Source organism: Amphiura filiformis, chromosome 5, assembly GCF_039555335.1.
Source record: "Amphiura filiformis chromosome 5, Afil_fr2py, whole genome shotgun sequence".
NCBI classification, from domain to species: domain Eukaryota; kingdom Metazoa; phylum Echinodermata; class Ophiuroidea; order Amphilepidida; family Amphiuridae; genus Amphiura; species Amphiura filiformis.
This window is the reverse complement of record NC_092632.1, coordinates 16025138-16169316: the sequence shown is the minus strand read 5'-3', so window position 1 is coordinate 16169316 and position 144179 is coordinate 16025138. Positions and strand designations below refer to the sequence as shown.

Sequence of the window (144179 nt, the reverse complement as noted above, 5' to 3'; positions counted from 1 at the left end):
TTACCATAACTTTAAACTAAATGAAAATGTGGCGAGACATGCCGTAATTTGCTCGATTCTGGTGCCGGTGTCTATAGAGCTCCTGCATTGATTTACATGGGTAATATTAAAATGGAAATATCTCAAGAACCGAATACCGTATGACGCTGAAACAAACTTTGAAATAAAGCTTTTACATTTCTTTATCTATTTCATGTCATTTGGTGTTTGTTGCATTCGTGTGGTTTTGCTATCAACTGCAGATAGCTCAAATTTAAATGCCCGTTGGTTGTCGTTTTTGTCTGCTGAACGAGATAAAGCGATATTTTATAGAATCATTTTACTGGTATGCTATCTTCTGAAGGGACACACCACCATAAGATTCCGCGGTGAAAAAGTGCAACCCGTAAATAGTCCCTGTAAAACGTAGACATTGAGCTTATTTGTTTAATTTTTCAGCCAATATAAGTCTCAGATACCTTTCTTTGATGCAATATTAAACCTGGGATGGTTTTGATGAAAATATGAGCAGAAAAAATGATTTTAAATATGTCCTGGCGGACTAATCGCGCAAATCATGTATCGATGTAAAATCCCAAGAATTGAGTTTTCAACCGCTTAGAAATCACGGGATGGGGTAAAAATGTCAAATTTGCAACAACAAAAAGCAAAAACGGACATTGGCGATCAATGTGCAAAAGAATATATATTACAACTCAAGGATGATCCCATAACCATGTCCAATTTCATTGCTCTATCTATTGCAGGGAAATAATTATTAGAAATTTCCGAGAGGCTTTTTTGCACGTTGGGAAGCGTAATGGTGATGTGCCCCTGAAGATCAAATTAAAATTTCAAACGTTGCGATATTTTGTTTTGGTTTATAATTTTAAATTCATGTGTTTTTTTGTTCTACCTACTGAATAGGTATATAGCTGAAATAAAATGCAGGCCTATGTTGTCTTCCCCCTGCGCGAGATAGAGTGATATTTTCGAATCGAATTAGGTTTGCTGGCGCTATAGGCCTATCTACTGAGAATCAAATTAAAATTCCAAGTGTTGCGACATTTTGTTTTGGTTTAATTTTAAATTCATGTGTTTTCTTTCTTATCTACTGAAGATAGTTGAAATAAAATGCAGGCCTACGTTGTCATTTTTGTCTCCTGAACGAGATGGATTGATATATTAGAATTAGGCCTGCTGGTGCTATAAATATCTACAAAAGATCTAAATAAAATTTAAAGCAGTGAAGACTTGCTTTAAACATGTTTATTTAGTGCTTGCTTTTAAAATGTTTATTTTTGATCACCATACTGGAAATTTCTTTGTCTTCAGTAGATAGCACCACTAACAGGGTTCTACAATAATAAGCTATCTCTTTGAGACAAAATGACAACATGCATTTAGTATGAGTTATCTTCAGTAGATAGGAAAAACACGTGAATTCAACATAATTATTATGCCTAGAAAAAGAAAATATCGCAACACTTAGAAATTTTGCTTTGATCTTGAATAGATAGCGCCACTATCACAATTCTAAAAACATCAATCTATTTCGTTCAAGAGATAAGAGTAACAAAATGCTTTAAATTTAGCTATCTTCGGTAGATAGCAAATGCGCATGAATTCATTATAACGGAAAACTCATTTTAAAACACGTTTCATGAGCAGAAATATTTTGATTGAAATAAACAAAATAGGCCTACCGTCTTACGCAACTTTTGATTAGTAATACTATGGCTGGGGACAAGTCAGTTTGTGAATAACGGTTTTTCAGTATTAACTTGTTTCTCATGCACTTCGACAACGCACGTATTATTCATCAATGGTTTTGCTAGTCTACTGAAGATGATTGACAGATCGAATGTCGCGCGGGATTGCGTAAAAAACGCGATAATTTGATACTGCACGCGTTATGCGCGCATCCGTTACGCTTATGACGTTCTTGTACTCCGTTTCAAAAATAATATCACAATGACTCTGCAGACCTAACTGCTTAAATATTTTAACTTAATCTTCAGTAGATAGCACTAGGCCTACTGGAGACCCAAATTACACCATCAATTTAATTTAAGCTATCGTCAGTTGTAATAGTTGTAATAAACAAAACACGAATTTACCATAACTTTAAACTAAATGAAAATGTGGCGAGACATGCCGTAATTTGCTCGATTCTGGTGCCGGTGTCTATAGAGCTCCTGCATTGATTTACATGGGTAATATTAAAATGGAAATATCTCAAGAACCGAATACCGTATGACGCTGAAACAAACTTTGAAATAAAGCTTTTACATTTCTTTATCTATTTCATGTCATTTGGTGTTTGTTGCATTCGTGTGGTTTTGCTATCAACTGCAGATAGCTCAAATTTAAATGCCCGTTGGTTGTCGTTTTTGTCTGCTGAACGAGATAAAGCGATATTTTATAGAATCATTTTACTGGTATGCTATCTTCTGAAGGGACACACCACCATAAGATTCCGCGGTGAAAAAGTGCAACCCGTAAATAGTCCCTGTAAAACGTAGACATTGAGCTTATTTGTTTAATTTTTCAGCCAATATAAGTCTCAGATACCTTTCTTTGATGCAATATTAAACCTGGGATGGTTTTGATGAAAATATGAGCAGAAAAATGATTTTAAATCTGTCCTGGCGGACTAATCGCGCAAATCATGTATCGATGTAAAATCCCAAGAATTGAGTTTTCAACCGCTTAGAAATCACGGGATGGGGTAAAATGTCAAATTTGCAACAACAAAAAGCAAAAACTGACATTGGCGATCAATGTGCAAAAGAATATAGGCTATATTACAACCCAAGGATGATCCCATAACCATGTCCAATTTCATTGATCTATCTATTGCAGGGAAATAATTATTAGAAATTTCCGAGAGGCTTTTTTGCACGTTGGGAAGCGTAATGGTGATGTGCCCCCTGAAGATCAAATTAAAATTTCAAACGTTGCGATATTTTGTTTTGGTTTATAATTTTAAATTCATGTGTTTTTTTTGTTCTACCTACTGAATAGGTATATAGCTGAAATAAAATGCAGGCCTATGTTGTCTTCCCCCTGCGCGAGATAGAGTGATATTTTCGAATCGAATTAGGTTTGCTGGTGCTATAGGCCTATCTACTGAGAATCAAATTAAAATTCCAAGTGTTGCGACATTTTGTTTTGGTTTAATTTTAAATTCATGTGTTTTCTTTCTTATCTACTGAAGATAGTTGAAATAAAATGCAGGCCTACGTTGTCATTTTTGTCTCCTGAACGAGATGGATTGATATATTAGAATTAGGCCTGCTGGTGCTATAAATATCTACAAAAGATCTAAATAAAATTTAAAGCAGTGAAGACTTGCTTTAAACATGTTTATTTAGTGCTTGCTTTTAAAATGTTTATTTTGATCACCATACTGGAAATTTCTTTGTCTTCAGTAGATAGCACCACTAACAGGGTTCTACAATAATAAGCTATCTCTTTGAGACAAAATGACAACATGCATTTAGTATGAGTTATCTTCAGTAGATAGGAAAAACACGTGAATTCAACATAATTATTATGCCTAGAAAAAGAAAATATCGCAACACTTAGAAATTTTGCTTTGATCTTGAATAGATAGCGCCACTATCACAATTCTAAAAACATCAATCTATTTCGTTCAAGAGATAAGAGTAACAAAATGCTTTAAATTTAGCTATCTTCGGTAGATAGCAAATGCGCATGAATTCATTATAACGGGAAAACTCATTTTAAAACACGTTTCATGAGCAGAAATATTTTGATTGAAATAAACAAAATAGGCCTACCGTCTTACGCAACTTTTGATTAGTAATACTATGACTGGGAAAAAGTCAGTTTGTGTGAATAAAGGTTTTTCAGTATTAACTTGTTTCTCATGCACTTCGACAACGCACGTATTATTCATCAATGGTTTTGCTAGTCTACTGAAGATGATTGACAGATCGAATGTCGCGCGGGATTGCGTAAAAAACGCGATAATTTGATACTGCACGCGTTATGCGCGCATCCGTTACGCTTATGACGTTCTTGTACTCCGTTTCAAAAATAATATCACAATGACTCTGCAGACCTAACTGCTTAAATATTTTAACTTAATCTTCAGTAGATAGCACTAGGCCTACTGGAGACCCAAATTACACCATCAATTTAATTTAAGCTATCGTCAGTTGTAATAGTTGTAATAAACAAAACACGAATTTACCATAACTTTAAACTAAATGAAAATGTGGCGAGACATGCCGTAATTTGCTCGATTCTGGTGCCGGTGTCTATAGAGCTCCTGCATTGATTTACATGGGTAATATTAAAATGGAAATATCTCAAGAACCGAATACCGTATGACGCTGAAACAAACTTTGAAATAAAGCTTTTACATTTCTTTATCTATTTCATGTCATTTGGTGTTTGTTGCATTCGTGTGGTTTTGCTATCAACTGCAGATAGCTCAAATTTAAATGCCCGTTGGTTGTCGTTTTTGTCTGCTGAACGAGATAAAGCGATATTTTATAGAATCATTTTACTGGTATGCTATCTTCTGAAGGGACACACCACCATAAGATTCCGCGGTGAAAAAGTGCAACCCGTAAATAGTCCCTGTAAAACGTAGACATTGAGCTTATTTGTTTAATTTTTCAGCCAATATAAGTCTCAGATACCTTTCTTTGATGCAATATTAAACCTGGGATGGTTTTGATGAAAATATGAGCAGAAAAAATGATTTTAAATCTGTCCTGGCGGACTAATCGCGCAAATCATGTATCGATGTAAAATCCCAAGAATTGAGTTTTCAACCGCTTAGAAATCACGGGATGGGGTAAAATGTCAAATTTGCAACAACAAAAAGCAAAAACGGACATTGGCGATCAATGTGCAAAAGAATATATATTACAACTCAAGGATGATCCCATAACCATGTCCAATTTCATTGCTCTATCTATTGCAGGGAAATAATTATTAGAAATTTCCGAGAGGCTTTTTTGCACGTTGGGAAGCGTAATGGTGATGTGCCCCCTGAAGATCAAATTAAAATTTCAAACGTTGCGATATTTTGTTTTGGTTTATAATTTTAAATTCATGTGTTTTTTTGTTCTACCTACTGAATAGGTATATAGCTGAAATAAAATGCAGGCCTATGTTGTCTTCCCCCTGCGCGAGATAGAGTGATATTTTCGAATCGAATTAGGTTTGCTGGTGCTATAGGCCTATCTACTGAGAATCAAATTAAAATTCCAAGTGTTGCGACATTTTGTTTTGGTTTAATTTTAAATTCATGTGTTTTCTTTCTTATCTACTGAAGATAGTTGAAATAAAATGCAGGCCTACGTTGTCATTTTTGTCTCCTGAACGAGATGGATTGATATATTAGAATTAGGCCTGCTGGTGCTATAAATATCTACAAAAGATCTAAATAAAATTTAAAGCAGTGAAGACTTGCTTTAAACATGTTTATTTAGTGCTTGCTTTTAAAATGTTTATTTTTGATCACCATACTGGAAATTTCTTTGTCTTCAGTAGATAGCACCACTAACAGGGTTCTACAATAATAAGCTATCTCTTTGAGACAAAATGACAACATGCATTTAGTATGAGTTATCTTCAGTAGATAGGAAAAACACGTGAATTCAACATAATTATTATGCCTAGAAAAGAAAATATCGCAACACTTAGAAATTTTGCTTTGATCTTGAATAGATAGCGCCACTATCACAATTCTAAAAACATCAATCTATTTCGTTCAAGAGATAAGAGTAACAAAATGCTTTAAATTTAGCTATCTTCGGTAGATAGCAAATGCGCATGAATTCATTATAACGGGAAAACTCATTTTAAAACACGTTTCATGAGCAGAAATATTTTGATTGAAATAAACAAAATAGGCCTACCGTCTTACGCAACTTTTGATTAGTAATACTATGACTGGGAAAAAGTCAGTTTGTGAATAAAGGTTTTTCAGTATTAACTTGTTTCTCATGCACTTCGACAACGCACGTATTATTCATCAATGGTTTTGCTAGTCTACTGAAGATGATTGACAGATCGAATGTCGCGCGGGATTGCGTAAAAACGCGATAATTTGATACTGCACGCGTTATGCGCGCATCCGTTACGCTTATGACGTTCTTGTACTCCGTTTCAAAATAATATCACAATGACTCTGCAGACCTAACTGCTTAAATATTTTAACTTAATCTTCAGTAGATAGCACTAGGCCTACTGGAGACCCAAATTACACCATCAATTTAATTTAAGCTATCGTCAGTTGTAATAGTTGTAATAAACAAAACACGAATTTACCATAACTTTAAACTAAATGAAAATGTGGCGAGACATGCCGTAATTTGCTCGATTCTGGTGCCGGTGTCTATAGAGCTCCTGCATTGATTTACATGGGTAATATTAAAATGGAAATATCTCAAGAACCGAATACCGTATGACGCTGAAACAAACTTTGAAATAAAGCTTTTACATTTCTTTATCTATTTCATGTCATTTGGTGTTTGTTGCATTCGTGTGGTTTTGCTATCAACTGCAGATAGCTCAAATTTAAATGCCCGTTGGTTGTCGTTTTTGTCTGCTGAACGAGATAAAGCGATATTTTATAGAATGAGTTCTATAAACATCAATCTATTTCGTTCAAGAGATAAGAGTAACAAAATGCTTTAAATTTAGCTATCTTCGGTAGATAGCAAATGCGCATGAATTCATTATAACGGGAAAACTCATTTTAAAACACGTTTCATGAGCAGAAATATTTTGATTGAAATAAACAAAATAGGCCTACCGTCTTACGCAACTTTTGATTAGTAATACTATGACTGGGAAAAAGTCAGTTTGTGAATAAAGGTTTTTCAGTATTAACTTGTTTCTCATGCACTTCGACAACGCACGTATTATTCATCAATGGTTTTGCTAGTCTACTGAAGATGATTGACAGATCGAATGTCGCGCGGGATTGCGTAAAAACGCGATAATTTGATACTGCACGCGTTATGCGCGCATCCGTTACGCTTATGACGTTCTTGTACTCCGTTTCAAAAATAATATCACAATGACTCTGCAGACCTAACTGCTTAAATATTTTAACTTAATCTTCAGTAGATAGCACTAGGCCTACTGGAGACCCAAATTACACCATCAATTTAATTTAAGCTATCGTCAGTTGTAATAGTTGTAATAAACAAAACACGAATTTACCATAACTTTAAACTAAATGAAAATGTGGCGAGACATGCCGTAATTTGCTCGATTCTGGTGCCGGTGTCTATAGAGCTCCTGCATTGATTTACATGGGTAATATTAAAATGGAAATATCTCAAGAACCGAATACCGTATGACGCTGAAACAAACTTTGAAATAAAGCTTTTACATTTCTTTATCTATTTCATGTCATTTGGTGTTTGTTGCATTCGTGTGGTTTTGCTATCAACTGCAGATAGCTCAAATTTAAATGCCCGTTGGTTGTCGTTTTTGTCTGCTGAACGAGATAAAGCGATATTTTATAGAATCATTTTACTGGTATGCTATCTTCTGAAGGGGACACACCACCATAAGATTCCGCGGTGAAAAAGTGCAACCCGTAAATAGTCCCTGTAAAACGTAGACATTGAGCTTATTTGTTTAATTTTTCAGCCAATATAAGTCTCAGATACCTTTCTTTGATGCAATATTAAACCTGGGATGGTTTTGATGAAAATATGAGCAGAAAAAATGATTTTAAATCTGTCCTGGCGGACTAATCGCGCAAATCATGTATCGATGTAAAATCCCAAGAATTGAGTTTTCAACCGCTTAGAAATCACGGGATGGGGTAAAAATGTCAAATTTGCAACAACAAAAAGCAAAAACTGACATTGGCGATCAATGTGCAAAAGAATATAGGCTATATTACAACCCAAGGATGATCCCATAACCATGTCCAATTTCATTGATCTATCTATTGCAGGGAAATAATTATTAGAAATTTCCGAGAGGCTTTTTGCACGTTGGGAAGCGTAATGGTGATGTGCCCCTGAAGATCAAATTAAAATTTCAAACGTTGCGATATTTTGTTTTGGTTTATAATTTTAAATTCATGTGTTTTTTTGTTCTACCTACTGAATAGGTATATAGCTGAAATAAAATGCAGGCCTATGTTGTCTTCTCCCTGCGCGAGATAGAGTGATATTTTCGAATCGAATTAGGTTTGCTGGTGCTATAGGCCTATCTACTGAGAATCAAATTAAAATTCCAAGTGTTGCGACATTTTGTTTTGGTTTAATTTTAAATTCATGTGTTTTCTTTCTTATCTACTGAAGATAGTTGAAATAAAATGCAGGCCTACGTTGTGATTTTTGTCTCCTGAACGAGATGGATTGATATATTAGAATTAGGCCTGCTGGTGCTATAAATATCTACAAAAGATCTAAATAAAATTTAAAGCAGTGAAGACTTGCTTTAAACATGTTTATTTAGTGCTTGCTTTTAAAATGTTTATTTTTGATCACCATACTGGAAATTTCTTTGTCTTCAGTAGATAGCACCACTAACAGGGTTCTACAATAATAAGCTATCTCTTTGAGACAAAATGACAACATGCATTTAGTATGAGTTATCTTCAGTAGATAGGAAAAACACGTGAATTCAACATAATTATTATGCCTAGAAAAGAAAATATCGCAACACTTAGAAATTTTGCTTTGATCTTGAATAGATAGCGCCACTATCACAATTCTAAAAACATCAATCTATTTCGTTCAAGAGATAAGAGTAACAAAATGCTTTAAATTTAGCTATCTTCGGTAGATAGCAAATGCGCATGAATTCATTATAACGGGAAAACTCATTTTAAAACACGTTTCATGAGCAGAAATATTTTGATTGAAATAAACAAAATAGGCCTACCGTCTTACGCAACTTTTGATTAGTAATACTATGACTGGGAAAAAGTCAGTTTGTGAATAAAGGTTTTTCAGTATTAACTTGTTTCTCATGCACTTCGACAACGCACGTATTATTCATCAATGGTTTTGCTAGTCTACTGAAGATGATTGACAGATCGAATGTCGCGCGGGATTGCGTAAGAAACGCGATAATTTGATACTGCACGCGTTATGCGCGCATCCGTTACGCTTATGACGTTCTTGTACTCCGTTTCAAAAATAATATCACAATGACTCTGCAGACCTAACTGCTTAAATATTTTAACTTAATCTTCAGTAGATAGCACTAGGCCTACTGGAGACCCAAATTACACCATCAATTTAATTTAAGCTATCGTCAGTTGTAATAGTTGTAATAAACAAAACACGAATTTACCATAACTTTAAACTAAATGAAAATGTGGCGAGACATGCCGTAATTTGCTCGATTCTGGTGCCGGTGTCTATAGAGCTCCTGCATTGATTTACATGGGTAATATTAAAATGGAAATATCTCAAGAACCGAATACCGTATGACGCTGAAACAAACTTTGAAATAAAGCTTTTACATTTCTTTATCTATTTCATGTCATTTGGTGTTTGTTGCATTCGTGTGGTTTTGCTATCAACTGCAGATAGCTCAAATTTAAATGCCCGTTGGTTGTCGTTTTTGTCTGCTGAACGAGATAAAGCGATATTTTATAGAATCATTTTACTGGTATGCTATCTTCTGAAGGGGACACACCACCATAAGATTCCGCGGTGAAAAAGTGCAACCCGTAAATAGTCCCTGTAAAACGTAGACATTGAGCTTATTTGTTTAATTTTTCAGCCAATATAAGTCTCAGATACCTTTCTTTGATGCAATATTAAACCTGGGATGGTTTTGATGAAAATATGAGCAGAAAAATGATTTTAAATATGTCCTGGCGGACTAATCGCGCAAATCATGTATCGATGTAAAATCCCAAGAATTGAGTTTTCAACCGCTTAGAAATCACGGGATGGGGTAAAAATGTCAAATTTGCAACAACAAAAAGCAAAAACGGACATTGGCGATCAATGTGCAAAAGAATGCAGTTTAATTTGTACATATCAAATGAAACAAAAAATTATCCCTGCTGCTGAAATGGAATCGCCCTCGTGATGTCACGCGATGTTTCCATGGGAAGCCAATTGGGTGCCTTGTTTGGTATCAGGCGGGCCAATCACAGGCAGCCTTGCTTGGAGCCGTCGGTGGCCATTTTGTTAGCTAAGGCCATTCTCTGTCAGTTTTTCAGCAAGAACGGATGCAGAAATTTTTTATTCAACTATAAGACAATGAATAGGCCGTCACAGCTTACAAAAAATGGGTAGTGGTGAATCCAACGGATGTGGATACAAAACACATCAAGGATACCTCGAATATGAACAACTGGAAAGAAAAAAAGCAAGCAAGTAAGCTTACAGTTTACAGCACATCACATCACATGAAATGAATTGTGACGGTACAATGAACAGTCCGGAGTTGTTTGTATAACTCGATAAAACTTTCGTGGTCGATTGTCTAAACAGTGATTTGAGGAAGTCATGCATGTACGAGTACTATTGATTGGGATTGCCGGACTGGTGGTATGGAATAATTCTAATGTGTTGAAATATTGTAAGAGAGACTACATTTATCCATGGAAGAAAGAGATAAGAAGGAACCACAACGAACGCATTCACTTTGTCCACTCCCTTTACCGACATTTAGTTGACATTGTTATTCATGAGGATTTACTTTGATCAATACCCCGCGTTAAATAGGTGATTGGTATTGTATTCCATGTATTTGCATGTCTTCTGGAGCGTGTGTGAAGGATGATTTGAACTAATGACCTTCCGTGCAAGCACCCTATAGGATTTTCTTTGGTGACGTGATCATCGGTCATTGATGGCCTACATCTTTTTCTTCCATTTTGCCCAATTTTTCCGAACTTTGATGACTTTTTTCTCAGAGTTGGCAGTCTTTGGCACTGAAACGAGTTAGCTAGTTACGATTATACACATATAAACTATTAAATTAAACAGGTTTTATATACCGGACTCAACCGGAACATTGTGCATTATTTAAGAACATTTTACATCTATTTTTCATCGAAAAAGTCACCAAAATCTTACCTTATTTGCTAAAGATGAAACTCAGCAAAAAACGGCCGATTTTGATTACCTTTTCGATGTTTTATAGGACATTTTCTACACAACACGATCAAGAAAACAGTTTGACTGTAGATCCCAAAACAAAGCTACTATACATGTTCAGAGCATCAGTGAAATTCCATAATCTTACTTCTGGGTAGCGTTTGTTTGTTCTTGGATGGGTTTGTTATAAAATTTTTCCAGTAATGATTTTGCCAAGCATCGATCGCGGTAAATGGATCATACATGAAAGTAAGTACCATTGATAGCTTTTCTTTTCATGCGTCAATAGATAAGCGGATTGAAACTTGGCCGATCGAAGTCGTTGTGGTTCCTTCTCATCTCTTTCTTCCATGATTTATCCTATGCTTGTAAGCGGTGACAACAGCAATGACAGCCGATGGCCAAATAGAGTATTTGTATTTTGCGTCAACAGTGAATAACACGGTGAGAAATTTGCTTTCAAAATTGTCAAACGTGGTCGTGTACATGTATACATACTGTATGTACATTATTAATGGTAACATAGACCACTGAATCACGGTAGTATATAACCCGGGGGGGGTCACCTCATAAATATTTATAAATCATGCAGGTAGGAGAATGGAAAACGCTTGAAATTAAGGGAAAGCAAAGTTTTGAACCATTTCTATGTTCATCATAATTATATTGGGCAGTCTGAAGGAACACATTATGTTTCTGTTCTGGTTTGAAATTGAAAGTTGTATAACAAAACGGTTCAAAATTTTTTTTTTTGTTTTTGAAAAACTCTCTTGGTATTTAATAGCCATATGAGTGAATTTAGCACATGTTATCATCATGGGGTGGACACGTGATGCTTTGTCTTGGTAAAATTATAATAGGTCTTGTCATCTGAGTGAATTTAATCGTCATTTTCAAAATTTGTATCGCAATCATCATGGCATTGGACACGTGATGCTCACTCTTGGTATATAAAAGCCATATTAGTGAATTTAATTGTCAATTTCAATCTTTTGGCAACATGGTTCAAACATTTGTTCTGAATTGGAAAATCTGTCTTTGTACATAATAACCATATGAGTGATTTTAATTTCAATACGTTTAGCGCAATCATGATGGGCGTAGACACGTGATGCTCTCTCTGGGTAAAATTATAATAATAGTCATAATATGAGTGAATTTCATGGTCAATTTATCGCAATCATCATCATGGCCGTAGACGCGTGATTCTCTCTCTTGGTATATAAAAGCCATGTGAGTGAATTTAATTGTCAACTCTATTTAGATAAAACGAATCACAACAAAAAAGAGTAACAACGCTGTCGTCTATGTCATTTATGAACAACAAAACGGCCTTTAAAAATAAATAGATAAATAAATAAATTTTAAAAATGAATAAAAAATGGGTTTAATTATGTGTTTTTTTTTTTTTTTTACAAGTTCAATCCAAGGTTGTCGGAGTTCAAATAGATTAATAAAGGAGTTGAATTGTCGAATATATTGGATGTCATTTATAGACAGGCATGAATTATACACAAAGTAAAAGGGCTTTCTGGCAGAATTTGCTTCTCTTTTTTCTGTCTTTTAATTCACTGCAGGTCATGTGGTTACTTCGAGACAGGTGGTAGAAGGAGGACATCTTGCGGGATCTGCAACAGAAAGCTCGTAATTACCATGCCTATGACAGTGGATGGAGTATATTTTGAATCGTAACCTGGCTCTATGGGGAGGAACTATCGTTGTTAGAGCACAAGCATGATGGAAACGGTAACTTCTCTAATGGTGAAAATTTTTATTGTGTATAACAGCTAACTATATTGAGAGCATTGTACAGATAACGAAGAATCTTCACTTACATTAGATACAGTGTATCCTTCAAATGGAGTATTGTTGCACCTTAATATGGCGAGGAGGCGAAACAAAATGCTAGTGGTGAACGGAATATTATATATTATACAGTTCTTCATGCGAGTAAAAACAGCATAAGCAATTATGGAAGCTGTATGCTAACAAGTCCATGTCAAAAATGCTTCTACGAATGGAGCTGCAATAAAGAGGAAGATCATTCCATAGCTTGATGGAAATGTCAAATTTATTTTGTACCACTGATTGGGCTTATATTATTCTTGGGCAATATGTCCATGTCAAATAATACAAGAAACAGATGAAGGAAGCGGTTGCAGGAAACTGCAGAATTATCTTGGTGTCATCAATGGATCATTTTAGTGATAAAATGTCAAAATGCTTCTACGAATGGAGCTGCAATAAAGAGGAAGATCATTCCATAGCTTGATGGAAATGTCAAAATTTATTTTGTACCACTGATTGGGCTTATATTATTCTTGGGCAATATGTCCATGTCAAATAATACAAGAAACAGATGAAGGAAGCGGTTGCAGGAAACTGCAGAATTATCTTGGTGTCATCAATGGATCATTTTAGTGATAAAATGTCATACATTAAATGCTGAAGCGATCTGAAGGCAATTGAAGTGAGTGGATTTATCTCGGAGTAGCTAATTAACCAAACTCGTTGCTGCATGAATTATCTTTTAGGTGTCATAGCACATCCGACAACTTGACTTTTGCTAGTTGGAGAAATAACGGCAAACTTTTGCTAGTTGGAGAAATAACCCCAAATTCTATGGGGTAGAATTCAAAGTGAAGTGAAATATCGGTCATCATATCAAACTTTTATAGATGTTCATTATTAATAAATCAAGGGAAATTTGTGTATTTGCAGATAGGGGTGCGCAGGTCCAGAGTCCGAATAAAATTTATTTACTGGGGAAAAAATATTCATCAATTAAATTATTGCAAATTGGCAATGTTTTCAATCAAATTACCTTTTACACTATACGTTTTGTCACCTAACTATTCTCCGACACAGGTTGGGGGTAGTCTGTTAATATAGGCAGAAGGATTGTATAAGGCAAATATTTTTTTCTGTATCTATCAAACAAAGACTGGATCTTCATTATCATCAAGTTAAACATGTGTGTGTGATTAAATGTTGTAATAATTGTATCTATCAAACAAAGAGAATAATTTGTCATTAATTGAAATACAGTATCATCTATTATGGCATACTTATAATTTCACCGCCTCGTAAGTTTCGCTTATAGACTGTAGGTAGTTACTAACAGAGGCATAAGGATATGCATATAACATATTACATATAGTTAATGGCTACATTGAGTAGAGTGATTATTATGAAATTATCAAAACAAATTCATGGTAAATGATTTCTTATTCGTATCTATCAAACGAAGTCCAGAACTCTTGTACATTATTATTATGTTTTCATGGTTTTAGTATATTAAGGTGTGTATATGAGTTCTATCATGCGTATTTTTTATGCATACTATTTTGTTCAGCATGTAGGCCCTATTTTAATTTTTTTTTTTATTTTTAGTGGGTGTAAATTTAAGATTCTGTGCAGCGCGCGCCTTGAGGATGTTTTTACATCGTGGGGCGCTTTATAAATCCCATGTATTATTATTATTATTATTATGTCTTCGTTCTAATTACGGCAAATTAACCTTTAAAATTGCAGTTAAATTAAGCACATTTTGTCCCAGTAGATATTCACTGATAGACCAGGGGGAGTCATTTAAAGAAGAAAAAAGAATTTCATATAACATAATTAATGTACATTGCTATAAGAGTGTTATCAAGTTTGGTAAAACAAATTATTTTTTTTGTACCTATCAAACAAAGAACAATTCGTCATTAGTATTAAGTTTGGTAAATCAAAGTTATGAATTTAAACGTACTGTAGGACAGATTCGTTCACCATGTATGGCAAATTGACCTTATATAGTTTCATTTATCGGTAAATTGGTCACTAAAACATTTGTCCTAGTTGGTATGTACAAATAGGCTATGTGTAGTCCGAAACAGACGGAAATTCATAGATTACATGTATAGTAATGTTTTTCGGTATGTCAGTGTTTTAAATAGGTTATCACCTAGTTGTTACTCCTGAAGCAGAAGGAAATTCACAATTTTTACAATGGTAACTCGTTAATAAGTAATAGTAGGCCTATTAAGCTACTAAAACACTCATTCATGATAATTGACAGTGGTCAAAATATGAGAAGTAGACACTCACTCGACAGTAGCATAATTATCTCATCTCACATGTTCAGAAGGAAGGAAATTCAAATAATTCAAAACAATCCTTTTGAAGTTATAATAGTCAGTGGGTTTTGTTGTTTTCTTTTCGGGGTTTTCTCGTACGTGAATGTACCAGATGGCCAAAACAAAGCATTGGCAGGCATTCTTTTCCACTAGTACTGCATAAGAATGCTCACTAGGTAGGACTGTTGATCCAATCAGTCAAGTTAAATCCTAAACTTTAGCACCAACATTCGTCACCACCAACAATGGCAGGTTTATAAGTTGGGACAAACTATTTTAAGAACACTATAATGGAGATCATAAACAAGGAAGGAACGACAGCCAAGAGCTCGCCTTATTTGTAAAGCATAAAAATCTCGAGGGGGGGGGGGGTGGTTTGGCAATTTCCTTGCATGTGATGACAAGGAACTTGGGTAGTTTTGGATCATTTTTCTAAAATGATCGATTTAATGTACAGAATTATACATGTACTACATTAATAAATTCGATTTAGTAGTTCCAATATCCGGAGGTATCTACCTACTGGGTATTTGGCATGGGTATATTTACCGATGTCCACTATGTAATCTGAATATGAATATAATAGGAAAATGAGAAAGGTATCAGCCATTTAATTTCTTTTGACGCGCTAGATGACTGCCTAGCGAATTCATGTAAGTCCGCGGCATTTTATATTCTCTCCATTGGTATTATGGAGCTTTTTATTTCCTCCTCCGAGGAGATATCGTGTAGAGGATTGCCTAGCGAAATATTTGTCCATTGGTATATGGAGCTTTTCCTCCTCGATAAGGAGTTGATCGCTAGATGAGTGCCTAGCAAAATAGTTCCCAGTGTGTTAAGGGGAACTCTTGGGTTATAGGCGCAACAAGCTTCCCAGTAATTGTTGGGAGGCTCGGTCGGTATTTACTCCGTTCGAAAAAGTTGTCCAGAAATCATTATTATTTGGCTGATTCCAGGGAATTTTCTGAAACATTGCTTGAATAAATTATGCGTTCTTTCTGAATGGCTGACCAGAGGCCCAAATTTTGGCGTATGTGTTTTCGTCATTTCAGTGTCTGGGGATAATATATATTACAACTCAAGGATGATCCCATAACCATGTCCAATTTCATTGCTCTATCTATTGCAGGGAAATAATTATTAGAAATTTCCGAGAGGCTTTTTTGCACGTTGGGAAGCGTAATGGTGATGTGCCCTGAAGATCAAATTAAAATTTCAAACGTTGCGATATTTTGTTTTGGTTTATAATTTTAAATTCATGTGTTTTTTGTTCTACCTACTGAATAGGTATATAGCTGAAATAAAATGCAGGCCTATGTTGTCTTCCCCTGCGCGAGATAGAGTGATATTTTCGAATCGAATTAGGTTTGCTGGTGCTATAGGCCTATCTACTGAGAATCAAATTAAAATTCCAAGTGTTGCGACATTTTGTTTTGGTTTAATTTTAAATTCATGTGTTTTCTTTCTTATCTACTGAAGATAGTTGAAATAAAATGCAGGCCTACGTTGTCATTTTGTCTCCTGAACGAGATGGATTGATATATTAGAATTAGGCCTGCTGGTGCTATAAATATCTACAAAAGATCTAAATAAAATTTAAAGCAGTGAAGACTTGCTTTAAACATGTTTATTTAGTGCTTGCTTTTAAAATGTTTATTTTGATCACCATACTGGAAATTTCTTTGTCTTCAGTAGATAGCACCACTAACAGGGTTCTACAATAATAAGCTATCTCTTTGAGACAAAATGACAACATGCATTTAGTATGAGTTATCTTCAGTAGATAGGAAAAACACGTGAATTCAACATAATTATTATGCCTAGAAAAAGAAAATATCGCAACACTTAGAAATTTTGCTTTGATCTTGAATAGATAGCGCCACTATCACAATTCTAAAAACATCAATCTATTTCGTTCAAGAGATAAGAGTAACAAAATGCTTTAAATTTAGCTATCTTCGGTAGATAGCAAATGCGCATGAATTCATTATAACGGGAAAACTCATTTTAAAACACGTTTCATGAGCAGAAATATTTTGATTGAAATAAACAAAATAAGCCTACCGTCTTACGCAACTTTTGATTAGTAATACTATGACTGGGAAAAAGTCAGTTTGTGAATAAAGGTTTTTCAGTATTAACTTGTTTCTCATGCACTTCGACAACGCACGTATTATTCATCAATGGTTTTGCTAGTCTACTGAAGATGATTGACAGATCGAATGTCGCGCGGGATTGCGTAAAAAACGCGATAATTTGATACTGCACGCGTTATGCGCGCATCCGTTACGCTTATGACGTTCTTGTACTCCGTTTCAAAAATAATATCACAATGACTCTGCAGACCTAACTGCTTAAATATTTTAACTTAATCTTCAGTAGATAGCACTAGGCCTACTGGAGACCCAAATTACACCATCAATTTAATTTAAGCTATCGTCAGTTGTAATAGTTGTAATAAACAAAACACGAATTTACCATAACTTTAAACTAAATGAAAATGTGGCGAGACATGCCGTAATGTGCTCGATTCTGGTGCCGGTGTCTATAGAGATCCTGTATTGATTTACATGGGTAATATTAAAATGGAAATATCTCAAGAACCGAATACCGTATGACGCTGAAACAAACTTTGAAATAAAGCTTTTACATTTCTTTATCTATTTCATGTCATTTGGTGTTTGTTGCATTCGTGTGGTTTTGCTATCAACTGCAGATAGCTCAAATTTAAATGCCCGTTGGTTGTCGTTTTTGTCTGCTGAACGAGATAAAGCGATATTTTATAGAATGAGTTCTAAAAACATCAATCTATTTCGTTCAAGAGATAAGAGTAACAAAATGCTTTAAATTTAGCTATCTTCGGTAGATAGCAAATGCGCATGAATTCATTATAACGGGAAAACTCATTTTAAAACACGTTTCATGAGCAGAAATATTTAGATTGAAATAAACAAAATAGGCCTACCGTCTTACGCAACTTTTGATTAGTAATACTATGACTGGGAAAAAGTCAGTTTGTGAATAAAGGTTTTTCAGTATTAACTTGTTTCTCATGCACTTCGACAACGCACGTATTATTCATCAATGGTTTTGCTAGTCTACTGAAGATGATTGACAGATCGAATGTCGCGCGGGATTGCGTAAAAACGCGATAATTTGATACTGCACGCGTTATGCGCGCATCCGTTACGCTTATGACGTTCTTGTACTCCGTTTCAAAAATAATATCACAATGACTCTGCAGACCTAACTGCTTAAATATTTTAACTTAATCTTCAGTAGATAGCACTAGGCCTACTGGAGACCCAAATTACACCATCAATTTAATTTAAGCTATCGTCAGTTGTAATAGTTGTAATAAACAAAACACGAATTTACCATAACTTTAAACTAAATGAAAATGTGGCGAGACATGCCGTAATTTGCTCGATTCTGGTGCCGGTGTCTATAGAGCTCCTGCATTGATTTACATGGGTAATATTAAAATGGAAATATCTCAAGAACCGAATACCGTATGACGCTGAAACAAACTTTGAAATAAAGCTTTTACATTTCTTTATCTATTTCATGTCATTTGGTGTTTGTTGCATTCGTGTGGTTTTGCTATCAACTGCAGATAGCTCAAATTTAAATGCCCGTTGGTTGTCGTTTTTGTCTGCTGAACGAGATAAAGCGATATTTTATAGAATGAGTTCTAAAAACATCAATCTATTTCGTTCAAGAGATAAGAGTAACAAAATGCTTTAAATTTAGCTATCTTCGGTAGATAGCAAATGCGCATGAATTCATTATAACGGGAAAACTCATTTTAAAACACGTTTCATGAGCAGAAATATTTTGATTGAAATAAACAAAATAGGCCTACCGTCTTACGCAACTTTTGATTAGTAATACTATGACTGGGAAAAAGTCAGTTTGTGAATAAAGGTTTTTCAGTATTAACTTGTTTCTCATGCACTTCGACAACGCACGTATTATTCATCAATGGTTTTGCTAGTCTACTGAAGATGATTGACAGATCGAATGTCGCGCGGGATTGCGTAAAAAACGCGATAATTTGATACTGCACGCGTTATGCGCGCATCCGTTACGCTTATGACGTTCTTGTACTCCGTTTCATGTGAAAATGTGGCGAGACATGCCGTAATTTGCTCGATTCTGGTGCCGGTGTCTATAGAGCTCCTGCATTGATTTACATGGGTAATATTAAAATGGAAATATCTCAAGAACCGAATACCGTATGACGCTGAAACAAACTTTGAAATAAAGCTTTTACATTTCTTTATCTATTTCATGTCATTTGGTGTTTGTTGCATTCGTGTGGTTTTGCTATCAACTGCAGATAGCTCAAATTTAAATGCCCGTTGGTTGTCGTTTTTGTCTGCTGAACGAGATAACGCGATATTTTATAGAATCATTTTACTGGTATGCTATCTTCTGAAGGGGACACACCACCATAAGATTCCGCGGTGAAAAAGTGCAACCCGTAAATAGTCCCTGTAAAACGTAGACATTGAGCTTATTTGTTTAATTTTTCAGCCAATATAAGTCTCAGATACCTTTCTTTGATGCAATATTAAACCTGGGATGGTTTTGATGAAAATATGAGCAGAAAAAATGATTTTAAATCTGTCCTGGCGGACTAATCGCGCAAATCATGTATCGATGTAAAATCCCAAGAATTGAGTTTTCAACCGCTTAGAAATCACGGGATGGGGTAAAAATGTCAAATTTGCAACAACAAAAAGCAAAAACGGACATTGGCGATCAATGTGCAAAAGAATATATATTACAACTCAAGGATGATCCCATAACCATGTCCAATTTCATTGCTCTATCTATTGCAGGAAATAATTATTAGAAATTTCCGAGAGGCTTTTTGCACGTTGGGAAGCGTAATGGTGATGTGCCCCTGAAGATCAAATTAAAATTTCAAACGTTGCGATATTTTGTTTTGGTTTATAATTTTAAATTCATGTGTTTTTTTGTTCTACCTACTGAATAGGTATATAGCTGAAATAAAATGCAGGCCTATGTTGTCTTCCCCCTGCGCGAGATAGAGTGATATTTTCGAATCGAATTAGGTTTGCTGGTGCTATAGGCCTATCTACTGAGAATCAAATTAAAATTCCAAGTGTTGCGACATTTTGTTTTGGTTTAATTTTAAATTCATGTGTTTTCTTTCTTATCTACTGAAGATAGTTGAAATAAAATGCAGGCCTACGTTGTCATTTTTGTCTCCTGAACGAGATGGATTGATATATTAGAATTAGGCCTGCTGGTGCTATAAATATCTACAAAAGATCTAAATAAAATTTAAAGCAGTGAAGACTTGCTTTAAACATGTTTATTTAGTGCTTGCTTTTAAAATGTTTATTTTTGATCACCATACTGGAAATTTCTTTGTCTTCAGTAGATAGCACCACTAACAGGGTTCTACAATAATAAGCTATCTCTTTGAGACAAAATGACAACATGCATTTAGTATGAGTTATCTTCAGTAGATAGGAAAAACACGTGAATTCAACATAATTATTATGCCTAGAAAAAGAAAATATCGCAACACTTAGAAATTTTGCTTTGATCTTGAATAGATAGCGCCACTATCACAATTCTAAAAACATCAATCTATTTACATGGGTAATATTAAAATGGAAATATCTCAAGAACCGAATACCGTATGACGCTGAAACAAACTTTGAAATAAAGCTTTTACATTTCTTTATCTATTTCATGTCATTTGGTGTTTGTTGCATTCGTGTGGTTTTGCTATCAACTGCAGATAGCTCAAATTTAAATGCCCGTTGGTTGTCGTTTTTGTCTGCTGAACGAGATAAAGCGATATTTTATAGAATCATTTTACTGGTATGCTATCTTCTGAAGGGGACACACCACCATAAGATTCCGCGGTGAAAAAGTGCAACCCGTAAATAGTCCCTGTAAAACGTAGACATTGAGCTTATTTGTTTAATTTTTCAGCCAATATAAGTCTCAGATACCTTTCTTTGATGCAATATTAAACCTGGGATGGTTTTGATGAAAATATGAGCAGAAAAAATGATTTTAAATCTGTCCTGGCGGACTAATCGCGCAAATCATGTATCGATGTAAAATCCCTAGAATTGAGTTTTCAACCGCTTAGAAATCACGGGATGGGGTAAAAATGTCAAATTTGCAACAACAAAAAGCAAAAACTGACATTGGCGATCAATGTGCAAAAGAATATATATTACAACTCAAGGATGATCCCACAACCATGTCCAATTTCATTGCTCTATCTATTGCAGGGAAATAATTATTAGAAATTTCCGAGAGGTTTTTTTGCACGTTGGGAAGCGTAATGGTGATGTGCCCCCTGAAGATCAAATTAAAATTTCAAACGCTGCGATATTTTGTTTTGGTTTATAATTTTAAATTCATGTGTTTTTTGTTCTACCTACTGAATAGGTATATAGCTGAAATAAAATGCAGGCCTATGTTGTCTTCCCCCTGCGCGAGATAGAGTGATATTTTCGAATCGAATTAGGTTTGCTGGTGCTATGGGCCTATCTACTGAGAATCAAATTAAAATTCCAAGTGTTGCGACATTTTGTTTTGGTTTAATTTTAAATTCATGTGTTTTCTTTCTTATCTACTGAAGATAGTTGAAATAAAATGCAGGCCTACGTTGTCATTTTGTCTCCTGAACGAGATGGATTGATATATTAGAATTAGGCCTGCTGGTGCTATAAATATCTACAAAAGATCTAAATAAAATTTAAAGCAGTGAAGACTTGCTTTAAACATGTTTATTTAGAGCTTGCTTTTAAAATGTTTATTTTTGATAACCATACTGGAAATTTCTTTGTCTTCAGTAGATAGCACCACTAACAGGGTTCTACAATAATAAGCTATCTCTTTGAGACAAAATGACAACATGCATTTAGTATGAGTTATCTTCAGTAGATAGGAAAAACACGTGAATTCAACATAATTATTATGCCTAGAAAAAGAAAATATCGCAACACTTAGAAATTTTGCTTTGATCTTGAATAGATAGCGCCACTGTCACAATTCTAAAAACATCAATCTATTTCGTTCAAGAGATAAGAGTAACAAAATGCTTTAAATTTAGCTATCTTCGGTAGATAGCAAATGCGCATGAATTCATTATAACGGGAAAACTCATTTTAAAACACGTTTCATGAGCAGAAATATTTTGATTGAAATAAACAAAATAGGCCTACCGTCTTACGCAACTTTTGATTAGTAATACTATGACTGGGAAAAAAGTCAGTTTGTGAATAAAGGTTTTTCAGTATTAACTTGTTTCTCATGCACTTCGACAACGCACGTATTATTCATCAATGGTTTTGCTATTCTACTGAAGATGATTGACAGATCGAATGTCGCGCGGCATTGCGTAAAAAACGCGATAATTTGATACTGCACGCGTTATGCGCGCATCCGTTACGCTTATGACGTTCTCGTACTCCGTTTCAAAAATAATATCACAATGACTCTGCAGACCTAACTTAACTGCTTAAATATTTTAACTTAATCTTCAGTAGATAGCACTTGGCCTACTGGAGACCCAAATTACACCATCAATTTAATTTAAGCTATCGTCAGTTGTAATAGTTGTAATAAACAAAACACGAATTTACCATAATTTTAAACTAAATGAAAATGTGGCGAGACATGCCGTAATTTGCTCGATTCTGGTGCCGGTGCCTATAGAGCTCCTGCATTGATTTACATGGGTAATATTAAAATGGAAATATCTCAAGAACCGAATACCGTATGACGCTGAAACAAACTTTGAAATAAAGCTTTTAGATAGCACCACTAACAGGGTTCTACAATAATAAGCTATCTCTTTGAGACAAAATGACAACATGCATTTAGTATGAGTTATCTTCAGTAGATAGGAAAAACACGTGAATTCAACATAATTATTATGCCTAGAAAAAGAAAATATCGCAACACTTAGAAATTTTGCTTTGATCTTGAATAGATAGCGCCACTGTCACAATTCTAAAAACATCAATCTATTTCGTTCAAGAGATAAGAGTAACAAAATGCTTTAAATTTAGCTATCTTCGGTAGATAGCAAATGCGCATGAATTCATTATAACGGGAAACTCATTTTAAAACACGTTTCATGAGCAGAAATATTTTGATTGAAATAAACAAAATACCGTCTTACGCAACTTTTGATTAGTAATACTATGACTGGGAAAAAGTCAGTTTGTGAATAAAGGTTTTCAGTATTAACTTGTTTCTCATGCACTTCGACAACGCACGTATTATTCATCCCTGGTTTTGCTATTCTACTGAAGATGATTGACAGATCGAATGTCGCGCGGGATTGCGTAAAAAACGCGATAATTTGATACTGCACGCGTTATGCGCGCATCCGTTACGCTTATGACGTTCTCGTACTCCGTTTCAAAAATAATGTCACAACACTCTGCAGACTTAACTGCTTAAATATTTTAACTTAATCTTCAGTAGATAGCACTAGGCCTCTTGGAGACCAAAATTACACCATCAATGTAATTTAAGCTATCGTCAGTTGTAATAGTTGTAATAAACAAAACACGAATTTACCATAACTTTAAACTAAATGAAAGTGTGGCGAGACATGCCGTAATTTGCTCGATTCTGGTGCCGGTGTCTATAGAGCTCCTGCATTGATTTACATGGGTAATATTAAAATTGAAATATCTCAAGAACCGAATACCGTATGACGCTGAAACAAACTTTGAAATAAAGCTTTTACATTTCTTTATCTATTTTATGTCATTTGGTGTTGGTTGCATTCGTGTGGTTTTGCTATCAACTGCAGATAGCTCAAATTTAAATGCCCGTTGGTTGTCGTTTTTGTCTGCTGAACGAGATAAAGCGATATTTTAAAGAATCATTTTACTGGTATGCTATCTTCTGAAGGGGACACACCACCATAAGATTCCGCGGTGAAAAAGTGCAACCCGTAAATAGTCCCTGTAAAACGTAGAAATTGAGCTTATTTGTTTAATTTTTCAGCCAATATGAGTCTCAGATACCTTTCATTGATGCAATATTAAACCTGGGATGGTTTTGATGAAATTATGAGCAGAAAAAATGATTTTAAATCTGTCCTTGCGGACTAATCGCGCAAATCATGTATCGATGTAAAATCCCAAGAATTGAGTTTTCAACGGCTTAGAAATCACGGGATGGGGTAAAAATGTCAAATTTGCAACAACAAAAAGCAAAAACTGACATTGGCAATCAATGAGCAAAAGAATATATATTACAACTTAAGGATTATCCCATAACCATGTCCAATTTCATTGCTCTATCTATTGCAGGGAAATAATTATGAGAGATTTCCGAGACGCTTTTTTTTGGGTAATATTAAAAAGTTGTTTCTTGTTCTATCTACTGAATAGGTATATAGCTGAAATAAAATGCAGGCCTATGTTGTCTTCCCCCTGCGCGAGATAGAGTGATATTTTCGAATCGAATTAGGTTTACTGGTGCTATATATCTACTGAGAATCAAATTAAAATTCCAAGTGTTGCGACATTTTGGTTTGGTTTAATTTTAAATTCATGTGTTTTCTTTCTTATCTACTGAAGATAGTTGAAATAAAATGCAGGCCTACGTTGTCATTTTTGTCTCCTGAACGAGATGGATTGATATAGAATTAGGCCTGCTGGTGCTATAAATATCTACAGAAGATCCAAATAAAATTTAAAGCAGTGAAGACTTGCTTTAAACATGTTTATTTAGTGCTTGCTTTTAAAATGTTTATTTTTGACCACCATACTGGAAATTTCTTTGTCTTCAGTAGATAGCACCACTAACAGGGTTCTACAATAATAAGCTATCTTATTGAGACAAAATGACAGCATGCATTTAGTTTGAGTTATCTTCAGTAGATATGAAAAACACGTGAATTCAACATAATTATTATGCCTAGAAAAAGAAAATATCGCAACACTTAGAAATTTTGCTTTAATCTTGAATAGATAGCGCCACTATAACAATTCTAAAAACATCAATCTATTTCGTTCAAGAGATAAGAGTAACAAAATGCATTAAATTTAGCTATCTTCGGTAGATAGAAAATGCGCATGAATTCATTATAACGGGAAAACTCATTTTAAAATACGTTTCATGAGCAGAAATATTTTGATTGAAATAAACAAAATACCGTCTTACGCAACTTTTGATTAGTAATACTATGACTGGGACAAAGGCATTTTGTGAATAAAGGTTTTTCAGTATTAACTTGTTTCTCATGCACTTCGACAACGCACGTATTATTCATCCATGGTTTTGCTATTCTACTGAAGATGATTGACAGATCGAATGTCGCGCGGGATTGCGTAAAAAACGCGATAATTTGATACTGCACGCGTTATGCGCGCATCCGTTACGCTTATGACGTTCTCGTACTCCGTTTCAAAAATAATGTCGTGCAATACTCTGCAGACCTAACTGCTTAAATATTTTAACTTAATCTTCAGTAGATAGCACTAGGCCTACTGGAGACCCAAATTACACCATCAATTTAATTTAAGCTATCGTCAGTTATAATAGTTGTAATAAACAAAACACGAATTTACCATAACTTTAAACTAAATGAAAATGTGGCGAGACATGCCTTAATTTGCTCGATTCTGGTGCCGGTGTCTATAGAGCTCCTGCATTGATTTACATGGGTAATATTTAAATTGAAATATCTCAAGAACCGAATACCGTATGACGCTGAAACAAACTTTGAAATAAAGCTTTTACATTTCTTTATCTATTTCATGTCGTTTGGTGTTTGTTGCATTCGTGTGGTTTTGCTATCAACTGCAGATAGCTCAAATTTAAATGCCCGTTGGTTGTCGTTTTTGTCTGCTGAACGAGATAAAGCGATATTTTATAGAATCCTTTTACTGGTATGCTATCTTCTGAAGGGGACACACCACCATAAGATTCCGCTGTGAAAAAGTGCAACCCGTAAATAGTCCCTGTAAAACGTAGAAATTGAGCTTATTTGTTTAATTTTTCAGCCAATATGAATCTCAGATACCTTTCTTTGATGCAATATTAAACCTGGGATGGTTTTGATGAAATTATGAGCAGAAAAAATTATTTTAAATCTGTCCTGGCGGACTAATCGCGCAAATCATGTATCGATGTAAAATCCCAAGAATTGAGTTTTCAACCGCTTAGAAATCACGGGATGGGGTAAAAATGTCAAATTTGCATCAACAAAAAGCAAAAACTGACATTGGCGATCAATGTGCAAAAGAATATATATTACAACTTAAGGATTATCTCATAACCATGTCCAATTTCATTGCCTTATCTATTGCAGGGAAATAATTATTAGAGATTTCCGAGAGGCTTTTTTGCACGTTGGGAAGCGTAATGGTGATGTGCCCCCTGAAGATCAAATTAAAATTTCAAACGTTGCGATATTTTGTTTTGGTTTATAATTTTAAATTCATGTGTTTTTTTGTTCTATCTACTGAATAGGTATATAGCTGAAATAAAATGCAGGCCTATGTTGTCTTCCCCCTGCGCGAGATAGAGTGATATTTTCGAATCGAATTAGGTTTACTGGTGCTATATCTACTGAGAATCAAATTAAAATTCCAAGTGTTGCGACATTTTGCTTTGGTTTAATTTTAAATTCATGTGTTTTCTTTCTTATCTACTGAAGATAGTTGAAATAAAATGCAGGCCTACGTTGTCATTTTTGTCTCCTGAACGAGATGGATTGATATATTAGAATTAGGCCTGCTGGTGCTATAAATATCTACAGAAGATCCAAATAAATTTAAAGCAGCGAAGAGCCCGGATGTCGCCAGTGCCACTATTGAGATATGCTCAATTGAACTTAACAATAAACAATAGAAAACAAAGGATTTATTGACTGTTTTATTGATTTTTCACTACTTAAAAGTACTATAGACATGATATACATCATTTTAAAGCTAATTTCAAGCAGAATATTTTGGTTGAATATCTCAAAAATGATGATTGGCGACTTCAGGGCTCAGTTGTGCAAAACCAACTGTTACATGATATAGATCCATCTCCATACGTTACGAAAAAAGTTTTTTAAAAAAAGAGGAAAAAACATTTTATGTCTTTTTTGGAACTGGCAACACTGCAAGTTTTCACATATTGAAAAATGTGATATTTTACCCCCAAAAATCTACATGCCGGAGCACTCTGGATATTAATCTTATAGGAGGTGGTGAAGGTGACTTGGCCCCACTCATATCTGATGAGAACAGCTTGGGCACTTGTATAGATTGGAAGTAGTGTTGCCATAAAAAGATGCATTTTGGTGATTTAAAAAATGAGATTTTTACAGAATATGATATAATTTGCTACTCAGAAGCAGGTTTCTTAAGATTTAATGTATCTCTCCATATCCTTATGATATAGGGGTCATAGTAGACTACCCCGTAGTCCACTTGCCCATTGTGCATACTCTGGATATTGTATTTAAGCTTAAAACTCTGATTTAATTAATGTGTGCACAATTGATAGATTTTCACATCTGATCAGTCACCCTACTCCCTCTGTTTGTTAGCTTCCCAAGTGGACTACTGACATTGCCTTGCGGTTAAGATTTTTAACACGGGACTCTATGGAGAGTTAGGCCAATTTCTGGCCTAACTAAAATTGTCCATGATGTAATGCATCTTTAAATGGATCTGCCTTGTGATTGGTCGCCCATACCTCGCTATGGTTTAAATCATCTGGGCCCGCGCCATTACCATTAACTACACCGTAAACAACTGTCTGTGGTATATCTGCGGCGCTTTTGTGTTGACGCGAAAGTTAATCTCTCATCAAACATCTAGCGCGTCCATGCTTAGTACTTGTGGTTAATGGACTGATAAACAAGTATGCTTGACAGTGTGTTTTTAGAGAGCAAAGTCCAGGGGGTAAAGTTCTGCTTACAATTCAAAGTTCATAGTCGGATTTTCGGGGTTCGCTATCAATAAACTGGTAGATTCCAAAATCAGAATTGTTCAGTATTAAAGTATGCCGTTATAATTATGCAAGATAATGTTGCATTCAATTAGTTTTATTGTCACTAATCGTCTGATATTTTTAACTCTTTATGACCATTTTACTATTGAATACTTTAATTTTAATAAACATCAGTATAATTTTGAGTTCAACGAAATGGGTTCATCATGACTAATAACATATTTTAAATAAAATTCGACTATGGCATAGTCTAGGGTCATAGGTGCACTAATTCCTGATGAGAAAAGCTTGTTATATATTGTGTATCAAAAGGCAGTGTTGCCAGAAAATGATTTCTGTAAATTATAAAAAGAGATTTATACACAACTTATTTTGTTACACTGATCACTGATGCATGTTTCTTGTATCTCTCCATATCTTTATCATAAAGGAGTCTTAGGTTTACTCATTTCTTATGAGAAAAGTTTGTGTTATATTGTATATCAAAAAGCAGTGTTGCCAGGAAATTATGCTTTTCTGTAAATTATAAAAAAAGAGATTAATACACAATATTATATAAGTTGTTACACTGATCACTGATGCAGGTTTCTTGTATCTGTCCATATCTTTATTATAAAAGGAGTCTTAGGTTTACTCATTTCTTATGCGAACAGTTGTAATAAGAAATGAGTAAACCTAAGACTCCTTTATGATCAAGATATGGAGAGATACAAGAAACATGCATCAGCAGTGTAACAATTTATATAATATTTTTGTATTAGAGTGCACACCCCTAAATACAAGTCTCCTACACCCTGGGAGGAAAAAATACATTAGAAAAGACTTAAAACCCAACTATTAGGCCCTGATTCATATTTAATCCTCATTTAGGCCTGGGAAATAGATTGTCTGTGAAAAATGAGCAGGATCTGACTTTTTATGACAATTTGGCTAAACTTTCAAAATGTGTTACATTTCAGAAACACCAAGCTATTCGTTAGGTGGCGTAAGCTGTGTGGGCTATAGGGTGATCTAGTCGGCATTTTTCTGCGAAAAAATGCTGGACTCCGTATATAATTTCTACAATGGATGTCTTCATCTGTCCTTCGACTTGCAGAAAGGGGGAGTTTTGAAGAAGTGAGTCGCTCTGGAGTCACGAAAATGACGTTTTCCCAGACCCTGTTTGTAAACAAAGTCAATGGGAGCTATTTACTGGTGTGCACCCATTAATCTCTTTTTTATAATTTACAGAAATGCATCATTTTCTGGCAACACTGATTTTTAATATTCAATATAACAAACTTTTCTCATAAGAAATGAGTAAACCTTTATGATAAAGATATGGAGAGATACCAGAAACATATGCATCAGTGATCAGTGTAACAATTTATATAATATTTTTGTATTAATCTCTTTTTTATAATTTACAGAAATGCATCATTTTCTGGCAACACTGCTTTTTCATATACAATATAACAAACTTTTCTCATAAGAAATGAGTAAACCTAAGACTCCTTTTATAATAAAGATATGGAAAGAAACAATAAACCTACATCAGTGATCAGTGTAACAATTTATATAATAAGATTTTGTATAAATCTCTTTTTTATAATTTACAGAAATGCATCATTTTCTGGCAACACTGCTTTTTTATATACAATATAACAAACATTTCTCAATAGAAATGAGTAAACCTAAGACTCCTTTATGATCAAGATATGGAGAGATACAAGAAACATGCATCAGTGATCAGTGTAACAATTTATATAATATTGTGTATAAATCTCTTTTTTATAATTTACAGAAATGCATCATTTTCTGGCAACACTGCCTTTTGATATACAATATAACAAGCTTTTCTCATCAGGAATTAGTGCACCTAAGACCCCTATATAATAATGATATAAGAAACCTGCTTCTGAGTAGCAAATTATATCATATTCTATAAAAAAATCTCGTTTTTATAAATCCAAAATGCATCTTTTTATGGCAACACTGCTTCCATTCTATACAAGTGCCCAAGCTGTTCTCATCAGATATGAGTGGGGCCAAGTCACCTTCACCACCTCCTATAAGATTAATATCCAGAGTGCTCCGGCATATAGATTTTTTTCGATGTAAATATGGGGTAAAATATCACATTTTTCAATATGTGAAAACTTGCAGTGTTGCCAGTTCTCTCGCTGCTTTCTCCAAAAGTGGTGCTTCTTTCACCAATCACTCTTTCTCCAGGAAACAGGCTTCTTTCGGCACTGCTCCACTGTATTTGACAGATGTGTTGTTTTATAAACCAGACTCCAGCAAGTCGACAGAAGAACTTTAATCCTTTGATGAGGAGGAGCACGTGTACTCAAACATCTTCTTCGTTGCTGTATCAAAAATAACACATTATTGGTAAACTGGTTAAAATGTAAATCCCTTTGAAGCACAATGACAACCAACACATACATGTAGAGTTTACAATCTCTCATGTTATTCTTCAAAGAACAAACTCAAGCTTCCAGCTTTGTATACACCAGAAAACCCAAAATCTATTAACAGACATTCTGTCATTCACTTCCTGGGGGATATCCTAAAAATGATGCAATGTAGAGAATGTTCCAGAATAGTGGGGTTTTCCCAGATTATTAATAACTCTGATTATTAACCACATTGTGAGCAGGATATCTTGGGAATTCATCATCTACTGCTTCACAGCGTCATTCGCCCAAAATCTTCAAGCTGTGGCTACACGCTAAGCTCAAGAGATGGGCAGGCCTGCCGAAATGCGCCAACACCTCTATTCTCTATAGAGAGATAACAAGGGCCTTCAACTGAAAGCTTTAACAACGCATTTCAAATGTATGCAGTTGGTGAAGTACCACATCATGAAATACACTGTGGACGAGGAGACACAGTTCATCTATGGTCACATAGAGCAGAGACAAAGAGGAAAGAAACAGTGGAATATGGTGTGAAAGAGCTGCACGAAAGAGAAAGACATCTTCTTTTTTTTTATCAACGAGCTATGCAGAGGGCAACATGGTCGCCAGGGCCTGGGCTTCATCAAGGGTCAGAAACGCCAAGAGCAGATGTCGAACCAAAAGCATAGGAGCACGCTATCATCCATTACCAACATGACCAAAGATGTCTCTGAATAGCACCTACTTGTCTCCTTATATGGAATGGCAAAACAAGGGCGCTTCCTCGGATAGGAAACAGCCATGCACATGGACACAAGATGGAATAGTCTCCTCTACTCCTGGTCACCTGAGATGCTGAAATTTTACCTTAACTCAATCCAAGACACACTACCCTCACCTGCCAACTTGAAGACCTGGAACTAGGTCAGTGTACTCTCTGTGGATACCACTGCTGCACAATGCTGTACATATTCAACTGCTGCCAGTACTCTCTTAGAACAGGCCGTTACAACTGGAGACATGACATGGTACGTTTGTGGAACACCTTACCGGTTCATATCAGAAATGCTGCTACTCTTGAATCATTCAAAACTATGCTCAAGACATATCTTTTCCCATAATGTTGTTTTCTGTATTTGATCATGTTTGCTGTTCTTTTTAATATGCTTGTTGCGCTTTGTAGCCACAGGAAAAGGCGCATTATAAACTATGTTAGTTAAGTTAAGTTTTACTCCGAAAGATAGTCCACCAACTAGTTCCTGCTGTTTTTAAAGCTATATGTGGGACAGAAGGCGACGGCCGGAGATCAACAAAGAGTTACCGGCATTTCATTCAGAACCGAGACTGGAACAAAGTACAGAAATGTAGCATGGCACAGAACCCAGAAAGACAACACCATACAAAGCTGTGAGGACTGGCTGTGAGGACTTCAGAGATAGTGACAACATCGAAAAGGCCAGACATAACTATCTACTCACCATCAGACAAGCAAGGCATCATAATTGAACTCACAGTACCTGCTGAGGAGAACTTAGCACAGGCCAACCTCAGAAAGAAAATGAAGTATGAAGATCATACTGCAGTTACTGTCCGTTTTCCTATACACAATACACAGTGCTCTTACCATTGACGCGCGACCTCTACAAATAGCCTACGTTAAAAGTATGGGGATTTGCCTAGTTAACGTCGCTGTGTGAAAAATAACCGGCCAATATTAAAAGTACTCTTCTAAAGTTCTAGGAAATATAGTTTTGTAACATGTCCTAAATTTTTAGCTAATTCAGATGTTTGGAAATATGCGTACTTTGGTGTTTTAGTGTATGTTATAGGTAATAGTACATTGCCTAGTTAACGTCGCTGTGTGAAAAATAACCGGCCAATATTAACAGTACTCTTCTAAAATTCTAGAAAATATAGTTTTGTAACATGTCCTAAATTTTTAGCTAATTTAGATGTTTGGAAATATGCGTACTTTGGTGTTTTAGGAAGGATATGTAAACGGCAGATAACACCAAAAATATGAAGAAATTATTTCCAAACCGTGTTAAGTCTGCAAACCACCATGCTTCTCATTTTCAAGAACGCTGGTTAACAATAAGCACGTATTGCCTCATTTCGTATACAAAGACCACCCAGAATTGTTCTCTAGCGCTCGCTTTATAATCGTGCACCCAACTGAAACTATAATCCCAGCGCATTGCTCCATTGTACGTGTAAAGCAGAAACATATGTTGTGTGTATTTAACCAGAGAAGATATGTTTTAATCAGTTGAGCTGTTTTCAATGAGTGTTATCTTGGTTTAATAGCTTTTAATGGGGTTTAAGTCCTGCAAAGGTCGAGGTGAATTCTACTGTAGACATGACTGCATCATGTCTAATCCAGGAAGGAGAAGCAGCAGGATGGGAACTGAAATACTTCCCAGTAGAGGTGGGAACAAGAGGACTCATAAACAACACACTTCGAACCTGCTTCAAGTTCTTTGGCCTCACAAACAAAGAAACCAAAAAGGCACTGGATACTGTGGCTAGAGCAACATACACTCTATGGCTTGCACGCAACAACAGACATTTTGGAAAATGGGAATTGGTGAATCGTCCGTATATGCCACCACTCGACCTACCTGAAGTTGAATAAATGGACCATAGGACCAGGATCCTGTGACCAATAGCTTGGCATTATTCGGGCACAGGTAATATCTTTTGAACCTTTATGTTAACACATGGAAATTGAAATGTTCACTTTGGGTTACTTTAACCAATAGAACATAATCTGAAAGTAGGAGATGGACAATATTAATTTAAGCCAAAAATGGCCTTGAAGAGATCAAGATTGTTGCCATCTTAGTAACGTTCTCAGGTAAAAACCCAAGAACTCCAATATCGTTGAGATGAAATGACCCAGTTCATAAAATCAATAGGTAATTCGGTTCTCATTTCTCATGGTCTTTTGCAATAATTCTGTCGGTCAAACGCGACTTTTCAATCAGAGCATGTTTGCATGTGTCAATTTGTAACGATGTGTGTCATTACACGCATTGACCATGTTGACATAAGCGGATGTAATACAAACGCAATACTTCAAAATTGAAAATCAGGGCACGTTCTTTATACAATTAATTAAAACTAAGACTATAGCCTACATGCAGAGTAACAAGTGTGGACGGACTAGCTGCGGACTTTGCTTTCACGTGGTTTAATTTGAAAGCATGCATTTACTGCGCTCTTATCATTCTTATCATGCTTTTATAGGTCACGTGCTTTCAGTCCATATGATCGATGAGACATTAGTGATTTACTCTTGAGTCGCGTAAAAGATCCACTACGGGAGCTTCAGTTGGAAAAAATTGTAAGTATTCGAGCAACATTATGTTGTGCGTGAAGTATATCATGAGTACAATTTGAAATTGCAAGCAACTGAAAACGGTGATTAACATTATATACGACTGCTAATTTCATATAACTGAACATGGAAGATAATATAACTGAACAAAGTGCAGTAGCTACAACATATCATCCTTATTACAAGAATTACATTGAAAGGCAAATATTGGCTTCACTAATAGGCATCATTGCAGTACTTGGGTTCTGTGGAAACTGTTTAGTTATTCTCGCTGTCGCATTATCACGGAAACTACGCAATTCCACCAATGTGTTTGTGGTAAACTTAGCTCTTGCAGATTTATTAACATGCTTATTTTTACCTTGGACAGCTATTGCAATTTTAAGCGAAGATGGTTGGACTTTACCAATGATCATCTGTATCATGGATGGATTTTGTCTCATAATGTGCCTCGGTTGTAGTATTAACACTTTAGCTTGCATATCAATTAACCGCTTAGTCTTAGTAACTAAAGCACGACAGAAATACACTTGGTTGTATACACCTAGAAAAATTGCAATCATGTTGTTTCTGATATGGTTGCTACCTGCTATTATTGCCACCATTCCCCTCGTGTCAGAAGCAGGAGAATTAGGTTATGACTTTTATTTCAGCACATGTTCTTGGGATTCTCAAAATAATGGCGCTGATCTGTATGGTATCATCATAACTGTTTCATTTTATCCTTTTCAACTTTCAACTATTGTTATTTGCTACTTTTACATTTTTTACTATGTTCGGAAACATATTAAGAAAGTAACGGCATCAACAGAAATACCTTCCGTTTCAGGTAGATGCCACACTGGTACTAATGATAGTAACGGTCCGATAACCCAATCTGCATGCAGTAATGCTACCTACGTCAAGGAAAAGAATATGTTATGGAAACGTCAAGCTGGTGTCACGAAAAACTTGTTTTATATTGTTTGTATGTTTCTGATATGTTTCACACCATACGCGGTGTGTATCATTCTCCAGACATCAAGTGTGATCTTCATGTACACAGTAGTGATATTATTAAGCAACAGCTGTGTTAACATCTTTGTCTATGCTTCCAAGCATCCCGATTTCCGAAATGTGTTTAAGTGTATATTTCTTTGTAAATTTTCGTCAATACGTTAATTTTTACGAATTGCTTTGTAAAACAGATAACGTATTTGCATATCATTAATAAAGATATAATGAACAGTATAAAAAATAATGGGCCTTTAATCAATCCCTGTGTAACGCCACATTATTATTGGTCTGAAATCAGAGACTGGAATGAAGTAAGTAGGACTTACACAAGTATATCTGTGATATTTGAATTCTTCTACACAGTCGCTATGAAATGATCAATGCATTTTTTGCCAAAGCTCTACCATTCCCAAGATGCTGTGAACTACCAAATCGCAACAATTTTAAAATAGTTGCTAACCTTAATCTTCATTCTCGAGGTGATACCTCAACAGTACTTCATAGACATTACACGATCAGAAACTGAATGAAGATTTGATATTCTTCAGCTTCACTTACTTTACAAAATCGGAGCTTATACTTAAGCCGATGGATTACGAGGCGTAAGCTACACTAACAAGTTCCACATCGTTGAATCAGGCAATAGGTTGGACTAGTGTGAAGCTACGAAGAGTATCATAGTATAATATAAAATGAAGAAGAGCAGTTATTCACTTGTAGAACATCAGCGCAGTCACCTTCGGTCGGAGCCTTATTTCACCCGTATTAAGATGAGCACTCCATTAATCACTATGTGAAGGTGAAATTGCATTTTTGTATTTGCTCTTTTTGTCTCGGAATATAAATCAAAACTTGTCTCCGAGGTCTCTGCAGAGGCCTAACTGCCTTTAACTGCAGTCTTTGTGTCCATGATGTTTTTCCTCTTTCCACTTGGAACTCTAAGGGCATCAATGCATTTGCTTAGTGACGCATTGTAGAAGCCCCTGCTTCCAATAATTGGGAAGTAGTAGGTGCATCAGCCTCTGTTTTCACTTCTGGCTACAAGTTCTTGGTATTTGCATTTTATTCTTGCATATGCGTTTGACAAGTTCTCCTCCATCGGGACAGTAAGTTCTATATGACAACAACCGTTTTTGTCCTTTCAGAATAGATGGTGAATATCAGGACGCTTTGCTTTCTCTGTATGCTTAGCTCATAATATGGTCAGCGAGTTCAAGACACAGTGACAGTGTATATGCATCAGCCTTTTCAATAATTGGTTTGATACTGGATAGTGTGAATAGCTTTGCCAGCTCTGCCTTGACTATACTTCTTACATGCTTGAGATTGTTGACAAGCGCTCCATCTTCTCCAAGTACTCTATGTTTTTCCGGTCACCGGGAGATTTCGATTTCGATTAAAATTTGGATACGCGTTTCTCACACGATAATCCTGATTTCATTTATGACTTGGAGAACTTGGTGATTTAAAAAAAAAGAAATAGTTAACATGCTTCTAATTTCAATGTTGAGCTCTATTTTGCATTTTTAATTAGCAATATTATTTCACGGAAACCTAATCAAGCCCAAAATAAAAGTTTCCATGGCCAAACTACAGTAACGTTGAAAAAAAGGTCACCAAATACCACCAGATTAGGTAGTGTTTCGTAAGGTTCTCTTTCTGATTTTGGTAGCTATTTATCTTCAACTAGGCGAACTAAATTGTACTCATCATGTACCTTTTTTTCCAAGTACAGTACTTGAAAAGAATAATTTATTATTATTATCTTTTGATATGAGATAAACATATTTCTTAGTAACAGTAAACAAAAAAGTAAATGGAAAAGGCACTTTGTAGAGATATTTTATCATTTGAGTCCATGAGGTGATGAACAACTGTACTTCATAAATGTGAAGAAAAAAATAATGAAAACCATGCTATTCCGTAACCTTAAAAACACTCTTAGTAAAGAAAATAGGGGTCATTTATTGACAATCTGCAGAACTTAACATGACACACACACAAATCTACTAATTACCATGGGACACCGAGTACCTTATCTCTCACTTGAGTATGATATTGAAACTATATAAATGCGCACTAATTTGAGCTGCTTACCTCTAAAAGCAGTGGAACAACCAACCACTCACGCTGTATTTTTTGATATCATAGATGCAATTAATTATACAACCGGCACCAATACAAATACATTCAGCGCCTAAAAGTGGAATTTTGCTTTATTCAATTCCCGTGTTTCCCCCCGGGTTTTGTGTAGCCGTTTGTATCAGACATATTAACAAACAATTGAGCCAGTATTAAAAACACTGCCATTATAAATGAAATAATAGCAAATATGTAGTAAGACATCCCAGGGGATATATCTTCAATTAGATTCCCACCAAGTAAACTGCCTACTCCTCTTCCAACGCCGAATGTTAATGTTGACATTAAACCCTGTAAGGTGGCTTGGTACTGGTCTTCTACAGCATCAGCAAGAAACGCACCTTGCGACTGGGAGTAAATAGCAATGGCGATCTCTGAAAATTTGAACAAAACAAGACATCCGGAGAAAGTCATTCATGTTAGTTTTGCTTATGGTTATTTACATAGAAAAGTTTTTATTTTTACCGTTAGTCATACAAATAAATTAGAAACAGTTTTATATTGGCGTTCATTTTGTGCCTGAAAATAGCTTGTCATATCAGGCATTTGTGTCTGATTATTCCATGTACGTAAGGCCTTGCTATGCATGACCTAATGACATGACCAAGAAATGACCATGCCGTAACAACAACAACAACAAAAAGAAAAAGATCAGCCATAATGATTAGGCGTAGCTAGATATGGTCATACATAGCAAAAAAGGTATTCGTCCATTGCACGGTCGAAAGGAAGACTTACGAGTGCTTACGTAACTCTTGAACATGGAATAATCGGACACAGTACATAAAGGTCTGATATAGCACTAAAGGCACATGTTAAATTGAAGGGCATTTTCAGACACATATTCCATGTATATGACACGATCTGGAGACCAAAGGTGGCAAATTTGAAATTGAGATAAAGGCAAAAATATGCAGTCAAAAAACAAGAAAATAAGAGAATAGATATCCCCGGTAGAAGTAACTTTAGAAGTAAATATGCTAGACCTTTGATGTTTTCAGTATATGATAAAGCCTGATGAAGGTAGGTAATAATTATAGTAACTCAATTGTCAAAAATGCCTCCTTTGGCCTCCATGGACTAGATCGTGTCACATATGGTAAACCCATCAAATTTTAGGCCATATTTTGACAAAAAAGTGATCCCACTTTAAGTGTTTTCAGTACGGTATGTTGAAGTGGTCTATTTAAAAAGCTAGTCGACCTTCATACCCGGATTGCAGAAAGAACAAGGAAACCAAATAGAAGATGTGCAAATAAAAGGAAATGTCTATTTCTATGAGACACCTGGACTCTATATCTTGAGTGAAACAGTTTTAATTTTATACTAGTTTAAACTGCCTACCTCTAAAAAGCAGTGGAACAACCATCCATGTTACATGTTCTATCACAGATGCAATTATACAACCGGCACCAATACCAATGCATCCAGCGACTAATAGCGGAATGTGACCGAATTTTGTGTTTAGATAGGGCAAGCAAAAAAATGTTGCAGTCCCACATACTTTGACTAAAAAGCCAGCCCATCCCATCATTAAGTAAGATCCACCTATAAATGATGTAAAATACAATTTAATTGAATGTTAGTACTAAAACTAAAACCTAAACATACCAACTAAGAGTGATGCTAAGATTTGGTCAAGATCAGGTCCTCAATAAAGTTGTTTTAAAATGCCGATACTTTGATGAGTGATGACTGCCTTATATGACTATATTAGCTTATATTTGTGACAAAATCTGAGATCTTTAAAATACTGTAAACTCCGGATTCTTGATTTGAATCAGATTCGGTGATATACGCATAATTTCACGACCTTGACACTGAAAAGGAATATCTATATTCTTTCACATTTTATCCGATTATGATATTTTTTATTTCTATTATTTGTATTTATTTATTCAACTTCATCACTGGTACATATAGAATTATTGCACAATAAAATATTGAAATATATATTTTGAAAATATTTAAAAAAACATGTTAAAAGACCAGCGAATAGGCTGTGATAAATAGGTGTAAATTCACTTCTAGAACCATCCCACCTAAGAAAGACCTAAATAAAATGTGGAAAAAAATTAGTGTAATGCCAGGGGCAAATCCTTAAAAGGGCCCACAATTTGGGCAGCGGCAAGCAGAAAATCGTGCACTCAGGTGCAGGTATCAAACAGAGAGCCTGGTAGTGGGACGATTCTGTTGGTTATCACTATTAAAGCAACATATTTATTTACATCAAGATCATATCGCCCCAACTTTCATCTATGTCCCAACTTGCATCTGTGAAAAAAGCCAAGATCACCGAGTTCCCTTCTGAATGATAATGGAAGAAGCCGGGGGAAGAAGGTCAAGACTGGTTAATCGCTCTTTAAAGTCCAAAATGAATTTGGTAGCCCGTCTTTGGACACATTTTGTTTTGAAGTCCAGCTCCAAAGACAGCTGCCATACTCAAGGTCACTCCTGACAAGGGCAGTATAAAAAGTCTTAGTCACTATAACTGGCGCATTAAAACCAACTGTACGCATAATCATCCCCATCTTTCAGTTGTTCTTTTTAACCACTTGTTTTTTATGATTATTCCAGTCTACGCCACATTTCGCCATACTGCATTTGATGCTAATTTATTGCACATTCTAGGGAAGCGTGGTTACCTTTTTAAAATAACCGAGTGAGAGGGTTTTCAAGAAAATATTTTTCCTGTCAAAACTGAAGCATCCTCTGTATAAAAGAAAATATGAATATTAACTGCACATCATATATAGCGATTCGTGATACCCAATTGTGGCACATTTGATGTAGTTTAAGAGGCAGAGAATTTTATTTCAATTTTATATACGCCAAAATATTTTTTTAATTGAGCAAGAATAAGGATAGAAAAACGTTGAAAATTTAATGCATGATCCTTTACACGAAAATATTGTGTCGAGGCAGTAAAACGTAAATAATGGGTGAGGCGCAGCCGAACCCATTATTTAAACGTTTTACTGCCGAGGACACATTATTTGCGTGTAAAGGATAATGCTGCACCCTTTATTTCTATTCTATTACCACAAAATATTGCGATTTAAAGAGAAAATATCACATTTTTTGCCCAAATATTTGAAGTTGTTTACCTCAAGGTGGAGCGCCTACGCGTAGCCAAAGCGTATTGCTGTGCGCTGTGATGATAGAAGAACATAAAGTTCGTTGCCCTTGACACTTTATCGCTAATTAATGGTCCCCCACGACCCATTATTCTAAATCGCGCACTGTGATTTGTTGAAACGCGTCACGTGACAGACCATTAATTAGCGATAAAGTGTCAAGGGCAACGAACTTTATGTTCTTATATCATCACAGCGCACAGCAAAGCGCACAGCACACCTGCTTATGTAGGGGAGAATGGAATGCCAGTAGGGGTGTGTTATTGTATGTGCATACCTGCTTATAGGGGAGAATGGAATGTTAGGTTGTGTTATTGGAATGTGCATACGCTTTGGCTACGTGTAGACGCTACACCTTGAGGTAAACAACTTGAAATATTTGGGCAAAAAATGTGATATTTTCTCTTTAAATCGCACTATTTTGTGGTAATAGAATAGAAATAAAGGTGCAGCATTATCTTTACACGCAAATAATGTGTCCTCGGCAGTAAAATCGTTTAAATAATGGGTTCGGCTGCGCCTCACCCATTATTTACGTTTTACTGCCTCGACACATTATTTTCGTGTAAAGGATCATGCATTACCCTTTATTTCTTAATTAATGGTCTTTCACGTGACGCGTTTCAACAAATCACAGTGCGCGATTTTGAATAATGGGTCGTGGGGGTAATAGAATACACATTAATGTTTTTAGGCAAATAAAATTCCAAAATATGGTACGTTTTCTGCCTTTGCTTGTCACGTGGTAGGCCTATGTTGAAGTTGCGATTATATCTTCAAATAAGTTTCAAATGGATTCCAGCAAGACAAATGGCCGAGTGGTCTAAGGCGCTGGGTTCTTAGTGTGTCCAAAGCAGTGCGCCGTGAGTTCGAACCCCGCCTCCGCCAAATTTAATTTTACTTTTTTTTTGAAATTTCATACTTGGGGAAATGTGACTGGGAGAATTTATGTATGGCGTGGAGTGGTGTGATTCCAGTCAAGCCTATCTGAAACATCACGATCTTTAATGGCATCGATTTTTTCAAGGGTTATATCATCTTATAAGCAAATTGAACTGGATTTATGCGCCTGGGCATGGTAATAACCCTACATTTTGTCCAATTATACAAGGCATCCAAGTCTGTTTGCAGTGGCTTACAATCAGAAGTATTGGTGATATTTTTGTAACACTTGGAATCATCCGCAAAAAGAGCAATATTTACATGTTTGGCAACGGTGCCCAGATCGAACCTCGAGTGACACCTGACATGACATGGAGCCAGTCAGAGTTTACCCCGTCAACAGCCACTCTCTGCTCTCGCCCAGTAAGGTCAGAAGTTTGTGAGAGTCGTTGCCAAAAGCTTTTGAAAAAGATAAATCATATCGACTTGCTCATCATTGTCCATAGCAGCACTAATTTCATGAAACACGGTAAGAAATTGAGTAGTGGTTGACCGTCCCTTAATAAAACCATGTTGAAAATGATATAACTTGGACTTTATTTCAGGGAAGATAACATTATAAATGGCCCTTTCAATTATATACGTATATTATTTTATCAGTTTGTTTAAAAAAAACCCTACAAATCTACATTTGTCATCATTGCTCTAACTTGAATGACACTAAAGTATAAAACTCCCGAGACAATATCTTTTCTTTCATTTTTGTCGTATCCTGCCATCGGCAGGGCCGTCGCCATGGGGGAGGGGGTGTAGGGGGTGCGACACCCCCTGGCGATCTCTAAAAAAGGGAAAAGAGAGAAAGGAGGAGAGAAGGGGGAGAAAGAGGGAAGGAAGATAGAGGGAGAGAGGGGGTTATAAATTTAGTATGAGATCACATGAGAGAAAGGGGATCAAAACTACAATCAGATCGTAAATAGGCCCTATTGAGCCGGTATATTGTGGACCTATAACGATGTTGACCATGCTCCTTAAGGTGATGTGGACAAAGAACTAATGAATTTGCAATATTGACGATATATGTACGCATCCCATCACCCCTCCGCACCACGCCCTTCATCAGCACCAATGGAGATTAGCCATGGAGCCAGGGCTGGATTAACCATTGGGCCAGATGGGCCCTGGGTCCCCAAAATTGCCCTGTGCATGTTTTTGTTAGTCCCAAAATACCATGTACGTATAGTAATAAAATATAGTAAAATTGCAATATTTTGCATGCTTCGCGCGTACTGGCTATTTACATATAGCAAAATTCACCTTCATTTAGGCCTAAAATATTGTCTAAATTATAACAAAATTCGCGCGCTTCGCGAGCAAATGTCATGGTTAAAATCTGAACAAAATATGCTTGTCTCCGCCACTTATTTGTAAATCAAAACTTGGCTACTTGAGTGCACATGCTTTCCTCATGGTGAGATTGGTATCTCCAAATTTTGGCCTGGAGGGGCAAGGTGGCAAGTAAGCCCCCTCTCCTGCTCAGTCGACAGAAATATTCTGACAAAATTTACGATTTACATTTTCCTTTTGGTCTATTTTAGGCCCAAAATTAACCCCACTTTGGCCCATTAAGTATCAAATGGCACATTGCCGCAAATTCCTTTTTTTTTTCATTTCGAACTTGAACACGAATCTCAAAAATCATAACTATGCTCATTATAGCATTGAAATTTTTTCGCGCTTCGCACGCATTTGTCTCAGTAATGTACTTTTAGTAGCAGATCAGTGGAACGATTTGGAAATTTTACCTACTGGCTCGGTGACTCCGATATATCCCCGTTTGAATTTGAGCATTGAAATAGCCAATATTCTCGCGCTACGCGAGCACTTTATCATCGAATTTTTGTGTGCTTTTCCTGGTAAAGGAAATGGGACATCTTGAAAAACACTTGGGTTCACGAGGGGTTACAGTTGTGGGGGATGGGTGTCTCCTATCTGACGAGCCAGGGTGGAAATCATGTTGCCGTGCCCAGGGGCCGGCAAATTTTATTTCTCGATACCCCCCCCCCTGAGAAAATGGTCTAGCGACGGCCCTGGCAATCGGGACTTACCAAGGACATTGATGTACCAATAGTCAAATGTTCTCATTTTACCGCAAGCAATAGCTAACCACGTGATAACAATCACCACACTGATGTATCGTAATTTCAAGACAGCACCAATGAAAGTTGCTAAAGTGTACGTTTTGTTTGTTTTCTTCTCCTGTATTACAAAATAAAAACAAAATGAAAAGAGTACCTCAAATTTACACGTAGTGCCTTAAACATAGAATTTGGAGTGGCTGTAAGTGACTTACTTTATTCCTGTTAGATCCCGGGTGTTCCACACAACAACACTCGGAAATTGAATCTAAAATTGAGTTCGGAACTTGTTGCATAATGAGGTATATTTTACTTTCCGGAGTAGTTACCAAGAACCGTTTCTAAATAGATTAATAAGACATACCTCTTTATCACTAGACTCATTAAACATCCACCATGCTATAGGAGCTGCTATGAACATCGCCACAGAAAACATCAAGAAACACGCCAAAAAGCCAAATAAACGCCAAATAAACGCTCATATGAAGCGTCACCCCAGCTACCATAACACTGAAAATTAAACCACATTTTGTATTATACATATTTTCATCTTAAAAGATCTCAATCCAGGTAAATTTTATGGTATAGATAAAAAGACACGGAAAATGGTCTTCCGTCGTAAAGTCACGTGATGGTTTCGCGGGCAGGTTTGTCGCTAAGGATGCATTCTATGTCAGTTGATCAGACAGAACGGACGCGCAAAATTTAACACTATTATAACATATATAGTTATGCCCATAATGTTTTGTTACAAAATGGACGAAACCTCGGAATTGGACGTCCTACCTACCTCCGGGTAAGGCAGTAGGTCAGAATGTCTCTAATCTGAACGCAAAGAATGGGCGGACAATTATTACATGGAGCCGTTTAGCGTTTTTGTGCGTTTTGCGGCGACAGAAGGAGGAGGGCGTAGCATCCACCTCCCCCTCTTTAAGAGGGTTTTAACAGAATCCTTTATTTGTTGAGCGTGTTGATCACTACCATCACCATATATTATGGGAACAGCTCATTAGTCAAAAGAGGGTTAAGGTTAGACTATGCCATAGTCGAATTTTATTAAAAATATGTAATATTAGTCATGATGAACCCATTTCGTTGAACTCAAAATTATACTGATGTTTATTAAAATTAAAGTATTCAATAGTAAAATGGTCATAAAGAGTTAAAAATATCACGATTAGTGACAATAAAAGTAATTGAATGCAACATTATCTTGCATAATTATAACGGCTCACTTTAATACTGAACAATTCTGATTTTGGAATATACCAGTTTATTGATAGCGAACCCCGAAATTTCGACTATGAACTTTGAATTGTAAGCAGAACTTTACCCCCTGGACTTTGCTCTCTAAAAACACACTGTCAAGCATACTTGTTTATCAGTCCATTAACCACAAGTACGCGCTAGATGTTTGATGAGAGATTAACTTTCGCGTCAACACAAAAGCGCCGCAAATACCACAGACAGTTGTTTACGGTGTAGTTAATGGTAATGGCGCGGGCCCAGACGATTTAAACCATAGCGAGGTATGGGCGACCAATCACAAGGCAGATCCATTTAAAGATGCATTACATCATGGCCAATTTTAGTTAGGCCAGAAATTGGCCTAACTCTCCATAGAGTACCGTGTTAAAAATCTTAACCGCAAGGCAATGTCAGTAGTCCACTTGGGAAGCTAACAAACAGAGGGAGTAGGGTGACTGATCAGATGTGAAAATCTATCAATTGTGCACAAATTAATTAAATCAGAGTTTTAATACAAACACAATATCCAGAGTATGCACAATGGGCAAGTGGACTACGGGGTAGTCTAGGTTAAGGTTAGAATTTAGCGTATTTTTAGTTAAGATTAGGGTCAGGGATATTGTAATGGTAAATTAGAGTTAGGGGGTTAATAGTATTGGGTCACGGATATTGTTACGAATAGGGTTAGGCTAGTATTAGGGGTCAGAGTCAGGCTTATATTTTGGGTTATTTGGGTTAGGATATACTGAAAATAAAAACTATAGCTTAAGACTAGTCTTTTTGTCTAATCAAGCGTAATTCAAATCAATCGAGCGGGCTGACTAGTTTCGGTTATCAGAAAAAAACAGTCCGCTAGTTTAAACTTGACTGGTTTCTGCATTGGAGAAATTTTTCAAATATACAAATAAGCAAACACCAGAACCCGGGAATCTAGAACTAGCAGACGGCAACCATCATTATCTGTCAGTCATGCGGTCTCATTTTACTCTATTTGAAACACGATTTGAACCTGGATTTCGGCAATATATCATCGTGTATACCTTCGACTATCTAGTACTTCTAGTATAGACCACTTGACATGTGACGTCATTGCCCGTCAGTATGCGCGCGAATTATGGCAATTTCCATTGTTCTTTGCCCTGCAGTGTGCGTACGCATCGTAGTTTGCTCAGGGCACGTGCATTTTAAATCGCCCACCACATTTCATAATAGCACAAGAAAGCCATTGAACAGTGTTGCCGCTCGTTCAAGCAAATCGATAGACGAGCCTCTCACCTTTGTTTATAAACAATGATTTCAAGTGGCTTGAAATTTGGGATGGATTCAGTCATCATGCATGCACGTGCATGCGTGTGCATGACATCTACCTCCTTTCTTGTAGGTTGCATGTAGCGTAGCATCATGCAGTTATTGTTAACTACATGTATGCACACAACACAGGGGCACTCATAATAGGCAATTGAACCCTACTGGTAGCGCTGTGTTGTAGATATAGGAAATGAACTAGTTAGCGTCATATATGAAAATTATAAAATCTATGAATTTAGTACTTTCTCTATGTTTCACTTACTTATTCTTTTCGAAATATCTGAATTTTCAACCCGGTACAAGCTTTAATAACGGGGGACCATACTTTTGTATGAGAAAGAAATATACCATCTATATCCAAACTCCCGTGTTATTCCAATGCACATTTTGCTTCACCGGGCCGCCCTGGCTTGGTCACATTTGCAAGAGGGGTACACATTTAGTACTTTCTGTCAAGTATAGTTTATTCTCTACATGCCAATCTTTAAATCATTAGCATAGTCCTTATAATAACGGTGGACCGCCTTGATGAGTAAATGATAGCAAACCAGTGAAAAATACCCCAAAACTCAGTCAGTGGAGCTCCGCCCGTACATGTCAATAGCGTCATTATCGATTGGATTAGTCGACCGTAGCGGACAATTCGATCGCTCATTGGATTAATATTATCACGTGGTAATACATTTGCATTGGACAGTCGATTACTATAATGGTTTAGTACTGCATATCTCAGTTTAATCTTCACTAAGCGGGTTTATGGCTGAAAAGGTCACGGTGAATTTACCGTGTACATAAGTGCACTATGGTATGGCGTACCTGTCAAACGTTACAGACTCGATGTATTCAAAAAATAAATGTTTTGAAAGTATTTAAACTAGTCGAGCTGGATTGACTAGCTTAAAGCCAGTCAAGGAAAACTAGTCAAGAAAGACCGACTAGGGGAAAGCTAGTCGAGTGACTAGCCTAAACTAGTCGATGGACTAGTTTGAACTAGTCCATCTAGCTTGACTTGGTAAAATGGTTTAGGGAGAAGTTTATGGTTAGGTTATGGCTAAGGATTAAGGTTTATAGCTATCGACCCGTAACCTATATTATTCTGAAAGAAGTAACTGCTACAAACATACCCAATGCAATGACCGAGTCCGCCGAAACCTTTAAAATATGCGTAGTGATTCCTCTTCTTAGACCCAAGAACTGCTAAGACGAATGCATTAGCAAGAGGCAACCAGGGAGCACTTAGTAACTGGGATACGATATTCACAAAGATGAGGTAAATAAGAACAACATGAAGGTCACTAGTCCTGTATATTTTATGTTGTGTGTTTGTACTAATAGATGGATATGTAACAAAGGATGAACAATTATTGTCATTCTGGTATTCAAGAACTGTACTAGAAGAGATATTGTCGGAGAAAATGTCTATGCAATCTTTTGGTCTGATTGTCGGAACATAGTACATGGCCATATGAGTGAAAGCAGTAGCCACGAGTGATCCAGTAAGAAGATATTTGTTTATTGAAAATTTGTCCGAAATATAGCCTATAAAAGGTGAATAAAATATTGCTACAAATGGTTGGACGCATCCTATGTAACCAATATCTTTGGCATTGAAGCCAAGTTGCCTCAAATATACTGAAATGTACGGATGGAGAACTTCTCTGGCAAACTGCGTTATGAGAAAGAAAAACGAAAATAATTTTGATTGTTTGGAGATATTGACCAATGTAAATTTCCTTTTTTCATAGTGAGTATTCTCAGACTCTTGTCGGGACTCTTGTAGTAGTTCAGGTAGATCTGAGCCTGTAGTTTCACTCTCACTCAGTAAATAGCTGTATACTGACAAAGTACGGTCCAATTGATCTCTGTTGCTAGTCATGATTAACTGCAGAAATAAAAGAACAGTAGGTCTACATTAGCAGTCCCTGACAAACGCCAGATACTGAAAATGAGATCTATTAACCTAATTATAGTGTATTGCTGCATGGGGTGATATATTGGGAACTGTATACGTCAAGAAATCACATTTCTATCAGAACTGCAACGACCTATACGTGTATAATTGGGAACCACGTACATGAGTGAGTAGCATATGTTCGTCTCTTCTATTTGGATAAAGTTTTAGAATTATACTGGATACATGGGCATACCTTGGTTGACCATTGGGGCACGAGCCATTATTTTTGTTCTTTCACAGAACAAGGAGGTGGTTGTAACCACGCTTTCGGTTTAATTTTAAACTAATTAAATTCAGGTGAGTTGAAACTATCCAAAAGAAAAGTGCTCAACCCGTTAGGGGAGCATAAACATAAAGAATTTGGATTTGGTTGACACTACATAGTTTTACAGAGCTGTTTCGTAAGGGCCAATCGGCCCTCACTCATCAGAAACTTAATGCAGAATGAGGCATAAACTAAAATATACGCAACACCTAGCTTCAAGAATAATCATGCACAAAAGGATTACTATGTTTTTTTTATTGATGACTTTTTTATTTTATTTAGGACTATGCATTGAGGGAGGCAGTTGAAGGCAAAGAAGAGCAGCTTGGATTCCAGCTGGAGAAGAGAAGAAGCAGAGGGATCGGACCTAAAGTGCTAACAGATTTAGACTTTGCAGACGACATAGCCCTACTGTCAGTGGAAATAAAATGATCTCAAATTGTTCAAGTAAAATTAAGTCAAATAAGTAATAATTCCCACCATCTAGGATTTTTCGTTACCTGGAAACATCACAACATAGGTCATGGTTAATAGGCCCTATAGGCTGCAAGGAGGGTTGCCCTTTATTGTTGGATTTTGGCAATAACAAACAATTCTAGACGGTACAAACTATTCCTTATTTGACTTAATCTTACATGACGAATAATATGATACCATTTTCATTGAAATCGGAACACTTTCGAAAGCAATTACACGATTGCCAAGCAATTCTGCAAGGCATTCTGTCAACTACTGGAAAGAAAGTGGTGAAAATGTAATTTCCATGTTATTTTAATTTACTTCCCGCAACCGCATTTTTACACGGCTCACAAAATTAGCCACTGAATCCTCATTAATGGTCACACGCAGGGGATTTTACAGTTGTGGGAGGGTAAGATGTTGATTCGGCTATCAACTAAATTATTTTGACCAAATACCTCATACATTTTAATCGATACACCCTGTATCCTGCATATACGCTTTGCTGTTGCGAGCTGTGATGACAACCTAGATATCAAAAGCTTTCTCATAGTCAGCGAATTCAAGACACAGTGACTGTGTATATTCATCAGCCTTTTCAATAATTGGTTGTGTGATGTGCCCTGAGTAATTTAATTTGATTATTTACCTTTGTTTATGTTATTGTGTAATAATGAACATTTTGGGGAATCCCCATTGTGCATCAAGTTGATCAAAACCAAATTGAATCATATTTAATTTTGGTTTGTTGGGGAATCCTCTTCTCTAGAATATTCACTGTATTGTATAATTGGATTGTGAAATGGATATGACAACATATTGGAAAACCCCTGAAAGTGATGTAATGAGTAAGGTTAATGTTATAATTATTCTTGGGAAATTCCCGATTACATCAATATATAATGTGAAGGTAGTAATTCGCTATTAATATTATGAGATTTTCCAGTCTTTGGTATATAAACAAATGTAAACACAATTCTTCATAGTTACCAGTGTTGTTGTGGACTAGTTAATGTGCTAACAGTCCATTTCCTTCAAAGAAAGGAAATTGCGAACAAGAAATTAATTTAGAATTCAATTTCCTTTTACCTGCCAGTAATGTCGGTGAAGATCTAGTTTACGTCAAAGTGCGCACCTCTTCCACGAAAGGAATATACTCTTCTTTCGACTTGCTGAAGTATGGGTTATGAAACAACACATCTGTCAATATAAGTCGAAACAGGGGGACAATTGCAATTCTGTTTTCCAAAAGAAATTGTGTGAAAGATGAAAATAGCACCATTTTGGAGATAGTCAACTGTGCGAGGATTTTATGAAAGGATATAAAAGTTTGCAGTGGACTTCGCTAAGCAGTGATCTTCGCAGGATAGGTGAATCAGGATATATCAAGAATAATTGATACATCAAGGATACATCAAGCGGGACATCAAGAATTTACAATCTACAACAAGAAGGCTGCTAGATAAGTACATTAGAGACCTTGCGAAATGAAGTTACTTTAAGTTTAACTTTAACGTCTAGATGATTATAGTGGATTATGTATTCAAAACTACCTTGGAAGGAACCGTTCACAAACAACTTTGGGGGCCTGATGCAAAATGGGGGGGCTTAAAAGTTTTGACCCTCCTAAGGGGGGCTCTAAAATTGACCACAAATTTTCCCGGAAAATTGAGTTTATTGCTTTTCTATGGGGTTGACCCATAATTTTCATGTCAAAAAGGGGGGTTGACATTTTTGAGAACTGAAAAGGATGATTTTTTTTGCATCAAGCGTCTCCTATTAAACAAGTGTTTGTGAACGGTCCCTAATTGTATGTAGTTGTGTTCTCTCACAAAATTATTGTGAAATCATACTTTTGATTGAAAGACTTACATATTGTTAACTTAATTAAACAGTGTGTTTTGTTGTGCATTCTGAAGTGAATTTGGGAAATATGTGTTTTTGGCCTTGAGTCATTTCGAAACCTTAACTGTTCCCTGGGCTGATTGAAGCCGAGGTTATTGATGATCCGATTTGTGAGAACTTTGTTGAAGAGCTTTCAGTGGTAAGCCTGTAATAATTCCATTATGAAGTATTTGGCGTCCCCTTTCTTGTTGAGGAGTATTATGAGGGCATTATTCCAGCTGTCTGGATAGTGTGAATAGCTTTTTCATGTCATTGGGAGATTTCGATTTTATTTAAAATTTGGATACGCATTTCTAACACAATAATGTTGAGAATAAGGGTTCCTGATTTCATTTATGACTTGATGAACTTGGCGATTTAAAAAACCCGAAATGGTTAAAATGCTTCTATTTTCAATGTTGAGCTCTATTTTGCATTTTTAATGAGCAACATTATTTCACTGAAACTGAATTAAGCCATAGGTAAAAGTTTCCATGACCAAACTACAGTAACGTTGATAAAATAACACTTCTCGTCACCAATACCAATACCACTTTTCTGATTTTGGTAACTATTTTACCTTCATTTGTCCAATCCATTTCAACTAGGCAAACTACTCATCATTCCAGCGTATGATATTTTATCCATCGTATGTCATTTGAATATGTATCCAGTAAAAGACAAAGTAGACAACATATCAAAAGTTGATGCCTCATTATGATGACCTATAGCCCTAGAAGTCTCCTTTCAAAACAACATATGATACTAACTGCATGGTATTAATTTAGCTACTATAATACATTTTGTAAACGATTTATTTTAGCGTTATAGACAGTACAGTTTATAGACTGTAAAGATAGTACAGTTTGTAAAGCTGATAGAAAGATAATAGAATAAATTATCTTTTTATATGAGACAAACCTAGTAACAGTAAACAAAAACTTATATGGCAAAAGCACTCTGCAGAGAAATTTTATAATTTGAGTCCATGAGGTGATGAACATTATTTATGTACTTCATAAATTTGCAACAACAAAAAATGAAAATCATTTCATTCCGTAAGAGGAGTTATTTATTGACAATCTGCAAAACTTAACATGACACACATAAATCTACTTATTTCCATGGAACACTGAGTACCTAATCTCCCGCTTGAGTATGATAGTGAAACGATATAAATGCACACTCATTTGAACTGCTTACCTTTAAAAGCAGTGGAACAACCAAGCAGTCACGCTGTATTTTTTGTTATCATTGATGCAATCATACAATCGGCACCAAAACCAATACATACAACGCCTAAATGTGGAATGTGACTTTTTGCTTAATTCAAATCTCGTGTTTTCCCCCCTGGTTTTGTGTGGCCGTTTGTTTCAGACATATGTGACCATACACCACGAATGAGCCGTAAATGTCCTCAATTGTATTCTGAGTTACAGTGTAAAATGGGCATGAAGGTCATATTCATAGGTATTTCAATTTGGTGCTACGTGTATCTCATTAAATGAGGTACACGTAGCACCAAATTGAGGTACCTATGAATACGACCTTCATGCCCATTTTACACTGTAACTCAGAATACAATTGAGGACATTTACGGCTCATTCGTGGTGTACGGTCACATATTAACAAATAATTGAGCTAGTATTAAAAACACTGCCATTACAAATGAAATAATAGCAAATATATAGTAAGACATCCCAGGGGATATATCTTCAATCAGATTCCCACCAAGTGAACTGCCTACTCCCCTTCCAACGCCGAATGTTAATGTTGACATTAAACCCTGTAAGGTGGCTTGGTACTGGTTTTCTACAGCATTAGCGAGAAACGCCCCCTGCGACTGGGAGTAAATAGCAATGGCGATCTCTGAAAATATGAACAAAACAAGACATCCGGAGAAAGTCATTCATGTTAGTTTTGCTTATGGTTATTTACATAGAAAAGTTGTTGTTTTTATTTTGAGTTTAGCCGGCAACATATTTGTACCGTTGGTTATACAGTCAAAAACAGTTTTATATTGGCGTTCATTTTGTGCCTGAAAATAGCTTGTTATATCAGGCCTTTGTGTCTGATTATTTCATGTTCCTCGTAAGGCCTTGCTATGCATGACCTAAGGATATGACCAAGAAATGGCCATGCAATAACAACAACAACAACAACAACAACATAAAATAAAGATCAGCCATAATTAATGATTAGGCATCGCCAGATATGGTCAGACATAGCGAGAAATGACAAGGTATTCGTTCATTGCACGGTCGAAAGGAAGACTTACGAATCAATTTAATTTCTTGAATGGTAGGCGCCTTTTCCATTCCAGTTTTGCTTGAAGGTTTTACAAGGTTATCCAAGATATTTGGTGCAGTGCTAGAGGGTTGGTTAAGGAGATCCTGAAAATGTTCCTGCCATCTGATCTTGATGTCATCTTTGTCAGTTAGAAGTGTTGTACCTAAGCTATTGAGAAGAGGAGAGGCAATTGAATGCCTAGGTCCATAGACTTCCTTCAGGGCTGTAAATAAAGTTTGAGAGTTACCACTCTCTGCCAGCTCTTGGACGGCTTCCGCTTTATTATTCCACCCAATTTCATCCCTCATCTGACGTAGAGATCTTTGGACATTACTTTTGCACTCCTTAAACTCTCTGCTTTTTAGAGCGGAGCCCTGTCCTGAGCATCTCATTCCTGGTAACTGTCCTCTCATGCAGGAGGACCTGGATTGGTTCATTCTTCTCATCAAACCAATCTGCATTGCGACGGAGTGATGGACTTAGCTGTTCTCCCATGACCTCATGGGTTGCCTTACTAAGAGACTGCCATTGTTCATTGATTGTAGCTTCATTTGGCAACTTTAGAGAATCCAGTTTTACGGCAAGTGCTTCCTGGAATTTTGTTCTTGTTTCCAGGTTATCGATGAGACTTCTAACATTTGCATTCTTAGGTAGCTTAAGCTTTGTCTTCCTCCTCATGGGCTTGATATGCAGCTTACATATTGTCAGTACAAGAAAGTGATCCGTATACCTCTCATAACTCTGATGGAAGTGATACCACAGATATCTCTCTGCCTTGTGAGAACATAGTCCAGCAGATGGAAACGTTTTGAGCGAGGAGGTGGCCATGAGTAGTACCATTTGGCAGGCATCTGAAAGTAGGTATTGGAAACAGTCATCTGATTCTCAGCACAGAATGAGAGCAGTAGTTCCCCGTTGGAGTTACAAGCACCTCTCCCACGATTCCCAAGGATACATGGCCAAGTGGCAATGTCACTGCCCACTCTGGCATTAAGATTCCCCAAACCATCAACTTATCCTCACGTGGGATCTTCCTCACACTAGCTCTAAGGACTTTATAGATGATTTCTTTGGATTCATCTGTGTGTGACATCGTAGGAGCACCGAGGTGTGACGATTAGGAAGGATCCAGGTTGCCCCGCAGTACCAGCTAACTTGGTACAAATCCATCTTACTAGGATCTTCAACGACTGCCATTATTAGGGTAGTATCAAGACTGACCTCTGCCAGCACAGCAGACCCCATCCACTACTGCTGCTGTCCAGTTGCTTAGCTAAGCAACTAAGATGTTGATTAGTAGAGGTTAATAGGGTTACCTCACCCTGATTGCAAGATGTTATTTGCATCCCAAGATGTTAATACAACCTACTTTACTCTATAATTGGGGCGATAGAGAGAAAGATGAAAGGGATAGACAAAATACCAGTTAGCGTTCACAATTCCTGTCACTATAACTGAACACAGTACAGAGGGATGGCACACAAGGTGCACATGTGGCGCTCGCCTTCACCATCAAACTGGGGATCTATATCCTGTACCCTAGAATGATATTACAGTCGGTATAATCATCCCTAGGATCAGGCGCTATACCATGTACATCCATATCAAAAGGATCTCATTTCACATAATAACTAGGAATAAATACCAGACTCATCTCAGAAGTGGAGGTCACTTCAAATCATCTCCAGGTCACATGGTTTAGGAATACAGATAATATTTCTTATACAATTTGACTTGGGATGATCATCCTTGATATGAGATTGGTATTTATTCCTAGCTATTATGTGAAATGAGACACATGTAGCAGCCGACAAGTGCATCCTTTTGATATGGATGTCCACATTAATTTGTTCTAGACAAAACCTGATGTTAACCATCCTACCAATTAAGCCAACTTCTTTGACTCACCTATCCTTGCTAACTGGATTGCGAAATGAAAAAATGATAGCAAGAAAAGATTATAGAAAGAGTGAAAGGTAGAGGTGAGTAGGTTGGGAGCACTCCACATAGATAAATCCATGAGGGAAAAATCCAGCTTCTGCACCTATTGGTGCAGGTGCTGGCAAAGTAAATTATGATGGAAAGGGGAGGCACTGTCGAGGAGCTGAAAAACGAGTGCTTCCGTAACTTCTAAACATGGAATAATCGGACACAGTAATAAAGGTCTAATATCATGATATGACAAGCTATTTTCAGGCACAAAAGGCACATATTAAAGGGCATGTTCAGACACATATTACATGAATGTGACACGATCTGGTCAATGGAAGCCAAAGGTGGCAAATTTGAAATTGAAGTAAAGGCAACTTTTATGCAGTAAAAAAAACCAAGAAAATAATAAAAATAAATATCACAAAACTTCATAACATTAGAACCAAGTATATTAGACCTTAAGTGTTTTCAGTATATGATAAAGCCTAATGTTTGTATAAGGTAATGATTATAGTAACTCAATTTTTAAAGACGCCTCCTTTTGCCTCCATGGACAAGATCTATTCTATTCTATGGGACACCTACTCTCTAGCCTGAGTGTGGTAGTGAAACCGTTTTAATTTGATACTAGTTTAAACTGCTTACCTCTAAAAAGCAGTGGAACAACCATCCATGCTACATTTTCTATCATAGATGCAATTATACAACCGGCACCAATACTAATACATCCAGCGACTAATAGCGGAATGTGACCGAATTTTGTGTTTAGATACGGCAAGCAAAAAAATGTTGCAGTCCCACATACTTTGCCTATTAAGCCAGCCCATCCCATCATTAAGTAAGAGCCACCTATAAATAATGTAAAAGACAATTTAATCGAATGTTAGTACTAAAACAAAAACCTAAACCTAAGCCGCTTTTACACTATTGCAATGTATTAATTTTAATGTACTCTGCCTTATATGACTGTGTTTAAGACAATATCTGAGATCTTTAAAATACTGCAAACCCCGGATCTTTAATGACATCAATTTTTTTCAAGTGGTCCAAGAGATAGCAGGAATTTCTTTGACAAAAATGACCAGGTGTCTTGTTATGTTAGTTGGATAGAACATCCCATGGGACATTTGAAAAGTGAAGTCTTCAGTGTCGCGAGCGGTGGAGCGTGACATCAGAGGTCAATGACACCAAATTTGACCCGTTTTCCTGTATAATTCGTTTTATTCATGCCATTTATTAACAACAGACTCGATTTTCACATTTTTGGTGTCTAATGAAAGATAGTAAAATTATCTATCAAACAAATTCAATAACAATGAGATTTAACAATGTTTCGACCCTAATTTTGAGCCAAAAATGTCAAAATTTAGCATTTTTACCCATATTTTGCAAATTGACCTGACATAAAACTTATAATTTCCTGAAAAGTGTGGGTCTATTACTTAAACATTCTTACTCGAAAACTGACCCATTATGTTCACAAAAAGATGACCAAAAACAATGTGTGTGGGTAAAGTCGTTTTTGGGCAAGAACATTTAAAGTGCAATGACCTCTTAAATTTCCCATGTAAGAGGTTTTCTGTACATATAGACTGTGGGCTATGCTAACCCCCCTCCCCCTAGAAGGATTTTTAGAATCAGGTATTTTTGGGACCCTAATGAATTGTGGTTTTGAAATCCGCTTGCCTGCACATTGGCCAGCGGTGAGTGAGGCGGTGAGGACGCTTTTTTTTTTTTTGTTGGCCGGCAAAATCACAAAAATCAACATTACTAGGCCAGTGAAGCTCCTAGCAGCATAATTATGATATCTACACCCATGTTTTCAGGGTCAAGGAATCCAATAGTATCACCTACAAAAACATGGGACCTAAATTTTCAAGATGGCTCCCAAAATTTCAAAATGTCCGACATTGAAAATGAAAATGACCTATATCTCAGTCCTTGAAGTTCCTGTAAGCATAATTTTGATGTCTATACCCATGATTACAGGGTCAAGGAGTCCAATAAAATCACTTAGAACAGCCCAGGGGACAAAGTTCTAAGATGGCTGCCACTGAATTTCAAAATGGCTGCCATTTATATCAAGTTGGCCTATATCTCAGTCGTTGAAGCTTTAAGGAGCATGTCTCTGATGTATATGCCGTGTTGTTGGGATCAAGGATTCCAGCAAATACATTGAGGTTTTGAAATCCGTTTGCCTTCACATTGGCCAACGGTGGGTTAGGCGGTGAGGGCGCTTTTTCAAATTGGCATCAATAATGACACCATAAATAATCAACGACATGTCTATTGCCTAAACACAAGAAGTATCAAAGCCTAAGTGGTATTACTACTCCTGATAAACATGCCGACTGCTAAGTGCCAGAAGTGAGTAAGTGCAATAGCTGTCCTGTGAACATTTCGCAATATATTGTATATTGTACTCACATACACATGGCAACTACACATGGCAACTATTGCACGTACCCACTTGGGCACTGAACAGTCGAAGTCCCAACTCTAAGATCAACAAGTAATCTAATCATATTCAGTAACTCTATTTGTAAAAGGCTAAATTCCAGGAGATTCTTCAGACGAAAAAAAAATGAAACGCTAGCTAAGAGTAGCTTGATGATGTAGCTCCCAGTTGCTGATTGGTGCTGGGTTTACTGTACTGGTGATACTGGTGTTGATAAAGTAGCTCCCGATTGCTGGTTGTTGTTAAGGTTTCAGATATTGGTGTTGATAAAGTAGCTACCAAATACTGATTGGTACTGGGATATCTATCTACTGCTGGTATTGCTGTTGAAGAAGTAGCTACCAATTGCTGCTTGTTGCTGTGTTAGCCATCTACTGCTGATATTTGTGTTGATGAAGTAGCTTCCTTTTGCTGATTGTGTTAATGAAGTGTCAATTGTTCATTGGCGCTAAGGTAGCTACCTACTGCTGATATTGGTGTTGATGAATAAGTTTTCAATTGTTCATTGGTGATTGTTCATTACTGGTGATACTGGTGTTGATAAAGTAGCTCCCGATTGCTGGTTGTTGTTAAGGTTTCAGATATTGGTGTTGATAAAGTAGCTACCAAATACTGATTGGTACTGGGATATCTATCTACTGCTGGTATTGCTGTTGAAGAAGTAGCTACCAATTGCTGCTTGTTGCTGTGTTAGCCATCTACTGCTGATATTTGTGTTGATGAAGTAGCTTCCTTTTGCTGATTGTGTTAATGAAGTGTCAATTGTTCATTGGCGCTAAGGTAGCTACCTACTGCTGATATTGGTGTTGATGAATAAGTTTTCAATTGTTCATTGGTGATTGTTCATTACTGGTGATACTGGTGTTGATAAAGTAGCTCCCGATTGCTGGTTGTTGTTAAGGTTTCAGATATTGGTGTTGATAAAGTAGCTACCAAATACTGATTGGTACTGGGGTATCGATCTACTGCTGTTATTGCTGATGATAAAGTAGCTACCAATTGCTGATTGTTGCAGGGTTTAGCTATCTACTGTTGATATTGGCGTTGATGACGTAACTTCCAGTTGCTAATTGGTGTTGATGAAGCAGCTTTCAATTGAAGTAAGTGTTCATTGGCGCTAAGGTAGCCATCTACTGCTAATATTGGTGTTGAAGTGGTAGCTACTAATTGCTACTTGTTACCGTGTTAGCCATCTACTGCTGATATTGGTGTTGATGAAGTAGCTTCCTTTTGCTGATTGTGTTGATGAAGTAGCTTTCAATTATTTATTGGCGCTAAGGTAGCTACCTACTGCTGATATTGGTGTTGATGAATAAGCATTTAATTGTTAATTGGCTCTAATGTAGCTATCTACTGCAGATATTGGTCTTGAAGAAGTAGCTTCATACTGCTGATTGATGCTGGGTTGGCTATCTACTGCTGATATTGGTATATGAACTAGCTTACAACTACCGATTGTTGTTGATGAAGTAGCTTTCAATAATATTGTGGATTGGCACTAAGGTAGCTATCTACTGCTGATATTGGTGTTGTGATGTACCCTGTAAAATTGTGTGTCATGAAATAGGGGAAGTTACCTTTATAATCATGCAATGAGAGTTTGTTTATTATGACATCAGGGGAAAACCCAGATGAATGCAATAACAGCATCATTTATGAAGACTATTTATGTCAAGGGGAAAAATCCCCTGAGACAAATTGTGAAATGGACATAATAGTGGGAAAAACCCACAGGAAGTGATGTAAGGTGAAATGTTAATTTCTTCAAAACATCATGTTTGCAATAAATCTAGGCAATTAAATACATTAACTACTCTCAAAAAGAGAGTATTTAATGTTAACCAATTAAAATCAGGATACTCAAGGAGTATTACTGAGTGTGGCCAGGGAGATCATGAGTTTCCGACAGTGCTATTTAAAACAGCCTCTGAGCGATGGAGATGGTCAGATGGATGGATATGTTCACCGACAAGCTGGAAGTATGGTTATTTCAAAGCTACGAAAATGGACCAAAGTAAGACATAAGATCTACTGCGGATTGTGAAGGACTTTATGGAAAATGTTACAATTATTATCATCTAGATACAGATCTAGAAACTCCACATGTGTGTGGTGGTCTTCGTGCTTCAAAAAAGAAGTACATTTTAACAAGTTTATATAGCCAATAATTGAGCTATTTTAATACAGCAACGAAGGAGATTGCGAGCATACAAAAGTGCTCTTCCTCATCAAAGGATTAAAGTTCTTCTGTCGAATTCCTGGAGTTTGCTGGGTTTGTGAAGGCCACGCATCTGTCAAAAACAGCGGAGCTGTGTTAAAGATACCTGCAATCAGCAATATGTATTTACTTCTTCAACACCAATATCAGTAGTAGATTGCTAACCCAGCAATCAACAATTGGAAGCTACTTCATCAACAACAATATCAGCAGTAGATATCCCAACACTTGTCAACAATAGGGAGCTACTTCATAAACGCCATTGACACCAGCAGGCAATGATATATAGATGGCTAACCTAGCAATTGGGCTTCACCCATACGGATATAAGCAGTTGAAAGCAAGCTTAGCAACAATCAGCAATTGGGAGCTACTGTATCAACACCAATATCAGCAGTAGATAGCTACCTTGGCGCCAATGAACAATTGAAAGCTACTTCATCAACAACAATCAGCAATTGGAAGCTACTTCATATACCGATATCAGCAGTAGATAGCTAACCCAGCATCAATCAGCAGTATGAAGCTACTTCTTCAAGACCAATATCAGCAGTAGATGGCTACATTAGAGCCAATGAACAATTGAAAGCTTATTCATCAACACCAATATCAGCAGTAGGTAGCTACCTTAGCGCCAATGAATAATTGAAAGCTACTTCATCAACACAATCAGCAAAAGGAAGCTACTTCATCAACACCAATATCAGCAGTAGATGGCTAACACGGTAACAAGTAGCAATTAGTAGCTACCACTTCAATACCAATATTAGCAGTAGATGGCTACCTTAGCGCCAATGAACACTTACTTCAATTGAAAGCTGCTTCATCAACACCAATTAGCAACTGGAAGTTACGTCATCAACGCCAATATCAACAGTAGATAGCTAAACCCTGCAACAATCAGCAATTGGTAGCTTCTTTATCATCAGCAATAACAGCAGTAGATCGATACCCCAGTACCAATCAACAGTTGGTAGCTACTTTATCAACACCAATATCTGAATACCTAACAACAACCAGCAATTGGGAGCTACTTAATCAACACCAATATCACCAGTTCAGTAAACCCAGCACTAATCAGCAACTGGGAGCTACATCATCAACCTACTCTTATCTTAGCTAGCGTTTCATTTTTTCGTCTGAAGAAACTCCTGGAATTGATCCTTTGCCATGTGTAGCTTACAATATACAATATATTGTCAAATGTTCACATGACAGCTATTGCACTTACCCACTTTTGGCACTTAGCAGTCGACATGTTTATCAGGAGTAGTAGTACTACTTAGGCTTCGATACTTCTTGTGTTTAGGCAATAGACATGTCGTTGATTATTTATGGTGTTATTATTGATGCCATTTTGAAAAAGCGCCCTCACCGCCTAACTCACCGTTGGCCAATGTGAAGGCAAACAGATTTCAAAACCTCAATGTATTTGCTGGAATCCTTGATCCCAACAACACGGCATATACATCAGACACATGCTCCTTAGAGCTTCAACGACTGAGATATAGGCCAAATTGATTTAAATGGCAACCATTTTGAAATTCAGTAGCAGCCATCTTGGAACTTTGTGCCCTGAGCTGTTCTTAGTGATTTTATTGGACTCCTTGACCCTGTAAACATGGGTATAGACATCAAAATTATGCTTACAGGAACTTCAAGGACTGAGATATAGGTAATTTTATTTCAATGTCGGCCATTTTGAAATGTTGGCAGCCATCTCGGAAATTTAGGTCCCATGTTGTTGTAGGTGATACTATTGGATTCCTTGACCCTGAAAACATGGGTGTAGACATCATAATTATGCTGCTAGGAGCTTCACTGGCCTAGTTATGTTGATTTTTGTGATTTTGCCGGCCATTTTGAAAAAAGCGCCCTCACCTTCTCACTCACCGCTGGCCAAGCGGATTTCAAAACCTCAATTCATTAGGGTCCCAAAAATACCTGATTCCAAAAATCCTCCTAGGGGAGGGGGTTGGCATAGCCCACGGTCTATAATCTCTTACATGGGAAATTTAAGAGGTCATTGCACTTTAAATGTCCTTGTTTTTGGTCATCTTTTTGTGAACATAATGGGTCAGTTTTTGAGTAAGAATGTTTAAGTAATAGACCCACACTTCTCAGGAAATTATAAGTTTTATGTCAAGTCAATTTGCAAAATATGGGTAAAAATGCTAAATTTTGAAATTTTTGGCTCAAAATTAGGGTTGAAACATTGTTAAATCTCATTGATATTGGTTTTGTTTGATAGATAATTTCAATATCTTTCATTAGACACCAAATATGTAAAAATCGAGGCTGTTGTTAATGAATGGCATGCAATTATACAGGAAAACGGGTCAAATTTGAGGTCATTGACCTCTGATGTCACGCTCCACCGCTCACGACACTCAAGACTTCAATTTTCAGATGTCCCATTATTACAAGACACCTGGTCATTTTTGTCAAAGAAATTCCTGCTATCTCTTGGACCAAAGGGTTATACCATTCATCTTAAAAGCAAACTGAACTGAACTGAACTGGATTTATGCGCCTGGACATGATAATAACCTGACATTTTGAGGGATGGATGTTGAGGTCCCACGTCAAACTCCAATTATACAAGGCATCCAAGTCTGTTTACAGTGGCTTAGAATCAAAGTATTGCTAATATTTTTGTAACACTTGGAATCATCCGCAAAAAAAGCTACATTTGCATGTTTGCCATCGCTGGGCATGTCATTAATAAAAAGAATAAAGAGGTCCTAAAATCGAACCTTGAGTGACACCTGAAATGACAGGGAGCCAGTCAGAGTTTACCCTGTCAACAACCACTCTCTGCTCTCGCCCAGTAAGGTAAGCTCTAAACAATTTCTGGAGGTTGGAATGAATACCAGAGGATTGAATTTTGTACAAAAGAAGTTTGTGAGAGATGCTGTCTAGAGCTTTTGAAAAATCAAGATAAATCTTAACGACTTGCCCATCATTGTCCATAGCAGCACTTATTTCATGAAAAGCGGTAGGAAGTTGAGTAGTGGTTGACCGTCCCTTAATAAGACCATGTTGAATATGATATAACTTGGACTAGACTTAATTTCAGGGAAGATAAAATATGGCCCTTTCAATCATGTATATCATTTTATCAGTTTGCATTCAAATCTGCATTTGCCATCATTGCTCTAACTTGAATGAAAAACTGTAAAAAGTTGAGTAGTGGTTGACCGTCCCTCAATAAAAACCATGTTGGAGATAACATTATAAATGGCCCTTTCAATTATATTATTTTATCAGTTTGTTAAAAAAACACCTACAAATCTATTTTGTCATCATCATGATCATTGCTCTAACTGGAATGACACTAGTAAAAAAAATTTCGAGACAATATCTTTCTTGTCATTCTTGTTGTATACTGCCATCGGGACTTACCAAGGACGTTGATATACCAATAGTCGAATGTTCTCATTTTACCGCTAGCAATAGCTAACCACGTGATAACAATCACCACACTGATGTATCGTAATTTCAAGACAGCACCAGCGAAAGTTGCTAATGTGTACGTTTTGTTTGTTTTCTTCTCCTATATTACAAAATGAAGAGAATACCTCACATTAACTCGTAGTGCCTTAAACATAGTATTTGTAGTGGTAGTAAGTGACTTACTTTATGTCTTTTAGATCCCGGGTGTTCGACACACCAACACTCGGAAATTGAATCTAAAATTGAGTTCTGAACTTGTTGCATAATGATGTACATTTGACTTTACGGAGTGGGCACCAATAACCGTTCCTAAATAGACTAATAAGACATGATTACCTCTTTCTCTTTATCATCAGACTCACTAAACATCCACCATGCTATAGGAGCTGCTATGAACATCGCCACAGAAAACATCAAGAAACACGCCAAAAGTTTGCTTGCTTTACATCAATAAAGCAGTGGGTATACGTATAAACGCTCATATGAAGCGTCACCCCAGCTACCATAACCCTGGAAATTAAACCACATTGTATTAACATATTTTCATCTTAAAGATCTCAATCTAGGTTAATTTGATGGTACATATAGAGAAAAAGACATTTATTATTTATAGCTGCTATACAACAACTGAATTTAGATAGAATAAAAAAACACCACAATAATGTATGAAAACCTATAACATGATAACATACTCGTAGATACAAAATTCAATTGAAATGGAATAGGCCAGAATACCGCATCCCATATAGGTAAGTTACAATATAAAACATAATTACACTCTTCGAATTGAAACATTTATTGTTACACGTCTAACCAAGTAGGAAGTTTGAACCCACTCTCTGGATTTTCGCTCTAAAAAGTCCGATGTGTATTATTTTGGCACCATGAATAAGTATGGGTCTCCTGTTTCCGTTTATATAAAAAATACAAACATTCGAAAATCACTTATTTTCAGTCAAAATTTACACAAAGTTAGTGCAATTTCTGGATCAGATATCAAGAACTTTGGTTACTGAGTTTAATCTACTGATCCTGATGAATTTGTTCAACCAGTTGCTCATACAGTTTGATCACCTCGTAATCAGCGGGCCTAATAACATGGCGGATTAATATCAATATATTTTATTTGTACTGTACTTTGCCTACTTTCTTTAACATGCAAAATTTAGACCAGACATGTCAACTATGTCACTCTTAACGTGGGTCTAATTTTCGGCGTAGTGATAAAAGCCTAATATTTTCCGCCGATTACGAGCTGATCAAAGTATAGTCGTGTCCTTGACATGCATGACATGCCTGGTGTATTTTTGTATGATCTGGACTAGCTTATACTAGTCAGCAGACTAGTCGAGCATGACTGACAAGGAAAAAGCTACTAGCCTTTACTTTTAGTCATAAACTAGTCGAGCGCCTAGTATAAACTAGTCGAGCTGGATTAATTAGCTTAAAGCCAGTCGAGCAAAACTAGTCAAGCAAGACCGATTAGGAGAAAGCTAGTCAAGTGACTAGCCTAAACTAGTCGATCGACTAGTTTGAACTAGTCCATCTAGCTTGTCTAGGTAGGTAAAAGGGTTAAGGGAGAAGTTTATGGTAAGGTTATGGCTGAGGATTAAGGTTTATAACTATCGACCCGTAACCTATCACTAAGGGAAGTAACTGTTACAAACGTACCCAATGCAATGACCGAGTCCGCCGAAACCTTTGAAATATGCATAGTGATTCCTCTTCTTAGACCCAAGAACTGCTAAGACGAATGCATTAGCAAGAGGAAACCAGGGAGCACTTAGTAACTGGGATGCAATATTCACAAAGATGAGGTAAATAAGAACAACATGAAGGTCACTAGTCCTGTATATATTGTGTTGTGTGTTTGTACTAATAGATGGATATGTTACAAAGGATGAACAATTGTCATTCTGGTATTCGAGAACTGTACCAGAAGAGATATTGTCGGAGAAAATGTTTGTGCAATCTTTTGGTCTGATTGTCGGAACATAGTACATGGCCATATGAGTGAAAGCAGTAGCCACGAGTGATCCAGTAAGAAGATATTTGTTTATTGAAAATTTGTCCGCGATATAGCCTATAAAAGGTGAATAAAATATTGCTACAAATGGTTGGACGCATCCTATGTAACCAATATCTTTGGCATTGAAGCCAAGTTGCCTCAAATACACTGAAATGTACGGATGGAGAACATCTCTGGCAAAATGCGTTATGAGAAAGAAAAACGAAAATAATTGTGATTGTTTGGAGATATTGACCAATGTAAATTGTGAAGATTTGCTTTTTTCATAGTGAGTATTGTCGGGCTCTTGTCGGGACTCTTGTAGTATTTCAGGTAGATCTGAGCCTGTAGTTTCACTCTCACTCAGTAAATAGCTGTATGCTGTCAATGTACGGTCCAATTGATCTCTGTTGCTAGTCATGATTAACTGCAGAAATAAAAGAACAGTAGGTCTACATTAGCAGTCCCTGCCAAACGCCAGATGTAGAAAATGAGACATATTAACATGGGATAATCTATTGGGAACTGTATAGACCACTTGAAATGTGACGTCATTGCCCGGCAGTATGCCCGCGAATTATGGCAATTTCCATTGTTCTTTGCCCCGCAGTCTACGTACACATTGTAGTTTGCTCAGAGCACATGCATTTTAAATCGTCCACCACATTTCATATAGTACTAGAAAGCCATTGAACAGTGTAGCGCTTCGTTCAAGCATATCGATAGACCAGTCCCTCGCCAATGATGTCAAGTGGTCTTTACGTCAAGAAATATCAGAACTGCAACAACCTATATAATTGGGAACCACATATACTTGATCAGCTCGTAATCGGCGGGAATTGTTAGGCTTTTAACACTACGCCGAAAAGTAGACCCACGTTTAGAGAGATAAAGTTGACCGGTTTGGTCTATATTGTGTGTGTTAAATAAAGTAGACAAAGTATAGGACTTCAATTAATAATTTGTGATGTTTCTGGCGAGATGTTAAAAGGCAATTCTCAAAATAAAATATATTGATATTAATCCGCCATGTTATAAGGTCCGCCGATTACGAGCTGATCAAACTATAAGTGAGTAGCGCATGTTTGTCTCTTCTTTTTGGATAAAGTTTTAGAAATTTTACCGACGGTAATGTATTATACTGGATACACGCAGGGCATACCTTGGTTGACCTTGGTTGACCACTGGGACAAGAGCCATTATTATTGTTCTTTCACATTACAAGGAGGTGGTTTCAACCACGCTTTCGGTTTAATTTCAACTATGTTTTTTTTTAACTTACCTTCAATGTTTAGGTCGTCATGACATGATTGATTCAAATGCATTTTAATGCCAAACAGTTCTCCCTTTTAGTTGATTTAACACCCGATCCCCTAAATCAACTGACTGCAATGAATGGTTACTTACCTGTGTTGCATTTCGACTACCGGTGAATGATTATCTACTTTACGGATTTTTCGGGTCAACGATTTGTTAAACAGAATCGACCTCGCCATATGCATAACCCCATTAGCATTGTTCAGTTCAATTCTATCCAAATGGACAGATATATCAGTATAATATATAGGCCTTCAGCCTTACTATTAAAAAAACTTAAGGGAATATTAACCTTGGACACGACATAATTTATTTATTACTATACGCTGGCGAAGTTAATCGGATTAATTACGATAGCAATAGGTGAAAATAATTTTGAAAATATCGCGCTGCACTACAAGCAGGTTACACTCATCACCTGTGTATGTCTGCAATCATAGATTGAATACCGCCCCAAAAGCAACACATTTTGATGTGTATACAATTTTTTCACATTTTCCGCCCTTGTTTTTCTTTACTAATTCTTTTTGTCGCCCTTCTTCTTCCGTCGCCCTTTTTCTTTGCCGCCCTTCTTCTTCCCGCCGCCCCTTCGTTTTGGCCGCCCCTGCTTTGACCCCGGGGGGCTGGCGCCCCCAAAGCCCCCCCCCCCCAAAATACGCGCATGGAACTTTTGTTTGTTTTCTGTCAGAACTGCATCTGATATTATGTCTGTACAAAAATTAAAATTAATATATCGCAAAAACCAACTTAAGCGATGAGTTTCTTCGAACGAGACAGATTTGACCTAGAAAAAAGTTGACGCCGAAATGAGATGTGCTTGCTTTGAGAGAAGGGACTGTAGCCTAAACGCTCTCAATACACAGAACGTATACTGTTGTTGTTGTTCCCAGAAAAAAAACAATGCGATGCGATGCGGCATTGCACCGCATCGCAACACAATTGCGGCGTAGTATGAACGGACACAAATTGTTCAAGTAAAATCTAGGATTTTTTCGTTACCTGGGAAAACATCACAAAATAGGTCATGATCTATTAGGCCCTATAGGCTGCAAGGGGGTTGACCTTTATTGTTGGATTTCAAAAATAACAAAGCATTCTAAACAGTACATACTATTATTTGACTTAATTTTACATGACGATTAATTTGAGACCATTTACATTGAAATCGGAACACGTTTAGTTTGTGACTCCTGTGTAGATAACAAAACTGACCACCTCCGATTTCGACATTTTTGCTCAAGAACAGTGTGCCGTTGACATGATATGGGACATTTTGTTTTGAATTTTCAAACATAGCTTATCGTGTTCCGGGAGCGCTTTCGAGACCTTTTTCGTCATCAGCCGATGTTTTTGGCTCTGATGTTTGATCAACTTGATCAGGTGACATCACCGAAGTAGGAAAAGTCCTGCTCCTGGTGGCGCTGGGTTTGATTAGGTTGTCCCACACAGGATCTAGATCCAATCCTGTGTCTCGGTTTAGTGAAGGTCCTTGCTTCTTGGTCTGGGTGGCTTCCAGGACCCTCTTGGGAAATTCTTTTGTTTCTTTCTCCAGTACTTTAACGTTGTCCCAGTCTATTTGGTGTAATACTCGCTTTTACATGTTCTTGTGCGGCCGATAAGGATCCAGCGTCTTTGGACTTGTGTTCCGCAAGTCTCTTTTCAAGATTCCTGTCTGACTCTCCGATGACAAAATTGACATCTACCACGTAATTACAATCACACAATCGTCATTAAGTCAATAGTATACATGACCCAAAACGTAGGCCATTTGTTTATCACCGAGATATTCATAAATTTATCACTGAGATCAAAATGTCCAATCCAATGTTTAGGCTTCTCGATTGAAAAACAAACAAAACAAACAAAAACACCTCGGTAATAAATAGGATTTGTCGATCGAACTACAATCTTAGAAATATTTGTTCGAACACTTTTAAGACCTTATTGGAAATGGTTCCCCTTCTACCCCTGTACAATGTTGGCATGCCCAATATGCCCATCTTTACCATATCTTCTCCCAACATTGTTTGGTGGGGAAAGGGGGGGGGGCATGCTTAAGATGAACATTGAGACAACACTATTACAATTCTTAGTTTCCAGTGACTCATATAGCGTGCGCACTATGGTAAGAAGAACATGGGAATTACAGTGGGTGTTCGAACACATTTTTTCCGGGATTGTAGATAACAATCTAGGTTTGTCGAATGAACTAGGTTGTGTGACCTAACGAAACTAGGTTTTCTGATTTCTCAATGAAAAACCTGGTTTTGCCAATATGCCATATCGTAAATATCGGTGTTGAAATGATGCTTAGCAGGAAGGGACGCACATTTTGACTTCTGTGGGGCGGGGTGGCTGGAACTTAAGGTCCGGACAAGTTCTATTTTTCCGGACAAGTTCTATTTTTGCTGCCAAAGGTGGCGAATTTGGCCGGTGCGATTTTGTTTTTTTGCATTAATTATTTTTCATTTTCATGCATTATTGTATACAATGCTAGGTGTATCAGGTTGTTTTTTGTCTTTTCCAGTGATAGTGGGGCAAAGATTGTTTATGTTTTTGTTCATGTAGTGGGCGATTTTTTTTTATTTCAAAAACTTCGTCGCGTCATGAAGCAGACATTTTGATGTTGTTAGGTGAATATACATAGATCGAATAGAACTGGATTTTGTTCCCGGGGTATTGTCTTATGTTTATGTTATAAAAAATCATGGGTATTTCCAGAATTCGCTACTGGTTGCTATGCAAACCATGTAATGAACATGGCATGTTCATGCCATAAAATCCTCTATCAATGATTCATGAGGTGAATTTTAAACCCATTAAAAATAAAATTGACACCCTTGAATTAAGAATTCATGGGCATGAGAGTAGAGGAAATATGACATTGACCATGATTCATGCCCATGAATAAGGAAATTATGGGCATGAACGTAGAGAGATTTTGAAATTGATCGCGATTCATGCACATGTCAAGGCTCTGACCAGACGCTTGACACAAAAAAACCATGCAAAGTCATGAATATTCATGTGTAAGCATGAACAACCCATCAAAAATTCCCAAATTCACAAAAATACATGCCCGTTGCTAGCGAAAATAGGGCGTGTTCTTGGCATGTTCTTGGCAAGATCTTAGCATGTTCATGGGCATGACTCATGACTAAATTTTTAAGAAGCCAATTGATGGAATTAAAAATATCAATTGTTGCCATAACGTTCAGAGGTAAAAAGACGTTCAAACATCGTTGAGATGAAAATGACCATCTTCATCAAATAAATAGGCTATTTGTCTCTCATTTATCATGATCTTTGCAATAAATCTGTCGGTCAAACATGTCTTCTCTACTTCTACTTTTGCTTGTGTCAATTTGTAAGATGTATTATTGTCATTACACGCATTGACCATGTTGACATAAACGGGTATAGTACAGACGTAATACATTACATATTGGAAATCATGGAACGTTCGTATTTGATTAAAAACCTAAGAAAACTATATACATGCAGAGTAACAAATGGGGACGGGCTTGGATACGACTTCGGACTTTGCTTTTATGTGGTTTAGAAAATAATATATATCATAAGCTTTAAAATGGTATATCATTTGACTTCAAACGATATCCAGAAGCGGGGTTATGGTTTGTTGAACTTTGCTCCTTCAAAAAAAAAAGTACCTTATTTCGGTTCTACATGTGTCTCGTTTTCCACATTGCTGGTAATAAACATCAAGCAGTCATAATTGGCGGTCATTTCAAATCATCCCCAAGTCAACGAGATTCAGGAATGTCCTCTCATTGTAAATTGCTGGTTATACTACCTAGACAAAATACAATGCTTTGTAACCGTCCACTTGAACATGATTTAGCCAAAGCAAACAAATACTAGAGCTATCTATGAATTCTATAGACATAGGTAGAAGCTTATTATTCTCTTTAACAATATAATTATTGATTGGTTTAAAAGGTTTGACTAGAACTACCAAAATGAGATACATGTAGCACCAACTTGAGGTACCTATGAATACGACCTTCATGCACATTTTACACTGTTACTCAGAATACAATTTGCCGACTTAACGGCTCATTAATGGTGTACGGTCACATATAAAGATTCAAATGCAGTCTGTAATGTAATGATAATTACCTTTGCTTTTTCCGAAAATTCCATGTTTGATATGTACGCCAGTATGGTTGTAGTGACATAATGAAGATAAACATAATTATGATAAGCTTTTGCCACATCTATAAACCACAGATTATCCGTCTATAATCTGTGTATAAACAAACATTATTGTCGCTGTAACCACATAATCTGTGCTGTAACATAATCTATCAATGCAATGTGTTCGAGACATTAACATTATATCGAATACCATGAATATTAAAGCTTAACATAAATAGAAATCACCGTATTTGCCGAAATAACTTGTCTTAAAATCAATTGTGTAGGGGAATCTACTAGTTTGTAGTGTAGTTGATAGAATAAAATAACTATTCTCAGAACTTTTGTTATTTTGCTAGTGCATTATGTTGCCCATTATGTGTTTATGTCTGTTCTTTGAGGATTTGTATTAGTAAAACGTTTGTAAAACAAATTTGAGTGCAAATATTTTTGCTTGTTGGATATGGGGTTCCAATATCAACCAGTAAACCTGATGGATACATACAAGTGGGCGTATTGAATTGAACTGGTGCTAAACTTGAGTATTTAACGAAGAATAACACATGTAGATTGTCAACATGACAGTCTAATGTAGGTCCAGTTCAGGTCATATTCCGGGAACAGCGCCGCGACGACAGACTAGCGTACAGCCCAGCATTTCAAATCATAGGTTCCAGTAACCGGTGTCGTGTGCCAAACCCCTCTCATGAAGAAATCGTAGTAGTATATATGAATATTAATGAACTCTACGTCATACATTCGACTCGTACAGATCATGAATGATGGTATTAGATCTAGCTCGTCACCACAGTGAAATTAATAACACACACGGCGGTTGAATGTTAAACCACAGTATTAATTATAGAAAAGTGTACTTTTGTTCCAGTTTCTAACCAGTAATTTCGGAATTCAAGCATTTTAAACAACAGTAAGTGTACATTTCGTCCAGTTTCTTACCAGTTATTTCATGAGGTCAATGAATTATGGTAGTGTAAGCTTATCAATATTAATACCAAAAGCTGTGATAGTTTCTGCACTGTACATACTGTACAACTCTGTACAGTGTGAGTATGTAGTTCACCACGTAAACTTGTATGGCTCAAAATTCGGACCGCTCGCCATTAAGTTTACTGATTTCTATGTTTTGAAATTTGTTGACGTTTTAATGATCCCCGATTCCCGGTCGATTATTTTAGCTGTGTCACGTCATATGCATGACGCCGCGCTGGTAGGTACCAGCCAAACTTCAGAAAAAAAAACATGATCGCCGATAACGATGTGATATGGGACTTACATAGGATTACACAGAGATATTTCTTGCCAAAATTTGACAATTTCTAGGCAAGTTGGCTCTACTTTGTCTGCGTTATATGAAAAAGGACAGTCTTAAGTAAGTAAATGTACAACGCTTTTGATTTTTTGATGTTTTGGGAGACTGGGAGGGATCAGAACAAAAAAATGATAGAGTATACTACAACTTTATCATGGGTGGAACAGAGTACTATAGATGATTTCCATTGTGCTATACAACACTCCCATGTATACTACAACTATACCACAGGTGGAACTGAACACTACAGATGATTTCCATTGAGCTATACAACATTCCCATGTATACTACAACTTTATCATGGGTGGAACAGAGCACAAAGATGATTTCCATTGAGCTATACAACACTCCTATGTATACTACAACTTTATCATGGGTGGAACAGAGTACTGTAGATGATTTCCATTGAGCTATACAACACTCCCATGTATGCTACAACTTTATCATGGGTGGAACAGAGTACTATAGATGATTTCCAATGTGCTATACAACACACCCATGTATAGGGCCTACTACAACTTTATCACAGGTGGAACAGAGTACTATTGATGATTTCCACTGTGCTATACAACATCCCCATGTATACTACAACTTTATCACAGGTGGAACAGAGGACTATAGATGATTTCCAATGTGCTATACAACACACCCATGTATACTACAACTTTATCATGGGTGGAACAGAGCACAAAGATGATTTCCATTGAGCTATACAACACTCCCATGTATACTACAACTTTATCATGGGTGGAACAGTGTACTATAGATGATTTCCATTCAGCTATACAACACTCCCATGTATACTACAACTTTATCATGGATGGAACAGAGCACAACTTAGATGATTTCCATTGAGCTATACAACACTCCCATGTATACTACAACTTTATCATACAACCCTCCCATGTATACTACAACTTTATCATACAACCCTCCCATGTATACTACAACTTTATCATGGGTGGAACAGAGCACAAAGATGATTTCCATTGAGCTATACAACACTCCCATGTATACTACAACTTTATCATGGGTGGAACAGAGTACTATAGATGATTTCCATTGAGCTATACAACACTCCTATGTATACTATAACTTTATCATACAACACTCCCATGTATACTACAACTTTATCATGGGTGGAACAGAGCACAAAGATGATTTCTATTGAGCTATACAACACTCCCATGTATACTACAACTTTATCATGGGTGGAACAGAGTACAAAGATGATTTCCATTGAGCTATACAACACTCCCATGTATACTACAACTTTATCATGGGTGGAACAGAGCACAAAGATGATTTCCATTGAGCTATACAAAAGAAGAATAAACACAGTGCTATATAATTATTTTTAGCTATTTTTTCCTTTATTTCAGCATCGTGTTTCTACCATACTGAAGTCTGATACTATTGTTGTTCTAAATGAAGGAGAAATAGCTGAATATGATACACCTGAGAATCTACTTGCGAACGACTCCAGTATATTTGCATCTTTGGTACAGGCCAACAAATAACTCACACATCTACTCGCGAATAAAGCTAGTAGAATCGCATCCTTGATAGAAGCCAATTAAGAACTCTGACACACTGATTAGGGTATCTACCTTTGATGCGAGAGGTCCTATGTTTAAAATCTGTTTTGTTTTTTAAATCAAATCAGCTTTCCTCATTATCTGGAAAAGGCGGAGCAGAAGACCCATGATAAAGACCTCGTTACAGTCGGTTCCGATCCTGCCATCAACAGCGACTCCCTTCAAATGTCATTTGGTATTCCCTCAATTCCACCTGTTTTGCCTAGGTATGCAAGACCTAAAAATACTCCAGTATATTCACAAAGTTACTCCAATCCAACAAATAACTCGCAAATCTACTCGCAAATGAATTCTGATAATTTACATCTTTGGCAAAACTTGCAAGTTATTGCCGTCCTATATGAGATGAGGATTAAATAGTTATGTTTAAGCGTAAGAATATATAGAGTTAAAATGAGCTTTGTGGTTGGTATGGCGACCACTTGTAATCAATAAATGAAATAAATGTCATGACATTAAGTGGCCATTGTGAGCTTTCACAAAAATTACACCTTAATTTTGGTCAAAGTCCAGTTTTTAACACCACAAAATACATTGGTGTTGATTGTTTTGAATTAATTCCCTTCCGAAAGTTGATGATCAAGAAAGGAAGTGGAAAGCACACATTGCTAGGTTTGTAATAAGAGTGCACACAGGAAATGGAAAGCACACATTGCTAGATTTGTAATAAGAGTGCACCCAGGAAGTGGAAAGCACACATTGCTAGGTTTGTAATAAGAGTGCACCCAGGAAGTGGAAAGCACACATTGCTAGATTTGTAATAAGAGTGCACCCAGGAAGTGGAAAGCACACATTGCTAGGTTTGTAATAAGAGTGCACCCAGGAAGTGGAAAGCACACATTGCTAGATTTGTAATAAGAGTGCACACAGGAAGTGGAAAGCACACATTGCTAGATTTGTAATAAGAGTGCACCCAGGAAGTGGAAAGCACACATTGCTAGATTTGTAATAAGAGTGCACCCAGGAAGTGGAAAGCACACATTGCTAGGTTTGTAATAAGAGTGCACCCAGGAAGTGGAAAGCACACATTGCTAGATTTGTAATAAGAGTGCACCCAGGAAGTGGAAAGCACACATTGCTAGATTTGTAATAAGACTGCACCCAGGAAGTGGAAAGCACACATTGCTAGGTTTGTAATAAGAGTGCACCCAGGAGTGGAAAGCACACATTGCTAGGTTTGTAATAAGAGTGCACCCAGGAAGTGGAAAGCACACATTGCTAGATTTGTATATAATAAGATATGAGTAGTAATCCAGGGCTTATCATTACAATGAACCTTTTTCCTTTTGATTGGGAAACACATGACAGATTCAAGCATGGAGTAAAATAAATCAACCTTGTTCTGTGTACAAATACAATTCAAAACATGCCAGTCCTGATTTTGTAACCAACTACCAAGGACTTCTATTCCAGAGTCTGTAATTGGACGACCAACATAATATTTAGCCCTGTTCTTAGTTCTTACATTTACAATTGGTTTCCACAAAACACAGCTGTGGTCACTAAAACCTAGAGGTGAAATAGGTTGAGGTTTATTATAATACTTTTGTAATTTACTGTTTGTGATGATAAAGTCAAGCGCTGCTTTCCCCCTCGTATAGGAAAGTCAATTAGTTGAAACAGGTCATTACCTCTTGTAAATAGGCGCGATATTCATAAGATTAAAATCACCTGTTATAACAATCCCTATTTCCGGGTATTTGGAACGTAAGAAATCAACACTTTGTTCCTGATACGGCGAATCTGTAACTACAGGGCGAGTAAAAGCAAAGAATCGATATTTATGCAAGAACCAAGTCAAACTTTCCAATCATTATGTTATAAATGCCACACTCAAGAGTCACTTTCTGTGAAAATATGAAGTGAATCGCGACTACCGTTTAATTTTTATAAGTCCTTTTGCTGCGATACCCAATTTCGTTATTTGTCCACGAGATACCATGCATTTTGAATGAGAGCACACAATACATGGTAAAGGCATTAGCTCTGAAACGGACATCAACTTAAAAAGGTTGATTTTTGCGTTATTTTAATTTCTTTTTTTTTTTTGTCAAACAAACTTTCTAACATTATTCTAAGTCCTTCATGCCTCACTCGACTCCAAGTCCAGTTTGTTAATCCCAATATGTCCAACTTACTGGATATTTTGTAATTCACCCCAGTTCAATTTGCGCGCATTTTATTTTGACATTTGAAAATACCTGCTTACAAATTTGTATGTTTTTGATTGAGAATAAACATCTTCAAAGTAAAGGTAACATGAAAATAACAACAAATAATGTTTCTTTTCCTTAAAAAAGACCAAGAGCAATAACACTTTGGGTGCTTCATTTAATTTAAATGACAATGAGGTTAAGAACATGGCAGTTGTTCCAAATCTACCTTACACACAGTGCGCTGACATTCAAATTTTAGATGTCTCTTGGACAAACATTAAAATTGGGTATCGCTATAAAATGTGTCATAAAAACAAAACGGTAAATGCTAATTCCTTTATTTCTTCACACAAGGTTGCTGACGGATGAATATAACATATATAAAATGTTTTCAAACCTAAAAGGTTCAACTCGGTTCTTTAATAAAAATGCGTTCTTTTCTCTATTGCACTTTGTTTTTACTCACCCTGTATATATAAACGGCGAAAACTGCTACAGCTGACACACCATGCACCACGCGGAAGTCTGTTCGGACGGACTTTCACCCACCTGCATTCGAGTTGATCGGGAACTATGATGTCTGTAATGGGAGATAATGGAATGTCCTCCTTCACGTAAATTGCTACACCTCCCCCACGCGGATGTTCACGGTGTTTTGAAAACATTGTGTAACCACCAAAGTTCATCTGATGTTCGCAATGTGCGCTTCCTACTTCCTGGGTGTACTTTTATAACAAATCTATATGACAATGTGTGCTTTCCACTTCCTGGGTGCACTTTTATTACACATCTAGCAACGCGTGCTTTCCACTTCCTGGGTGCACCTTTATTAGAAATCTAGCAATGTGCGTTTCCACTTACTGGGTGCACTTTTATTACACATCTGGCAATGTGCGCTTTCCACTTTCTGGGTGCACATTTATTGCAAATCTAGCAACGCGTGCTTTCCACTTCCTGGGTGCACTTTTATTACACATCTAGCAATGTACGCTTTCCACTTACTGGGTGTACTTTTATTACACATCTAGCAATGTGCGCTTTCCACTTACTGAGTGCACTTTTATTACAAATCTAGCAATTTGCGCTTTCCACTTTCTGAGTGCACTTTTATTACACATTTGGCAATGTACGCTTTCCACTTCCTGGGTGCACTTTTATTACAAATCTAGCAACGCGTGCTTTCCACTTACTCGGTGCGCTTTTATTATAAAACTAGCAATGTGCGCTTTCGACTTACTGGGTGCACATTTATTACAAATCTAGCAATGTAAGCTTTCCGCTTCCTGGGTGCACATTACTGCATCTTATTAAAACTGCGCAGAAAGTTGAAAGCGCATTTTGTATAACATTTGTAAAAAGAAAATGCAGGAATGAGTGATATGGGCATTTTGCTACATTTGGGAGGACGTACTGGTGAAGCGTCATCTGGAGACAGCTGACTTGGATGTTGAAACAAAGGAGACGAAAGCTGTGACCGGGTTAGTTGGAGGAAGAAGATCCACGATGCTGAGAAAACAGACAAGTGGAAGCGAAAGGGAAAGTACCTTAAAGGACGGAGACAAAATATCCATCAACTTCAACAACTGTGCCTCGACCACGATGGGCAGCCAATGATGATAACTGGACTGGTGATGTAGTATTCGCCTCTCCACTTCCTGGATGCACATTAGCACTATTAAATTTACTTGATAAACTTCCACGTCTTGTAATGACAAATTAATATTTGTCAAAATATTAACATTAATTAATCTGTAATATATTAATCTGTCATTGTGAACTATTTATCAGTCAAGAACAGTGGCGTAGCTGGGATTTTTTCCAGGGGGGCCAGTCTTTATGGGGCCCAAATCCACCAAACAAAAATGGGGGTAGGCGCGGATGGTGCGACGCACCCCCATCGAAAAGAAAGTGTACTTTCAAAGTACAAATATCAAAGAAAAAAAAACCCGGAAATAAGTTTAAATTTTGCAATACAGTGGCCCAAGAGGGTAAATGATAAACTGGATTATTACTTTTTCAAAGAAATTGCGTGCTCCACGAGAAAAAATTGTTTTTTATTACTAATTTGGTCTTAATATAAATGAATTTTGGTCATAATTCTTACTAATTTTCTGGCTAAAGTGCGCGCGAATCGCGCTAAAAATTTAAAACAATTTTCGCCTAAAATGAAGGTAAATTTTACCTAAAGGCCAGTGCGCAAAATTTTGCAATGTTACCATATTTCGGTCCAAAACATGGTGTTTTGGGGAACATATATTAGGCAATTGTAGGGGCCTGGGCCCGGACCCATCTAGTGTAATGGTAAATCCGGCCCTAAATTTGAAATAGCTCAATGGTAAATGACTAAATCGGCCAATTTTGTGTCGATACTGACTATTTTCGGTTGGGGCATGCAACAAGAAACATGTCGTACACAACCTTCTTGATCACCTTTTTCGACTTTTTTGGGGGTTGGCCCTTTTATTGTTTTATTTTTATTAGTCAATATACTGCTCCTATAGGTGCTTATGTACAATTAGCATTTCAAAAGCTTTTTATTTCTTTGTCTTCAAGAAGTCAAGTATTGTCGAGTATATTGATGATAATCGTATGGAATTATTATGATATTAATCGTATATGGTATTGCATATCGTATGGATTCCCCCATCTCTCTTCCCCTCCTCTCCCTCCCCCTCTTTCCTCTCCTTTTTCCTCTCTCTCCCTCCTTTTCCCTCTTTTTTCCTTGTACTAGGGGGCGGGCCCAAATAAGCAATTTTTGCCAGGGGTGGCAATTGCCTCCCCTGCAACCGGCAGCTATACGCCACTGGTCAAGAAAATAACTTGTTGAAAATAATTTTAAATTGCTCTAAATAGTTCTTCATTATTATAAGTAAATTTCAATATAAACAGATTATTTGTTGAATGACCAGCTATCTAAAATGACAAATTTGTAATCAAATAATAATAATAACACAAATAATAATAATAAATAATAATAATAACACTAATAATACTACTACTACTAATAATAATAATAACACTAATACAAATAATAATAATAATAACACAAATAATAATAATAATAATAAATAATAAAATAAATAAATAAATAAATAAATAAATAAATAAATAAATAAATAAATAAATAAATAAATAACCATGATCTCATACAAAAAATTCCCACATCTATATTTATACCATTTCTTTATTGTTCATGACCAGGAACTTCCATTCAATTTTGCTTGCTACCTTTTTATAGTTAACCATTAAACCAAAAGAACGGAATGTTGAACTTGTCTCGAATCCCGCCCAGTTTTGCCCAAATTTCGCTTAAAGCGCCCAATTAAGGTGATTTCAGAATGCGCAAAAAGTATCCAAGACATATTCTGCGGCTCACTGAGAATCATTAAAGCCTCTAGTATTACAAGAAGTAAACACATGTTTTCTGTTCTTGCATTTCAAGTTAATAGTTTTGATGGTTCGGGTACAATGTTAATGTCGCCCGCCAAAATTACTTTCATTAATGGAAAAGGAAGATTAATATTCTGCGACAGAAAACTTTTATAAATTCTGTAATATTATTGGAAAATCACCTCAATTTGTCGATTCTTTCTGTGTATTATAGATAGACTATTTTATAGTTTATGCTGCGGCATGTACTAGTAATAGTATACATTGTAATTGCCGCGCCTTGTACTGGAAAATATAGTGGCAACACTTTGCGATTGTCTCAAAGCGAGTGAGTGCAAATGTATCTTGTTACTCCAAAAATGTAGCCATTTTACATATATCTAACTTTAATCTGAGGACGAATTATGCAACATTGAGCTCATAAATACGTTAAGATTTGAAGAGTACAATTATCCTGTTTATGTGAACCAATCCATTAACGACATTCAGCACAAGGTAGGTTTGTTGATTCTAAATGGCTCATAAATGTAATACTTACTTCCTCCTTTTTGATTATCGAATTTGTATAAATTCTCTTCTTCTTATTCGGTTGATAACATTTCCTTCTTGGTAGCTCTTTCCAAGAAGCGTGCTGGGGACAGAGCCTTTTATAAGTGGCAGCTTCGCGTTTGTGGAACAATTAACCACGCGGGTTGTTTGATGTGATCATTTATTAATTTTTCTAACAAAACATTATATAATGTTCAATACTAGACCTGGATAATCACATTAATATAGACATATATTTTATCGTTATTTTTAACAGATATTAAATTATTCCTCTTTTGCTGCGTTTTTGTTATACTTTTTTTTCTATAAACTGCACATTATTTTGTGTGCAAATTGAGGGCGCTATTATATCCATTTTGAATTAGCCAAATAATATGAGTTTTTCCTTCCATTTCATGATAGAAAGTGTTTTTTTTTCTTGCCATTTGTTAGCCTTTTTCTCTGATGTTCTAATGCCACTATACAAGTGTCTACCCCTTCTAAAGATGCAAACAAGACAGGTGAACAAGATTTAAGAAAAATATCGCCATCATTGTTCACATTTTCTTAGAAATGACTACGGTTTACATACCATCAAACAACCGTGTAACCTGTTATAAAGAGTGCTGTTACTTTTGAATCCTGCAAAATTATATGCTCACAAAACACTTTTTTCCATAATATTCTTGGCTTTGTTTACTGTATTTCATTATGTTGTTTTATGCACTTTGAAGCCGTTGGAAAATGAGCACTATATTAAACGTAGTAAGTTAAAGCCATATTATAACATTTTCATACAAAATAGATTAGCATTTCTTTGCCATAAAATGTTAGTTTTACTGTCAGATATATCCCCTTTTATTTTTGAGCCGAACAACCACGGCAGAGCAAAGAAAATGGGAATTTACTACCAGCGCATATGTCACCAATACGTACCACTCCTTCTGTCATGTTATGGTACGGCCCTTTGTTGTGTAGATCACCGTCGCGCACGCCGTGTACGTACTGTGTGTTATGAACATCGTGTATGCGTTCGACTAATAATTCCATCGTAATAATAAAACGCTGATTCAGGCGTTTTATTCAAAATCTCGGATTTTGACCAAACTACAGCACCTAGAGTCTTGATTTTTTCAGGGTATATTGGTTTAATAAAGTACAATATAATCGTGTAAAAAATTAATTTTAAAAAATCAGTGAGGGCGTCCTCCACAGCAAATGTTATAATATGGCTTTAAGTGTCAAACACTTTGTATGATCTGAATTCATGAAAAGACATTATTTTTATTTTACATATAACAGGTCATACGCAATCAATTTACTCTGCACCTCTATACTCCTTACCATGGCAACTGCTCAGGATTCAGATGACATGCAGCTGCAGGAAGCACGTCAAGGTAAATTAATTCGACTTTAGGCCAAATTTAACATGTTTAGAAAAATGTGCAGTGATTCGCACAGGCACAACGCTGAGAAGTCGATCCACAACCCTCGGCACACTTTACAAGAAAGTTCACAGATTTTCTCAATATTTCGCCTAGCAGCTTAATGTAGTTCAATTTCACCATTCAGGGTGACGTGACGTTTGAACGTTGTTGAAATTTTCAGTTGAACTTTTTTGAAAATGCTACACTCAATAGTCACCTTGTGGCAAGCATGGAAGTCTTACCCCCCCCCCCCGTAAAATAAAAAACTTAGTCACAATGACTATTAGCTACTATTAGTCCAATCGAATCCCGTAACCATCGTGTAAATCATGTTAAATTTGCCGTATTTGGCAGAGATTTAGTACTTACAGCGCTGATCATTATAAGGTATGGATGCATTTCAACCTCTATCTTACTTGGAGGGTAAAGGTCGTTGAACTTTTACGCAGGGGTAAAGTTCAAAATTGCTCGGACTTGGTTAAAACAATCCCTTTGTGCTCCTTAAAAAGTATAGTTTGATTTATATACTTCATTAATATATTCTTGTTCATTGATTGGTTAAAAGTGGATCACATGACCAAAAATAGTTCTACCATCAGTACTCCTATCCGTAAATAGTACCTCTAACTTAGCCGTAAATAGTATTTTCAATGTCCCGGATGAGCCGTAAATAGTACCTACAAGCCGTAAATAGTACTTTTGACCATGCCTTCCGCGTGCGCGCATTCGATGCGACAGAACAGTTCACGCACGCGAAACTGCCATAATGTTATTTCGCGCTGCTGTAATTGGTTAGCCCGATTTTAGGCTATTCGATTTTTTGAAAGGTAGGTTGTGCTTAAATTAGCCGTGCTGTTCACTCAAGATAGAAGCGGGAGAGTCAAGACGTCAAATAATTTTCTTTTAACAAATCAATGAACAAAGAACATATTAATGAAGTATATAAAACAAATATATACTGCCTTTATTCGAAGTTCTGGTTAAAACTATGGTCCCTCGTTGAGATCAATTAATACTATTTTCCTTCGGGGCTGCGCCCCTCAGGAAAATAGTACTATTGATCTCACCTCGGGCCCATAGGTTTAACCAGAACCTCTCATGGCAGTATATATTTGTATCTACGACGCACGGTTATGGTGCTATGTGTAAAACGATAATATTTCGACGTCATTATGTTCAAATTTGGCTCCAAAGGGATTCACAATGTTACTGTTTTGCACAGAACTTCATAGACGTCAAAGCATTCTTGTTCAAAATCCTTATTGCCAGAGAATTCCGATGGTGTGGGTTTTTAACAAGTTTGAGTAATTTTGAACTTTTGATAAAATGCCTCCATAGCCTAAAATGATCAGCTCCACATTGACTATTTCTCTGCCAAAATTGACCTGTAAATTGATTGTAGTGCCTGTTTACGGACATTTATTGCACTTATCTTAGTTATAAAATAATACATTGAAATTAACCATTCCAGCAGGTGAAATGATGGACAACAGAACATTACCAAGAGCCGTCATTCCCGCCTCTATTCAAGGTGAAACCATCAACATACAACATCAGAATCTAGTGACTGGTGACAACTATCATGCACAGGAGATGGTTATCAATATTGGAGGAAAGGCGAAACAAAAAGGTACACAGGCCACTTACCTCAGACACAGCCACATTAAGCTGATGCTGTGTTCACTTTCATTTAAAGAATTTTTTGAAATTCATTCAATCCATGCAATGTTTTTCCAAGTAGCCTCATTTTCATTTGTCAATCTTTCAATCTAAGAATATAAACGAGTCCAGAAAATAAGGAAGGTATATTATATTCCACCATCCCCCTTCTCATTTTATCAGAGTCTTTACCTTTACTTTCCCTTTACCACCACAAACAACTTGAAAGAGGGCAGTATTAATTTCGTTTATTACATGTTCTGGCAGATTTAACTGGATATGTATCTTAGTTGCGACGAAAGTAGACGAAAGGTCTCTCTTTTTCCACGCGTGAATAATATTTTGAATCTTCATTTCCTTTCTCTCCCACTTCTCAGGTATCTCATTTGCAGACTTAGTAAAACTACAATATACACCGAGTGATTTAACAGTATTATTTGGGTACAATGTTAATCTTAAATCATACAACTTTCTTTGACTTGTTTTACAAGATCCAATCCACATGGCTTCCGTGTTTGTTTTTGTTGAATGATACATTTGAAAATTCACGTATAGTATTGGTAAAACTTGGCTAACGTCCTTATGATCTGATACAAATACTGTCATATCGTCCGCATACATTGATATACGCACTTCACTTTTACAATAATGAAGGGGAAGTTTTATGCCATTTATGTTCTTATCTTGTCTTATTTTACACCCGGGGGGGGGGGCACTTCAATATGAAATGGATATAGGTGTAGGGCTGGCACTTTCGCACTAAGGGGCATTCGGTGAGAGCAAAATGTACAAAATATGGGGTCATTGGGTGAGAGCATGATCTGAACATGAAATCTGAACCAAAGTTAAGTTCTAAGGCAGTATACCAGGAATATTTGAATTTTCTGTATATCTAATAACATCTTCAATGGTAGAGCGCTCGCCCGACAAGCGAGAGGTCTGGGGTTCAAGTCCCCGCACAGGCAGGTATGTCCGGAGTTTTTAATCTGGTATATCTGCCTATGCGTGTTATGTTTCCATTTGTAAATTCATGTTTATATGTGCTATTGTGCGATGCATAATTCTTCTTTCCCCTGTATATGAAGGGGAAGTTTTATACCATTTATCTTGTCTTATTTTACAAACTTCAATAAATATTATAAACAATAATGCAGAAAGGGAACAACCTTGTCGTACACCCTTCTTCAAAGGGGTAAAATCCAATATGGCACCATTTTGAACAATGCAACTGCTTGTGCTATTATTGTCTTCACCCATTTAATAAAATCTGAACCAAAGTTAAGTTTTAAGGCATTATCCCAGGAATATTTTAATTTTCTGTATATCTAATAACATCTTCAATCAAATGTATCTTCCTTTGACGTTTACAGTTTGATGAGAATCAATAATTGATGATTGATAAAAACCTTTTGCAACAATTTTTGCTAACGCCTTTGTGACAATCTTATAATTTTTATACATTCACAAGTGTTGTAGACCTGAATTCAATTTGACAAGCTCTCCCTAGCTAAATCTTTACCTTTATTCAACAATGTGATAATCCATTTCTTTGACTAGATGCTAACATGCCACAATCAAAACCTTCATTTAATTAATTAAGACAAGGTGCATTTGTGGCCAAAAGTATTTCATGTGAATTGTTATATCAAAACGAACATTTTAACACCTCTTTTGTCAAAATCGGAGCACTTCATAGTTTTGACCCACATAGAGCGCAAAAATGTGACCTTTGACCTTTTCGGTAGATAGATCAAACTATACATTTTCTGTATCCATATGAGTTATGTAATAATCTTATTGATTGTCCTCCCTAATTTTACCTGTATCTTAATTCCACAGTTGTCACCTTTGACCTGGTTGGGTCAGATTGCGTCACATACAGGGTGTATTAAACAATAATTGCTACCCATCAATATGAGTATGGCCAAGGTAGCACTTGTTCAGTGCCTGTATGAGACCATGACAACCCCTATCTGACATCTCGGCGCTGCGCGCCTCGCTGCACGTCTGGGCGCTACGCGCCTCGATCCTAGCCGAGGAACTAGAGCTAGTTCTAGGCCAAGGCTGCCACATCAAAATGCAGCATAATGGCCACCTAATTTGTAGATTTATAAGATAAAAGGTCACAAAACTATGAATAGGAGTCATTTCACGAGGATCTAATGTTGACTTTGGACACAGCAGGCGTTTCATTAGACAACAAAGGTAATGGGTACCAAAGGTAATGGGTACCAATCATTTTGGTACAAAGATGATGAGTACTGATCATTATTGTTTTACATTTTCCTTTGCATTCAATTTGTAGAATCTCCTGATTTTGATTTACAATCAGTTAGAAGACAATTAATGGAAGAATACAAAGAAACGAGAGGTAAGATACCACTAGTACCTGGTATGCCAGAAGAATTCGCCAAGATGGAAGACCTCTTTGTCAACTTGGAAATTATCGAAGAAGATCAAAAACCATCCGGGGTAATTTGTCGAGATATGAACTCATACGGGGATATTGTATGTATTGAGAGACTGAAGGAAAAGAGTGAAGAAAAGGAATTGGTCAAACGTATCCTTGTTAGGGGAAAGCCAGGAGCTGGCAAATCAACCGCAATGTCTAAACTAGCATATGATTGGGCATGTAAGAAACAAGACTCACCAATATCAAGATTTGAATTAGTCTTTGCTTTTGCAATCAATGAGATTGACACCGACACAGATCTTGTAGGTATCATTCAAGACCAGTTACTACCAGATGTATCAGGTGAGGGTTTGCGTGCATACCTTCAATCAAATGCTAGTTCAGTGGCCATTTTGTTTGATGGCTATGACGAGGCCTCAGCTGATTTTCACCAGTGCAAAGCGGTACGAAATGTGTTGCGTAGCAAATCATTGACCGAAGCGTGTGTCATTGTAACCACTCGACCCAACCAAGTCGGTACATTTTGCCTAAACTATGGCTCGTATTTGCAGGTTGAAGTCAAAGGGTTCGCAGAAAATAGTAGGCAAAAGTATGTCAAGAAGTTCATGCAAAACAAGGAACGCAATTCATCTGATTGTGTCCGTAGTTTTCTTGACCTTCTTGCTAAGTCAACTCGGCTTCTGCAACTTTCATCTATACCTATCATTCTATCAATGTTGTGTCTGCTTTGGGTTGAAAGCCAAACACTCCCATTGAGTATTACTGCCTTGTACACATGTGTTATAATGCACTTAGCAAGGCACAAATACGCCAAAGCTACCACAGATGATACGTATGACTCAACTGAAGAGCTTAAAGATTGGGTCGATAAAGTACTATTTCATATTGGTGAAATAGCAATTATTGGATTGTTGGAAGATAGGTTAGTATTTAAAGCGAATGAATTTAAAAAACAACATCTTGAGGATGCCCTCTCGCTAGATGTTGTAATCAAACAAAGACAAAGGTCTAGAACAACTGTCTCAAATAGTGTTACATTTCTACATAAAACGTTCCAAGAAATGTCCGCTGCCTTGTACTGGTCAAAGTTGGTCGACAGAGATATGGGTACATTCAAATCGTATCTTAGTCGAATAACCAAAAGGAATATTTTTCAAATGGAATATGTTTTGAGGTTTGCTTGTGGGTTGAGTAATACCGCGGCTGAAGTCATCTTGTCGCATGTTGTTCAAATCATGTGTCAGCATGAATGGCTAAGAGACAATGAGGGCGAGATCCGTAGTATTGATAAGAATGAATGTCAACAACTGCCTCTTTTTCTCCTCCATGAGGCTGAATTGAATATGAAAACAAACTGTCAAAATCTACACGCGCTTATGAAACCTTTGTACAGTTGTGTTTGTATGGGTGAAGGAAAGTATTCATCACAAGAGTTTCGCGAAATATTGGACCGCTACTTAGTTTTAAAAAAAGAAACAATGGTCAAGAGAGGTCAGGGAAAAAGCTGGTTGGACGATGTCGAGAAGGCAAGGATCGAAGTCTGCCAAAATGACGAAGAAGCTGCAAAAATGCTTTGTTCAATGCCAATGTTATCTGCTTTACATGTGATTGAAAACGAACGGTTTAGTAGAACAGATATCACGTCATTTCTGAACATATTGACCAAGCAACAATTCACTCGAAGCTCACTTTCGGAGTTATTTTTCAAAGAAGTTTTTTGTCGTGTCCAGCTATTTTCTCAATTTCTTTCTTCCTTGCCATCTCTGTCAAAGTTGACATTGACGAGTGTATTTTTACATGGTGAGTTGAGTAATGCAATCACTTTGCCTCGGCTACAAGAATTACAAATATATGGCCAATCAAAATTGAAATTTTGTTATGCAATAGAGTTTTTCCTTTTATTTTCATCACTACCATCTCCCACTAAACTGATCATAAGTGGAGCTTTTATACGTGGGGAGTGGTCTGGTGTTATTTCCTACCCATCACTAAAACAAATAGAACTGGTGGCCTCGAGGTGGTCAGATTCTGTATGCACAGCAATAATCAGTGAAATCTGTCGCGCAGCTACTTCGATTGAAAATCGGACTCAATGTCCTACGCATCAAGAATCAATTCCCTCTTCCAAGATTTGTTTTCCATTAGAGAAAATGTGTTTTCAAGATCTTAGCTCTGGCGAAACCACCGAGCTCCTTAGAGCAATGAAGTATATGCCACACATAAAACATTTAAGATTGAATGCAGTAGGAGAAGAGGAATGTCGTGAACTTCTTGAATCATTGCAGAACACACAGAAATGTAATTGCATGACAGGGAATGATTCCAATATCGAGTTAAGTGAAGAGAGTGCTTATAGGTCACAGCTTGAAGAGCTGCATTTTAGATATGTAAAAGGCGACTTCGTAGATATCTTTGCACGTGCCTATAGTTATATGCCGCATCTGAAATGCTTAAAACTAGATTCTGCTTTGGAGCCTCATCAATGTGAGATTTTGTTTAATGCACTAATTGCGGCAGGGCAGCGTGACAGCAGAGGTTCGCCGCTAGAGGTCTTGTCGTTACGATATAGTACGATAGGTGATTCTGTCGGAACTCTTGCTCGAGCTTTCATGTACATGCCTCGTCTGAAATCACTAGATTTAGACCTTCAACAATTTAATCCATCCCAGTTTGCCACGTTATTAGATGGGTTAATTGCCGCTGGTAAAACCTTTGAATATGGATTGGCACTAGAATTCTTTAAATTATTTGGAAGTCAGATAGGGGCTTCAGTGAGGAGCAAGCCTGCGGAAGCAATCATGAACATGACACGTTTAAGATCACTTTATTTGCATGGGTTAAGCCCAACACAAAGTGCGGTTTTATTTGAAGGGCTCATTAAGGCAGGCAAACAATTCAATGATGGGTTACCGTATGAATCATTGAGATGTAATTGTGCAATTGGAGATTCAGTTAGTATACTTGCTCAAGCGTATATGTACATGAAGCGTCTGAAAACACTCGATATTTCGAGGTTAAATCCATCCCAGTGCGCTGTGTTGTTTGATGGGTTTATTGCAGCAGGTAAGACAGACGAAAGTAAGATACCACTAGAAGTCCTAGATGTTTCATGCAACGAGATAGGTGATTCGGTGGGGAAACTTGCTGAGGCATACATGTACTTTACCCGTCTGAAATCATTAGAATTAGGTTTTAGATATTCATGGAAAACACCCAGCACTAACAGAGGATTGAATCCATCCCAATGTGCGGTGCTATTTGATGGGTTCATTACGGCAGGCCAAATGTTAGAACAGCAAAGTGCGTCAGGGAGCGATACACAAAGTGATAACCAATGTCCATCGCGGAAAGAATTGAGTATTGAGACATTGAGCTTAGGTTTAGCCAATAATGATATCGGTCTGTCAGTTGACAAATTATGCGAGTCCCTGCAATATATGCCTCATCTAAAGTTGCTTAACATAGCAAAATGTAAGCTGACTTGGGATGGTAAAGTACTGATTAAAAGGTTCCAGAAACAACTGAATGCCAAATTTACTATCTACGATTGATAGTTCAGGCGTGTGTCACTTTTACATTTACAAGCAGGCAGAGACATGAAGACTCGAGTCGAACGCGAGTCGCCATTTTTTGCGACTTGTGACTCTAACAGAATGACATGACTTGTGATTGATCAGGTGATGAAGACATTTGATTAATTTAATTCCTTTTTACACCATTTAATCAATCGCTGGAGTTATCATTGATAAGGATTTGAAGTGGGAGGGTCAGGTAAATACAATGTACACTAAGGCCAACAGAAAGCTGTTCATGCTCAGAAAACTGAAAGGAGCCGGGCTTGACAAAGAAGATCTCCTTACCGTTTACAAAGGTTATGTCCGCCCATGTCTAGAGTATGCTGCACCACTCTGGAGTGCTGGCCTCACTCAGCAGCAGGTGAACCACCTTGAGAAGATTCAGAAGCGTGTATGCCGTTGCATCCTTTCATCAGATTATACAACCTACTCTGATGCATTGGAAGTCCTCAACCTTCAATCTCTTGTGGACCGCAGAATTCATATCTGCAAGGAATTTGCTATCAAAGCTAGCAGCTCTGAAAGATTCTCAAGGTGGTTCCCCTGCTCTAAGTTCAGATCAAGTATGCAACTCCGGAAACAAGCAAAATTCAAACCATACCGATTCAAAACTGACCGATTCAAGAACAGCCCACTGCCCTATCTTACCAGTCTTTTAAATGAACTTCCTAAATTACTAATTTTTGTTGTGCTAGCTGCATTATTTTCATCCGTGTCCTTTAACTTTTATTAAAGTGCAGTTTAATAGCTTGTATTTTCTCAGTAAATACCTTTCACCAAAACAGTGTGCAATATTCATGTATCATTATAAAATTCAATCAATATGAAAGTTGTTTTTTTGTGCAATAATTGAGCTCCCTACCAGTGCACTACTCTTACCTCTTTGACTTTTTATGAATTTGATTTACATTGTGTTTTTATAATTCCTTTTTCTTTTAAATATGTTTTTTGATGTAGTAATATATTACTTTGAAATTGTACATAGATATATGGTCGAATCCAACGAAAAGTGTACACGGCATGTTCAGGGCCATAACTTAAAAGTATTAATCAATTGGCATTCGTTTTTGTATTGTGTTTATTCGCCTTGATCATACGCTTCGCGCCATATATAATAAGACCCCTTCTGTGAAAAACTTAGACACAGAGACCCCAAAACATGCTATTTTTTACCAATTTTTTCAAAATATTTCTTAAACTATTTTTAAAAATATCTAAATCAGTTATGAAAAGAAGTCATTGGATTGAATCTAAATTGATTTCCTGAAAGGTGTGTATTCAATGATTGCCTGTTCAATTTTTCACATATTTGTTCATAATTATGAATTTTTTGTGATAATTTTTTGAGTGGTATTTTTTACATTACCTACGAATACAATTTTTCATAGCACTAGATATATCTTTAAAAATGGAAATCACTAATAAATGCGCAATTGATACAAGCTTTGATATGTCCAATACTGAAATGCATTGCATTCGGACATCTTTATTATTGTGTTTAGCTGCCAGAAATTATAAATGGCACAAAGGTAGGTTTGGTAACAAATATGCATTACCTCCGAATACATGTTAAAAGCTGTGCCATTTCCACAAAGTGAGAGAATAGTAAACAATAGTTAAGCAATAGGTGCAGGGTAATACACTCTTTATTTCTACCAAGTTTCAATAACCTGCGTTTAAATATTTCTGAGATGTCAACAATAAAAGCAAGTATTCGTAGGTAAATTTCGGTAACCGAATGTTACCTACGAATACACTTTGACATCATGACAGTATTGTGAAACACCGCCATTCATGCCAATGCCCATATTGGTACATAACGAAGGCCTGTATGTTTGCTATCAAATCATATGTCAATGAAAGTTGCGAATTCACATACATGCCCACCATGCAAAACTGAATACGGCTTAATTGGTGAAAAATATGTACTGAAATAGACGACGGTCTGCTCATTTGAAAGAAAAATCAGATTCAAAGAAGATTAGAAGGGGATAAATACTTGGATTTGTCAACTGTCATGTGTGCTTCATTTTAAATGTTTACCGACCTTCTGGTTTCTTAGTAATTTGTGTCCAAATTGATTTATTCGAAGGTAACTTTTGACGTTTTCGCTCAGGTTACCTACGAATACCATGGAAAAAACGACTGTTCTCATTGTCTCATGATCTAGACAACACATTGATGGACCCTGGTATAAAGCTAATTGTAGTTGCCTTCAAACGAAAGGCCACAAGACGTAACTGACTCCAAGATGGACTTCACAAGTCTGCAATAACGGTTTTAAGCGATTTGTGTGCAATTAAGCAAATTAAAGTCACTTTAGTTGCTTTGTTTCTTACTTCAATCCTCTTTCAACCGTTGTGAACCGACATTATTAATACATGATAGGGTCTAAAGTATCAATAAACGCACATAAAGAAAATAATACATTCAAAGTGCTTTATAAAATGAAGTTTTGATTGCGATATCCACCAAAAGTCTAATTCTTACCTACAAATACTGAAATGTTACTTACGAATACAGCATAATACATGACATGTGTAATGAAGTGTCCCTACCAATTGAAATTAATTGTCAAAAACTTTAAGCGGTACCCCAGGACACTATTATTACCCATATACGGATTCATTCAACAATTATTTATTATGTAAAATTGCTGATTAACTACTTGTATATCAAAATGAAGTGGTCAAAATCTTGCTAAAAGCATCAAAAAATTTTGATCTAAGGTAATAACATTTATTCATTTGGACGTACCAATTGAAAGGGATCTAAAAACTACCATTTTATTAATTCATTACCATAATAGCAAAATTTAAACCTATAAACTCAATATAGATATTGTTAAATCGCTCATGTTACCTACGAATACCCGGGTTTCTTCACCTTTTCATTGTATAAAGCGTTAGGTGTATGCGTATAATTCCTATTATTCTTGAAAACATATATCATACTCGTTCTTATACAATGTGTAAATTGATTCATACTCATTTGATAAATAAAATACAGAAACTGACCTAAACTTCATTTTCAAAAATAAACTAGCATAAATTGACTAAGATCATATTGATCGCGTTATAAAAATAAAAACAAATATTTTCTGGTTGAGTTAGCATTTTCCTGACACCCTGTGGTCTACATTACACGAAAAAAGCGTTAATGGGAATATTCCATTTGTTTTAGGTTGATTAGTATTGCGACAGTGAAAGCATCCTAGTGGTATTCGTAGGTAACATTGGGTTTTGATATCACATTTACTATCACACGTCCTGGATTTATTTTTCAAGATTAGTAATGGCACTTTTGATTCCTATAAGGCCAATATGTCATCAATCAATGGGCAAAAGGAAAAAATTGTGGAGACATTTTTATTTCGGACTTTTATTTTTGGCCCGTGGACACTTTTGGTTGGATTCGACCATATATTTTTATGTTGTATTAATTAATGTGTAAATTTTGATGTTTATAAATTGTAAATTGTGTCGCAATTCAGTGTTTTAATACTGCTATGACATTTAATAAAATATACCTGAAATATACCTGAAATATAACAGAAATGTTTGCTTGTTATTTTCCGACCGACTCTAATCCTAATACAAATTTTACTGTACAAAAGAATACCGAACCTGATTATGGAAAGTCAAGAAAAGTGTGGTTTCTCTTTTGGAATTGTTGGCATCCTAAAAGTAGTTTCAAAACATGAATGAAATGATTTACTGTACAGTAGAAAGGCATCCTAAATCACACCCATTTATTAAAGGTGACCTGATCTACAGTCTCAAACATCTCCCGACTTACCTCATTGGTGATGAATTTTGGTATCATCCTGAAATTTTAGCTCCAAATCGATATCGATGTATTTCTGATGAAATCGTTTCGTTGTCTACAATGCTCGAGACGAGTACGTATTAGCTTCTTTATTGTATTAATTAATCACATTTGTTGCTGAAAATGTTCTCGTTTTTACGTGGATGCATAAAGGAGACTATATTTGACATGTACTTAAGAAATTATTAAGGCCGATTATATTTTCGCAATGACATTTTTTAAAATCCGATCGACCGACCCTATCTACCACATAGAGGCAAAGAGCAAGCAAACATTTCTTTTCGAAAGTATAAAGTCTTCATGATAAGTAATCAAGCCGTAGTAATTATTACGTTTGTGACTAGTTTCTCAATAAAAGTTAAATGAGCCTTTTAAATATATTGCAACTTAAGATTGAAAATTAAGAAATAAAGGGTAATGCATGATCCTTTACACGAAAATAATGTGTCCGAGGCAGTAAAAACGTAAATAATGGGTGAGGCGCAGCCGAACCCATTATTTAAACGTTTTTTCTGCCGAGGACACATTATTTGCGTGTAAAGGGTAATGCTGCACCCTTTATTTCTATTCTATTACCACAAATAGTGTGATTTAAAGAGAAAATATCAAATTTTTTGCCCAAATATTTCAAGTTGTTTACCTCAAGGTGGAGCGCATACGCGTAGCCAAAGCGTATGCACATTCCAATAACACAACCTAACATTCCATTCTCCCCTATAAGCAGGTATGCACATACAATAACACACCCCTGATATTCCATTCTCCCCTACATAAGCAGGTGTGCTGTACGCTCTGCTGTGCGCTGTGATCAAAGAGCTTTTAAATAGAAATAGAGTCGCGATAGATTATATAATCTTTTGTTCGTTTGATGCCGATTAGAAGTTGCGACAGGCTATTCATAAAAGTGGTACCATTGTTTCGAATAAAGGGGTTCCGCCATTAAATTGGTCACTGATCCGGCATCATATTAACGCTCTACACAACAGGCGAGTATCAATAAGTGACCACACTACAGTCATGTGTAAGGGCAGTCATGTGTAAAGTGGTACCATTGTACTCACGTATCCCAAATGTGTGCTTGTGTGGATCTGAAGTATATAAGGAGGCTTTAGCTGTCGATGCAATCATCTTTACCACCCACCTGACGTTAGGCGTTTCATTTAAATAAATTGAATGCTCTTGCCGGGCTGATCGATGACACATTAGAATGCATGAAGGCTGCCATGTCCAGTCCATTATATCTATATTACACTATAATGGTAATCGCTATACGTATACATGTAAGTATAAGTATAGGCATATAAGGGTTGTTTTGAAGAAATTTCCATTTAATTTTATTTTAAGAAGGAGATTGGTATAGAAATAGTGGCGTACCAAAAGAGGGGAGGGGGTTGGGGAGGGGCAGATTCACCTTTGTGAGAAGTCTTGGGAGGGAGGAGGGATATGGAGAATGAGAGGGGCTGGAGGAAGGAGGAATAAAAAGATATAATAAAGACGAGTAGATAAATAGAAATATAAGGAAAATGATGGGAATGAGAGAGGGAGGGTGAGAGGGGACAATGAGAGCGAGGGAGTGATAAAGTGTAGGCCTAGGAAAGAATAAGTACAGAGAAGGGAAAAGAAAGGAATGATGAATACATTTAATAATAATTATTAGGCCTATATAATAACTAAACACATAACAGCACTGGGCAGCCATTCGATGATGTCAATGCCTTTATTCGTTACGTAATTAAAACGCCTAGTCAGATGTATTTCACACCTACCAAACACAACTCACCCAATTTCGCAAACTGGACATTGAATGTACACTCTCATGAATATTGATTGGCAACATTTTCCAATATGTCAGCGCTCTAATCGGAAACAATAGAACAATAGACCCTGCAGAGCGTTGGCTGTGATGATGAAAGAACATAAAGTCAGTTGCCCTTGACACTTTATCGCTAATTAATGGTCTGTCACGTGACGCGTTTCAACAAATCACAGTGCGCGATTTTGAATAATGGGTCGTGGGGTAATAGAATATATAATAGAGTGCTGTTCCAAATTACCAAGTGGGGGAAATAATGAAAAGTTTATTATAAAAGTGCAATCCTATAGTCTTGACCTTAAAGTAAATTAAAGGTAATGATTGTGTGCTAACAATTAGTAATACGTTTTGAGAAACCAAAGTGAGTGGTGATGGACGAGTGGTGCATGGATGTGTGGATGTGGGTTGGAGTAGTGGTGGTATATGTATATGATAATGGCCTAAAACCGGTCCAAAGGAAGATGCACATTTCAACCTTTTGTCAATTTTGTCCCGGTATTTCGATCCGGGGTGGGGCAACTCACTCGGTCGGTACGCCTCTCGGGGCGATCGTAAAGTGTGCTGAGGCCTGTTGTTTTAGTGAGGATGGAGTATTCGGGTGTGAATGAGCTAGTAGAGTAAAAAGAATGCATATGTGTGAGTATCTATCAATTATATAGTAATAACTGTTTGAAGGAATCCCTCTATTTGACAATTCCGTATAATCATAATGAAATTACAGTGAAAGGAATGATAGATGAATGTTGTTTGTACAAAATACTGTATTCCATGTGCAATAGGATATATAATGTGTGTTATATGGTCCCTCTAAACAATGTAAACAGGTTGGACTGTAAAAGTTAAGAAAATGTTTGATATGTTACATATCTGTATTGTAGTAAAATATGTGCCGTCATTTTACGGAACACATCGTCACCATCCCTATATCTTCGTGTTAAAATTGCTGTGATAGTACAGCGAATCCTCTCGTTTTTAACAGCTACGCATCGCGATTTTGTTCGAGATATGCCGAGCGACTCAGGCTAAGCATACCATGACTATCATATGAGATACCACAGCGTTTCTATATTCTACACATTATTAATAATAATAATAATAATAATGTGAATTTCTAATGCGCACATCTCCACCAAATCAATGGCGCTCAAGGCGCGATACAAAGATTAACTTAAACTACAAAATAAAAATTAATTTTCATTACAACTTAATCTACACATGAACAACAATCAATAGGTGAACAAAATATGGTGATGCACATCAGTAAAATGCTTCTTTCATTAAGTGAGTTTTTAAAGAACTTTTAAACTGTGTTAAAGATGTACTTAGTTTAATGTGGGTTGGCAGAGTATTCGACTTGTGTATGCTCTAGTACCCCATATGACATTTCTATTACAAGAAAAATAATTGTTTTCAGGTAAAACCAGAGTTTTTTGTTTCCAGTACACTCACTCGAAAATCAGTAGGCCTACACTAATTAGCGGGGCCTTGCAGCTTGCTGTGGATATCTTTTACTGCATTTTTAATGTAAAAAAATTGAAATCCATGTAAAAGTTGAGATATATTTAATTTTGAGAATGACATTTATACTGGTATAAAGGAACGCGTTTAGCCCATCCAGGTGCACGTTCTATAAGACAATGCATAATGTAAACTTTCTTTATCTGTGTCAACGGCGTATTGAGCTGAAAAGAAAAAAATATTTATAATACAGGGTGTTGACACTGTGCGGAACTATCCGGCAGGAAAACCTTTATTTATAGTTATATACGGCGCACAAAAAGTACCCGTACACACAAAAAGTACCCGTACACACAAAAAGTACCCGTTCACTGATATCGGAAGCAATATCTTAAAGACACTAAAACTAAAAAAATAAAATAAAATAAAATGGACAATAGATGGAGAATTTGGTTTGCCCATTTTGATATTTCATTCCTCATGATGCAACTTATTCCGCCATATACGAATTGAATGACAAATGTAGAGTTTCGAGTTTGGATATTTCTGCCTTTTGTTACGGGGTTACAAATGATGGCTCACTCCGTTGTGTTCATAATCTGTGTGTTTCGAGGAAAAAGCCAGTGTAAAACTTTGTCACTTTTGATAAGCTCTCCATTTTTATACAAATTACTTTAAGTTTTGGGAAATAAAGTCGCATCGAGCCGAATAAGTCATCAAAATGCGTATAGAATAAAATTTTCCATCTATTTACCACATTATTTTGTAATTTAGTTTTACTGTCTTAAAATTACTTCTGTTTTTTTTAAATGTATGGATACATTCTATTTTGTAAACAGCTTTGCTGCCCGATATTCTCTTATTGTCAATCTAATTACTGATTAAAATTGGTCCAGTGAAACAAGAGAAGTATAAGTTTCACTTCGATTTTTTCAGAATGATTGATTGTAAAAGTGTTGTCACGTAACTTGTGTTGTTTGCTCAACGCATAAAAATGAAATAGGCCTACATATCAAAATATCAAAGAACCACAATGCAATTTCATTCTCTAAGAATTAGTGCACTGTACTTCATGCATGGAAATAAATAAATAAGAGCTAAACCAATATATTCCACAAATTCCAGTTGCAATATGTTTGAATAACATGTTTTTTTTTTCTATCAAAGCTGATTGTATACATTTTGTAGATAATATTAATAAGAACATTTACCAAAGCTTAAGTTCTACATCTTATTGTATAGATATGAACAGTGGAGAATAAATTGCAGTTTCTACATGTACCGAAACTCTGAAGTATTTGTCGCTTTCTTATAGTCTCGGGTGGTTAATAAATAAGAAGCTGCTGTAATAGTCCCTACGTCTTTCAGACGTGTTTTCACAATTGCAACAGCAACGGCTAATTTTAGCTGCGTCGTTTAACTTTAAGGGTACTTGCCCATCAGTTTCATTCAGGGGCGTGTTTGAAAAACGGCACAGCGCATTAGTAATAAAAATTCCTTTAAAAGGAATAGGGTGGGCAAATGAAAAATTTTCAAGAGAAATGAAAGAATGAGTAAGTCAAGTTCACAATTAAAAACAGGGAAATATGACACAACATCGATTTCCAATAGGGGAATAACACAAAACGTATAAACAAAGTTAAAAGAGTTTTTAACTTTATACGTTTATACGTTTGTTATTCCCCCATTGGAGGTTGTGTCATATTTTCCCTGATTTTAATCTGATCTATTGCTTATCCTTTGTCCTCTGCTGGTCAGTTGGAACAGATTTTCCCTGTTTTTATATTAACCCTTCACATCATAACACAAGACGTTTTATGTTAACATTTTATATAAAACATGGTTATAAAACTTTTGTAGATAATAGTTATTTAAAACATTTTCGTAATCATACCTAGAGTTTTTTTTTATCATCAGATAGAAAGACTTCTGCTCATCTTCTCTGGTGAGACAACAGGGCTGTGGTATCTTTCCATATCAAAGTTTAAAAATCTGTCATATCAATTTCCTCAATATGTTGTATTGCAACTTATGAGGGAAATGTTTGATTTTACAATATTTCGATATTATTTTTTAACTTTGTAACTTTATTATGATTAACATAACTGTATTTCAAAGCGTCAAACTATATCATTATTTTGTCCCAACAAAAATAATCCAGGGAATAAAATATTCATTCATATGTTTATTTATTTTATTCAACCTGGGTCATTTCTACTGGTGCACATGCAATAATTTGTCTATAATACCTTATACAAGCACTATTTGTCACAAGATTTGAAAAGTAAATAGCCTATGTACACACTGAACACAATGCACATACAAGCTGTATTTAAGTATAGTCCTCTTGCTCTATGAAAAAGGGATGTTTATCCAGGACCAATTACTAGTACAAATGTAATTATCCCCTTCAGCCAAATTCACTCCAGGCTAGACTAGGGCACCCCAATGATAAACCACAGTAGACAAGCCAAAAGATAGAAAATTGTTATGTAATAATGGTATTATGGGATATTTTTACACCATTTTGATAGCTCTATAATTGGGCATCAGCAGGGGGTAATTGGATAAATTTGTGGGTTTGATAGTAATTCCTTTTTGGTAGAGCAACCAGAGTATAGGCCTACATGCCGAAGCTGTCAGTATAAAATGATATATGACCTTCACGATGCTATTAATTTAGCCCAAAGATTAGGAAAACTAGCAAAACTGGTGAACTGGTACTGTTCAAATAAAAACATCTGCAAATCTTGCTGCAATTTCCAAATAGTATTTCTATTACTTAAATAATTATTTTTGTTATTTATTTTAATACAAACACATTACTGCCTATGACGACTTTATCGTATTACTTACATATCAAAATCAAGTAATAATTACAAAACTCGCCGTAAACTATCACCTCTGTGGGTGTTTGGGATATAACCGGCACGAATATTTTCTCAACACTGCGGCATGTGAAAAAGTAGGTCAATAGTCAGAGAATACAGGGTGGGTGCGGCACGCCGCATCCACCCAAAAAGAATAAAAAATACTAAATTTTCACCGGGGTTCGAACCACTGCCAATTGCACTATGAAAGCTAAAGATACCTACTGTGCCACGGTGACTGTGGTTAACATTCGGCGATTTTCAAAGATATACATATCAACACGTTTCTAGTGTATTGAAAATCAGATTTTGGTAGGAATACGGTCATAGAAACACATATGACTCTACTTGTTTGTTTTTCATTTAATACAAATTAATTTTGGTGAATTGAACTGGTACGACTCTTAGCACTCGTGATAAACGACGATTAATTTAGTAATAATAAAATGAAAACGCTGGGTCATTCACGACGTCATTTGTAATTCATGTCAAAACCTGGGGAGGACCACACACCAGTGTTGCCAAAACTTCTCAGTGTCAAGGCGCGGCGCATTGACTCGCCAGGCCGCGGTAAAGGATTCTCAAGTAGCCCAATTTTTCAAGCTTCCAAAAAAGCGCCCAATAACGGATATTTGGGCGGATTTACCCGAATTTAGAACGCAAAACACCCAATTGGGCGGAAAAGCACTTGACATTCAAACTTCCGGTACTTACTGGGAAGTTACTGACCGATCAATAAATGGTCACAAAACCCATTGTAACTTCAATTTGGAGCTTCAAAGACTCAAAACCTTTATAAATCGGCTAAATTGAAAGGAAAATACATCAAATTACTGCCGCGGCCTGAGACTGGCAAAAGTAGCCCAATTTTAGACAAGTAGCGGCAAGCTTTTTTGAGTAGCGGCAAGCGATTGACAAGTAGCCCAATTGTGCGCCTAAGGCGCGGCGTTGGCATCACTGCGGGCACACACATCCGTGTTGCATGTATACGTGCGCAATCGATACTCAATGATCAAGACAATAGCAAGGGGGTGACACTAAACTCAGAAAATGAGTCCAGTTATTGATCGGTTATGAATATTCATGTTCGACCTCTTGATCATGTTAATTACGGAAGACAAATAAAGCCGCCATTCAGTATGCGAACTTTGTACATGTATGTTCAATGCGAGTACCAAACTTGAAAGTGCGCCCGCTATGAGAGCTGAGACCACTGACCTCTGCACCCGTAATGGCGGACTGGTATTTCCATTTATAGGCACCAGAGATATGTTTTTTATTGAAAGTCTGCTAATTTGAGAAGAGAATGACTTTTTACAATAGCAATGTCGAAATTAGGACTTGCTGTCAATAATAGAAAGGTAAGCGTACTCTTTATTTATTCAAAATATCACATATCAATGAATTTAAATTGGAAATCCAAAAAGGAAATGTCAGGTCAAAATTCTCACCTTAGAATTATTGTGAAATAAAATCAAACAAAATTTAGGCTCCGCAAACAACGTCCAATTATTCCCATTGGTGTTTGCTACACGTGCATATAATAAATGATGATTTGGGGCTAATTTGAGAAGAGTTAATGCCTCGAGTTTCAAAATACACCGAGTGATGTTTTTTGATCAAAAACATCGACAATTCAAGACTCTGTAAAAAAAAATCAAGAATTTTCTGGGATAATTGCAACTATAAGTATAATGAAAGTTATGATCTAAGCTACCAGATGCATCATTAATTTCCTGACTATGATATTTAGTTGTGGGAAAAGATTACTTTAATGTTTTGGCGGGATTATTTCCCGCCAAAAATTTCAACCAAAAGAGCATGTAGCCTTAACATCGAAAAAGAGAACAAAGCGCAAAGGAAAGCTAATCATTTGAGTGAAAACAGCTTGGTCAATTTGATGAAAATTCCTCATTTTTTTATCACAAAATAATGGAAAACTTTTTGCAAACTTAAGAGTCTTTATGACACCATAAAAAACAATATGCAATGTGATGACAAAATTTCCCCTCACTTTTTGACACCTCAATCACTACCCTGCGACACTCCTGAGAATCTATATGAATGTTTACGTATACCAAGAGGTCGACAAATAAAAATGGCAAAGAAGCCTATTCAAAGGTTTTAGAGCTGATTCACTGATCCAAGACGGTTTCATTATTCCCGCCTTTTCAATTTAAATTTAAATCATTTCCCTTGATGCATGTTGGATAATCCTTTGCTTATTGTGAAGATAAATGGTCAAAGACAAAGGTGAGTGGGTACTTAGATATTAAGCTGAATTTATACTCGATCGCCGAGCGATTTCGATTAAACGCTTTTGGAAAGCGACGGGCAATCGCCGAATTTTGCGATGCATCGCTCGTCACTTTTGCATTTAAATTTATCACGGCGATAGCGATTGCAGACGACAATTAAAATATTCTAAATGCCTCAAAATACATTTTTAAAACATTAGTTGCTGTCAATAATTATTGCTTTGAATTAATTCATCATCAAAAATTATTAATCGAAAAAGGTAAATTAATTAGCAAAATAATAGATCCAGATGATTGTATATGATTGGTTGACGCATTCACGTGTCAAGCGATATCGCAGGGAAGTTGAGATTTCTTCAACTTGCAAACGCGACGTCGTTTTTGCCTCGATTGATCGGCTTGACGCTCTGGAAATGTAAGTAAACATTGAGCATGCGTGAAAATCGCTTTTCTGCAAAAGCGATCGAGTATAAATTCAGCTTTAAGCTGAATTTATATTCGATCGCCGAGCGATTGCGATTAAACGCTTTTGAAAAGCGATAGGCAATCGCCGAATTTTGCGATGCATCGCTCGTCGCTTTTGCATTTATACTTATCACGGCGATAACGATTGCAGACGACAATTAAAATATTCTAAATGCCTTTGTGAAGATTATCATTCATCCAGGTAGTAAATAATAAATTATTTAGAACTACAATCTAGTACAGTTGGATAATAATGAGACCATAACTTCGTACGACGTTTCAGCGCTGTTGACTTGTGTACCACCCAAGCAAGCGGTTGATTGTGTTCGCGATTTTCTAATTAAGGATGTTACCCTGAAGGAGCGCACAGACCTCAGTCCCGACCAAGTTTGTGAAATTCTTGAACTGTGTCTTAATACAACCTATTTTGTCTACGATGGCAAATTCTATCGACAACGCCATGGTTGTGCGATGTGTTCACCAGTATCACCGATTGTCGTAAACTTGTTTATGGAACAGTTTGAACAGTTGGCCCTTACATCGTATACTGGTACCCCCCACCCACTGGTTTCGTTATGTTGATGACACGTGGGTGAAGCTACGCAAAGATCAACTAGCTCCGTTCTTCGACCATATCAACAGTGTCAATGAACATATTAAGTTCACCCAGGAAGAACTGAAAGACGACAAACTTGCTTTCTTAGACTGTTTGGTCACCGGGCAAAGCGATGGCAGTCTAGAAACATCAGTACATCGCAAGAATACTCACGGTATCTGTTGTTCGACTCGCACCACCAATTGATCCAAAAACTGGGTGTAATACGGATTTTATTTCACAGAGCGAACACTATTCCCTCTAGCGAGAACGCAAAGGAACAGGAACGCGAACACCTACATAAAGCACTGAACCGTTGTGGTTATCGCAATTGGACCTTTCAAAAGGCTCTCTCTCAGACCAAATCCACCGATAAAGACTCCGCCGCTAGCAAGACCCAAGGTGACGGAGAAGTAAAACGTGGTAAGAACATCACCATCCCCTACGTCTCTGGACTGTCAGAAAAACCCCGCCGGATTTTTCGAGACAAAGGGGTACCGGTGTCTTTCAAGCCCAAGAACACGCTACATTACTCGTTGACTGCCGATAAACGTCCCAATAAATCGGACTTAGTCACCGGTCAGTTCTCATGATAGATTTCCATGGCTAACGATGGTTAACTATGAAAACATGTTAAAGGACATCAAGAAAATTTTCTAAGTTATTTATTTTGAGCTCTTTCGAGTATCGACGAGTAATGGATATATTCTGTAGATTTAGGTTTTGTCTGTGACTGCTAATGTGAGGCCGTCGTAGGTCGTACGGGGCTCAAACTCGGTGGGTGGGTGTAGCTCTGTCCTGGCAAGAAGAAGTTTATGTTCGTTAAGTCATCCGACCCCAGGCCCCCCCCCAGGGGTCATTTGAGGTCAAATGACTAAAGACTGTCATATGGGCATGAAAGTAGGTCGTACGAGGCTCAAACTCGGTGGGTGGGTGTAGTTCTGTCCTGGCAAGAAGAAGTTTATGTTCGTTAAGTCATCCGACCCCGCCCCCCCCTCCCAGGGGTCATTTGAGGTCAAATGACTAAAAACTGTCATATGGGCATGAAACTAGGTCGTACGGGACTCAAACTCGGTGGGTGGGTGTAGTTCTGTCCTGGCAAGAAGATGTTTATGTTCGTTAAGTCGTCCGACCCCGGGGCTCCCTCCCAGGGGTCATTTGAGGTCAAATGACTAAAAACTGTCATATGGGCATGAAACTAGGTCTTACGAGGCTCAAACTCGGTGGGTGGGTGTAGTTCTGTCCTGGCAAGAAGATGTCTATGTTCGTTAAGTCATCCGACCACGGGGCCCCCCTCCCAGGGGTCATTTGAGGTCAAATGACTAAAAACTGTCATATGGGCATGAAACTAGGTCGTACAGGGGCTCAAACTCGGTGGGTGGGTATAGTTCTGTGCTGGCAAGAAGATGTTTATGTTCGTTAAGTCATCTGACCACGGGGTCCCCTCCCAGGGGTCATCTAAGGTCAAATTACTAAAAAGTGTCGTATGGGCATGAAACTTGGTAGGTACAGTCAACATTTAAAGCAGCATTTTTTGAAGGTCATTTTGGGGTCGTCCAAGGTCACCACGGGTCATCTGAGGTCAAATTAGTAAAAGCTCATATATGGGCATGAAACTTGGTAGGTACAGTCAACATTTAGAGTTATAAGTTTAGGTCATTTTGGGGTCATCCAATGTCACCCTGGGGTCATCTGAGGTCAAATTAGTAAAAATTGTCATAATGGGCATGTCACCATCAGCCTGGTAATCGCGCCCAGCCGAGAACCGCCAAATATGGGTAACCGCCTAGTCTATTTTAAAACTGATGCATCAATGACTATGTTCATCATGTCATATAGAGGCCTTGCATGCGACGTATCATCCCGTAAATATGGCGGACTACTCAAATGCATTCAACAAAAGCATGATTGCAATCTACCGTGACAGTTCGTCTCACACACATAATCCTGCACTACGATCAAGTAGGTTGATGACAACATTTGATTGAATGGACTGCACTCCGCCATAACTACGGTGAAGGACACCGGTTGAAAACCTTTGTTTGGAGCCAATCAATAATTTCATGCAGGGCCTCTATTGTATCATTCTCACATAGATATAGAAATACTAAATTCGTTCACTATCTATATTTTTACTTCTAGTAGAGCTCCAATCTAAGGGTTAAAGTTATGTTTAGGTTAGGTTAGGATTTTTTAAAAGTACCCAGTACAGTGAACCTTATGGTACAAATGCGCGCGAAAATTTTAGCATAGGCCTATTGAAACTAAACTGGTGAAATATGGGACAAAAGTGGAATAAATTCGCGCAAAGCGCTAAAAATGGCATTTTGTGGCTATAAAATGGCCAAATATGAGGTTAATTTCGACACAAACCAATACACAGGCGTCAATATTGGGGGGGGGGGTGATTATATTGACCATCCCCCTGGCAAAATATTGTGGCATTTACCCCCCCCCCCCGATCTACGCCTATGTAATTTAGAGCCCTGTGACTCCATCTGTCTCCCTCTCCTCTCTCTCCTTCCCCCCCTCCTTCCTTTTTCTTCCTCCCCTTGGCGGAAACTCTAATAGGCACAAAGGACCAATATGCGATACGTAATCTATTTCCTCTTCTTTCTATATCTAACCTCCTTGGGCCTACATATTAGTACTGATATATCATACGCTGGCGAAATTACGTAATTAATCGGATTAATTAACATACTGAGCAATAGGTGAAAACAATTTTGACAAAAGGAGTTGTCCTTGTCAATTTGTAGACATGTACTTTTGATTATTTACATAGCTTCTTCTCCAATCACTGTGTAAAACATCCATCCAAAAATCTGATAGCTATTATTATATGGATGAATGGACATATCACAAAAGGATTGCTTATCTCAATATAGGCATGTACTTAAGCATTTTTTTAACTGACCGGCGTTATTGGGCGTTTTATCGGAGGTCACCGAGTAATGCCGAAGATCAAAATCGATTTTATGTATTGTGTATGTATCATAGGACGCTCGTATTAATTGTCTCTATGCGCTTGAGAATTCAACAATATAAATAATGGTAGCTCTATTATAATACACATTAATGTTTTAAGCAGATAAAATTCCAAAATATAATACGTTTTCTGCTTTTGCTTGTCACGTGGTAGGCCTATGTTGAAGTTGCGATTATATTTTTAAATAAGTTTCAGATGAATAACAAGAAGACAAGTGGCCTAGTGGTCTAAGGCGCTAGGCTCATAGAGTACTAAGCGTTGCGCCGTGAGTTCGAACCCCGCCTCTGCCAAACTTTAAAAGTAGTAAATTAAAATTTGAATTTTTTTAATTTCATATTTGGGAAATGTGACTGGGAGAATTTATGTATGGTGTGGAGTGGTGTGATAGGGCATGTACTTTAACTGGCCGGCGCCGTCTTTATTGGGCGTTTTATCGGCAGTCAACGAGTAATGACGTCAAGCGCTAGTCCACCCCAAAGACAAACAACCCAAGGATAAGCAAAGTAATATCGTTTACGCGATCCAATGTTAAGACAGCGGTTGTGAAGAATTGTATATTGGTGAGACAAAACAAACGCTTGCAAAACGCATGTACCAACATAGACGAGCCAGCACTGGTTGTGGAGACTCGGCCGTCTATACACACTTTGACAGTTCTAAACATTCCTTTGACAACAAGGATGTTATGATCTTGGACAGAGAAAGCAGATGGTACGAGAGAGGAGTCGAAGAAGCAATTTACGTGAAACAGGAGCAACCTTCACTGAACAGGGGAGGCGGCCTACTTCACAACTTGGCCGGGGCCTACAGTTCAGCGATTAGGAAGATCCCTCTCAGGTTTAAACTCGAAGGTGACCTGTGATACAACAACATCCGCTTCACAGGTCAATGAACTTTTACCGCCAGAAGATCAGTCGGGCAGGATAGAACGTGCAAATTTGCCACTCAAAAACCAGTTGCCTAGAATGTAGTTCAAAATAATTTATTCTAAATGCCACAAAATACATTTTTAAAGCATCAGTTGCTGTCAATAATTATTGCTATGAATTAATTCATCACCCAAAATTAATAATCGAGAAAGGTAGATTAATTAGCAAAAAAATAGATCCAGATGGTTGTATATGATTAGTTGACGCATTCACGTGTCAAGCGATATCGCAGGGAAGTTGAGATTTCGTCAACTTGCAAAAGCGACGTCGTTTTTGCCTCGGCGATTTGAATCGATTTGACGCTCTGGAAATGTAAGTAAACATTGAGCATGCGTGAAAATCGCTTTTCTGCAAAAGCGATCGAGTATAAATTCAGATTGCGATTTCCAAACGTTAATACGGTGTTAAATATTGCTAGTCTCGGTTCCAAACTGGATTGTGCTCATTCGTCACGATGGAGAACGAGTAAGCTAGAATAAAGACTATAATATTTGATCTAATCTAATCTAGGTCGATAGAGGGCATAGTTATTGAAAAAAAATAACAGTAAGCTGAGTCTCTGCCTAATTCAAACAGGCCGCTTTTGATTTTGACTAAAATTTTGACCTTCATGCTGATTAAACTTAATTTTTTTTGTGCTACCCAAATATTATAGTTGCCCAAAAATATATATTTTGGTAGAATAAAGATCACTACATCCATGCATCATGACTTTACTTTCAAAATGAGATTTTTTCGTCCTGAAAATTGGGCGCGTTGCATATACTTAGACATGAGGTAAAATCAGCATATTTCAACGTACAGCTCAACTTACCGTACTTTGCCTAACCAGACAGTCCATGCCAAAATTGTTACTACACCTTTACATTTCATCGAATCTCTTTTTGATGTCTGTCATTTTGAACATCATACTTGAAAGATGTATGCTATGTAGAAACTTTATTTTGCAATTTCATAATTTGCATATTATTAGCATATTTGCAAGAAAAAACATGCAAATCAATAAATACCTATATTTTCACAATTTCAATATTTTATTAGAAATTAAGCTTGTAGGCCGTTTGTTATGTCTTGATGAATGAAACTGTTAGACAGATTTTGATATTTTTGCTTATTTTTCCTTTTTTGCCCCAAAATGTGTAAAAATCACAATTTTTTTGGATGACCTATATTTTCTTTGAATATTTATCAAATTTCTTAATTTAGGTATAATACAGTGCAGAAAAAGATGTCAACAAATCTATTAAAACAGATTTACAATAAATTGTTCCATTTTCATTTTTGGGTTAAATACTCAATTTTCATGCGCGGGATATTTGAAACATCAAATGAAAACATGTCCATTGCACTTTTTCCTCGAGATGTACTATAATATCAAGGTTACGGATATATTATAATCCCTTCTTATCTTGACTGATCCATCAGATACCTATTGTTATGAATGATCAATGAAAAGGTTCAGAACTGGGCTAATAATGGTCTTGTCAAGTATCATTTCCAAACGTTAATACGGTGTTAAATATTGCTAGTCTCGGTTCCAAACTGGATTGTGCTCATTCGTCACGATGGAGAACGAGTAAGCTAGAATAAAGACTATAATATTTGATCTAATCTAATCTAGGTCGATAGAGGGCATAGTTATTGAAAAAAAATAACAGTAAGCTGAGTCTCTGCCTAATTCAAACAGGCCGCTTTTGATTTTGACTAAAATTTTGACCTTCATGCTGATTAAACTTAATTTTTTTTTTTGCTACCCAAATATTATAGTTGCCCAAAAATATATATTTTGGTAGAATAAAGATCACTACATCCATGCATCATGACTTTACTTTCAAAATGAGATTTTTCGTCCTGAAAATTGGGCGCGTTGCATATACTTAGACATGAGGTAAAATCAGCATATTTCAACGTACAGCTCAACTTACCGTACTTTGCCTAACCAGACAGTCCATGCCAAAATTGTTACTACACCTTTACATTTCATCGAATCTCTTTTTGATGTCTGTCATTTTGAACATCATACTTGAAAGATGTATGCTATGTAGAAACTTTATTTTGCAATTTCATAATTTGCATATTATTAGCATATTTGCAAGAAAAACATGAAAATCAATAAATACCTATATTTTTCACAATTTCAATATTTTATTAGAAATTAAGCATGTAGGCCGTTTGTTATGACTTGATGAATGAAACTGTTAGACAGATTTTGATATTTTGCTTATTTTTCCTTTTTTTTGCCCCAAAATGTGTAAAAATCACAATTTTTTGGATGACCTATATTTTCTTTGAATATTTATCAAATTTCTTAATTTAGGTATAATACAGTGCAGAAAAAGATGTCAACAAATCTATTAAAACAGATTTACAATAAATTGTTCCATTTTCATTTTTGGGTTAAATACTCAATTTTCATGCGCGGGATATTTGAAACATCAAATGAAAACATGTCCATTGCACTTTTTCCTCGAGATGTACTATAATATCAAGGTTACGGATATATTATAATCCCTTCTTATCTTGACTGATCCATCAGATACCTATTGTTATGAATGATCAATGAAAAGGTTCAGAACTGGGCTAATAATGGTCTTGTCAAGTATCATTTCCAAACGTTAATACGGTGTTAAATATTGCTAGTCTCGGTTCCAAACTGGATTGTGCTCATTCGTCACGATGGAGAACGAGTAAGCTAGAATAAAGACTATAATATTTGATCTAATCTAATCTAGGTCGATAGAGGGCATAGTTAAAAAAAAAAAATAACAGTAAGCTGAGTCTCTGCCTAATTCAAACAGGCCGCTTTTGATTTTGACTAAAATTTTGACCTTCATGCTGATTAAACTTAATTTTTTTTGTGCTACCCAAATATTATAGTTGCCCAAAAATATATATTTTGGTAGAATAAAGATCACTACATCCATGCATCATGACTTTACTTTCAAAATGAGATTTTTTTCGTCCTGAAAATTGGGCGCGTTGCATATACTTAGACATGAGGTAAAATCAGCATATTTCAACGTACAGCTCAACTTACCGTACTTTGCCTAACCAGACAGTCCATGCCAAAATTGTTACTACACCTTTACATTTCATCGAATCTCTTTTTGATGTCTGTCATTTTGAACATCATACTTGAAAGATGTATGCTATGTAGAAACTTTATTTTGCAATTTCATAATTTGCATATTATTAGCATATTTGCAAGAAAAAACATGAAAATCAATAAATACCTATATTTTTCACAATTTCAATATTTTATTAGAAATTAAGCATGTAGGCCGTTTGTTATGACTTGATGAATGAAACTGTTAGACAGATTTTGATATTTTTGCTTATTTTTCCTTTTTTGCCCCAAAATGTGTAAAAATCACAATTTTTTGGATGACCTATATTTTCTTTGAATATTTATCAAATTTCTTAATTTAGGTATAATACAGTGCAGAAAAAGATGTCAACAAATCTATTAAAACAGATTTACAATAAATTGTTCCATTTTCATTTTTGGGTTAAATACTCAATTTTCATGCGCGCGATATTTGAAACATCAAATGAAAACATGTCCATTGCACTTTTTCCTCGAGATGTACTATAATATCAAGGTTACGGATATATTATAATCCCTTCTTATCTTGACTGATCCATCAGATACCTATTGTTATGAATGATCAATGAAAAGGTTCAGAACTGGGCTAATAATGGTCTTGTCAAGTATCTATAGTTATTTTCATGACTGTGTCAACTCAAAAATCATGCAAGGTCGAATGTAGGAAAAGTATGATCAGTTGAGCTGTACCATCTGCGTTTCATGATCCCTACTCAAATATTACATTTACCAAATGGGGGCCATCTAGGATTTCTGGTAAAAAATTATGTTATAACGTGAAATTAATGTCAGATTCGGATTTCTTGGGGCCGAAAAAGTGTCTTTGTACACGATTTTTGGTACTCTGGTTCAAAATTTATTTTTTCATTGGATTTCTGGGTAAAAATGAGGCCGTAATATCAAACTAATGTCAGAATCGGAATCCTTGTACTCGACATACCTTCCCATTATCTTTCGCTCTAATTAATACGATAACCTTGGTGTGCACGATTACCCCGGTACCCCAGGTCAACATAAAAAGTGGTAACCATGTGTGTTCTTCCTTTTTTCAAAACCCCCCTTTTCACTGATTTTCATTGATTTTACCCCCCTTTTTTTGCCAAATCACTGACAAAATCAGGGTAAAAATACCCCCTTTTTCAAGGTTTTCAATGAGAAGATTTCCAGACACCCCTTTTCAATGACTCCAAATATTTTAATATATTAAGTACAAAATGCCAAAAAAACCGCCAAACTTCAAGTGCAACAGGGGAAGAGAAACAACGATACAAAATAAAACTTACATGCATCAGAATTCGAACAGAATTAAAAACCAAGGAAAAATATCAGTCGGTCGGTCGTAGAATTCGCTCCAATCACTGCCAATGTTTCCCGCAATGTTTTCAATTCACCACATGGAAAAGTGTATACGGCAGCCAAAACGGTTACATCTGACACCATCGATGTTCGCGTCGCTCATTCAGCTCTCTTCAAAACGTGCGGGAGCATACGTGCAACACCCACTAGACAACTATATCGGGAAACCGCCGTGCCAATAGTAAAAAAGCTGCCTTCTGACGCTCTCGCTGTGACGATTGAGGGCGGAATCAATGAAATGCCAGAGGATGGAGGCTGAAGACTCGGGCTGAAGACATCGATCGAACAAACCTGTGAAATACCCCTTTTTTTTAAATTTCGCGGAGACAATGCTCAGAATACCCCCTTTTTTCGCGATTTCGCGGTCCGCGATTTCAGTCAACAAAATACCTCTTTTCCGCGAAATTTAGAACACACATGGTTACCACTTTTTATAGTGCATGTGAACTTAAAGCGCTCCACAGACTCCGAGTATTGTACGTACAATATCGTATGCAACATATCTACGTTATTTAATCTATTGCCATTCTATTTCCAGTAATGTTTAAGTTCTAACGAATGTTTGATGACGAAAAATCGATAATATGTTACATGTAATATCTAGTAGAAATATATTATCGATTTTATGTCATCAAACATTCGTTAGAACTTAAACATTACTTGAAATAGAATGGCAATAGATTAAATAACGTAGATATGTTACATCAATATTGTACGTACAATAAAAAGTCTGAATACCCCTTTAATCTATTGCACTATACGTGAGTTTATTCAGCTGAAAAGATAAAAAAAAGGTCGATGTTCTGTATAAGTATAAGAAAAAGTCAAGGTTGAATAGTTCATATTTGCTGTCCATGGATTGCTGCCTTGCCTTTGTGTGTCCTTTTCAGCTGGGATTCCAGTTTATTATGACTAACGGTAGGCCTATAGTAGGTGAAGACTTGACTCTAGCACTGATTGGTTATTATCATATCATATTTTTCCACGTCACCAAAATGATGGTAAGTACTGGTATAACCATAGATATCAAATTAAAAATTAAATGGGTTAAAATTAAAATTGGTTTAAATAAACAAATGTTTACTCTGATTAATTTTTTTTATTTTCAGGTATATTTTTATTAAATGTCATAGCAGTATTAAAACACTGAATTGCGACACAATTTACAATTTATAAACATCAAAATTTACACATTAAGGGATCTAAAATGAGCGTTTATTGCGTTTCGATAGTATTTTTTGTGGCACATGAGAGCACCTCAGACCTATCGAATTGTATTCTGAATACGAAGCATGTCTTTCTGATATCAAATAATTTTCATTTTTTGAAAATCACAATATAATACAAATTTTATGACATATTGATATATAACAGTCCTCGAAGTAAATTATATAAATCTAATGATATATTCTTAAAGTGTATGTAGCAGGGAGGAAAAGCCGACGGTCAATTGACAATTTTGACCTTTCATATTGAAGATATGGATTTTTCCCAAAAACACCTAATTTTTTTGGTGTTTTGGGGAAAAAATCCATATCTTCAATACGAAAGGTCAAAATTTTCAATTGATCGTCGGCTTTTTTCAACCCACCTACATACACTTTAAGTATAAATCATCAGATTTATAAAGTTTACTTCAAGTACTGTTAAATATCAAAAATATCATTTTTAATGATTTGCCATAAAATGTGTATTAAATTGCGAATTTCAAAATTCAAAATTATTTGATATCAGAATGACATTCTTCGTATTCAGAATGCAATTCGATATGTCTGATAATGCTCTAATGTCCCAAAATAAATACTGTCCAAACGTTCATACCCCAGCCCTTAATTAATACAACATAAAAATATATATCTATGTACAATTTCAAAGTAATATATTACTACATCAAAAAACATATTTAAAAGAAAAAGGGATTATAAAAACACAATTTAAATCAAATTCATAAAAAGTCAAAGAGGTAAGAGTAGTGCACTGGTAGGGAGCTCAATTATTGCACAACAACATTTTATATTGATTGAAATGATACATGAATATTGCACACTGTTTTGGTGAAAGGTTTTCACTGAGCATATACAAGCTAAACTGCACTTTAATAAACGTTAAATAGACACGGATGAAAATCATGCAAACAGCTAGCACAACAAAAATGAGTGCTTTAGGAAGTATAGGAGGTATTCACTATAATGATTTTTAAAATTACTGTCTTCAGTAGACAACACTGCCATATTCTGATGATTGCATTGATATCGTCACCTACCTTTACTATAGGTAAAAATAATTATCATCTGCACTATTCTGGCGATGCACCACTATCTTCAACATATAGCCATAGACTTCTATGGTATAATTATTTTAATTCGATATCTTAGTATATAGGCCGCCTTCTAGTGCCCATTTCTATTCATCGTTATGTATTCTTCTCCCGTGCATTATATTCGCCAACTACCCTTCATAGCCCAAATTATATAAACCTGCACGCTAAACAATGTATTATCTAAAACCCGCACGCTAAACAATACATTTTAGATAATGCTTGCACGGGAGACTCGGGGTGCGGTGAGTAGTAAGTATACGCTCAAATACTAGAAATACTACTTTCACATAACTAATAACTTGTCTATCCGATATACCGTAAAACCCCGTCTACAAGCATATAGTGTGCTTCTGATGAAAGCTACATTAATCCAGTCGCCATTATGGAGTTTGAGCAAATAAATTACGGATCCAAGAATATACAAACAAGTATTATTTTAAGACCGATCAATTGTATTGGTATATTAACGCCTGCTTCGAATTAATTAAGCTTTTATAAAAAACACTATATATGCTTGTAGACGGGGTTTTACGGTATACCATCAAAAAAGTACGAATACACCAGTGCCATTCAGTATATTGCGATATCTACGAAAATGTCTTGTTAGTTTGTACCCATTGTTAGGTAATTAGTTTCAAGTTTTCAAATAAAAGTGGTCACCAATTGTTTGAAACTCATTTACTGACCAGAGCAGTTCAGGCATATTGCGATATCTACCAAAATGCATTGTTAGTTGTACCCATTGTTAGGTAATTGTTTTGTGTAGTGTAAATAAACAAATAATTATCCAGAAAAAAAACGTACGAATACACTGAAAGCCAAACTGGAGTATAAGAGAGTCTGGAGACTTTAAAAGCAGAGTCCAGCCACTCTGCGACTCTATGTCTAAAATGACTCCATATTGAGAGTCATTTGACTCCCTTAAAGAGTACCGGAATAGGAGACTTTACACGCCATAGGCGATTGTCAGACCTGGAGAGGGCTCAACTCATTAGCATGAGGCGCATTAATGTGTAAATAGCGTATTGTCATTCAAATTTGCGCCCTGACTTATACGCTGGCGAAGTTACGTAATTAATCGGATTAATTACCATAGCAATAGGTGAAAACAATTTTGAACATATCGCGCTGCACTACAAGCAGGTTACACTCATCACCTGTGTATGTCTGCAATCATAGATTGAATACAATACTGGTCTTTTCAAAGATACTAATCTTACAGGTGCAAGTGTTCAGCATGATATGGTTCAATGCATAGGTACCGCTGAACGTACCAGTGCAGCGCGGTATATTCACAAATTGTTTTCACCTATTGCTATGGTAGTTAATCCGATTATTACGTAACTTCGCCAGCGTATTGCGGGCGGTAGTCATGATAAGCAGACGGGCCTGCATCCATGCCAAATTTATAAGTGAATACGTATAATCATCACCTTTCTTTATCAACTATAAGCTGGTATATTTCGTTTACCGTTTCGTTACAAAAAAAAAGGTCAAATATTAAATGTATCAAGTGAATACACTTTGAGATTCACATGCCCTTTTTATCGTCTGAATTGCAGAGCTCCAGCGACTGAAACTACAGCTAAAGGCCCGGTCACACTGTGACGAATAGGGGTGAACGGCAAGCGACGTTAAGCTGCGAATGGCAATTTTGAATTCACCGCCACTCATCGTGTGTTGCCGTTAGTTGTCGCTGACGAATCCGTTAGCGACCGCAGACGGCCGCAATTATTCGTCGCGTTCGTCGGCAAATTTTCAACATGTTGAAAATTTTGTAACGGCAAAAAAAAAGAATCAGTTGTGATTCCGTTCAGATTTCGTTGGAGACCGCAACCCTCATTTCTTTGACGTTTCCATACCGTGCGAAGCCGTGTCTAGTCGTTTTGAGGTCGTCACAATTTCGTTGGTAGTCGTTGGTAAACGTCACTTCGATTTCAATAGACTACCCGGCACGATGCAATTTTAAAGTTCATATAAAAAGAAAATAATATCAATAAAAATCAAAAATATTAATATTTCTGATTATTATTGATATTGTTATTGATATTGATGTTAATATTTTTGATTATTATTGATACTGATGATATTAACATTTTTTATTATTATTGATATTGATGATAATATTTGTGATCATTATTGATATATTGATATTGATATAGGCCCTAGTAGTTTGGATTATTATTAATATTGATTTTCATCTTGTGATTCCTATTGATATTTATATTAATTTTTTTGATTATTTTTGATATGTGTAATATTTTTTATTATTATTGATATTGATATTAATATCTTTGATTGTAATAATTGATATTCATGTTAATATTTTTGATTATTATTGATATAGATATTTAAAAAAAGTTTAGATTGTTATTTATATTGATTTTACTATTTTTGATTATTATTGATATTTATATTGGTTTTTTATATTATTGTTGATATGTGTATTATTTTTTATTATTATTGATATTGATGGTAATATTTTTGATTATTATTGATAAAGATATTAATATTTTGATTATTATTAATAATTGTAATATTTTTGATTATTATTGATATGTGTAATATTTTTGATTATTATTGATATGTGTAATATTTTTGATTATTATTGATATCGATATTAATATTTTTTATTATTATTGATATGGATATTAATAGTTTAGATTATTATTGATATTGCTTTTACTATTTTTGATTATTATTGATATTTATATAATTTATTATTATTATTATTGATATGTGTAATATTTTTGATTACTATTGATATTGATTTTACTATTTTTGATTATTGTTGATATAATAATAATAATAATAATAATAATAATAATAATTAATAGCTTTACTTATACACGGTAAAAACATGTTCAATACAGTATTGTTCTTCCACATGTCCGTGTGGATATTAAGAATATTACTAACAAACACAAGTTAATTTAAAATATAATATATTAGTGTACATAGACTAAAAACTAAAATTAATACGATCTTTTACTAAAAGACAAAATATATATAATATATATATAATAAATAAAATAGTAACCTTGCATTCTTCCTCATGCAGTCACACTCACACATACACTCCTCTCTCACCCTCTCAACACACATCCTCCATACATTTGATGTTGATGTTAATATTTTTGATTATTATTGATATTGATATTTTTGAGTGGATGATCAGAACGTTGTGAAGAGTGGGAACGCCACACACCGACATCGCCTGGCTAATAATTATTTGGTGCAGCAGAGACATTAAAATGAATACACGGGATCGATACACGTGAATTGCTATGCACGATTTTGATATCAGACGAAAATCTTCGGATACTGGGTTCGAAAATGATGAATATCTCCCGTAAATGAATTTTTCTCAAGAAACCAGATGTGGTCTCATACACTTGAAAATACGTGTTGAACAGATACTATAGTCGTTAGCGTGCGCTTTGAAAATTGGCCGTGCGCTTTGAACTCGAAATTTCACCAAAACTATCAATTTTATATTGCGTTGGTCCTGTATATGGACTACAGCGCGCGGCAGGCTATAGGGCACTCACGATCACTCAAGTGGAGAGAGTATAACCATTGACCGCAATGTCGTATACAAGCTTGCTCACAGAGCGAAAAATCAATTACCCCGTCTTTTGTCAGTAGCCTTAGTCAGGTCACTTCGCTAATAATATGCATCTCATAAGGTCCGAATAAAATGACCTTTCGTGGCTGTGGATTCAACCTACCATGGCGATTTCTACTATGAAGATATCGGGGCGATGTCACTGTGCGCCAAAGGGGACTATACGACCCACACACACACATGCTTTGATGTCGTCTGCTGAGCACGCCATCATCACCGCAATCCACCGTTAGCTGCCGTTCATTGCCGCAAGCAAATCCGCTGCCAGCCGTCTGACCTCGTTGCTTGTTGTCGGCTCCGTCGAGACTTCTTCGTCAATCATCGCCCAGACAACGTCCGGATTTGGTCGCTAGTCTCCGTTTCCTGCCGCAGCTTTTCGTCCCTTGCCGTTGTGTTGTCGCTAAAGGTCGTTCCCACTCGTCACCGAATCTTGTTTTTCCTCTTTTTGTCGTCGCTTTGCCGTCAACATTTGATGATTTTCACATTCGTCACCTTTCGTTGCTTATCGTCCGTCATAGTGTGACCGGGCCTTAAAGCTAGTTGGTGACAACTCGTGGCCGCACCCGGCTGCATCATAGAATCTTATCCCAATAATATGAAATTTTATCAAATACATTTGAAGCAAACACGGTTCGTCTGTATTTAAGGCCCTGTATCCATAGGCTGTTCCCTTGTGGCGTGTGCCCTTTTGCCGTGTTCACTGTTCCCATGTGACCCGCCACACAGACCTATGGATATACGGGGCCTAAGGCCCTGTATCCATAGGCTGTTCCCTTGTGGCGTGTGCCCTTGTTCCGTGTTCACTTGTTCCCATGTGACCTGCCACACAGACAACGAACCTTTGTTTTGCTTAGTGGCCATATCCACATAATATACGTCTAGCCCTTTTCTATTCACAGATTATCCATTGTATTCCTTTTGTTTGCGGTTCGTTGCCTCGACCATTACCTAGAGTAATGGAGTAGCTAGCTGCCCAGAGACCATTATCAACACAATAGCTCAAGATAACGGTCTCGGGCAGCGAGCTAAACAAAAGGAATACCACGGGCATTCTAGAAACACTATGGAAAGGATCACAACATACATGTAGAATCTGAGTTGGTTACTAGTCTTAGATAGAATTTTGGAAAAAAGTGCATTTACAGCTCGATTTAAATGCAAATGTTACATGGCAAGAGAAATTTATAGTCCGTATAACAGTGATTCATATAACACCACTGGTGCTCAGTTAGATTTATGCAAATTAAATTTTAATTAGCATAACGAAGTAAATATTCATAAATAAAAAGTAACCGTTTCGTTGAATGTAAACTCAGTACATGTATATAAACTTGCCATTGGTTTTTAGAAGGGAATCTGCCTTTATCCTTGCCCAACCCAAAACGCTCAATGGTCCATGCAAATCAGCTGCTAGGCAAGAACCCCCGGGATAGTACCCGACCAGGGGAGCTTCGCAAACTAACCTACGGTACTCCTTACAAGTCAAGAGGCTGGGGGTGCAAAGCCTTACTGTGACCTACCCATAATGGGGAGCACCATTGGACACAACGTTACTAGATCTTTCAAATATCTGCTTATACTCACATTTTTCTAAGATATAAATTTCATGGTGTTGAAACAGATTGTAGTCCAACGTTGACAACTTTATATAATTTGCATTATTCATTAATCATTTGAATAACAATGGTCACGGGGCGAATAAACTCCAGCGGATTAAAGCAAGTGAATAACCTACCAAACCACTTCAAATACAATTGTCAATTGAGATTAATTCTGTATTGATTTGATTAAATCTCTTGCATTTGTCATTAAATAGACTCGCACGCAGGACACATGGGAAGAATATTACACTATCTCGAGGTGTTTTTATTTTGGGAAAAAACCCACAACTTTTACAAAATAATACATCAGTTTTTTCCATTTTGTTTTTTGGAAAATTAATACACTTTTACAACAAATTCGTTTATTTTTGCTCGCCGTATATGTAAGATAAACGTTTCAAAACAGACCATCACCATAGATAATCGGCGTCTTGTTGAGGTATGGTTCGCATGTTAGTCGCTCTGAAGGCTCGACCCCGACCCTTTATCTACTACATAATTAAGTGTGCACAGCGTCAGCCAGTTATGTCAAAGCAACAATGGATCTTAAAATGTTCAAGGACATTTCGTCGCCAGAGTGCTACACTATCGTAAGTGACATTTTGGGCCAAAATGAGATTTTGACGAATTATGGAAGGCCATATAAAAACGCACATTTTAAACCAGTTTCTAAGTTTCAAAATTGCTTAATTATTTTTAATTAATAAAATAAAATATCGTAAGTGCAATGCAATTTTAACTAATGCATGCAAGACTATCGTATGTGCCACTTACGATAGTCTTGCACGCTAATTTTGTTTTTCATTTGCTGCAAGACCATCGTATGTGCCACATACGCTACTTTATTGGCCTAAAACAACAAAATCACGGAATGCTACACCATCGTAAGTGCAAAACAGTCTCTAACACATCACTGACTGTGACGCTGACGCCTGTATGCGTTGTCATCATGCTGGCTAAGTTCATAGCTGCCATGACTGGTAATAGAGACGATAAATCCGGTGTTTTTAGTTTTAGATTCAGTAATAAATCTTGAGAGATAACATTACGGCAAAAGGTGTCTTGCTATTGTTAATATTATGTGCCAAAATAAATTAACACTTGTTAAGAAACATAAAATGACAAAATATTGGATATTTGAGCCGATATTACGCATATCCTAATTTAGCAATGAATGCTACACTATCGTATGTGGCACATACGATAGTGTTGCACTCTACACTTATTTCTATTTGAGTGCAACACTATCGTATGTGCCACATACGATAGTGTTACACTCAAATTGAAATGAGTGTAGAGTGCAACACTATCGTATGTGGCACTTACGACATCTAAATCAGTAAATAATTCATCGATTTATTAACTTTAACACCGTTTATATAGTTTATATTATTAAAATAAAATTGCTTTACATTCCCATGTCATTTTTTGGCTACTTGGAAAGAAACGGCTACGCTAAACACAAAAATGCTCCTCCTGTAAAACTGTCCAAACTGCACTTACGATAGTGTAGCACTCTGCCGACGATTGGTTTACTCGATTTCCGGAACACGCTGACTGTGACCAATCAGGCGTTGGTTCATTTTGGTGTTGTGTATGCATAACTGAAATGGCACTATTATCAGAGAGTTGATATTCTTGAGAGGGCACTCTATTCACGTGGTTTCTTTTCCAACGCTAAAAGATCAAGAATTTTGGTGGTTTGCAAATGAAAAGTGTCAGCACTATCGATTGATTACGTAACTGTTATGAATAATTTATTATGTTTTTCAATGCAATCGCCTCGACCCATTAATACATATTATCTGTATTATCAAAGTAATTGGAATAGCAATACGGTGAGTTCACTGAACTACGCCCTAATACTGATGGAGTTTTAATGGCGCTAATCCTCTCCATACACAGATGAACAAATACAATAGATGAAGGTCAACACGTATGACCTCCTATGTGACATGTTATATGTGATGTACAAAAACCTGAATATCATAAAGATCAGTATTCGTTTGTGCATATGAACTGCACGTTTACGTTGCTAAATATTACTCATTATATATTATGACAAATAATGGTATTATGACAATACGGTATATACATTGTATATAAAACGACTAATAGATCCTGCTATCATGGCGTCAGGTCAATGTTCATCATATCCCGTATATTTCTTAAAATTCACTCATATTTGAGACAAATTAGTGTGCCCATTTTATAGGTGCACAGGTAGATCCGTGTTGTTTTTAATTTTCATTTCTTTTTAATGAAAGAATTAAGGTTTTCCACTGCACGGGGGCCACAAGGGTGATACTTATTTTAATGCTATATTTTCAAAACGAATACGTGTTCTTGGTTGGCTCTATAGCGATTTCACAGAAAAGGTATTTCTAGTACAATGCAGCGTCGGACTCTAGCTGAGAGCGTAGCCTAAGTCATTATAGACTCCAATAATGGCTCTCCATACACAAATGAACAAACACAAAGGAGGGTAGTCTCCTCCGTGGCCAGCTTAATTTCGATGGAGCGAAACCAAATTGGCTGCGGAGGAGACGGGTAATTTTGCCATGCAAATGAGCTGAGTGTCGTAGCCCTGCTATTATGTGAAATTCTTTACATACATTTAAAAATACTTATTCACTCCGGAAGCCAAGTACCAATATGTCTGATAATTGCAGATTGATAATTACTATCACGCGAAGAAACGAATAAAAACACGCATACAAATTGGGCCAAACTGGAAGGTCAGATGTGATGTCAAATATTTTCTAAATACTACTTGTATTTCATACCTTACACCTGTCACGCATTTCCTTCGTATTATTGACAGCAAGTCCTATTTTTTAAATAATTTCGACATTACTATTGCAAAAAGTCATTTTCAAATTAACTTAGTAGACTTTCATTGAAAAACATATCACTGGTGCCTGATGGGAAATACGCGTCCGCCATTTCATAAACTGGATCGTTTTCGAGTGGTTTGTGTCCAGATGAATTGGGGGCGTGCTATTCTCTCATTGAACAGACAAAGTTCGTAAAACTAATGGCGTCAGTATTCGCCAAGCTAGCAAACCAACGGGATTTGTCATTCGTTTGCGTGCTTGATAGAACAACCGTGAATTTAGTGTCACCCCCTTGGAATTTACCGGAATTGCTCCATGAATTTACCGTGGAAGGGCTCCTGGAAGCGGCAGCTTTAATTAGCATGAGGCCGCATTGATATGTATATAAATAGCGTATTGTTATTTAAATTTGTGCCCAGACGTATTGAGGGCGACAGTCATGTTATCCAGACGGAGAATGGCTGCATATGCCGGGCATGTCAAATTGCTGAGTGAAGGCTGACAATCACCTTTCTGTATAGGTAATAAGCTAGTATATTTCGTGTACCAGTTGGTTATAACAAAAAATTAGTATCATATTAAATATATTAAGTGTATAAACTTTGAAATTTACATGAATTTGAAGAGCAGAGCTTCAAAATCTAGCTTAGTCAGGTGGTGTGAAATTCTGCTGCGTGACCCCCTCTGCGTGCTAGAATTATATTCATAAAACATTGAATTTAACAGATATCATAGGCAGCCAACCACGATTTATCAGCATTTAAAATATATGTTAATTAACAAAGATAAATAATAAATAGTACAAATGGCAATTAACGAGTAAACAAGCCTGAAATCTTAAAATGTTGCCACGTGATTTCCCGAACACATGATATGTCAACATGTGACCACTATTCAGATTTACCGTAAATATTGGAGTATTGTTGCACGGCTTGCACATACACTGTGCGTTTCTTTACCTCCGTATAAAAGCAATAATTCATGCTGGGAGCCATGTAACATGCTGTCGATGTCTGCTTAGTGCAGATTTGTATTTTATTTTACTTGAGAGCATAATAGAAATACATAAGACGAATAAGGCGCCATGATGGAAGGTCAGGTCGGGTATCAAAGGTTATTGTAACTTCAAATACTACTTGTATTTCACACCTTGCCTCTGTCACATATTTCTTTCATATTATTGACAGCAAGTCCTAATTTTGACTTTGCTATTGCAAAATGTCATTTCATATCACTGGTGCCTGATGGGAATACCCGTCCGCCATTTCATGAAACTGGATCGTTTTCGCCTGGTTTGTGCCCAGATGTATTGGGGGCGCGCTATACTCTCATTGAACAGGCAAAGTTCGCAAAACTAACAACGTTATTATTTGCCAATATCAATTAACATGATCCAAGGGGTCGAACATGAATTATTCATAACGGATCGATAACTGGCCGCACTTTCTAGCTAGTAAACCAGCGGAATTTTTCATAGGTTTTGCGTTGCTAATAGAACAACCGTGAATTTAGTGTCACCCCCTTGAATTTACTCTATGGTCAGACGTCACGATGGTGAACATTTGGCTTGACCACCATCCCCTTGGAATGGGAGAATATACATTCCATGGTGTCAAGAGCCAAGCAATTACATACTCTGACTCCTCTGTTGCATTTTGATGTGGTAACTGTGTCCATAACCACTGGAAGCCTGTATTCAACCATAGATTCTAAATGATTCAACATACCCGTCAACATGTTGTTGTTAAACTTAATAATTGGTTGATACAGTTGACATATTGTTTATAGGTGCATGACGAGCTTAAACTTGGCACATAATTAAATCTTCTTTTGAAAATTAATAATACAACTGAATTCTTTCTTTAGTTTTATCTTTTCCTTCAGACATTACGACGCTTAACAAAGAATTCGACGATGGTACATTATTTTACTTCATATTAAAGCCATATTATAACATTTGCTGTTGTGGACACCCTCACTGATTTTTAAAAATTCCTTTTTTACACGATTATATTGTACTTTATTAAACCAATATACCCTGCATATGTCAAGGTGCTGTAGTTGTGTCAAAATCCGAGATTTTGAATAAAGCGCCGCACACCGCGCCGACATCGCCTAGCTAATAATTACTTTGTCAGCAGAGATACTAAAATAAATACCCGGGATCGATACACGTGAATTTGCTATGCACGTGTTTGATATGAGAAGAAAATCTTTGGATACCGGTGCAGAAAATGATGAATATCTCCTGTAAATGATTTCGTATAAAGAAACCAGATGTGGTTCCTTGCACATGAATATATATTTTGAACAGATATGATAGTCGTTGGCTTGCGTCTTGAGACAGTAGCTTGCGTCTTGAGTCAAAAACTGACAATATTTCTGATTTATATGTGCCGAATTATATAGCGCAGTGTATAGGCCAATCGTGGAAGTAGTCTAAAAGAATATGACCTAGGGTGTACTATGCTCGACTGACACACAGCGAGGTCAGTCACCGAGCAAATCGGGGCTATTGCCAGTAGCCTTAGTCAGATGACCATCGGCCTATTATGCGACTCAAAACTAGTAAACAGGTCGATACAAAATGGCCAATTTTGGCGGTGGATTCAACCTACGGCCATGGCGATTTCTGCCATGAAAATATCGAGGCGATGACACTGTGCGCCGGAACCGGCGTCTTATTATTACGATGGAATTATTAGTCGAACACATACACGATGTTCATAACACACAGTACGTACACGGCGTGCGGGACGGTGATCTACACAACAAAGGGTCGTACCATAACATGACCGAAGGAGTGCCATACGCGCTGGTAAATTCCAATTTTCTTTGCTTTGCTCAAAATTAAAAGGGGATATATCTGACAGTAAAAACTAACATTTTATGGCAAAGAAATGCTAATCTATTTTGTATGATAATGTTATAATATGGCTTTAATAATGAACTTAGTTTGACATTTTGCAATAATTATTTACCACTAGGGTGGTTACCCGTATTTCGAGGTTCTTGGCTGTCATGGTTATTGGCTTTTGCAGATCTCAAAATCAGGACGTGTTCTTTGTCTGGGATCACTGTCCTCAAAGCTGAGCTCAATTGCAGCTTTCTTGGCAAAAGTTACACCCACACACCATGAGCAATTTAAAATTTTACGTTTTCTGACCTATGACCTCTTAACCGTAGGTCTGACAAAAAGGTCGCCGTGGAAACTTTTGTTAGTCCAAGGTCCACTCAACCACCAAGTTTGAGCTCCTTAGGGGCAATTAGAAATTTTTACCTTTCTTGACCTTTGACCTCCTAACCGTAGGGCTGACGAAAAGGTCACCGTAGACACTTTTGTTTGATAGTCCAAGTTCAATCAGGCCGTTGCAACTCATATACTAGCGCAATACAAAAAGGTGGCGACAGCATCGGCTTTCCCTGTGTATTATCCTGCGCTAACATGGCGTCCGATGGCGTCGCCAATAGAAAAGTAAAGAAAAATGCTGCTGCTACCACGATAGTACTAAAAGCTACGTAAAAAAAATTACGTAGTGCTGTGGAGACTTATGCTAATTAAAGAAAAATGCTGCTGCCACCTACGTCGACATGGTGACGTCGCTGACCTCACATCGACGAACGGAGTTGCAAGTCCATCGCACTTCGTGCTCTATTCTTCGTCCATACCTTCGTGGTATGGCTAGATTTGCCATTTAAAGTGACTTTAATGGAACTTGACCCCGTCCTTGACCTTTGACCTTCAAAATATAAACTTGTTCTTCCTCATAGCAAGCTGCACCCACCCACCAAGTTTGAGGAACGTGCGACCCCCAGTCTGCGAGAAAATAGGCGGACCGTCACACACACATACAGATAGACGGATAGACGATGCGTGTTATTAAATATTGCAATGATGCTTTAATATAGGTTCTGATTAGGTCTATTTATCATCTGATAATAAAACAAGATATTCCTGAAAAAAATTGGTGTCAGTTCAATTTACAATGTAATTATTATTTGAATGTAATGTTAAAGATGGTTCGAAAAATGGCCAAAAGCAATTCGACAAATAAAAAATAGGCAAATGTGGTGACTAATTTGCATACCTTGCGACAAAAATTGCATCGGATCTTACGACTGCCGCTTACCACCACCCTACCAAGTTATACCCCAATACACCTCACCAGCTCCGTGAAACTGCCGCTTACCACAACCTCATTAAGTTACATCCCTCTACGCCTCACCAGTTCTTCGAAATGGCAAAAAACCAAAAAAAAAACCAAAAACTATTTTAAAGTTAAATATGCAAATTAGCTACTTAATTTGCATATTTTGCGCCAAAAATGCATCAAGTCTTAGGGCAGCCACTTACCACCACCCTACCAAGTTACACCCAGATACACCTCACCAGCTCCGAGAAACTAACCTGGAAGCCAAAGGCATTTAAAAACAAAGTTCACACAATACAAATGTATAAGACCACAGTGGTATAAGACCCCATTATAGCATAAGGCAATTTATAAGTCATTTTAAATGATTTTAAATGTGACGTATACAATTTGTCTATAACACAGGGAGATATAAAATGTAGGGATTTGGGTACTTTTTGTTCAATTTTCACAGAAATTGAAGGATTTTGACCTATGTTTTTGTTTGTCTGTTTACCCCTGGGTCGCTGAAACAAAGAATTATATTAATTAAATCACCTAATTTATAATTAATAAAGGACAAAAAAGAAAGATAAAGGCAAAAGTATGCTTCATTTAGTTAAAACAATAGTAACATCCCAAATATGTAAAAAAATATAACTCTATACGACAATGCAAATCAGGATCAATTCATGGACTAAGTGCACAGGGAAATGTTGAGTATGTAAATTAAATGGAACAGCCAAAATGCCAATGGGTATGTAATTTAACTAGAACAGCCTTAAATTGATATCGATATTAATATTGACGTCACAGATTCGATTTGTCACGTGATCGTCAAACCTGTACTAAAGGTGTCAGTTCTGCAGGAACTGACACAAAAATATCTTTATAGATCGTCTTCATGTTTGTCTTTTCACACTTTTTACTAAAGTACGTTTACTACTTTTACGTTTAGGTTTGTTCCAAAAATGCAAAATTGGTGAGTTTCACCCTTTTTTTGGAAAAGGCCAAAACCGTTACGTGAATCTCTTTTGAGACACTGGATCTGCCTCTCCGGAATGCCCCCCCATGCAGGCAAATTTGCTGAGTCTTTTTGACACTTTTGACATAATAATGACCTAGGCTATAGTATGAGATGAAACTTTTGTAGTTTGAAACGACGCAAGTGAAACGCTCGTATTATACAATGGAGTTTTTATGACCCATTACATACAAAGCTAGACACGGTGATCTTCCGATACGGGGACGGAAATTCGCTATCGTAGAAATGACATCATATTAGTGACCCCGGGGTCAAGGGTGAAAGAGGAGAGAGAAAGAAGTAAGAAACTAACGCTGATACATGTTATGTAACACTTTAATCATGTACAAAAGATTATAGCAGTAGTCACAAGAGTGATCATGAGTTATAATCATGTCTTTTAGATGAACTTGAACTTCCTCGACGTTAATACATATTTTTCTTGTTAGGAATTTGGACGAACTTTAATGCGGCGGGAATTTTGTTTCGAGGAAACCTCGACTCATGTAAATCATGGCGCCCATGGTGCGGTACCAAGGAATGTTTTGGACTATCAATTCAGGTAATTTTAAGAACAAATCAATATAACGTAAAAATTCGTTAATAGGCACATAATATGCCTATTAAGGGAGTGTTCAGAAATACTCTGGGGGGGGGGCTGGAAAATATGTAGGGGGTCAAAAATTTTAGGAGTTCTGAATAGGGGGGTTAAAAAGTTTTGGGTGTATGAACAGGGGGGTTAAAAAGTTTTTCGGCACGTAGAGGGGGGGGGGGGGGGTAAAAAATTTTGCGCAAATGTTCCCAAATTAAACCAGAACAAAAGTACATTAATTTTGAGGTTTGTGTCAGTTCTTTCTGGTCAGCTCTTTAGATCACTAAAAGCTGCAATATCTTTGCTCTTCTTTAGTTGCTCTTCTTTAGTTTTGACAATTTTTACAATAATGTTTCATGTAGTACAGATTATTCATTTATTTTCACTGATATATACAACTAAATCATGTTGCATTGCAATTATAGGCGGAGGAAGCTTGGAGAACATGGGTACGTCCTCCCCCCTAATTTTTTCCATGGTGGACATCCCCTAAAAATCCTTAAAGAAGAAAAAATAAAGCAATAATTTTTTTAGCACATCAAAAAGCACCATGTTTTGGGCCCAAATAGGGTAAAATTGCAAAATTTTGCCCTTCGCGATCACGCGAACTGGCCCATCAATTTTTAGCAAAACACACCATTTCGGCAGTAGTGTAGACAGGGGGCGGAAGGGACCCTGACAAAAAATGAAAGAGAAAAGTGCCCCTCTGACAAAAAATGAAAGAGAAAACCTGGAGGGCAAAGAAAAGGAGCAAGAAGACCCTTTTCCATATAAATCCAACCTCATCATGGGCCAAAATAGTGTAAAATACAAAATGTTTGCACGCTGTGTGCGCACATTGTCACAATAAAGGCATTTTCATCCCATCATGGGCGAAATACACAATCTTTGCACGCGTTTTGTCCCAATAAAGCCTTTTTTGAAGCTCAAATACATGTACAGTATCTCTAAAAAACAAAACCGGTATAATTATGTATTTGCAACTGCAATTTATTTTCTCGTCTGTGCCCCCGAAATTGTATTCACCCCCGACCAAGAAAACTGGCTACGCACCTGTATTTTGGGCTAAAATAGTCTTGTTTTTGCGCACTTCGCCGCAACAAAAAGTCCCAGTAAACATAGGCGTAGATCCCGGGGGATGGCACATTCAATCATCCCCCCAATGTTGACGCCTGATGTATGTGTGTTTCTCACCAAATTAAGCTCATATTTGGCCATTTCAGTCCACAAATTACAAATTTTGGCGCATGTAATCCACTTTTACATCAAATTTCATTCGTTTAGCTTCCAAATGGCAAAAAATTTAGTGTGCTACTTTAAAACATTTCCACAATTCCACATATTTTATATCAATGACATGCATACAATTTCATTGCACTTGAATACAAATTTTAGTATCATTAATGCCATTTGAATGGTAGTAGAATTGAATTAGTAGAATGGTACATTATGATGGGGGGGGGGGGGGTCAAAATAGTTTAGAACCTATATGAGGGGGGGGTCAAAAAGTTTTAGGTCCATTAAGAGGGGGGGTCAAAAAAGTTTTGGGTTCGCGAAGAGGGGGGGTTAAAAAAATTGTCGACATGAAAAAAAAAAAAATTTCCAGCCCCCCCACCAAAGTATTTCTGAACACTCCCTAAGGATTTGATCGGACAAGGACGAATAGTGTAGATTAGTTTGTTCATAAGGCCTATACTTTGTTAAACTTTTTCATTTCATTTTCTCATAATTTACAAATAATCTGTAACACAGATATATTTTGTAAATTAAAAGAAGAAAATGAAAAGGTTTATCAAACTAACCTAAAAATTCGTTCTTGTCCAAGCAACTCGTTAATAGGCACATGAACGTTTTATTAGGTTTCAGGGAGACATTTTTCAATCATATTTTGTGGCGGCTTACCCCAACCCAGGCTCCCACCGTAAAGAACTCACTGCTTTTCGCTGGTTTGTCAGTTCTAAAATTAATTATTAATTTTTTTCAATTCTTAGTATGATGGCAGAACGTGAGAGAAATCCGGAGCATTGGTATCGTTACGTCGCTAATGACCGCTACATTAATGCTGCAGCCAAGGTTGCTGAATTCGTAGGGTGTTCTAAACATAACTTAGTACTGGTGGAAACCGCTACCTCGGGTAAGTTTCTTAAAAAATACAAGACAAATTAATAGAAAAGAATAGACTAAAATAGGATAACATACTGCAGTTACTATCCATTTTCCTACTCTCACCATTGACGTGTGACTTCTACAAACAGTGTATGTTAGAGGTATAGGGCATTGCCTAGTTAACGTCACTGTGTGAAAACTAACCAGCCAATATATTTTGTACTCTCTGAAATTCTAGAAAATATAGTTTTATTTAGCTAATTTAGATGTTTGGAAATATTCATACTTTTGTGTTTTAGTAAGGAAGAGCACGGCATGGCCTGCAAAATTCCCTGTGTAAATCAAATGCAAATTTTAGTGACTATCACTCATTTTGTTGACCGCTCTCTTCCGAAGGGCATTACAACTAAACCACTTGACGGATATTTTTTGTACTTGCTGCCAATCAAGAAAGAAAGCGCAGTAATTTGTAGTGCGCTACTCACAGGCAAAACGCCTGGACGTTGATCCACAAGCCTCAGCTAACTTTACAGGTTGTCGCTGACCACTACGGCCCCACATCATTCCATAAACCATTTAACAACAAATCAGGGACATTGCTGCTACAAGAGCGCACACCCTAGACATTCAAAATAAACATCGCTATTTCAAGCTAACTCAATTTTTCCACGAGAGCATACTAGGCACCGCCAGGGTTCGAACCCGAAACCTCTCGCACCATAGTCGAACGCCTTAATGCCCCCGTCACACTTTCCTGCCGCTGCGGCAAGCGGCATGGCGTATCAGCCAATGACAAGCCTTGTTTGTGTTCGTTTGTCTGCAATGCGAGTGCGCCACGCCGCTCAGCGGCAAGCGGCATGGCAGTATGAAACCAGCATAACGGTTGAGCTAACTTGACTGCTTTGACTGGATAATGTACACATTACATGTAGGCTAAAAACTGAGTAGGTGGGGCATCTACAAAATTAATGGTCGTACCTCCCTGATATGTAAATGACAGATAACAGCAAAACAACTTCCAAATCTGTCCATAACTTTGGTCAGTGGAGAGAGTAAGGTAATTTCAAGTGGGTGATTATTGATTGGCAAGTGACATATTTGGGCATAAGTGCAGCCCACCATTCAATGTGGAGGATGGACTAGACTTAAACGATTGATTTTGCTGGAGTAATTTCCTGTTAACCAGGTTTAAGTACAGCAAAGGTCGAATCATGTTTGCTGTGCAGCATTACTGCACTATGACACGAAATAAAATAAAAAATCTCTTGTATAGTTATTCATCCCAAGCAAATTCAAAAAACATATTAATTTCTAAGCGCTCTTTAAGCAAAGTCATTGTTCATTGACTTTACAACCGTATGACAAAACAGGCGAAAATAGTACAATTGAAAGAAAATTGGCCATTGCTCATTGATTGAAATAAAATCTAGTATAATTAGGGACAATATAAGAGTGCTCTTTCATTTAATGATATAAAATTTGAAAAATAGTGGAAGGATCAATCGTGGTTTTGACTTTTAAAGCCTACATTTTGGTTAAAAAGTGTGCTTGAATAGGTATGTTTTCAACAGATTTACCACATTTATGTTTATATAAACATTGAATTGCATTATCTGTTGACGTAATGAAAAAAAATGTTTTTTAGCGGGAAGTGTTAGCTTTCGTTCGATATTACAAAATTCTGATTGGATGAAGGGAACATTCGGGGTTTGACAAAACCCAATCACAGATGTCGTATTTTCTACTAGTTAAGCTCACACAGCTCTTATGATGCTATATACTCAAACGTAAACACAGACTGTGTAGAGACAAGACACTGCTTGCTTGGACGAAATTGTGTGCCCAGGTGTATCGAGGTGGAAACTGTGCATAGATGCGTTTATAAGAGAATCGTGTTGTAGCCAAACCTTTCCATATTATAATGACAGCCAGCCCTGAGACTGAACAACCCCACAACAAGTTACTTCATGGAAGTCTGGCCGAACGACAAGGGAAAAGAGATGGGCTCTTAGGCGTTCGGCTTGTGAATATTTCTTTATGCTTGATTTGTTTATTATAGAGAATAAACGATAGGAATTTTTGTTTTTACTATCCTCTACCGTGTGATAGACGACAGGCAGGTCCAATATTTTGGCGCATTAGAAAAAGGGGAGTTTTTATAACGGTTTTATCGTAGTGCGCCGGCATCCACTACTCAAAATATTGGACCTGCCTCACGGTTGTTTGATGTGATCATTTATTTATTTTTCTAACAAAACATTATTACATACTGTTAAATTCTTGACCTGAATAATACCAACAGTTATCACACTTATAAACAGTATAATACACATATAATTTTGCAGCAATTGTTTAACATAGATTTTCGTTTCTATATCAAATTATTCATCTTTTTTTGCTTTTTTGTGGTAATTTTTATTCTATAGCTGTACATATGTGTGCAAATTGAGGGCGCTATTTACATATATTTTTATTTTAAATTAGCCTAATAATATGAGTTTTTTGAACATTCCCTTGTCATTTGTAAGATGTTCTAATCTCATTATTCAAATGTCTACCCCTTGTAAAGATGCAAACAAGATTTAAGATAAATAGCGCCATCATTGTTCAACTTTTCTTTAAAATGACTCAGTTTTACATGCCATCAAACAACCGTCGTCTATCACACGGTAGAGGATAGTCAAAATTAAAATTCTTATCGTTTATTCTCTAAATAATCGTTTTTCTCTGTTCTACATAGGGATAAATACTGTGGTAAAATCAATGTCTTGGAACAAAGGTGATGGTATCTTATGTACTGACCACACATACGTGTGTATCAACAACTTAGTCGAACATGTGGCTAATGAGAATAAAGGTATTGTGGCTAATGGATTTTATTCTGTTTAAAAAGTTAAAGAGAGTCTCCGGCAATCACAACATTATGCCTTGTATATCAGAAAAATAATTATCAAGCACGAATCACATGGTTTTATTTAAAACAAGCTCATATTGACCACAAAAACGAATAAAAACATTCGGCTCTCAACACGCGATATTCAAAATTCCCGCGCCGAAATAGTGCAATGATGTAATGGCTATTTGTGTTCAATTGTCCATAGCCTTCATTGTATTACTTCGACGTCATTGCACTCGACAATTTCGGCGCCCGGGAATTTTGAATATCGCGTGTTGAGAGATGGATGTTTTTTAAATTATTAGTTTTATGGTCATTATGAATTTGTTTTAAATAAGCTCACATGATTCGTGCTTGATAATTATTTTCTTACATATAAGGCACAATGTTGTGATTGTTGAAGACTTCCTTTAAAGAAATTTATTTAAAAAATACTATTCATGTCTATGATTAGTATACATGAGTGCTCGGCTATCCCCGCCCCACACAGAATGCTTGGAGTTGCACGCCTGCGCTTGCTTTTTTGGAAGTTGCTTACTTGCTTGATGACTATTACCAGAGAAGATGTTACTACACTGCATACTCGTTTTCAGAGGGCCTTGACTTCATGTTGGCATTGACTGAAATAGATGATTAATAACGTAAACAGTTATCCTCCGCTTGGAAAAAAATATCTCACTTTTTCTCTTTTACTATTTCATACTTGCTTCTTAATTCGAGTGGTATCTTAGAACGGTAAATGGCTTTCCACAACTTTCTGTCTTCCATTGCGTCCTGAAGTCTGCTGCCTCCAGTCCATCCAGTGTCATCATTCAGAATGTCATGGCGGGTCTTCCAGGCCCGATTTTGGAAAAAAAATTAAAAATCGCTCCAGTGAGGCAAAATTGGGCTATTTGCGGAAAAAATTTGAAATTTTGAAAAAAAAGAACCAATTCATTCATACCAAAATTGGCCTAGAAAAAGGGGTCATTGATCATAGATGATCTATGCATTGATATACCAAACGGCGGAAAGTGCTACCCATGTTTGCGACACGTGTCCCGTATAGCCACCTCCCCGCACTTCCAGGTTTTCGCCTCCAGTGCTTGGGTGTCATGGCGGCATTTTTGGCGGTATTTTTGATTCGGGCTCCTCACTTCTGGAACATACAGCTCAACTTACCGTACTTTTCCTAACCAGACAGTCCATGCCAAAATTGTTACTACACCTTTACATTTCATCGAATCTCTTTTTGATGTCTGTCATTTTGAACATCACACTAGAAAGATGTATGCCATGCAGAAACTTTATTTTGCAATTTCATAATTTGCATATTATTAGCATATTTGCAAGAAAAACATGAAAATCAATAAATACCTATATTTTTCACAATTTCAATATTTTATTAGAAATTAAGCATGTAGGCCGTTTGTTATGACTTGATGAATGAAGCTGTTAAAACGGATTTTGATATTTTGCTTATTTTTCCTTTTTGCCCCAAAATGTGTAAAAATCAACATTTTTGGATGACCTATATTTTCTTTGAATATTTATCAAATTTCTTAATTTAGGTATAATACAGTGCAGAAAAAGATGTCAAAAAATATGTTAAACAGATTTCCAATAAATTGTTCCATTTTCCATTTTGGGTTAAATACTCAATTTTCATGCGCGGGATATTTGAAACATAAAATGAAAACATGTCCATTGCACTTTTTTTTTTTTTTTTTCTATAATATCAAGGTTACGGATATATTATAATTCCTTCTTATCTTCACTGGTCCATCAGATACCTATTGTTATGAATGATCAATGAAAAGGTTCAGAACTGGGCTACTAATGGTCTGTCAAGTATCTATAGTTATTTTCATGACTGTGTCAACTCAAAAATCATGCAAGGTCGAATGTAGGAAAAGTATGATCAGTTGAGCTGTATTGTATTATAGAGAAATCAAATATTGTTATATTTTTTTGACAGATATAGAAGTAATTCGGATGGATATACCCATGCCAATTCAAGATGAAGATGAAATTGTACAAGCCTATGCCAATGTGATCGAAAAATCCCCCCATATCAAATTAGCGATAATTGATCACATTACATCCGTGAGTGCAATAATATTACCCGTCCAGAAGTTGGTAGATCTGTGTCATGAGAAAGGTGTCTTGGCGCTTATTGACGGAGCTCATTGTCCGGGACAACTGCTCCTTGATCTGGAAAAGTTACAAGCAGATTATTACATCGGTAAGGACATTTTGAAACGACAACGACGATAAGATGATGAAGAAAATTATGATGATGATAATGATGATCCGTCTCTTTTTCAGGTACTCTGCATAAATGGTTGTTTTGTCCACGTGGTTGCGCGTTACTATGGATACATCCAAATCATCACGATACCACGCATCCAATCATTGCCTCCGGCAATTTATTCCATCCTAACCTACAATACAGGTAGGAAACAAACAAAATGATTACCGTAAAATCCCGTCTACAAGCATACATAGTGTTTTTTATGAAAGCTAAATTAATTCGAAGCCAGCGTAAATATACCAATACAATAGATTGGTCTTAAAATAATACTTGTTTGTATATGCTTGGATCTGTAATTTATTTGCTCATACTCCACAATGGCGCCTGGATTAATGTAGCTTTCATCAGAAGCACTCTATATGCTTGTAGACGGGGTTTTACGGTATATCGTTAAAGTTACACTCCATTTTAGTGGGGCTCCGTGGTTAAAAAAAATAATGTTCTCAATAAAATAATTGCGCAAACTTGAAATTCTCCTGGACATGGAACTAGCTGCCTATTTGTCTCGGTCCGTACACTACTCGGGGAGCTGATCCTGGTTGCGATGGTTATATATGGGTAGACTAGGATACTGCGCCTCTATTGAGCTGCGTCCCTTAATGTTGTTTTGGTTATAAGGTGTGTCTTCGATCACATTGGTAGTGGGAATCTGTAAAAAGTGCAGAGGCCTGGCTGTGGATTGGCATCGTACACTAAAACCCCAAAATCAACACTGTGAATTTTTTTTTCCAGGTATGCATACCAAGCCACCCGAGATTCCATTCCATATTTGATTGCACCCAAAGCGATAGAATTTTACCAAAGTCTAGGCGGAATTGTAAGTATCTTTCCAAATCTTTGAACAAGTTCATTAGGAATGTAGATTTCAACTGTAAATTTTGTTCATTTTGAACAATTCCTGACGTTTTTAACTCACGTTTTAGTGACGTTTCACCTGACTTCATCAGACTGGCAACTCATCACATCTGACTGCTTCCTTTTATGGGTAACAGGAGACACCGTAGAGGGCGTGATGAGTTGGTCAAAGATGTTGGTGAGTGCGTAGCACACCGACACCGCCTGGCTAATAATTATTTGGTGCAGCAGAGACACTAAAATGAATACAGGGGATCGATACACGTGAATTGCTATGCACGATTTTGATATCAGACGAAAATCTTCGGATACCGTGTTAGAAAATGATGAATATCTCCCGTAAATGAATTTTTCTCAAGAAACCAGATGTGGTGTCATACACTTGAAAATACGTGTTGAACAGATATGATGGTCGCTAGAATGCGCTTTGAAAATTGGCCGTGTGCTTTGAACTCAAAATCGGACCAAAACTCTAATTTTATATTGCGTTGGTCCTGTATGGACTACATCGTGTAGTACAGCTGCACTCACTACTAGGCAGTATAAAAGTAGATGACCATTGACCTCAATGGGGTATACAAGCTTATTCAAGCACAACCAAGATCAATTACCCGGCTATTGTGAGTAGCCTTAGTCATGTTCCTCGACTAATTATTCGTCTCAAAGAGCTTCAAAGGTCTGAACCAAATGGCCAATCGTGGCTGTGGATTCAACCTACCATGGCGATTTCTGCCATGAAGATATAGGGCCGATGACACTGTGCGTAGGCCCCCTCGTCCTTGTTTAGAGTGTCATGTCCTTTTCTGCGGATCCAAATGGCTTTCTTGAGCCACCTGGTAGTCTTATCAGCTTCACGATCAATGACTTTGGATTCCTCCCAGTTGATTGAGTGGTTAGTCCTGTATCTTATGGAGCGTGTCTGGAGGATAATTTGAACTAATGACCTTCTGATGTGTGTTTGGTATTTTGTAAGGCAACATGAGTAAATAATAAGAAATCAAGCATCGCGCCCTCGGCGCAACTCCATGTAATTGAAGGTCGTAAAAGATAATCTGATAACAATAGCTTGACAATAGCTACCAATAATCCGTTTCCAGTAGAGTCCTTCATACCCGGGTATGCATAGAGAATCTGTGTACAGACAGATCACTGTGTGGGTATCATTATAATAGAGGCGTGTCCAAAAATAAGTCCACACCCCTTCAAATAACGAAGATATACTGCTAGCCATATGATTTATGTAGCGGTCATTAGCGACGTAACGATACCAATGCTCCGGATTTCTCTCACGTTCTTCCATCATTATGAGAATTGAAAAAATATTTAACGAAGAAAACGAATATTTTCCCTTTTTGCACAGGATATAATCGTAACACACAACAGCAAACTCGCGAAGTGGGCCTCCTCTATGTTATCAGAAGCCTGGAATTCAACATGCCTGCCAATTTCTAACTCAATGAGGGCGCCATTTATGATACTAGTTGGTCTTCCAGATACAAAAACCAAACAGAAATATGAGACTGAAACAAAAGGACACTATGGCGATGAATTAATGAAAGACATTTACGACAAACATCGTGTTTATACTGCAATATGTCACGTCATGGGTAAACTGTGGTGTAGAATGTCAGTAAACGTTTACAACTGCGAGGAAGACTATTACAAATTAAGGGATGCAATTCTGAGTATCCTCAAAGACTAACCATGATATTGTTTTTTTGCAAGCGGCATCAAAATGCCGTTTCAATTAACAAATTCTTTCCACTTGTACCTAATCTTATATCTATAGTGCACTTTCCCGTACTTTTGTTATCAATTTAATTACGAATTCAGTGAGCAAACGCGGGCTTATTGCTCTTCTATAATGATAGACATTAACTAACTTCAGCTTGTATTAAATTTTCAGCAAAAATGATTGGTGTAATAATAGAGTCGCGTCGTAGACTGAAAAGTTGCCTTTAAAGAGGCCTCGTGTCGTAATTATGTGTGACCATTGATGACCAGTGTCAGCAGGAAAATTGGTCTCGGTCCCAGCCGGGTTAAATGCATTTTCTGGACATGGTACGGGGCTCAATACTTTTCAGGGGAACATATTTACAGCTCATGGTGCTATGCACTCAACCGTGTATATCACACAGATTGCGTGGAGACTAGATTCACTGTGCTGGAAATGTCTGTGTACTCGGGTGTATCGAGGTGGAAACTGTGCGTAGTGTTCCCTTCATCTAATCAGAATTTTTATATCGAACAAAATTCCCCCTAAAGCACTGTTTCATTTATAGGTCAACAGATAACGCAATTAAATGAAAGGGTACACTTATATTGGCCATATACTACAGACTTGAAATTTAGTATGGAATATTTTTTCGCAAAATTCCAACCTGGTCTGGAAGGGGTCTGCATAAACCGCACGGGGTAAATATTAATTGGGGTGTGTCGGGAGATGACCCCCCTTGCTACAGTGTTCCGACACTGTAGCTAGCGATCTGTAGTCTCTTATCATACTTGTTATGATGGACCATACAAGGAGGAGACCGTCCCTGGTAGCACCTTGCATGTAGCATGTAGTGTAGATAATAGCATAGTTGTAGCACTAGTGTAGCATGTAGTGTGAGGGGACGACCGACTTGTGAGATAACGGGTAAGGCGCCCTGGTCTACCTTCAAGACTGGTCAGGGTTGTGAGCCTGCTGACTTGTTCAGCAGGTGGCGGACAGACCAGGATGACAGTTTGGAGAGGATAGGGTCCGCCCATGATGCAGTCATGTCTACAGTATAATTCACCGCGACCTTTGCAGGACTTAAACCCCATTAAAAGCTATTAAACCAAGATAACACTCATTGAAAACAGCTCAACTGATTAAATCAGATCTTCTCTGGTTGTGCACATGTGTCTGTTTTATATGTGCGGTATCGCAATGAGCTGGTATTTATAGCTTCAGTTGGGTAACCGATTATAAAGGAAACGCAAGGAAACAATGGTATGTGGACCTTTGTTCACGAAATGAGACAATGGCCTGCTTTTTGTTAACCAGCATTCTTGAAAATGAGCAACATAATGATTGTTGACTTAACACGGTTTGGAAATAATTTCTTCATATTTTTTGGTGTTATCTGTCGTTTACATATCCTTCCTAAAACACCAAAGTACGAATATTTCCAAACATCTAAATTAGCTAAACATTTAGGACATGTTTAGAAGAATACTTTTAATATTGGCCGGTTATTTTTCACACAGCGACGTTAACTAGGCAATGTACTATTACCTATAACATACACTAAAACACCAAAGTACGCATATTTCCAAACATCTAAATTAGCTAAAAATTTTGTAGAACATTATATTTTCTAGAATTTTAGAAGAGTACTTTTAAGGCGTGGGGTATGGGCGAACTTGAAGTACAGGTATCTGGAGAGGGGAAGCAATGAGTTACCCCAAATCACAGCGGCAGGTAGTGGCTGGGCCGCCGAGTGCTAATATTGTTGTGGCGATATATTATTTTATATCCCGTGCCTTCTATTTTAATTTATTTATTTAATCAAAATTATGGTGTCATTCACCCCGAGTGAGATCACTCTCTCGTATCATTTCGATTAGACTATCGTAAAACGTCACAATGGTCTTTTTGTAAACGAAGGTCTTGTGGACGACGCAAACTGAGAATGAATTGTAGCTTGTGGCAGTCACTCAGAGGCATAACACCTCTCCATAAACTCTCCGTGTGCGTCAAGATTTGAACACAACTTCTTAGTTTAGAGCGAGAACAATTCTCGCTAATTATTACTTGATAATGGAGTTTGTTCTACTCCTAGTTCACTTGTTAGTTTTAAAACAAAGTTTCATACCAAATGAAGGAGATGTAGTAAGTAATAAATATAACTTAATTATCAGTAAATTGTGGTTTTGATTGTCTTCATGTTTGTGTGATAATATTCGTGCTTGGCTGAATATGAAAGCCTAAATAAGTCCCTGGTCGAACCTCTAGTTCTATGAAGAACTTTATATTAGCGCCCCTACTCATGCCAAATCTATGATGAAGAGACGATGAACCGAATACCAATCTGAGGGACTAGCCGAGACCAGTGAACCAAGACGCATCTACCAAGCCGTGTGATTTAACCTGGTACCTACCTCGCCGGCTAAAATATTTAGCGAGTCCTATTCCCAAAGTTCTTTATTAGAAATGGTGGAGAATCCGGGTAGATATGCTTTAATAGTAGACAATGGTAGAGCCTTTCTTACGGTCACATTCAGGTAAAAATGTCAATTTTTTTATTTTTGAAACGCACTCTACTTCATCACCACTTTTATCTCATTTTGCAAAATTGAAAAGTAAAATTTTGTTGAATAATCAATGAATTATAAATATGTCCTGAATTGTTATCAGAGACAGTCAAATAATGATAGTATAAACATAAATGAAATTTGCAATTCAATTATGAACTGGAAAGTAGAACAAATTTGGTGTTCACGAATTTACTTTTGTCATGATGCAGTCATGTCTACAGTAGAATTCATCTCGACCTTTGCAGGACTTAAACCCCATTAAAAGCTATTAAACCAAGATAACACTCATTGAAACAGCTCAACTGATTAAATCGGATCTTCTCTGGTTGTGCACATGTGTCTGTTTTACATGTGCGATATCGCAATAAAGCTGGTATTATAGCTTCAGTTGGGTAACCGATTATAAAGGAAACGAAAGGAAACAATGGTATGTGGACCTTTGTTCACGAAATGAGACAATGGCCTGCTTTTTGTTGACCAGCATTCTTGAAAATGAGCAACATAATGATTGTTGACTTAATACGGTTTGGAAATAATTTCTTCATATTTTTGGTGTTATCTGTCGTTTACATATCCTTCCTAAAACACAAAAGTGCGACCCTCTCCAAACACCTAAATTAGCTAAAAATTTAGGACATGTTACAAAACTATATTTTCTAGAATTTCATAGAATAGTTAAAATGTAGCTTGTACCGTTTGTTTGTGGCATCCTTCAGAACGGAGCGGTCCGTTACCAATTATAGCTCAATATTTTCGGTCAAATCTCCATTCAATTAACACGGGGAGTTGGCTAGCTATGAGCTAGCTATGCTTTGCCCTCACTCCAGGGGCTATTTTAACGTGCCTCCTGGCACGTTCGTGCAGTGAGAATAGAAATCCGTGCAGTGAGAATTAAAATCCGTGCTTAAAATGTTTCTATTTCTATATTTCAGCCCAGAAATGACTAAGAAATACTGATTACTGATACTAAGTAAGACTGATCTAGTCAGAAAATCCTATATCCTAAATTGTATAGTTTGTGGTAATCAAATATTGCCTCACAACGCCTCTGGCAACGCCCTTTATTCCCAATTTTTCGGTCATTGGACAAGAAAATCGGCAACAGGCGTGGGACAGATCCATCTACCGGACAGAAATTGGCCAGAATTGCCCTGTGTATCTTCTGTTTTAGACTGTTAAACATCTTAATTTGGGGCAAAGTATTGCAAATCACCACAACATAATATTATCACCTTTGTTTGGGCTAAAATAGTGTAAAATGGAAAGGTTTTGCGCGCTTCGTGCGCAATTGTCCGGTCGACCCAGTAAAATAGGCCGAAAATTATGACCATCAGGAATATTTTCATCGCTGGCCACCCCTGATGTGCCACCGTGGACAACAATAAAATAGCAAGTGCGCAGCCTGTAATTGCATGCAGACGTACCTGGTAATGGTAACGCTTGATAATCCCTCTTGCTCAATATCGGGACTTTTTTATAATCAAAATTTACCAAATACTTATGGCCAAATTATTGCGAAAAATGCTAAAAGCGCGGCTGTCCTCAACATGCTCAAGGAAATAGGAAGTGAATCGCAGCTACCGTTTAATTTTAATGAGTCATTTTACGGCGATACCCAATTTAACTTTTTGTCCAAGAGGCACCATGTATTTTGAATGAGAGCACACAATGCGAAATATGATATTAACTTGCGAGATATAACATCAACTTAAATCAAGGTTGATTTTTTCGGTTCAAACTAACTTTGCAATATTACTTAAGTCCTTCATACCTCACCCAGCTCCAACTCCAATTTTTCACTTCCGTGCAATGTGTCCAACTTATACTGGATATTTTGTAATTCACATTCAATTTCAACTTCATACTTCAATTTGCATGCATTCCTTTCGACATTTGAAAAACCCGCCCACAAGTTTTCAAAAAGCGAATGAACATTTTTTAATGTAAAGGTTAATGTGAAAATAACAACAAAGTAATGTTTCCTCTACTTATACAAGACCAGGGACAATAAAACGTTGTGTGCACCATTCTACTTTAGTGCCAACGAGGTTAAGAAAATGGCAGTTGTTCCAAATTTACCTTTATTACAAAGAGTGTGCTGACATTCAAAATGTATATGTCTCGTGGGCAAGCATTAAAATTGGCACTATTAGCACTATTTTAGTTCATGACATATCAATTTGTAAGCGCTCTTTAGCAAAGTCTCAGTTCATTGAATTTACAACCATATGATAAAACAGGCGAAATCAGTAACTTTTTGCACAAGAATTGCAATTTAAAGAGAATTGGCCATTGCTCATTCTAATGAAGCTAGTATATGTCTTATGTAAAGGTTCGTTCATACTACCACCGCATTTGCGATGCGTTGCTTTGCGGTGCTGGTATATCGATTACTTTTGCCGCAACTCAACGCAACGCATTTCCAAGTTCAAATGTATTTAACTTTATTGCAGTACGATGCAGTGCGACAATACAGTGCGACAATACACCGCATCGCAAAGCAACGCATCGCAAATGCGGTGGTAGTATGAACGAACATTAATTGTGCTCTTTCATTTAATGACATACAATTTGAAAAATATTGTAAGGAACACTTCAGGTTTGGACTTTTCAAACCTACATTTTGGTTAAAATGTGCTTCGATAGGTAGTTTTCAACAGATTTACCACATTCGCCTTGCTATAACATTGAATTGCGTTATCTGTTGACCTAATGTAAAAAAGTGTTTTTAGGGGGAAATGTTAGCTTTCGTTCGATACAAAAAAAATGTCTGATTGGATGAAAGGAACATTTGAGGTTTTGGCAAAAACCAATCACAGGTGGGTATTTTCCACCAGATCTCACACAGCTCATATGATGCTATGCACTCAACCTTGTAGTACAACACCTACTGCGCGGAGACTAGACTCGCTGTGCTGGAAATATCTATGTACTCAGGTGTATCGAGGTAGAAACTGTGCGTAAATGCATTTATAAGAGAAACGTTTTTGTAGTCAAACCTTTTCATATGAGAGTGTGTTTAATCTTTTGTAATGAAATTTGTATGCAACTTTTTTATATCATTTACCGACAACTTATGCACCTTTGAATCACTCAAGTTACAGAATTCTGATGACATTTTGAGAATTTTACGCTATTGTGCGACATGAGATGGTTGGGACACGTGTGCATTTCTTTCAACATTTAATAAAGAGGTTCTGTGTACTTTCATCGAGTTGTCAAAAATGATAATTCAATTAAATGGAATGATATTTTAAATGAAACATACCCTTCTAAGTATTTTTTTATTATTATTACATTTTACAGATATTAATTTCGTGCATTTTATGCATTTTTGCAGAGTTTGTATTCGTTTTTGCATTCTGATTAGCATTGTTTAAACATAATACCCTAAACTTAATGACATTAGTGATCCTAGTGTGTACTTTCATGGAGCTGTAGGTACTTAAAAATAATGACAAGTCAATTAAATAAATGTGTGAAATACATTAGTGAACCAGACATATGTGTACTTTTAAGAAGTGAATTGACATTTTATATAAAACCTACCAAGAAATAGCAACAAGTTGTCCTTACGATGTTATAACGTCATTTGGAAAAATTGTGTATGAATTATGTTATTAAATTAAATTTATTAAATAAGCTCAAGTGTACCACAAGGGTAAATTCTTGGACCCCTATTTATATTATATATTAACGATAATAAATACATCAAAGAAGTTCCCATTTATTCTCTCTGCTGATTACACAGCAAATTATATTATATTCAATTTGGAGAAAGGTTTTTTAACACATGTCTCCATATAGGGCCTACATAATGGCAGCCGGTGAGAAAATTTCACTGACCTTCTAGGATTTGACCAGGACCTCGGATGAGTCAGATGAAAAAGAACAGGTATGTTATTATCTATTATACGAAGGGTGTTATGGATGGCAATCATGGCTGTATGAAATCAACAAAGAGCTAGATGCTAGTATGCAAAATTGTCAACACTCAACGCACCATTCATTTTCGTTAGTGACCTACTGTAACAATCATACTGTGGGAAGGGGAAGATGCGTCCCCGGCTCCAAATACCGAGAGAAAATTTAATAGCTTTTATTTTTGGTCTGTTTTTTACCTGAATTCTAGCATTAAAATGCGAATTTTCCTCGCGTTTCCTGCGCATTTGTCTCAGTAAAACCATTTTGATAATAGGTCAGCGGCAATTTGGATCTCTTTGGCAATTCATTTTCAACTTTAAGTGCATATCATTAGATTTATAAACTTTACTTCGGGGACTGTAAAATGTCAAAAATATCATTTCTTAATAATTTGTCATAAAATTTGTATTATATCGCGAATTGAAAGTTATTTGATATCAGAATGACATTCCTCATATTCAGAATGCAATTTGGTATGTCTGAGTGATATTCTCTCAGATCCCAGCCGAGCCATTAACGTCAAAAATAAGGCGGTAAAATGTGTGATTTGTAAACGTTTACCGACCTCGTGGGGAGACAACCCCTCTGTCAGCAACCTCTTCCACATATGTTTGTCTCCGCTAGATGATCTTTTAGATTTTACGTTTGTTAACGTGCAGTGACTTTTTTCTCCTAAAATAGCCCCTGGAGATGGATGGATATTTTCACCGACAAGCTGGAAGTATGGTTATTTCAAAGCTACGAAAATGGACCAAAGTAAGACATAAGATCTACTGCGGATTGTGAACGACTTTATGGAAAATGTTACAATTATTATCATCTAGATACAGATCTGACAGGCTGCAATAGCCTTTATTTATTATGACAGAATGTCATGGGAGAGTGTGAAACTCCACATGTGTGTGATGGTCTTCGTGCTTCAAAAAAGAAGTACATTTTAACAAGTTTATATAGCCAATAATTGAGCTATTTTAATACAGCAACGAAGGAGATTGCGAGCATACAAAAGTGCTCTTCCTCATCAAAGGATTAAAGTTCTTCTGTCGAATTCCTGGAGTTTGCTGGGTTTGTGAAGGCCACGCATCTGTCAAAAACAGCAGAGCTGTGTTAAAGAAACCTGCAATCAGCAATATGTATTTACTTCTTCAACACCAATATCAGTAGTAGATATCCCAACACTTGTCAACAATATGGAGCTACTTCATAAACGCCATTGACACCAGCAGGCAATGATATATAGATGGCTAACCTAGCTATTGGGCTTCACCCATACGGATATAAGCAGTTGAAAGCAAGCTTAGCAACAATCAGCAATTGGGAGCTACTGTATCAACACCAATATCAGCAGTAGATAGCTACCTTGGCGCCAATGAACAATTGAAAGCTACTTCATCAACAACAATCAGCAATTGGAAGCTACTTCATTTACCGATATCAGCAGTAGATAGCTAACCCAGCATCAATCAGCAGTATGAAGCTACTTCTTCAAGACCAATATCAGCAGTAGATGGCTACATTAGAGCCAATGAACAATTGAAAGCTTATTCATCAACACCAATATCAGCAGTAGGTAGCTACCTTAGCGCCAATGAATAATTGAAAGCTACTTCATCAACACAATCAGCAAAAGGAAGCTACTTCATCAACACCAATATCAGCAGTAGATGGCTAACACGGTAACAAGGGAGCAACTGGGAGCTACATCATCAACCTACTCTTATCTTAGCTAGCGTTTCGTCTGAAGAAACTCCTGGAATTGATCCTTTGCCATGTGTAGCTTACAATATACAATATATTGCCAAATGTTCACAGGACAG

The 144179-nt window shown here is 36.7% G+C and overlaps 2 protein-coding genes and 1 long non-coding RNA gene across 4 annotated transcripts; 2 read left to right on the top strand and 1 right to left on the bottom strand.

Moving 5' to 3' along the window:
• Window positions 1-34006: 34006 nt before the first annotated feature.
• On the top strand, window positions 34007-36067 carry LOC140152027 (melatonin receptor type 1A-like). Its single transcript, XM_072174327.1, has 2 exons — window positions 34007-34572; window positions 36022-36067. The coding sequence occupies exons 1-2, from the start codon at window positions 34007-34009 to the stop codon at window positions 36065-36067; spliced, it is 612 nt and encodes a 203-aa protein (XP_072030428.1).
• Window positions 36068-36941: 874 nt separating this feature from the next.
• Window positions 36942-62730, bottom strand: LOC140151813 (uncharacterized). Its single transcript, XR_011858967.1, has 3 exons — window positions 62593-62730; window positions 38363-38566; window positions 36942-37392 (listed from the first exon to the last, which is right to left on the bottom strand). It is a non-coding gene; the product is annotated as an uncharacterized lncRNA (long non-coding RNA).
• A 16171-nt stretch (window positions 62731-78901) lies between these two features.
• Window positions 78902-89171, top strand: LOC140152715 (uncharacterized). 2 transcript variants are annotated; one of them, XM_072175180.1, is made up of 4 exons: window positions 78902-79095; window positions 80431-80525; window positions 82030-82185; window positions 84520-89171. In XM_072175180.1, the coding sequence occupies exons 2-4, from the start codon at window positions 80474-80476 to the stop codon at window positions 88176-88178; spliced, it is 3867 nt and encodes a 1288-aa protein (XP_072031281.1). In that variant the 5' UTR covers window positions 78902-79095; window positions 80431-80473; the 3' UTR covers window positions 88179-89171. The 2 variants fall into 2 exon arrangements, with proteins under 2 accessions (XP_072031281.1, XP_072031280.1); XM_072175179.1 differs by having other exon boundaries at window positions 82027-82185.
• The last annotated feature ends 55008 nt before the right edge of the window (window positions 89172-144179 follow it).

What these genes read in the sequence shown, in the direction of transcription:
- LOC140152027 (XM_072174327.1), top strand. Translation starts at nt 34,007, where the DNA reads ATGGAAGATAATATAACTGAACAAAGTGCAGTAGCTACAACATATCAT. An exon ending in CAAAATAATGGCGCTGATCT is followed by an intron (nt 34,573 to 36,021) that starts GTATGGTATCAT and finishes TTGTCCTTTCAG; the next exon opens with AATAGATGGTGAATATCAGG.
- LOC140152715 (XM_072175179.1), top strand. Translation starts at nt 80,474, where the DNA reads ATGGCAACTGCTCAGGATTCAGATGACATGCAGCTGCAGGAAGCACGT. An exon ending in GCTGCAGGAAGCACGTCAAG is followed by an intron (nt 80,526 to 82,026) that starts GTAAATTAATTC and finishes TAACCATTCCAG; the next exon opens with CAGGTGAAATGATGGACAAC. An exon ending in AGGAAAGGCGAAACAAAAAG is followed by an intron (nt 82,186 to 84,519) that starts GTACACAGGCCA and finishes TTCAATTTGTAG; the next exon opens with AATCTCCTGATTTTGATTTA.